This window comes from Pyrus communis, chromosome 4 (genome assembly GCF_963583255.1).
Source record: "Pyrus communis chromosome 4, drPyrComm1.1, whole genome shotgun sequence".
In the NCBI taxonomy this organism is placed as follows: domain Eukaryota; kingdom Viridiplantae; phylum Streptophyta; class Magnoliopsida; order Rosales; family Rosaceae; genus Pyrus; species Pyrus communis.
This window is the reverse complement of record NC_084806.1, coordinates 10,326,278-10,468,797: the sequence shown is the minus strand read 5'-3', so window position 1 is coordinate 10,468,797 and position 142,520 is coordinate 10,326,278. Positions and strand designations below refer to the sequence as shown.

General features: G+C 37.1%; 14 protein-coding genes, 2 non-coding genes and 3 pseudogenes across 19 annotated transcripts; 9 read left to right on the top strand and 10 right to left on the bottom strand.

Moving 5' to 3' along the window:
* Positions 1-529: 529 nt before the first annotated feature.
* Positions 530-1,159, top strand: LOC137732295 (flowering-promoting factor 1-like protein 3). Its single transcript, XM_068471603.1, has one exon. The coding sequence runs from the start codon at positions 584-586 to the stop codon at positions 905-907; it is 324 nt and encodes a 107-aa protein (XP_068327704.1). The 5' UTR covers positions 530-583; the 3' UTR covers positions 908-1,159.
* Positions 1,160-14,643: 13,484 nt separating this feature from the next.
* LOC137731686 (vesicle-associated membrane protein 724) lies at positions 14,644-18,363 on the bottom strand. Its single transcript, XM_068470870.1, has 5 exons — positions 18,065-18,363; positions 16,660-16,801; positions 16,434-16,554; positions 15,298-15,360; positions 14,644-15,206 (listed from the first exon to the last, which is right to left on the bottom strand). The coding sequence occupies exons 1-5, from the start codon at positions 18,252-18,254 to the stop codon at positions 15,057-15,059; spliced, it is 666 nt and encodes a 221-aa protein (XP_068326971.1). The 5' UTR covers positions 18,255-18,363; the 3' UTR covers positions 14,644-15,056.
* A 2,057-nt stretch (positions 18,364-20,420) lies between these two features.
* On the top strand, positions 20,421-22,467 carry LOC137732484 (uncharacterized). The gene is made up of 7 exons (XM_068471799.1): positions 20,421-20,633; positions 20,751-20,789; positions 20,955-21,008; positions 21,096-21,149; positions 21,873-21,926; positions 22,016-22,087; positions 22,178-22,467. The coding sequence occupies exons 1-7, from the start codon at positions 20,559-20,561 to the stop codon at positions 22,271-22,273; spliced, it is 444 nt and encodes a 147-aa protein (XP_068327900.1). The 5' UTR covers positions 20,421-20,558; the 3' UTR covers positions 22,274-22,467.
* A 4,785-nt stretch (positions 22,468-27,252) lies between these two features.
* LOC137731685 (probable protein phosphatase 2C 40) lies at positions 27,253-31,897 on the bottom strand. 3 transcript variants are annotated; one of them, XM_068470869.1, is made up of 5 exons: positions 30,988-31,476; positions 30,208-30,497; positions 29,316-30,099; positions 28,877-29,141; positions 27,253-28,378 (listed from the first exon to the last, which is right to left on the bottom strand). In XM_068470869.1, exons 1-5 carry the CDS (start codon positions 31,027-31,029, stop codon positions 28,251-28,253), a joined length of 1,509 nt encoding a protein of 502 aa, XP_068326970.1. In that variant the 5' UTR covers positions 31,030-31,476; the 3' UTR covers positions 27,253-28,250. The 3 variants fall into 3 exon arrangements, with proteins under 3 accessions (XP_068326970.1, XP_068326968.1, XP_068326969.1); XM_068470867.1 differs by having other exon boundaries at positions 27,257-28,378; positions 29,316-30,497; positions 30,988-31,474; XM_068470868.1 differs by lacking the exon at positions 30,988-31,476 and adding an exon at positions 31,515-31,897 and having other exon boundaries at positions 27,262-28,378; positions 29,316-30,497.
* Positions 31,898-34,173: 2,276 nt separating this feature from the next.
* LOC137732668 (uncharacterized) lies at positions 34,174-41,097 on the bottom strand (annotated as a pseudogene).
* Positions 41,098-46,944: 5,847 nt separating this feature from the next.
* On the top strand, positions 46,945-47,879 carry LOC137731011 (putative F-box protein At1g67623). The gene has a single exon (XM_068470049.1). It carries the CDS (start codon positions 46,977-46,979, stop codon positions 47,778-47,780), a length of 804 nt encoding a protein of 267 aa, XP_068326150.1. The 5' UTR covers positions 46,945-46,976; the 3' UTR covers positions 47,781-47,879.
* A 311-nt stretch (positions 47,880-48,190) lies between these two features.
* LOC137731012 (small ribosomal subunit protein eS21y-like) lies at positions 48,191-49,588 on the bottom strand. Its single transcript, XM_068470050.1, has 4 exons — positions 49,479-49,588; positions 49,303-49,374; positions 49,051-49,183; positions 48,191-48,485 (listed from the first exon to the last, which is right to left on the bottom strand). Exons 2-4 carry the CDS (start codon positions 49,350-49,352, stop codon positions 48,420-48,422), a joined length of 249 nt encoding a protein of 82 aa, XP_068326151.1. The 5' UTR covers positions 49,353-49,374; positions 49,479-49,588; the 3' UTR covers positions 48,191-48,419.
* A 9,105-nt stretch (positions 49,589-58,693) lies between these two features.
* On the top strand, positions 58,694-59,095 carry LOC137732667 (protein RALF-like 33). The gene has a single exon (XM_068471965.1). The coding sequence runs from the start codon at positions 58,694-58,696 to the stop codon at positions 59,093-59,095; it is 402 nt and encodes a 133-aa protein (XP_068328066.1).
* A 20,877-nt stretch (positions 59,096-79,972) lies between these two features.
* LOC137731526 (flowering-promoting factor 1-like protein 1) lies at positions 79,973-80,791 on the top strand (annotated as a pseudogene).
* A 9,787-nt stretch (positions 80,792-90,578) lies between these two features.
* On the top strand, positions 90,579-91,198 carry LOC137731525 (protein RALF-like 33). The gene has a single exon (XM_068470650.1). It carries the CDS (start codon positions 90,643-90,645, stop codon positions 91,024-91,026), a length of 384 nt encoding a protein of 127 aa, XP_068326751.1. The 5' UTR covers positions 90,579-90,642; the 3' UTR covers positions 91,027-91,198.
* Positions 91,199-93,559: 2,361 nt separating this feature from the next.
* LOC137731967 (heat shock factor-binding protein-like) lies at positions 93,560-97,013 on the bottom strand. The gene is made up of 5 exons (XM_068471238.1): positions 96,863-97,013; positions 94,898-94,945; positions 94,463-94,486; positions 94,338-94,380; positions 93,560-93,877 (listed from the first exon to the last, which is right to left on the bottom strand). The coding sequence occupies exons 1-5, from the start codon at positions 96,863-96,865 to the stop codon at positions 93,729-93,731; spliced, it is 267 nt and encodes an 88-aa protein (XP_068327339.1). The 5' UTR covers positions 96,866-97,013; the 3' UTR covers positions 93,560-93,728.
* Positions 97,014-103,469: 6,456 nt separating this feature from the next.
* LOC137730926 (xyloglucan 6-xylosyltransferase 2-like) lies at positions 103,470-105,276 on the top strand. The gene has a single exon (XM_068469935.1). It carries the CDS (start codon positions 103,690-103,692, stop codon positions 105,073-105,075), a length of 1,386 nt encoding a protein of 461 aa, XP_068326036.1. The 5' UTR covers positions 103,470-103,689; the 3' UTR covers positions 105,076-105,276.
* Positions 105,277-106,074: 798 nt separating this feature from the next.
* On the top strand, positions 106,075-111,660 carry LOC137730687 (probable histone-arginine methyltransferase 1.4). Of its 2 annotated transcripts, XM_068469654.1 has the most exons (15): positions 106,075-106,491; positions 106,838-106,900; positions 107,150-107,246; positions 107,489-107,632; positions 107,819-107,922; positions 108,036-108,134; positions 108,224-108,293; positions 108,455-108,551; positions 108,981-109,035; positions 109,239-109,322; positions 110,381-110,562; positions 110,679-110,851; positions 110,934-111,085; positions 111,181-111,217; positions 111,303-111,660. In XM_068469654.1, the coding sequence occupies exons 1-15, from the start codon at positions 106,288-106,290 to the stop codon at positions 111,338-111,340; spliced, it is 1,599 nt and encodes a 532-aa protein (XP_068325755.1). In that variant the 5' UTR covers positions 106,075-106,287; the 3' UTR covers positions 111,341-111,660. The 2 variants fall into 2 exon arrangements, with proteins under 2 accessions (XP_068325755.1, XP_068325754.1); XM_068469653.1 differs by lacking the exon at positions 111,181-111,217 and having other exon boundaries at positions 106,076-106,491.
* A 122-nt stretch (positions 111,661-111,782) lies between these two features.
* LOC137730686 (isoleucine--tRNA ligase, chloroplastic/mitochondrial-like) lies at positions 111,783-123,017 on the bottom strand. The gene is made up of 22 exons (XM_068469652.1): positions 122,767-123,017; positions 121,596-121,794; positions 121,272-121,426; positions 121,086-121,187; positions 120,371-120,440; positions 120,016-120,128; positions 119,725-119,793; positions 119,359-119,466; positions 119,085-119,235; positions 118,191-118,419; positions 117,790-118,076; positions 117,542-117,678; positions 116,946-117,093; positions 116,473-116,604; positions 115,828-115,956; positions 114,973-115,100; positions 114,723-114,881; positions 114,306-114,431; positions 113,689-113,762; positions 113,246-113,495; positions 112,722-112,901; positions 111,783-112,591 (listed from the first exon to the last, which is right to left on the bottom strand). The coding sequence occupies exons 1-22, from the start codon at positions 122,851-122,853 to the stop codon at positions 112,343-112,345; spliced, it is 3,282 nt and encodes a 1,093-aa protein (XP_068325753.1). The 5' UTR covers positions 122,854-123,017; the 3' UTR covers positions 111,783-112,342.
* Positions 123,018-124,055: 1,038 nt separating this feature from the next.
* On the bottom strand, positions 124,056-124,156 carry LOC137733055 (U6 spliceosomal RNA). Its single transcript, XR_011068373.1, has one exon. It is a non-coding gene; the product is annotated as a U6 spliceosomal RNA (small nuclear RNA).
* A 3,214-nt stretch (positions 124,157-127,370) lies between these two features.
* LOC137733048 (U2 spliceosomal RNA) lies at positions 127,371-127,565 on the bottom strand. Its single transcript, XR_011068368.1, has one exon. It is a non-coding gene; the product is annotated as a U2 spliceosomal RNA (small nuclear RNA).
* A 2,024-nt stretch (positions 127,566-129,589) lies between these two features.
* Positions 129,590-129,826, bottom strand: LOC137733050 (U2 spliceosomal RNA; annotated as a pseudogene).
* A 1,969-nt stretch (positions 129,827-131,795) lies between these two features.
* On the bottom strand, positions 131,796-133,494 carry LOC137732354 (uncharacterized). Its single transcript, XM_068471663.1, has 5 exons — positions 133,176-133,494; positions 132,926-133,032; positions 132,698-132,845; positions 132,376-132,570; positions 131,796-132,269 (listed from the first exon to the last, which is right to left on the bottom strand). The coding sequence occupies exons 1-5, from the start codon at positions 133,395-133,397 to the stop codon at positions 132,003-132,005; spliced, it is 939 nt and encodes a 312-aa protein (XP_068327764.1). The 5' UTR covers positions 133,398-133,494; the 3' UTR covers positions 131,796-132,002.
* Positions 133,495-140,307: 6,813 nt separating this feature from the next.
* Positions 140,308-140,685, top strand: LOC137732665 (uncharacterized). The gene has a single exon (XM_068471964.1). It carries the CDS (start codon positions 140,308-140,310, stop codon positions 140,683-140,685), a length of 378 nt encoding a protein of 125 aa, XP_068328065.1.
* The last annotated feature ends 1,835 nt before the right edge of the window (positions 140,686-142,520 follow it).

The following is a 142,520-nucleotide window of genomic DNA, read 5'->3' as shown; positions in this document are numbered from 1 at the left end:
CCCAAGATTCTAATTATAACTCAAATTGACAAGGCCATCAGGAACAACGTTCTTAAAACATATGTGTAACTTGGTAGTTAATACAAATATTGATATCTCCATGTGTTTATGCCCACAAAGCCAAAATGTTCAAATCATGATCATTTTCTATTATATCGGTATAGCTTGCTAATAAGCTTTCTCGAGAATAAGTCTCCATCCTAATATTTTTCCACAAGCAAAACAAAGATTCCCAATGTGGGGTTAAAGCCTTAGGGAGGAAAAAAATTGAAGAAATAAAACACAAGGATTCTCCTATCGGATATATGAAATGCCCACACTTAGATAAGTGATTGCTACTGGTCCATGGCTGCACGTCCCGAACACCATGATCCTTACTGTATCTTACAAAGATTCCCTCACAATCAAGTGGAACCCACCTTACCCTACTATACCCACATCCAAACATGCCCGTAATTTCATCTCTCCAAAATTTAACCTCACGACACTTCATTTTACCTATAAATACACATACTCTACGTCCCAAACTCATACAAACAACACATTCTCACTCCTTAGTTGTTTAACCTTCTCATCACCAAACATGTCTGGGGTTTGGGTTTTCAAGAATGGCGTCGTCCGGTTGGTGGACGGGGCGGATTCCTTGCAAGGCTCCAACGCCCGGCCGCGTAAGGTGCTCGTCCACACTCCAACTGACGAGGTCATCAGCTCTTACGCCGTGCTCGAACGCAAGCTGTCCACGCTAGGCTGGGAGCGATACTATGACGATCCGGACCTTCTTCAGTTCCACAAACGATCCACCGTCCATCTCATCTCTCTCCCCAAGGATTTCAACAAGTTCAAGTCCATGCACATGTATGACATCGTTGTTAAAAACCGTAATGTGTTTGAAGTGAGGGACACGTAGTCCTTGGACTAGTTTGTGCAGCGTGCTGGAAGTGTTTGTGATGACTTTGATTCTGTGTTCATTCGTGTGCGTTTGTATGTTTCTGCAGGTTTGGGGTTTACTTTTGATTTTTGGTTTGGTTTGGTTAGGGTTTAGGGAAAGCTAATTAATTAAAGTAGTCAAAGAGTCTGTTCGATGATTGACTGTTGGATAATACTCTGACAGTTTGTATAAATTGTTATCATTGTGCAATAAAAATTGGGTCTTGACTGTTGTGTTGTGTTCTTTGTTCCACACTCCCCTCTTGTTTCCTTGGGAGAAAAAAGAGACGGCAGTTTCACTCCCTTTGTTTATAAACCTTTACCAAAAAGATAGGCGAATTTCAGTAATGTTTTTGGAGAGTTTAAGTCCAGAGAAGATGCTTTGGCATCTCTTGGTCACTCCCTGCAATCTCCGATCGCGTTTGCATGCATGGAATCATGATTTTCGGTCTCCCTTGATCGTTCTGGCTCTGGTTACGGCAGGAGCTTGTAGATTAAGAGCATTTATTCTTGTATATGAAGTCATAGGTTTAATTCCTCCTTCCCATAATATTATAATATTGTTTGTACATAAAAGAGCTAGATTAATCCAAAATATTCGAAATAACTACATGTTTCACAAATATCTTGCGGATGAAAAACATTGATCTAAAAGGTTGCAAATGATGTGGAATTTGATTTAGCATATATATGTAGCATTCTTGGCTTTGATGGATGCCTTGTTGACTGGACTAAGCAACGACTACTCGCTTAATTTGCTTTGTATTCTTTCATGGTCTCTAAGATGTGTCGAAGATCCTTTATTTACTCAAAAAATACAACGAGACATTTATATTAAGTAATGAGTCAATTATAATAATTTAGTTAAAATTTGTAATGGCGAAAAATAAATTTAACTTACAAATAAATAAAATTATAATATTAAATAATATATATGTCACAAGTTTTATACGTAGACATGGAGTGTTTTATGATGAAAATTTATTTTGGTGACTGAATATAAATTTTATCAACTTTTTATTTACGACTATTGCGGTTCATCATGAATTCACGAAAGACCAAAATCATTTGGGCATACGAAAAAGTGGATTACCTTAGGCCAACCATTTGCTTTGCTTACCAACAACGTAGTGCTGCCACGTGTTTATATACAAGTGGCAGGGGCTATCCACTCAGTAAACTGCATGCAAAATGCCGAAATTACCCTGTACAAATAGAACAAGTGAAGGCAAATTATAGGGTTTTCATATGCCCAAAAGTGGAATAACAAAGCCAGGCATGCACAAAAAGCCAGCAACTGGCATAATTTGGGTGATAAAAAAACAAGACTTTTCTTGAAATATTTACCTGGATATAGCAAAATCAACTTTGACTCAAAATGGAAATTTTGCCACATATGGAAATATACATGTCGAGTACCACAAAAATTGTTTTGGGAGTATTGCTTGGTAGCAACTATTTAAGAACGAGTAAAAGTTTCTACTCAAAATTCTTCGTATTCAAATTATAGAGATTTATGTTTATGATTAGAACCGTTCATGAATCATTCTGTCAATGTCATCTTCACAAAAAATACCAAAAATAAAAATAAAAATTGAAACTGAAGTCGTTTAGTAAATCTATTGTAGCCACTGGCAAAGCCAAGTACAAGGCTCCCCTAGAAATAATAATTTACAATTTCCTATTTACATAGAAGAAAATTTTGTGTGAGGCTCAACGCTCTACTGGACAATGTCTAATGACACTACAACTCAATCAAAATTTAACACGTGGTAAAATTTAACTACAATTTCCTATTTACATAAAAAAAATACTGATAAAAATATTATTTCCATAATTAAAACTACAATAAAACAATAATAACACCCCAGGCTTCCTCTACCGGAAAAGCCTCAATTGCAAGTCTAAGGGTGGGAAATAACTCTAAATATGGTTGATCAGTTTCCTAAGTAATGGATGTTTGTTGCTTTCATCCCGTTCCTCCAGTTGATGTATTAAATTTCCCTTGTCTTCAAAGAATTGAAATCCTGTCACGTTATATTATCTCTCAATGATTAACTGGAATTGTATAGACTTTGGTGATGAACCATTTTTTACAAACACAAAAAAATCTGTCTTTTATTTTTCAAAGAATTGTGCTAACCATGACAGAAAAATCTAAAGAGAAAATATAAAGCTTATTCCCTCAAAGTTTTGTGAAACCATACCGAAGTCGGCGTCGACAAAGGAGAGGTGAATTCTCAAGTGGAGGGTGACATCAAATCAGATCAGTCAATTTACAATTGTAATGATAATGGTTGAAAATAATGTATTTATCTTTGGAATATATTTTCAGTTTTTATGTAATTATGAAAGCTTTAAAAGGTCAACTATGACAAAGTACAGTTAATTTTTATCACATGTCAAATTTTGATTGGGTCGTAGTGCTGTTCGGTATTGTCCAATGGCACGTTGAGCCTCACCACTAGTTTTTCTCATAGCGTATGAAGAGTTTTGGTTCTTTAAGCTTAAAAATATTAGTCCCTTCGAGACATCCGATAAAATTGGAATGATGCAGAACTTAAAAATATTAATCTTTTGAGCTATTTTATTATTTTTAATTGTCATATTTCACTCGGTAAATGAAAATTTTAAATCTTAAGGCTGCTTTTAAGAAAAATAAGAGTTAAGCACATCTTCAAAGGAGATGTCAAAATGTCTAAATCAACAATAATAAAAATAAAAAAAACAATTGTAATGTTTTTCAACCGAGAAACTAAATCTAATATGACATGACATGGAATGGCAGCTCTACCATTTACTGTCAAATTTGACAACAGCATCAAACATTTTGTTATTAATTTTTTTATCAGATCTGCAACTCTCCTCTCTCACCTCCTTCAATGGCGTCCATGGCCACCCTTTTCGTCAACACCCCCTACCCCTCTCACTCTTTCCCCAAGCCGTCATCTGCCCATTTCGCCCCCGTCCTGAAGTTCTCAACCCATCTCGGGTCCAAGCCCAGGACCCGCCAAAGGCTCCGAATTTCAAACGAGTTGATTGAGCCGGACGGCGGGAAGCTAGTGGAGCTCTTCGTCGAGGAGTCGAAGAAAGGCGAGACGAAGAAAGAGGCGGCGCCGTTTTAATTTTCTTGACAACCAAACTGAATAGAGAAAAATTAAAGGAGGATACTTGAAGGACACCTCAAATAAAAATTCTTGAAACCGTTCAAAGGCTGTAACTTTAATTTCCAAAAACCCTATATAAAGTCAACAATCCATAATTTAGTTTCTTAAGCTCTTTTTCTTTTTTGGTTTGATAACTTTTCTTATGCTTTTCTCAGCAACCAAGCAAGTATTTATGAAAAAGGGGAATCGATCAGACCAGATATCATCATAATGAATGGAAAAGAATCCGATATTTGGTTAAAACTTAAAATTGGATGAAAATTCAAGGAATACGTAATTAAAAACAGAGGGTGAGAATTGAATGCGTGCCTGCTTACCTCTTTTGTTTGTCTCTGGAAGGAAATGGGTGCTCTCTCTCTTTCTCTGCGCGTGAGAGTGGGGGTGGGTTAGGACTCCGGAGTCTTCATTCCAAACCCAGAAAATAATAGTTTAATAAAATAAAAAGAAAAGAAAATGGTGAAATAAAATAATATTTAATTTAACATACTGGGTGAAGAGTAAAATTTTGAAAAATGTCAAAATGCCACATAGCCTGTCAAATTCAAATTTTATGGTTAAAATTTGACATCTCCTTTGGAGATGCTCTAATAAATGTTAAATAAACTCTTCATTTTAACCAATATTATAATTTAATAGTAATAAATTAAAACTTCTATACTACAAATAGTTCTTTATTTTATTCACTTGAAGGTTTTGAAGGCTAGAAGCCTAGAAAACGTAGTATAAATTTCTTACATCAAATTATTTGGTTTACTATTATATAACTTTATGTAGGCAACAGAAGATTAAAAATTTGATTTCGTAGTAATAATTTTAGTTTAACCCACCAACCGAATAATTCCTAGCTACACAATTGATTGTAGCAAATACATAGACGATTTGTAATGCTTTTATCAATTCAGTTCATCTTTTTAATATAGTTCGTTGACTAAATGACTATAGTTTTAATAGATTTTTCTGCAGAGGTAATTTTTATAGAATGATAGATAATATGAATGATTTTGACCATAAACACGAAGTTCTATAAATCGATAATGAGCAAATTTAAGTTGAAACTCTTACTCATCCCTTGAGTAGCAAAGTACTATTCTAGACGTGGCAAAAATGTAAGTATAAATGTTATTACTTTGAATTTCTTTTGGGCATCATATTGTTATTTATTCAACCTGCATATAGGTGAAGCACTCGCTCATACTTGGATCAAGACAATGACATTGGAAAGCAAGATATGCATTGACAGTTCAAGCAACATGCATATCTAAATAGTTTCCCGAGAAATATGGTGCACATGCACGAATGAATCCAAAGATTTTGGAGCCACCATCAAGCTGCCATTCATGGAGCATGCCTAAGCAACATGTGCTATAAAGAAAGGTAATTGAGGAAAGAGATCTCCTGATAAGTATCCTAAAACCAAAGGACTGAGGCTGTAAAACCTCATGAGGATAAGACTATAAAAGTAAATATATTATGTCTATATGCCCCTCCCTTGTTTCATTAAGTGGTCAGTTCCTTCAAATCAATGGCCTCTCAAAAATTCCAAGGGCAATAATAATAGAACAAAACTAACCAACTGAGAACAAGGATCGGTGTATGTATGTATGTATGTGTGTGTGTCTGTATATATATATATATATATATATGCACACACACAAATGTATATATAAGATGGAGTAGAGCCAGCAATATTGGAGCTGTTTATCTCTCTTTTTACACTATAGATATAGATCCACAATTAATAATTATCCACAATTGATGGAACAAGAGAGATCCTATTTGTCTTTTATGAGTTTGATATGCAAGATCAGAGCTTTTGTCATGTCAATGTCATGCAAACCAATTTTATATGAATCGTCAAATAGTTATTTACAGAGTTTTATGTAATTCCAACTCCAACTCCAACTCCGGACTACGTATTGGGATTGAATATATTCATTGAAATTCAACTTTAAAACCCTAATTAAGAACCAAATATAGGTATTTAGATCTAAGGAAATCATATTAGGTAATTATGGTTTCGCCAAATCATTACTGACATCGGTCAATTCTACTCACGATTTTGATCCTAACTAAATCAAACGGAAATGTGCCCCGAGTGCTAGTGTTTTCTTTTGTTGCTTTGGAAGGTTGTTAAATACTTTGTATCGGATATAAGTAAATATTCAACACTAATTTATACTAAAAAGAGAAAGAATAGTTTGAATTCAGAATGCAATAAAGTGAAGAGAAATACTCTAATAACCAATCAATTCATCACTTATAACCTTGTTAACTCATTTCTTGGCCACGTGACCAAGTCAAGGGTATAAAAATGTTGGGAAAAGGATCCTTGCCGGATCCCTTTATTAGGGATCCTAGAGATTCCATGATTATAACCATTCATCGTACATCGTGCGATCAGAAATCATTTTAAAATTTAAATTTTAAATTAAATATAAATAGTACCTAACAAAAACTGATCCTTTTTCAAAATGTTGGATTCACGTCTTCAAAATTATATTAAATCATTCTTAGGTTTAAGTAGTAAGTACATTTAAATATTAAGCTTTGATTAGCCTACATTTAAATATTAAGCTTTGATTAGCCTTCGGGCGAGTTCAACTAGCAAATCTCTTGGATGGAATGGGGATATTCTCTTGATCCTCAAATCGTGTCCGTTCATCGTACATCTTGCGGTAATAAATCATTTTAAATACTTTTATTTTAAATTAAATATGAATAGTACCTAATGAAAACTGACCGTACGATATACAATAAACGGACAAGATTTGAGGATCCCCAAGATCCTCATAAAGAAGATCCAGAGAGGATCCTCCTAGTCTTAGATGTGCCATGGTTTAATGAGGAAAAGTCACTTCTACGCAACAAAAATTGTGGTTTTAGCTGTGACTCACTTTCACTACCACAAATTTCAAAAGAGATTATATTCACACACCCCAAATTACTTCCCTCACACCTTTTTGTTTTTTTAATATTTTTTGACACACTACTAACACTTGATAAATAAATAAAATAAAATAAAGTTAAAAAGGTGCAAATAAAATAATTTGAAGTATGTGAATATAATCTCTTTTTGAAAAAACAAAAATGAAAATAACTCCTTGATTGGTGAGCCAAACATGATTAAATAAGGTAATACTAAGATACACAAATATTGATACAAATTCTATGATGTTCTAGAGGAACCTAAAGCCTAATCCACCAAGAAGGAACCCTAGGTAGCTCTAATTTCCGGAAAGGGATCCTCTCCGTATCCCTTCCACCTAATTCTTCTCATCAAACAATCCAGACCCTTGAAATTTGATCCAATGGCTAAAGTTATTATAACTTTAGAGTGGGCCCATGTTTTTAGCCGTTGGATCAAATTTCAATAGCCCGAAGGATCCCTTTCCCTACTAGGTGGAAGGGATCCGGAGGATCCCTTTCCCTACTTTCCAATTGATTGGGATGACTATTGGGGACGATGTATAAGCTTCAGTTTAATTAGTCTAAGCACGCCTTTCGTAGTATTATAATTTTTTTGTTCTTTTCCAAAAGTTCATCTTCTACGCTTGCCTTATTTTTTTTTTTTTTTTTTTTTTGAACAAACAATATTATTACACTAAGGGGGAGGAGTTGAATTAGTCTCACAATGGGCTAGCAAGTAATGTGGCTCATATTCGCCTTTGGCAAGAATCGAATCTAAGACCTCTCATTTATAAGTGAAGAGGAATACCAATAGACCCTAGTACTAAGTGACACCTACCTTAATTTCATGGGACTAGTTTTTCTTTCATGGAACTAGTTGGACTTGGACTCTCATGCATAGAATTGGCAATTTCTTACACGACCTGTTTATACGACACAAAAACGACATGAAAATAACGGGTTTTGGATCAATACAATAATTAATCGGGACATTATCGGGTTACACAATAAGAACAGGTTTACACATAGGTAACCCGTGGATAACCCATTTCAACACGTTAAGAAAAAAGTACTTTTTTTTAGATGAAGTACGATATTCATTGAATAGTGAAATACATACAAAATCGAGGATAGGGTGCTAACAGTGGCCTCAATAAATCCCTTGCCGAGGCTTTCAACCCTATCACCATGAGAACCTCACCTTCCACCTGCACGCGTTTTGTACCCCAGTTTCGAGAAAACATAGCTGCTGCCCTTGCAGTAGCAACCTCTTCATGCATCGTCAACCGACCCTAGTCTCCTAGACCACCATTGCAACCATGAAATCTCCTGATGAATTTCTTACCACAATCCCCATACCTCTATACGAACCATTCTCATCCCAAGCAGCATTAGAGCTACACTTTATCCAACCAGAACCTGGGTACTGCCATTTCTGAACTTTTAAACTTATAAAAAAAACTTACTATAAATTACAATACCCATAGTGCATATATTGTATATTAAATATATATTGTTGTATTGTTATTCTATATAAGTTAAAACAAATTAAGTTTTTATTTATTTATTTATTTTTATTATGACAGTTTCTTGTTATTATTACTGGAATAAATTTTACTTGACATGTTGTGTAAAATTCAAATCAACTAGTATAATATAGGCAAAAGACAACTTTCAATTTTAAAGTCAACGACATAACAAATATTTTTACTCTTTCTCTCTCTCTCTCTCTCTCATTCAGTCATAGTCATAAATGTTTTATCATCTTAAAACTGAGATATTAAAAAAAAAAAATATATATATATATATATATATCTAACACATGAAAAAAAAATTATAACAATTAATTACAAGTGTGAAAAAAAATGTGAAAAAAATATGCAGGCCCTCATGATTGAATTGATAGGTACATCTTCATTTAAATTTTTAAAACCATACAAACCCTCATGAATAATATTTTTAAGGGAGTTCAAAATAAATAATAAATAAAAATCATTAATGTACAACTGTGAAAAATGTAAATGAATATATAAACGCTTAAGATTGCATCATCTATGCTTAGAGATGGTTATATCTTCATTTAAATTTTTAAAACCCTCCAACCTCATGAATAGTGTTTTTTATTTGAGTGCGAAATTAATAAAACTCATAATAATTATTATAGATGTGACAACACGTCCTTAATTTTAAGTTTTATAAATTTTAAAATAATGATTGTACTAAAATGCCCTTAGAGGCGAGGATGTTTGACTTTCGTTGACCATTCGAAGTCACAATTAATGTTTCCAAATAGATCTTGAAGCTACGAACGTATAGGCGAAAACCGTTTACGAGTCCGGATTATAACGGTATAGTTACGGACATTTAAAATTGTTTACTCAAATTTTAGTTTATAAACTAATTAAACTCCCACCATGTGGGAATTGTAACCAATCAAATTAAAGGGGGAAGGACCAATCAGAAATTAGAGGAGAGGGAGTTCGACAATTAGGAGAGGGGAGAGAAAGCTCCCAGCCTTCCCTTTCCGTCGACCTATCCGTGTACCCACCCAACCAAATTCCAGGGGTTTCCGCCATTTTTCTCGTTGAACCAACATCATCCAACACCTGCAATCTCTTTCACAACCTCCCCTCTACCATCACTACCCAAATTCGAAGGTTTTTAACTCCAAAACCATGTAGAACCTCACGGAGCACCAGTGCTCAATGGTGATTCCTCCGTTCCGGCTAGTTTCGCCACCCACCACCACCCCTAATCAACTCCCCTTAGACCTAGGAACAAGACCCAACCAGCGATAGATGCGTTGGAACACCGGACAAGTTGAATCAACGAACACCCATTTTAGGGTTTTCGACAGGTTTGTGGCGATTGGAGGCTTTTTCTGGCAAAATTGGACTTGGCCATATGTATAAAACTTGCTCTACTCATTGAGATCTTCATTTTTTGTGAAATTTAAGAATTTTTAGAAATAGTTGATTTTTTCAGCGAGTCGGGGCAACCGGCAGCCATGTACGGTGGCGCGTGGACCGAGGTACCCCCTGACCTTCCTTGGCTAAATTTGATACCCCAATTCTATATGTGAAGTCCAATTGATAAAATCTCATCATTTGAACATAGTTTTGATAAATACCGCCACTTAATCCTTATATGAATTGATGATCTAACCGTTGAATCATCACCAAACCTTAATACATTATAGTGCGTAATATTTTAGGACAATAGGAACCTACGGATTGGGAATTCAAAGTACGGATCTTCCCAAATTAGATTTGTAAGTTCGTAAAATAAAATGTCGGCCGCTACTTAATTTTAGCAATTAGCGGAGATCCGACCGTTGGATCATTCTGAAACTTTAGGATGTTGTTCTAGAAGCTTATTGAAACTCTTAGGAAGTTATGGATCGGAAATCCGAGGAACGGATCTTCCGGATCGAGTTACGTAAGGTTGTGGACCCTATCGTTAACCTTTGACTGACGGTTGACTTTTGGTCAATGGGTTTCAAATTATTCTAGAACGTCTTTGGGGATGTATTTTATGTAAGTTACATGTTCTATCGATAAGAATTTTGAGACGTGATTTGATAATTGTTCTAGGCGCCGATCATTTTGAGACACCTCGATATTCGTGTTAGGGAGTTGTAGCGCAGGCCTCAAGTAAATGGGTCTTTTCCTTTTTATAGTATGTATATATAAACCTTATAGTTTCCATCAATGCTTTTGAATTGATTTATGTATATCATGCCATGATTAAATAATGTTGTAAGATATGTTGCACTGTTGTGAAATGCCAAAATTATCCTACGAAATGTGCAGGTAAGTTCAGGTAAGTTTATTATATTGGTTAGAATTATTGCATCATTATGGAATGTTTATATTCATGTAGTGCTTATCATTACTGCACCCCGATGTTCGTGGTCCCATCTCATGCCAAGGCTAGTCCTTCACGTGATGTTCACCTCCCACACCGCAAGCTTGCCTTGGATCCAAGTAGGTACTAGTCCTGTCGTCCAGGTCGCATTAAGTGACTCCGACTCATAGGTGACTGCGCATAGCGCTAGTTTTCACATGATCGTATCACGAGAGCGTATATTATTACACCTAGCCCTATCGTACAAGTCGTATTAAGCGACTCTGACTCGTGTGTTAACATAGATTGATGAGCAATAGGTGCAGTCGTACAGATCGCATTAGGCGACTCCGACTTGCATGCTAGTATAGATTGTTGAGCACCTAATTTTACTTATATTACTGTTGAGATTGTGAGTTTTGGGATGTCATACCTTATTTACGTTTTGCAGGCTATGATGAGTATCTTCATACTATACGCAGTATGTATATTTTGGAAACTATACATGTTTTACAGCGAGGGTTTATAACATTTTCAAAGGTTTTTATTAAAACTTTATTTTCAGGCCCACTCACCCTTATTTTTCACCTTTCTAGGTTCTAGTAGCAGAGTTTTCGTACCGACGAGGATTAATGGCAAATCTTGGGGTAGACGGTTATCTTCAATGGTATAATTTCTCACCATATTTTACTGTATTGTACTTATGCTCTATCATCACGTGTGAATTGGGTTCATTCCCGCTCACAACGCACTCTTGTATTTAGGCACTTTTAGGTTTAAATTTTTTCACATTTCCACATCACTACACTTTATAGCTTCTTCACCCTCCAAGTGTCGGCCAACACAGCTTGATTCGAAGTCCAGGTGGACATTCCGGGTCGGGGTGTGTCAGCAGAAGTGTGAAAAATGTAAAAAAAAAAAATACAATCACTCAAGCTTTACAACTTTCATAAAGAGTTCAACTCCAAAATCCAACACCATAATCCATAAACCTTAGATTCAAATTTAACCGTCGATTATTTTTGTGACTATAGTGGCGGAATTCAGAGTTAAGTCATTCACGAAAGTTGTAAATCTCGTCATTACGAGTGTTTATATAAATATATATTTTTTATTTTTCACACTCCTACACAATTAAAAATTATTAAAAAAACCTTATTTAAACAATAACCATAGGATTTAGTCTCACTTATGTGAGATTAAATCGTTACCGTTGGATTCTATCTCACTTATTTATTAATTTAAATTATATTTCTTTTAACGGGTAAGGGTAACGGCTCGGGTCATATTACCTGTTAATATTAACGGACCGATTTTGAGTTGGGTCGTATTACCTGTTTGTTTTAACGGACGTTCATGACCCAATAAAATATTATGTATAACACGAAAACGATACGAACACAAAAAACACGACACGAATAACGACCTCATGCAACACTTAGAGCATTTCCACCGATGCTAAGGGCACCCCAAGATATTCACTATTTAATCCACCCAGTGAACAGTAACTGCCTTTTGCATCTCCATCCCTACATTGAATAGCCCTGACAATAGGCAATAAAATATTAGTATTTTTTAAAAAAATAATACAAAATAATTTTATTTGTAATTTCGGATAAGATTTTTAATCGGTCTCGTTGTACCACTTTCTATTAAAAAATTTATTTTTATTTTTTTAATTTTTTTTCTTTTCACATGGTGTAGCACACCATTTCAAAACCTTTTTTTTTTTTTTTTTTTTTTTTCCTTCTTTTCACATGGTGCCAATGCACCAGGATCAGGATCATTCCAAAAGCTTTGTGTGTTTTTTTCCTTCCTTTTTCAAGCTCAGCAGCTCTCTCTCACTTGAGCTCTGGAGGCAAGGCCTCAAACTCTGACAACATCAATAGCCGATCTGTGCAAAAATTCACAGTTTTTCACTTGGTTAAGTAGGTAAAGGATCGCCAACTGCTTAGTTAAAATCTCTCTCTCTCTCTCCCCCAAAAACAAATCCCAAATCGTGCGATCTGGGTGAGGGCGAAGGCGGTGTGGGGTGCGACGGTAGCTACGGCGAATGAGGGATTGGATCTCTCCCATTTGTTTGTGGGTGTATCATTAGCCTCGGCAATGAACTCTGGCGAGAGCCGTTGAGTTCGAAGGCTGGGTTTTGCAGTTTTTTATTTTCTATTATTTTTCTACTTTTTTTATTAATTTTTTACATTTTTTTATTAATTTTTTACATTTTTTTATTAATATTTTATATTTTTATTAATTTTATATTGTGGCTGACGTCGTCCTAACGTCAGCCTTTTGTCACGTTGCCTTCGGGCTCTCGGGCTGGCAACTCGTGCCAGGCCTCTTCCTCGGGCCGGCCCTATCCCTCGGGTTGCCACACACTGGACCAAATCCGTCGGACTTTCTGACCCTGTTCACTCGCTTGTCCCTCGGGCTCCAGCACTCTTAAAGGTCAGTGCATACTGTTCAGTAAATTTGGCAGGCCATGACTTCTGATGCTTCTAAATGATTATTAAAACTTTAGGAAAGTAAAAATAATAAGTGGGAAGTGCACCGATAGATGACTATGGGAGGTAAGAGTAGAGGGAAAGCCTATTGAAACGTTAGGGCTGATTTGATGACCAGTTCGCTTTTAATTTTTATTTTTCCGGATAGAAAGAATGGAAGAAATGAGAAAAGGGGAAGGATAAGCGGAAGTAGAGAGAAAGAGGGAGAAGTGAATGAAATTACATGAAAATAAAAACCTGTGGGTGAAAATAATTTCAAATTGTTTTCAATTTTTAGTTTTCATTTCCTACATTTTTTTCCACTTACTTTTTCCTTTATATGTGGGACAAAATATGAGAACTAAAAATTCAAGCCGAAATGGTACCGAACACGTTTTCATTGTTCATCTCTACAAATGTTTCCCAATTAAAGCTATAATGTCCATACGATCACTAAAATGCAAATTCAATTGCTTGTTTTCATTTTCTAAAAATATTCTCATAAGACATTGTCAAACGAGTCTTGAAATCTTTTCGACTTGTTATTGTTAATTGACAAGAGGGATATCACTAAATTTGGTGGTTTTGCCCTTTGGCATGTCTCGGGGTGGTGGTGGGGGGGGGGGGGGGGGGGGGGTTGTGGGGGTGGTGGTGGTGGTTGGGGGGGTTTGAATGATTGGACCTTTGCTGTTAAAGCTTAAAATATTATCCATACATTGACCGTGAGAAAAAAGCATATCCTTCACTTTTGGAAAGAAAATTACCACTAGTGACCTAAGCACAAGTTTAGACTGTTCATGTTTCTCATATACACCATGGTGTAAGGAAAATCGTAGTCACTCACCGTTTGATTTTAATCCAACCATGGATGAAAAAGTAAAACAACAGAAATTAAATGATCGTCAACCATTAAATTAAGATCGAACGGTGGGAGACCTCGAATTTCTTAAACCCCGATATCTAAGAGAACAAGATTGTTCATAAAATTTCAGTTGGTTTGGTTTGAATTGGGTGTACAATAGTCTCTCACAATTACACATTTAAACCGTCAACTTATAGCTAAGCATAATCTCGGTACTCATTAGAGCATCATTTGACATTAGCTGAAAAATACAAAGAATTTGTAGCTCAAATGGTTTACGACATTTACTCGTGTCCTCGAGGACCTATGTTTGATTCCCTTTTGCTTGTATCAAAACTAAAAACACTACCTGAGGACAGTATTTGTCTTGCCTAGCACAGATTGTTTCCAACACATGCATAGAAAGAAATCATTTGATAGCATATGAGCATCTAGTATCATGCATTGCCTCTGATAGTTCAGAAAATTCTTTATAATCTAACTTTTTCCCAACTCTCTGAACGTCGTAACGTCTTATAACCCACGTAAAACTGACCCAAACGAATTGCAAACCAAAATTGAATCGAATTGTATAGCATCTTCAGAAAAGTTTCTTTGGGGACATATCAGGAATCTCCTGATCTAATCAATCATGTAAGATTCAGATAAGAAAAAATAAATCACCAAAACCTTGTCTGCATAGTTGCTATATTCAAATAAAATCTAGTAAACAATTCGATAAAGACAAATGTAAGAATTCTCTCTCACTCTATCCCCTCGCCCGTCCCCACCCCGCCTCTCCCTCTCCCTCCATGTTCAACACTATCTGTTGAATTGAAGCTCATGTATCGTATAATTTGAAAGCAATTGCTTTGTGCCTAAATACTACTAGTTCGTGCAGTCAAATCCATGACAAATAGAAAGCCAGATTACCAAGATCAGAAGTAGGAGGATTCCAAAAACGACCAACTTTATCTTCATGTTTTGATACCACATTTTCCTTCTCATTTGTGTCCCCTTATTTTTGTAATCTTGCGCCTGAAAAATGCAACAAGCAAACTTATTCAGCACCTAAGAGTTTAATACATATGACAGATAAAACGGCAGGGTTGCACTTGCCTCCACTTACCTGAGAACGAAGATCTTCAGTCTTGTCAACAAGAACAGTCAGGTTTTCCCCTCTATCAATAGCCTGAAAAGCATGTGTAGGTGGAATAAGCATGAAATGCAACATCTACGGCCTGGTTAATTGGTGCAATGGATCATATAATGCAAGGTTTATACATCCCAGATGTTGACTCTGACTGGTTTATATATCCCAGATGAAGACTGTGAAAAAAGAAGCCATATTGTACTAATCTCACTAGAATGAATAACCAAAGTTGTGACGGGAAACTCTTTTCTGTTTTAAGTGTTTATTGGGATGGACAACCAAGAGTCTCAATTTACTAATTGTGGTAATTTGTACAATGAGAAGGATATGCCTAGCAGAAGGAACCGTGAATTCGTACAAATGCTAGTAGCATGGGGGTACCTAGTTTGCAAACAAGTAAAGTACTCAAACCACCACTAGGGTATAGTACAAACACATGGACCTCCCATACGACTATAAGAATTATATATACTCGAGTAAACTTCAAAGAGCTGACATAACAGAGTGATAATATGTATAGCACCACAGCCAGCAATGTAAATCATGACAGAAGCCCCCGTACCCCAGTCTAACAGTCTATGGCACCTGTGAACTACAAAATCACACTCAAAGAGAGAGCCAAACAAACCAACAAGGTCACCTTGTTTCTTTATATCTTCAAAAGATTCTCCGTGCATTTTTACTCTCTAAAGCTATGGATCTGCCATTTTTTATGACCACCGCCACCACCATGAATAGGTGTCACACATTAATGATGAAGCCATTTGACACCACCACTATGAGGTCACATCTCTTTCTACTACAAATAACTGCTAGTCATTAGATACCCAGTGATGGAAGGAGTCGGAGACGAATAGAGAGAGAAGATGGTTGCTTAGATTTTCACCCATTGTGTGGTCACCAATCTAATATACGTGTAGTTTATACACGGTGCTTCATATATTTTTGAAGGGTTAAGTTCAACAACTTACTTGGTTAAGGTCTTACGTGTACTAGCACAAAAAAACAAAACAGAAAGAACTGCATTTAGATGCAGACGGTATATCAATAACAAAAAGCATTTGTACTTTAACATTGAATCCACGCACTATATCTGAGAACAGACACTGTACCTTGTCAATATTCTCTAACATTATACTTTTAACTTCTGAAACTTGCGCCTTCACTTTCAATAGCTTTTCAATCTCTTCTGCATGATCAATTATATACTTCATGTGCTCTTTCATTATTGGTCTGTAATTTTCAAATTCATCTTAGTTTCCATTTGAACAAAAAAAGAATTCTCAAAAGCATAGGGTTACTTGAGCATAACCTATCATGATTCATGAATGAACATACCCAAATTCCTTGTTAAGACTTTTGGCAATAGCCGTATCTGCTTTACCACCCCCATATCTTTTTTTGAAGTCAGCTCTCACTCGTTCTAAAAATGCAATCGATATCTGCTTGCCAACAGAGTCTTTGGCAACAACACAGTATGCTGCAAATTCCATAGAACACGAGATAACAGGTTTGACCTTCCCCAAAAGAAATTTCACAGATTGAAATTATGTTGATTTGGGCACACACATAGATGCATCAACAGACTACAGAACATAACAGATTGTACTACTAATTCGTTAACATCCATTTCATACAGAAGCTAAGACTATCTCCAGCATACTGTCTAGTCTTAATACTGATATAATTTAAAGTCACACACAACATTTATTGAACCGAACATTTGTGTGCAAACAGTATTAGCATGAAACATAATAAAAGAAAAATAAGGATGTTGAAATGGCTCAACCCCAAGCTTGTGCTTTGCTTAGTTGAGCTCACAGGTAATCTCAAAGGCCAACTAATATGCACAAGGCTAGAACTGATACAACATTTTGCCTTTTTAGTTTAAGGAAGGCCAAAAGCCTAGATTTGAGAGTCCAACTCTCAGTGTATGTACTCTTACCAACTAAGCTACGAGCCTCCCCGAACTGATTCTAAATTTGATTGAGTCATATAATAGCTACCTATTTTCATAAAGTGAGGGGTCCAAAATAAGGGGCAGTCAATTAAATTCTGGGTTGCATCCTAAGGAAGTGCATGGTGTAATGCGGAGGTACAGGTTCCACTACTAAATGAACGAAAATGATGAATGTGATACCAATCCACTGTTTCTCTTCTTTTCAAAGTGAAATAAATAATTCAAAACACCAGTTGAATGAATTTTCAGCATCTCAATGCCGAAGAGCGTTGATCACATTTACTATTATTCAAATGGTATTTAAAGTACTTCCTTCTTCTTCATCTAATATTTATGCAAATATCATCAAGTTCCTTCCTTTTCAACAATTCAACCTACTCTACTCACCAAAACTCACCTGATTTCCAAGCCTAGTCAATTGAGCTAAATGCCATGTCTTCTAAATTGTTGAAAACCACAACAAAACAAGACTAAAAATTCGAACTTCCTTCCTTTTTCCACAGATTTTCTCAGCAACCAAACAGCTAAAAACTCAAACTTTACCAAAATCTCCGAAAACCAAGCAAACCCCAGTTCAAAAAGCTCACTAATTTCCAACTTCCCAATACAAACCAAGTAAAACAGATCATAAATCCTCACATTTCTCTGTTTCACATTAGATCCAGCTACTCCCGCATGCAATTCAAGCTCCCGTACTGTTTGTTTCCCGGGAAAACGAAAGAAAATCAAACCAAAACAGAACGCAAAGAGATTAGTCAGCTGGAACAGAATCGAACCACGCACCGTATCCGTCCTCGACGAGGAAATTGAAGGTGTGGTGATCGCAGTTGTAGGTGAACTTGTTATTGGAGGAAGGCAGTTTCTGGAGACACTGCGCCGCAATCGCCGGGAAGTTGCCGGTGAACTCAGTGTACTCGGCCAGGATCATCGTGCCTCTGGCCACAAAGCTGTAGATGAACGATTCCTGACTCATTTTCTTGCTTCGAGTTGGCGAGTTAGCTCGCACGGAGGTGTGGAAGCAGCAGTAGCAGACAAATCGAAGGCTCTGGTTGGTTCTGTTTCTTTGTAATTAAGTCACTAAAACAGTGGAGCCTCTCTGAAATATCTGGAACTATTTATTATTTTAATTAAATTTAGTTGACGGAGGTGCTGTTTTGGCGCCGGTGATGTTAATTTAATGATTAAGCGTGATTAAAGTGTGTTTAAGAAAATGATTATTGCTGGACTAAAAGTCGTAAGAGTATCTTCAAATGAGATGTTAAAATGTCCAAATCAGCAATAATGATAACAAAAGATAGCATTAATGTTTTCTAACCGAGAAGCCAAATCTGATGTGGCATAACATGGATTGACATCTCTCCCCATTGCTGCTAAATTTGACAGCACCTTCAGACTTTTTTAAATGCTTTTTAATAATTTTTTATTGGTTTAAACCATTATCCTTTTGTTTCTTTTCATTCTCAATGCAAAGAAAATATATATGAATTATTATTTTATGTTTATAATTTGACATATCGGTTGGAGATTAAAAGTTTAAAAGATGTCAAAGTGACATGTAAGTCTTCAAATTTAAATTTTAGGTTTAAAATTTGACATCTCCTTTGGAGATGGTCTAAAGCATCTCTCCGCTTTAACTGGTGAAGAGTTGAATTGCTGGTAATGCCCCTATTTAGGCGCAAGTGGACTCTGTGGACTGCAACAGAATTCGCTATCCATGTCTGCAGTGGAGGGTATTCTCAGAAACACAACCCATTACCAAATCAAAAACAGCCTACGACTGCGTTGCATGCACACCTAGCGTTTGCTGCCTTTCCCTCATTATTCAAAATTTTAAATTTTGGGTAAGTAGCATTTACCACAATGGTGGAAATGTGTTAAGCCCTTGCACGACAGCATGAATTTGAACTCCGTCAATAGCTAACATAACATCTAACATTTGCCTTTTGAAACTTTCTTTTAGTCTCACTTACCATGTGAAAAACTGAATTTGTCTAACATCTCTTACCATGCTAGCAGAGATGAGCTATTGCAGTTGGCACAGTATGAATCTGTAGGCTACCAGTATGGACGTAAATGAGTGAAATGGCTCGATATTGGCAATTTCAAGAGATTAGACAAATCAATTTTAGCGAAAAAAATAAAATTAAAGGGGTAGCATTAGTGTGAAAATCAATAAATAAGCTCGAGAAATAACCAAACAAAAACAGTCAAAGTTATTGAATGCTAAGAAAAGTCCACCCATCCTTGGATGGCAAGGGCAAGAAAATTGCCCAAAACCCACCAAATGTGGCTCGAGTGTATGCCTGGCAAACGGGTCATGTTTTCTGTGTTTCATATCGTTTTTGTGTAACACATGTTATCTTATTGGGTTGTGTCGTGTCACACCCGTTATTTTAACAGGTCATGTTACTTTACCCAACAGGTAAAATAAACCGACCCGTTAAGAAAAATATTTTTTTTCTTCTTTAATTTGCACATGCCACATTGCCACATAAATATTACTTTAAAACATAAAAACACATTTGTCGTTAAGTACTACATCTACACTCCAAAATGATAGCCTAATAAATAAAAAAAAGCATCAATACACTACTAGTCTACTACAAAATATCAAATCTGCAAGGATATGCAAAATGAATGAGTTTTTCTACTTTCCAAAGCCTTTTGTTTCCAAAGAAAAATGGGTGAGAAGACAAATTGGTCGATAAGGAAAAATGTTGCTTTGCTTGACACGTGGCAAGACGAGAGTTATTAAAAATCTCGTAGGAAATATAAAGCAACAATGATATCAACAACAAATTGAGTTACACAAAAAACAATTATAGTTCAAAATGAATAGTAAAAACAAAGGAAAATTAATGAAAATGGCTTGAAAACTTTCAATTTTAACGATATAGACCAAATAAAGGGTAAAGTAAATAATACCATGATTGATTTTTTTAGTGTAAAAATATAATTTTTCGTTAAAATAAACAGTACATAGGGCTTTTCATTAAAGTGTCACGAAAACAATTCAACTATCTTACCGTTTTGGTAAACACACACTTTCAAAAGTCGATCACAAAACTCACTACATTTACATGCGGCAATCTCAAAGTCCCACTCCGCCAAGTGCGTGCCGACCCAACAAACACTCAAAATTCGAAATTTGAACTTCCGCTCCTCCTCCTGTTCCTCCAAGTCCGACTGAACTGAAACCCCCAAAATTCAAACAACACACAACACAAACAAACATCAGAAAATCAGAACTCGTCATCTGATCTGGTCCCAATCCCAAATGGCCGCCGCCAACTCTTCTGATCCCTCGATTCCCTCCACTCCTCTCCCTGCCCCTGCTCCTCCACTCTCCTCCGTACGGCCGCTCCTCTTTTTTTATCTTCCCATTTATTTCTCTTTATTCTGTATTTTCTTTTTTATTTATCTTTTTAAAATGTTATGAACTTGGAACAATAATTCTGTGTGATTGCAGAGTAAGGAGAATGCGACTCCGATTGGCTCCAAGCTTGCGGTAACCTTTTATTCTTGTTGCAAATTTTATTTTATTTTATTTTTAATTTTATGTATTTTGTTTAGGGTTTTGAGAATTCTTACCGAAAGAATTAGAAAAACCCAGATTGTAATTTTGTGTTTAAAGCTGTTTTTAATTTGGTCACGATGTTATGTTTGTTAATAGGAATTGAATGAATCGAGGTCTGAGCTACTTGTTAGAATTCAAGGGTTGAAGCAGGTTAAACAACTGACCACTACTTTCTCTCATCCGATCATGGAATGGTGTTTGTGCCTAATTTTCCTGTTTACTGATCTGGGTAATTAGGATTTGCAAAGTTGGAGGTTAAAGTTAGACACTCAAGTGAAAGTCTATCGCGACGTAAGTGTTTATATAATTTTTTTATATACTTGAGCAGCATGCATTTGGATTCAGTTTATAGTTAATCTTGGTGGGATGATTTGTTTTTGCTAATGTATGTGTGGTTAATGTACGAATTGGGTGCCTCTTCTTTGGAAAGTAAGATGATTTAGTTGGAGAGTTAATTCAATTGAGGTCTTTCTTTGATCACTGAATCAAAGTTTACCAAAAGTTTTTTTTTTTTATTTTTTTTTTTATGCATTTTAATAATTAGCTTTTGGAATTCTTACGTTTATTATCTTAGTTGATGATGTTTTGTGTTGTGTTTAGGCGTGCATAGAGAGAGAGGGTGGGGCGGGCGTCGGATCGGTGTGATTCAACTTTTAACCTGTTGAGAACACTTACATGTTAGTTCAACAAACCATTTCCTTTGTTCATATTCTGAAACTCGGACAAAACCACAACTGTTGGTGTTTCCCATTGATACTTGATATCTATAAATCACACGTTTCTGATGTATAGAAGGTGATTGAAATGGCCAAAAGTACAGAAATTGGGTTGTGCTTCAAACTTGGATGCAAATAGTAAATACGAGTAAGCTTTGTTGAATGTGTTTTTTCGTTATATTGAGTCTCTCTTCTGATTGGATTGGAGCTAAAACTTGTTTGCTCATACTTGTATTGCTTTCTTCTTGCAAGTTTTGACCATGTTCAACTCTTGATGCAACTCTCTTCCTTAATGCAGGAGCTTTCAGAACTCAAGAAATCCCTCAACACTGAAGTGGATCAACTTCGATCTGTAAGTTGTGCTCCAGCAATCGATCTTTGTCAAATTTCATTTTGAAATGTGATCGTTTACGCTAACATAAGTCATTGAACTGAAAATAGGAATTTCAAGAACTGAGGACCACTCTTCAGCAGCAGCAAGAGGATGTTACAACTAGTCTTAGAAACTTGGGGGTTCGTTCTCATACACTGCTTGTGGGTGTGTCTTTCTGAGTTAAAAAAGTTAGTATAAGAGCTGGATTAACGTCTTATTAATTTCTGCAGCTGCAGGATGTCTCAGGAGAGAAAAAAGAAGCCCAAGATACCGAAGAATCAAATGTTTCAACCGAGGTGGATGAAGCCAAAGAAGCTGAAAGCTAGATTGATTTTTCCCCAGAGCATGCATGGCACGCGTTCATTCCTGAGCAAAATCTGATTCTTCGTGAATCTGTAATTTGTTATGGTGGTTTAGTTAGAATTTGCCACAACCATGTTGACTTGCTTAACGCACAACTCTTCTCTGAATAAATTATGTAGAATTTTGCTTTTATATCCTCAGTTTAAGCAGCTTTCTATCAGTTTTTCTTCTCTGCTCTCATTTGTGCTTCCCCGTTATTAATATACATCCAATGTGAGATGATTACTCCCTTGTTTTAGGAATGTTTAATATATTATTCTGATTAAACATTTTCCTATCAAAATGTATGTCTTAGAGAAACGATCCAGAGGACGACATTGCTCGTGTTATCCTGTCACGGAGATTGCGCCATCGGCAAGGTGCTTACCATCGGATTATCTTCTGGTGCAGCATATAAATGTACACCACGTGCCGGTACCATCTCATGGTTTTTCGATTTGGTTCTTTAAAGATACGAGGCTCTCTTCTTCATGCGCTAACGCAGAGTTTTCATTCTCCGATGTGAAATCTCTAACACACATCTTGAAAAAACTTAATTATACCTACAATCAATCGAGTGATGAGACGTAATAAGTGTTGTAGGAACATCCATTTCATCAAGATATCCACAGTTTCGGGCCCTTGGCTGTCGGGTCCAAGTTTGGGTCGATAGGGTTGCTGAAGGTGCTGGTGGCAACTCTTATGGTGGTGGTTAAAGGATCTGTATTTGACTGAAATGAGTTGTCCATGTCCTCAGCTAGGCTAAATGCTCATCAAGCAAGCTAAAATTTAATATATGAAGTGGGAAAGTTTCTATTTATTACTTTGGGGGTTCTGTGTATATATCCAAATGAACAATACTTGGCTACTCAAAGATGAGTAGGAACTCCTACTCAAAATTTCTCAAAAATGTTCGTTATCAAGTTATAGAATTTCGTATTTATAATCAGAACCGTTCAAATTAAAAATCTCCCTATAAATATCACCTCTACAAAAAATCAACTAAAAATAATGTCGTTTAGTTATCAAATTGTTTGAAAACAAATTAACGATATTGGTAAAAACATTACGAACCGTTTGTATAGTTGCTACAATAGATTGACTAAACGACCTTAGCTTTAATTTATTTTTTGCATAGATGATCTTTACAGTGTGATTCATAGTATGAAAGGTACTAATCATAAGCACAAAGCTCTATGATTAAAACACTAAATTTTTTTAGTAGGAACTCATACTCATCTTTAAATAGTCAAGTATTGTTCTATCCAAATTTGTTGTATATATACTGCCCTCTTCGTACTGCACATACCACTCCAAAAGCCAAACTAATTTACTATTTTTTTTTTTTTGCTTGAGGTTATGGTTGTTTGAGAGGGAAAGGCCAGAACTTGAATTCAATATGCATTGGGAAGCAACAGATCGATCATTGAGACCTCTCGCAAATGTGAATTGTGATCCACAAAGCTTGTAGTTTGGGTTAAGAATCTTAAGATGCTGTTTTGGATTAAGTTCCACCTTAATCCAATTTGATCTTCACCCTTTAAGTGTGACTATCACACCATCGTGTGATACTATCAGTTCACTTAATAATTATTTTATTATTAAAAATAAATATTGAATCCGTACAATATAAAATATGTCAATTCATTCGTTATTCTCATTATAATCTGGTATAAATATGTAGTTTCTTTAGCATTACTCTTATTATAATGTCCAAATTAATAATAACCAATAGCAACCGTCACACTTAAAAAATATCATTAATTGTCTAACACTGGTTTTTATATAATGATACTTTGTATTAGAGTTCAACCAAGTCACACAATAAAGTAACAATAATAATTTGGTATAGCACTCACTATTATGAGAGTCAAACCTACAACCTCTCATTTACAAATTAAGAAAAATAGCACTAAACCACAACATTAGTGCAAAACCACAACGGTTTGAAAGGCTAAATCTGTAAACAAAGATGGTAAAAAATTAATTAACTAACTTTTTTTAATAAAATACATTTTAACCACTGTGTTTCTCCTCGATTTCAACTTTGCTCACTGTAATTTTTATTTTTGACAATCTAGTCACTGGATTTTTATTTCTTTGACTACTAATTGTACTGCAGGTGTTTACACCACAGCGATTGACTCGCAGCAAAACAAAGTTAAGAATGTTTTATAAAATTATTGGATTTTCGAATTTTGAGCATCTTACTTTCACGTAATTCATATTTACAAAGTTCAACAAGCAATGATTGGAGTGGTGATTCGGGACTCCTCTGGACGATGTTTTGGGATCAAGAGGAGAGAGGTATCTGCATCAAGTGCGACGGCTGCTGAGGCTATCTCTATGCTTGAGGGTTGTCTTCTAGCTCGGTAGGAGAATTTGACCCAGGTTGTTGTGGAATCTGACGCCTATCATCACTTGGTTAAAGGAGTCTATTAACCAAGCAACTTGGGAGGCTTTCCCCATGCTGACCTATGTGGTTGACATTGGTGCCTCGCTGCATACATGCAGATGGTCTTGGATTCCAAGATCGGGAAATGAAGCAGCGGATTTTGTTGCATCGCCCCAGGTTCCCGAGATGCGCGATTCTATCTGGGTAAATAGGCCCCCATCTTCGTTTGCAAGAATTCTAAACAAAGACGGTTTACCTTGCCCCCGACTTAGTTTATTTTGTGTGAGGATAAGGTGACATTCTTGCTTGTTGTGGCGGTGTCGTTTGTTTTCTCTGTCCTCATGGCTATGTACCTTTGCTTGCCGGTTGCCGGCTTTCCGTGTATCATCTGCCTTTTGGCCTTGTTTATGATATGATCCATTGCAAAAAAGGGGGAAAAAAAAAAAGAAAAAAAAAAGCAATCGATATCTCACGGTAAGATGGGCAATACTATTTGCAGTTGTCACTGGAAACCTTGACATTCAGACCCTCATCAAAAAATTTATTGCAGGATGATTTCAAACTGTGGATCCAGTTGATCTCAGCCGTACACGTTCCACAGCTTATGTGCACCCGCTGCTGAAGATCAACACCAGCCCAAGAGCCCATATTTAATCAAGCCCAATCTGTCTGTGTAAAAACTTCTACATAACTCCAAAATAAGATTGTATAATGTGGAACTCTACTTGGATGAAACCAAGCCCTGCAACAAAGTAAAAGCAATCGAATGCAACAAAATAAGTAATAGAGGAGTGATAAATCATGATTAATATATGTATTTCAATGACACATCGAACGTATTGCAAGGGATTTTAAATGCTTAAAAATTTCTTCCTCTAACCTTGCATAAGATGTAGAAACTAAATAATGAGACTCATACCTTCAAAACATTGGATGCCCATTCACGGTGAGAGGGTCTCCAGTCTAGGATTCGTGGGTCAAAGAGGCAGGGGGCGGCGAAATAGGGGTCATGGGGGAAAACGTAGAGGATGTGGGAGAAGTTGTTGGGGGGTGGGTCTGGCGGAGGGCAATTAGGGTTGGAGGAGAGAAAGAGCCTACATAATTTGCAGGTGGGTTAGAGGCAAGTGGGGTGGGAGAAGGGGATGAAGGAGGTGGGGTGGTTAGAGCGGTTGAAGAGGATTTTGGCGAGAAAGATGCAAAGAGTGATAGAGAATGTGAGTGGGAAGTTTTTATTTTTTATTTTTCATTTTTAAATTATTATTTTTTATTTTTAATTAGAGATATGTTAGGATTACATGTAGGTGAGGCTTTGAAAAAAAAATGAACAGCAGAATTTGGTTGTGTGAAATTATATTTCTGCCATATTTCTTATTCATGTTCTGTTTTAATTAGAAGGTTAAACTGGTAATTTCATAGGGTTTTGGTTGACAATGAGTGTTTTATTAATTAGTAGAGATATATGAGATAATTGCTATAGTAAGAACCAAGTAAGAAGCAAGCAACAAGCCAGAAGCTAGAAATGAGCATGGATCGAAGGGAGGAATGTGACTCTTTTAGAGTTTATGTGTCGGAATGAGTGTAATATGAGTAGTTTTCTTACTTGTTTTGTCTTTCAAACACTTATATTAGAGTTGTGTACTCTAATTTTCCCAACAACTGGCATCAGAGCAGTATGATCATGGACCAACTATTTGAAGCTCTTGGGAATCGGGACACATGGTTAGTGCTGTACCGAGGCACTATTACTGTATTACTAATATGAGCAATCGGTAACCTCAAGTCGTTGGTTGTCACCACCAAGCGGCCTCCCTTTTACTCAATCAGGTTTTGTAAATTTTTCTCATCACTTGTCATGTGGTTTGAGCAACCTGAATCCACAACCAATCATTCTCGTAGTCAATATGTTCCAGACTTGTTGCCGTGAGAGCGAACTCCTGGCCCTCCATAGCGAAGGATGCTTCAATGTCCCAATCTTCCTCGTATTTCGTCTTTGGTTTCGAAGTGGCAGCATTACTCTCGACGAACATTTTGTTGCCCTCAAATCTTTTATTATTCTTGGATTGTCCACAATTACAGTGATACTTTGGAGCTCCCCCTGACCTAGGACTCCCCTCCGTCTGAGGACCTGTCAACTTGTACCCTCTGGGTTCTTGTCATTGTTATGTTCCATCATCATCGTACTCGTGCACCAATTGGTCATTAAAAGGCTAATTGGGTGAAGGCGACACATTTGGAGAATCTAAAGGTTTTCAGCGATGAAAACCCTAATGTGTTTCATTTGAGTTGTCAAAAATAAAGATCTAATGGCTAATGTATAGGAATGAATCAAAAAAGTAATTTTTATTGGTTCTACCTTCTATTTTTTATGAAGAGAATGAATCTTTAACAAATTTTTGTTGGAAATTATGTATGATAAAAATTTTTTTGCTTATTTATACCGCATCGTAGTAGAATTTTCGATTGTAGTGAGGAGGAAATAGGAGAAAATTAGAATGGAAACAAGTGGGGAAGTTTGGAAGTCCATCAACATAATGCATTTAGTCTTGAAAGGTTAGAACTAATGGTGTTTGTGAACAAAGAATCATTTATGCTTAATTGTTTAGGCATGCTTTTGCAAGATCTAAAAATGCTTTCAAATAATAATCCAAAGAGCCTTTGGTAACAGTTACAAGTGGCTCCGAATTATAATAATGTGATTTTTTAAGAAGTGCTTACAAATGTTTTTTCAAGATGCGCTAGAATTTTTCACAAAAATTTTAGCCTACTTAAATCTAATTAAAGCATTTTTATTGAAAGTGGCCATGTATACAAGTGCTTCCTACAAAAGTATTCTCGAATGGCTTGTAGGTCTCTTTGTCAAGTTTGGAAAGAATAGAATACAATCAATATATTGATTCCCTTTGGTCCCATACGAAACTGCAATTGACATTCTTTAGAAAAAGCTCAGGTCAACAATAGAGCATCCCTTCTTTATTCATCAGTATCTGCCAGAAAATATTCTTTTCTTTGTATTTGGTTGAATGCCAGAAAATGTTCTTTGAAATAATTAACTATCACCAAAAGAATAAACCAAACAAAAATCGATATGATTGATAAGAGCATAAAGGGGCAACCCAGCCAACAAGAAAGCTCCCCGTTTTGTAAGGGTATAAGGAATGTCTATCGTACCATTCACGAGGGAGAAAAAGATTATTATAATCTCATAAGAAAAGACAGAGCATAGTTGGAGCTAACGGAGAACTTGGTGCAAAACCGAATGCACTGGCGTTCTAGGATTCATCAGCCAACCCCACTTTATTTAGTGGGATAAGGCTTTGTTGTTTGTTGTTGGAATCTTATAAAAATTGCCAAAATTGCAGAAAAAATAATATAATTTATTTGCCCTTCTTGAACAAGCCTGCAGATGAATGCAATTAAGCAGTCTTTTGCCAAGCAAATTTGGTAAACTATAAACATTATCGTAGAGCAGAAGCAAAGTATATCTGACATCCACTATATACAATTTGAAACCTAACACCCTGGACTGCCAAAAATATCAATCATTCTATCACACATGAAAAATAGTCTTACACGCACGTTGACGCCTTTGTCGTGCGCTGATCTGTACCGAGCATAATCACAATTACAGTTACATCATCGTGATACTTCCTCCGCCTTCCTGCTGGAATGTTCATGAGTTCTTCCATGCTGAGACCTGCAACGAACGAATAATGTGCTTAAAGACCTGGCAAACGAAAACTATGCCAAAAGACTAAATGTAACCAACCCTGTATTGGTATTTACTTTTGGAAGACTTCAGAATACCAAATTTTGGAAGCAAATGTGAATGCATGCCTTCAGGTGTGGTGTGGTGGACGTATGCATATTCGTGTCAAATATCATCTAAGTTAAATCTGGTCTTAAAATGTTTTAATCAAATATGGTTTCAGGAAGAAATCTGTGTCAAAACTGGAGTTTTCCTACCAAAAAGTATTTACTACGTACGATTAGGAGGACATTACATGAGAAGTTAACAAACAGCACCAAATAAAATTGAGACAACTTATTTTAAACTAAAAGATCTGTTATCTTTCAACAAATGCAAGAGGTCGTATGATAATAATACCACATACACCATAGAAGCGGCATCTGAAAGCAGAGAAAACGAAAGTGAGAGAACTAAGAGCACATGATATATAAAAAAAAACTCTACCTGCAGAATTGGCTGCTCTTACTACAAGCTGCTCGAGCAGAAACTTAGCTGGATCGCCAGAGGGGTTGCTCAAGATATAGGAGTGGACAAGCTTTACTGCCTCGTCATTGGTAAAAAAGTCAAACAGGCCATCACTACCAAGTACTACAAAGCAATCAGATTTTGATATTCTGTGCACATTCAACGCTGGTTGAGTGGAAACATATGGTGGGCTTATGAGGTTACGAACTTGAAGAATTCCCATCAATGCATCATTCAGTTTTTTCTGCGCAAAAGTGAAAAGAAAATAGAATCAGTAATCACCACTAATTGAAAATATATTGATAACGACGAAGGGGCATAAGACATAAACACACCAGATAGTGTCAGTTTATCTAAAAAATTTCTTTTTATCCTACTTGGTGTTGGTGCATAATTGTTAAACAGTAAGAGTAACCACCTTTTTCAAGTAACCAACTCCAAAAGCTCGAGTGACCTTCAATTTCCCCTTTACTTTTCCAGCCACAACGGTCATGGGATCGTCAGGATGTTCACACAAAACTCGCATTCTCTCACTTTCATCATCAACTGTATGACTATCAGTGAGCTGGATAGCTTTTAACCTATCACTCCCACTCATTAAATAACCATCACCATATGTTGCCAATACAGCTCGGCTGTCACCTAAATTAAGTGTATACAAATCCTTTCCATGTAGAAGTGCAACTAAAACACAACACCCAACGGAAACTAAATCTGGGCGATCCACCATTTCCTGGTCAACCATGCATAGAAAATCATTCTCGGCCTGACTAAGAGCTTGTTGGAGGCTATCAAGCACCCCATGCCTAAACGAATCAGTTAATGTTTTTACTTTTGCACATGGAGTATTCTTAGAGGTATTGTCAAAACTTGAATCCTTGTGTGCATAAATTCCGGATGAAAATCTTTCTCCACTAATAGTACTATGATCTCCTATATATGGAAGGGACTCATCTATATCTAGATCATTAGAAGCTTTGATGGATTCCTGACTTGATTCCCAGTCTAATGAATTAAAGTGAAATATGATGGTTTCATACAGTGTCCCAGCCAGAAAATCAGCTGCGTCTCTTCCATTGAAACCGTCATAAATTGCACAAAAGAGCCACCCATTTTCTTCAGAACAAACAGCTTGGACCCTGTCTTCACCAGCAGCTCCACCTGCCACTTGCACTTCCATGCCACTAAGAAAACTATCATTTCTGGAAGGACTCGTGGATTTCATTAAGTAAGAATCAGAATCAGGTGTAGATGGACTGCAACTTAAGTTCGATATACTACTCTGAAAAGAAGATGATAATATATCCAACCTTGACATAGACGGTGAAGAGGGAACTCTACGAAATGAATTAGGAGAGTCCCAACTAGGAAGTATTTCTGCCCCTATCAAACCATTGCAGATATTTGTGTTTGCCAGAGTGGCATTTGCACTTAAGGCAGCACCAGACAAGCAAGAGAAACTACTGTTCCTTCGGAATTCAGGCGGGATTTCATATTCATCAGAATCCTCACAAAAACTGCCTCTGTTGCTATTGCATTGATAGCCAAAGCTTACTTTTAGCTCTCCTTCAGGTTTAACCATAGTTTCTCCTAGCATGATCTACAGATGAAAACATACAAACATCTAGGTTATTCATTAACTCAAACGTTTGCAATGTAACAACTTGGAATTGATTTTGGCCATCTTTATTGCCCAAATACCAAATTTTCTCCAAATAACATGAACTTATAATTCATAACTGAACCACTGTTTTCCGAAGTGCGTTGTTATAGTTTTAAATGGTGATACATTGGAAAACTTGAAGATCCGTTAATATAACTACAAAAGAAAAACAATAAAAATACAGCTTCTTAACTTCAAATTCTTTTATCTATGACGATGATGTAAAAAGTGTGTGCCTTTGTGTGGATGTGTGAAACACCGTAAGTGAATTTTCCGAGCTATAAGCCACAAGAATGCATAGATCTCCAAGTTCAATGATCAATACTAATAATTCAAATGCTTACTCACAACAAGAAAATAAATTGAGTTGAACACCTAAACATGGAGCTTATGGGGGCTAATAGCTCTAGTGATCAAGAACCTTTACCGTTGCACGAAGGCCATAGTTTGAAACTCCGTCCCCTTCCATAAACTAGATGATTAAAGAAAACAGAAGGAAACTAAAAGGTTGGAACCAGGCAGTGTGACTGGTCCGTTGCATCCAAGTTTGAATCCCCCCTCCCTTACATTAGAATTGTTTAGAATAGAATATCGCCGCGTGAAAAAAGAGAATGAACTAAACTTGGAGGTTAAGGAAATTAGAAAATACAGAAATTATGACAATTCAAAAAAGAACAAAAGCAATCATAATATACTTATATCCTCATTACTCCATCGAAAAATCAACACTTGGCAATAAACATACGGTTCCAAAAGTGATTCTTTTAATTGCAGAAGCAATAAAAAAAACCCAACAGGGTGAAACAACAAGCAAACTCAATCAAATAAAAGGTTCAGAAAGATAGAAAATATGGTTCAAGCAAAACCCAATAACTATTTGTGAATTGTAATTCACGTATTCATACATTTATCAAAGAAACACAAGAAGAAACGGAGTTGGGATTGAAAACCCACCTGGCCCAGTTGTCCTTCAACAAAGAGGCCCCCAGAAGAGCAATGGAAACAACCCCAGAATGCGGCTAGTGTTATACAACATATATATGTGTAAAGGTGTATGTATAAAAAGAGTGATGCGTTGTTGGGTGGTAAGAGGGAGTGATAAAGGGTATGACTTTGGAAAGAAAAAGCAGAAAAGCAAGCAAACAGCAGATCTGAGAGAAAAAGAGAGACTTCGAGAGAAAGAGAGAGAGGTGTGAGTGGAGTGGAGAATCTGTATCTGGGTGGTACATCAAAGGGGGGAGGGGGAGGTGGAGTTGGAGGTGCGATGGGGAGGGAGAAGGAAATGGAATGGAGGGAATGGATGGTGAGGAAGGGGCTTTGCTGAAATTAGCGGAATTTGTTTGGCTGGCATTTTGGCTTTTTGTCTATTCGTGCTCTTACCGGTAATGCCGTTTTCCCAGTTCCATTTGAACTCTGCCATTCATCAATTGTATTATGCTTATTATATTATTCCTTTTTCTTTTTTTTAATTAATGATATTATTTACACTGAACAGAGAAGTGGGTTTTAGGGCTTAGGGTTTAGGATAAATTACCCTAAATTTTTGTTTAAATTACGAGGAAGAGAATTCAAATTTGAGTGCAAAAAGGAAGCACGTTACTTTAACCAACTTAATCAAGCTTAGCAAGTCATGATTATACATCATTTCCGAGGCCGGGATCAAAGTCAAGCAGACTCATCAGTTTGGAACATAAATGCCGGGACCTCCCACATTTTTTATTTATTAAATAATCGTAATCCGCGTCCTTACTACTGGACCACTTGTTGCGGTTGTAAGTAAGATGTTATTCATATAATGTTTTAGTTGGCCTAGCCCACGGATCACATCCAAAGTACATGCGTGGTATTTTGTTATGTTATTATAATTTTTCAAATTAACAATTTAATTCCACGGATAAAGCTCATTTCAATTTCTTAATTTGAAAATAATTGATTATCTTCATATTAATTTGTTTTGGTTAATAAAAGTTTAGATAGAGAGGAGTCTAGCTCATTTTAAAGTCAGGATATACCACAAGCTTCTTTATGAGATCTGTATGTTAATTTTTTGTTAACAAACAATAAAACAGTCCACATAAAATTCATTTATCCTATTTCACCAAAAAAAACAAAAAAAATTAATCTAAACTATGAAAAAAGAAATTGATTTGGATTTCGAGAAATAAGGACGCAACTCTAACCAATTTGCCTAAGAACATCTCCAATGAAGACCTTAAATGGAGTTTTTACAATCGTATAGTCCTTAAATATAGGTACAAATCACTTCTAATGGGCCGGAATCGAAGTCCTCAAAGTATCTAAATACATAGGGACTCGCTGCATACATCAAAAGAATTCTCAAATATGAGGACTATATATAAATACTCAAATAATGGACTTCATATTAATTTTGAGTGGGAATGGTGCTACTCTTTATGTTTTTTTTTCCTTGTTTTTTGAACCCAACCAAGTGGGGCAACTTCTCATTTGCCTTTTTTTTTTAATTCTTAAAAAATCAATGTTAGAAATAGATTTTTATTTTTATCAATAGTTACAATATTTCAATAAAATAAATAATATTTTTTTAGTTCCTATATTTAGGGATTATATTATAAAAAAATTTCTTTGTAAATAATATTCTTTTAGGGAATCGAATATTCCTCTAAAACTCCTTAATGAATCCTTAAAGATGATGGTATGAGTCTTAAGTAAGAACTCTCATTGAAGATACTCCAAGACGGTTACTCAACCAATGTCTCCATCAGATGATCGATTTTGGCTGAGTTAAATAGGTCATCAGATGCGATAGTCAATGACCGAGAGATGGCTTCAAACTTCCCCAATCAACCTTCCACGTTTTTCAATGGATTTGACCTGGTCAAAGTCCTAACGAGAAGCCACGTTTCAACCCAAAAGAAAAGTTGAAGCCAACACAAACATTTTGACCATATTTACCAGTTCAGACAAGCTAACTAAAAGAACGTGCTACATTTCGATATTTAAGTTTGAATCTTCGTTTTTATAATTTAAATAAATTTATATAATTTCTACGATGTTATTGTTTGTCAATGAAAACGAAAGTTTTAAGCACCCAAATGGAAAAACAAAGTGTAATCCAAATTTTTGTACATTTCCAATGATTTTGTAAGTGTATCCAAAATGTAGGAAGATTGTGAAACTTGAAGCGATTCTTTCCAAGCATTTTCTGATACGGCCTGCGGACCACACAAGTACATCTCCTAGGACACGCCACAGGAATGGCATTGGCGATTTCCAGCTGCCCGATAAGAATTTCGAGTCTTAATCGAAACTTGAAACCAGGGAATCCAAATGAGGATGGCGACGCTTTCGACTTGTTCGTGCGAGACAAACTGCTCTCCTTGTCTATGCTTGTGGAGTGTCAATGGATTCCGAATATACTAATTAAACGGAACTATTTAAAAAAATACTAAATACACGCACACAATACAAACAAATTACAATCATTGCTTCGCTTTTGGCGGAATTGTAAAAAATCCGAAAAGATTTATAGGTTTACAAGAACACGCTATGATAAAAGTTATATAAATTGTCAAATTTTACACAATGATCCAGATCTTTGTATCAAATATTACACAAAGATTGAGGACCTGAGTCACCCGATATTGTAAAAGACCTTTGGCGGTCCTTTCTATGTCCATATTTCAGTAACCTGAACAAGTAATAAAATAACTCACTTGAAATAAGAGTAGACCAACATATTCTTGCTTTAAACATTCATTTCATGCTCCTAAATTTGAGAAAATTTTGAGACATCAATCAGTGCATAAGAACATCAAAGCAAATCGATTCTTACCATAATACTCTTGATCTCTGATATAACAGAAACATAGGTACCACCATAATACTCTTGATCTCTGATATATCAGAAACACGGGTACCACCACATGGGCAGCCTATACTGTCACTGTCCCCTAGCTTCACAATGCGAGGAATGCTATCCTGCAAACATTGGCAGATGCATTGAGGGGCAGAGGGGCAGCTAACCCTCCGAATTTGAGTAAACGTCTATGGATACTTTGGATGCTGATCCTTTGAACTTCAGTGAATGTTCATGGGTACCTTAGGTCATCTCCAACCGAACAAGAGCCAGAGGGCTCGTTTTAGCCCTCTGGCCTTCCAAGATATTAATATTTTAATGAACAGTACATAATCATATTTGCCTTCATCTCCAACCAAGGGTCAAAGGGCCATAAGACTCGTTTTAACCTTGTCACAAAAAACCATCTCCAACCGAAGGCCAAAGGGTCATAGGGCCAAACATAATTCATTATTTAAATTTAATGTTATTTAGTGTTGTTTCATATTGTTTCATATTACTTAATTTAATTTAATGTTGTATAATGGCTTAGGAAGTTATGGGAAAAAAATAGAATTTATAAAAAATAAAAAATAAAAAATAAAAGGCCTACCATTCCTGTTGGCTATAACCGACAGTAATAAATACAATGTTGTCGGATATAACTAACTAGAATAATGAAAAGTTTGGCTAGCATGAGGCTGGCTAGCTGGCTGAGTTGGGCCAACCAGTTGGCCCTTTGGCACATTTTTGTCCAGTGGGGCCCACGAGCCCTTTGGCCTAGCCCTAGGTTGAAGATGGTTTTTGGCCCTCTGGATCCTTTGGTTGGAGATGGTCTTAAGTGCTACCTTTTTGAAGATTAGAGTTAGCTTTATATATGCACTCCAATTATTTGATAAAATGTCTGAAAGAAGAGTGAATGAAATGGTGATCTCAATGACTAACAAAGCATCATCATTCTTGGACAAATATATTATTGAGATGCAATGATATCAAACATTATTAGTGTGTTCAAGATAAGTGTGTTTCTTTGTTAAACATTCATATAGGAGCAGCCTTGAAACATGTTAGTTACCCACGCACATGAGGCATTAACAGGTGTGTAGTATACCTTTCCAAATGACTTTAGGTCTACCAAGACTCGTTGAAATGGTGATATGCATGTTATTTCTGGTAAAAAAAAAAGTTGTGCGCTGTGCACGCCTATTCTTACTGACCCCCTTAATATTATTTCCTGGATCCGCCACTGCCTGCAAGAGACCAGAGCTGCAAAAAAGTAAATGCAATTAATAGTTAGTACTGGAATATTTTAAGTACTAAAACTTTAAGGGGGCGTTTGTTTACCCTCTCTAACTCTCATTGGATTGGACTGGACTAAGGGTTAGTCCAGTCTCGTGTTTGGTACCCGCTGGGACTAACTTTAATGACACTAACGTTCACTTGCCTCGACTAACCATGGGATTAGCCAGTCTTGGTGAAACCCCTCAAAAACTATGGGATAGCTAGTCCCATTTTCAAAATTGTCTGCATGTCGTATGAAAGCTACAAGTTTGCAAGCATGCTTCTGGGCAACTCCATTTCCCCTCCCATGCCCAGATTTGAAACCCAAACCCACTCACAACCTTAATCTCAAAATCCAATCACCAAAATCCGAAAAAAAAAAAAAAAAAAAAAAAGCAAAACAATAATATCAACAATCTCAATAGAAAAATTCTACCTTATTTTCGAAAATTCCCATAAAGGTTCCCTTTTCTCCAGAAAATTCCGGAGAGAAATGGATAGAGAAGGGGACAAAGTTGGGGACAAAGAGAGATTAAGAGACAGAGAGGGAGGAGAAGGTAGCCTTGGCGACGATTTTGCAGGAAACTTGGTTTTGAAGCTTTTTACAGGAAAAAGATGGGAGGAAAAGAAGTATTGGGGACAGAACCAAAGTGGAACAAAAGTAAAGAACTCTCTAGAGAGAGGTAGAAGTGCGTGTTCGAATTTTTTGGGAAAAAAAAGTTGAAGTAATAATAAAATATTATTATATATATATTAAATAATATAATATTATTATATATATATATTAAATAATATAATATTATAATTTGTTATTTTATCCAGTTTTTTAGTCTGACATTGCACCAAACGCTTCACTAAGTTAGTCTAGTTTAGTTTAGTTTAGTCTAAGCCAGTCCAGCTTAGTCCCTAAAACTAGTCCAGTCTGAGATAGTATGGTGTAACAAACGCACCCTAAGGGTCCGATATGAGAATGTATTTGAAACAGGTCTAGAATAACCTTTGCAATATAATTGGTAAGGTAATCACCACATAACTTACATGCTTCTTCATATGGTAACAAGGCAACAGAAATCTAAGAAAACTACGGTAACGTATTAGATCTAAGGTCATCTTCAACCAAATGGTCCAGAGGGCCAGAGGGTCGAAAATAGCCCAAAAACCGTCTCCAACCGAGGGCTAGGCCAGAGGGCTCGTGGGCCCCACGGAATCTGAAATGGCCAAAAGACCAAAGGGCTGGCCCCTTCCAACCAGCCAGCCATCCCTGGGTTGGCCAGAATTTTGCTTAAAACTGTCGGATTTATAACCAACACGAATAGTAACGGCTACACAAGAATAATTTTGATTACTTGCAATTGACACAAATAGTATGACAAATTTGAATACAACGGCTAGCTGAGTCAGCTAGCTGTTGTATTCATTTTTTTTTTTTTATGAATTTAAAGCTTTGTTTTTTCTATTTTTTTTCTATAACTTCTATTTTACAAAATTTGTTTCATATATTTTTTTTTAAATTCTATTTTTTTTTCCTATAACTTCTATTTTACAAAATTTGGTTCAAATCCAACGGCTAGCTGACGTTACTTAGCCGTTGGATTTGAATTTAAGTTGTAGTTTTAAAATAATAAATTATGTTTGGCTCTTTGGCCCTCGGTTGGAGACGGTTTTTTGTGATATGGCTAAAACAAGCCTTATGGCCCTTTGGCCCTCGGTTGGAGATGGAGGCAAATATGGCCCTATATTGTTCATTAAAATATTAATATCTTGGAGGGCCAGAGGGCTAAAACGAGTCATCTGACCAGCTCTCGGTTAGAGATGGCCTAATATACCATACCAAGCATGCAAATTCAGATCAGATAAATATTGCAACTCACTTTTCCTCCTCTGGATATTAATGCATTAGCTTCTACCTTCAACTCCTTTTGCTTACTTGCTATATCTTTTTGCGGAACTGTGCTTTTATATTCCGCATATGGCCTGGAAATAAGTACATTATAAATTTATAAGTACCAAATCAGAAGGATATGCGAACAACAACATCGTGTCTAAAAGACAAAAAAGAAAAAGAAAAAAAAAACTGTTCACATCTCAGAATACTAAGGCCGATAATGAACTCATATGAATTTGAGAAAAACTGGTGAAGGATATGTTGCTTCAATCTGAAGCATGTGCGATCACTTATGCCACAGCGGGTTCTTTTATCTATTTAGGGGTAAAAGCTCCAGCAATATATGCTGACACCCAATAGGTCCCCAATTCAGAGGAACACTTTTGACCTAATTGGCTCTAAGTAGCATATTTATTTGGTGGCTTATATCGGTAGACAAAACCCTTTCCACAAGGACCACATAACATACCGGAGACTTTATGGAGGAGGTTTGGAGGCCTACACAAGGCAGCTGCTGCCTAAGCCAATTCGGTGGGGGTGGGCTAGGCTACACTCAAATCCTTGTGTTTACATGTGTGACTCTGATTTGGCCGTCTAAATATATCGATCCAAATTCACTTACGGGATGGTAATAAGTTTTCACTTTAAGGCTCAAGAGGAACGATCATTGTGCTGTTTGCCACAGATAAATTGACTCGTGGAAAGTTGAAGTAAGAGTGAGCTGTTACCACTTCCTACAATCAAAAGGAATGATCATTGTGCTGTTATGTGGAAAATTTCTTGGACAGCTCACGTTTACCATATCTAAACTCAGAGTGATCGTGCCTTTATGCTTATTTTAAATTAAGAAACGCAATCGCCAATGAACGAGGATTGAGGAAACAATTAAAAAGAAGGTTCTTGCCGACTAATAAGTTCAGTTCCCTGATGCTAACAGAAGATTTTGCAACACGAAAAATGCCGACACCTTCTAATATAGGCTTAAAGCAATAAAGCAGAAATAATCATACCCCGGAGGGAAATGGTAGCCTTTGGTTGGCTCTAAATCGCCCAATCACGCATTTCTCGTACATGCATGCATCCAGCAAATGCCCGGCCGAGTGAAGCCTGCACAAAAACAACTCCACAATCAATCATCAAAATATGAAATATGAAACAACGAGTAAGCAAACGAGCTTCGGAGTATTTTGGCCGAAAATCGATCTTGGAGTTCGTTGTACAATAATAGTTTAATCAAAGAACAAGCACAGCAACTTAAATGATAAACTTAAACAATCAAATGAGTCAATTTCTTCGAGTATATGCGTAATTAGCTTTTGCTTGACTCATCCACACACACCACCACCGCTTTACCTTTCTGAATTTCGGACTCCGATTCCTCGCCGGAACTCTCAACGAAACCGTAGTGGAAAACCTAATCAAAATTGGGTGAAACCGTGAAACACTAATAAAAAAACATAATTTTTTTATTGGGATACTTTGAATGCAGTTCCTAATCCTTAACATTTTTTTATTAAAACATAGTATTCAAAGTTTGAACACCTCATTATATTAATATTAATATTAATATTTTTATAGTTTTGACATTAATTTTTTGATATTTTATGAGATTTATAATCCTATAAATTTAAAATCCCTCATTATAATACTATTAGAAACGGTTACAATAAAAAAATTCAAACATTTTGATTGAATAAATGAATAAAAACTATGTAAAAATAAGAAATAAGAAATGGCAAAAGAATGTATCCATAGTGTTAAAAAAATTGGTACATTTCACATATAACAAAGTGGTACATTAATAAAGAAGAATGGGTACATTATAAATAAAGAGGAAACTTGATTTAGGTCCAATTTTTTAAGCCAATAGTAGGAATAGTATAATTTATTAAACTAAGTCCAATTCCTTAAATCTTATTATTTTATTATCAATAATTATCTCTTAAATGATAAGATTTCTTATAAGAATCAAATTTCTTCCTAATTATCTCTTTGATTATTTATTTATTTTTGTTCTTTCTTGTTCTTTATCCCTTTTTAAACCCCATTTATAGATTTTATTTTTTTTATTTTTATAATCAACCTATATCACAGGTTAATTACATTTATCTATCTATTTGACAAATTCTTTTTTATAATCAAGTAAGATTCATGTGTCTTACTTGTAGATATATTATGTTTTTTCTACCTTTTAGTTAAGTTTCATATCTTACGTATAGGTATGATATACATTCATATATTTGTTACTTGAGTTAGGGTAGAATGATTTGCAGATAGATTTATGTCAATATATATTTTTTTTTTGTTATAAGATATTAATTATATTTTTTGGGGTTGAAAATTCATAATATTAGAAGATTTTAATTGATTTTTAATATTTTTAGAAAATATAAAATGAGCATTAAAAAAATAAATACATATAATTAGGTAATTGGACTCACTCCTACAAACCATCTATGTTTTTGGACCTGGATCTAAAAGCCCCATAAATAAATTAGGGTCCAGATAAAAGATTAAAAATTATGAGTACAAATGAATTTTTAAAAATATAGGCGCTAAAAAAAATTAATACGTGGGTACAAAATAAAACTAAAAAGAAAATACTACAAATCTAAAAAAAATGTTGCAAATTAAAAGTGGGTACAAACTAAAAATATAAATATATGATACAAAGTTTAGGCATAAAACATAAATATACCATATGTAATTTTTCTATCATTGATTAAATATAAAATGTCACGTGACGGTATACACATGGATACAAACACAATTAAAACTTTAAAAAATATGGGCAAAAAAAGAAACTAATATATGGGTACAAATTAAAAATGAAAAGAAAATTGATACAAATTAAAAAATATTTGTAAATTAAAAATAGGTACAAACTAAAAATAAAAATATATGATAAAAACTTTAGCCATTAACATAAATATACTAATTGTAACATTTTTAACACTAAAGGAATATATTTAAAAATAAAAAATATTTTATTATTCAAATAATTAATGATGTTATTAATACCCAAAGACCTTGATCAAAAATAGAAAATAAATAGGATTTTAATTAATGGAGTAACAAAAAGAAGGATGTGAACCTAATTTTCTCTTTTTTATTTTCTTAGCAAACATTTGAAGATTAAGGAAGAATAATATCAAGTCATCAACAATTTGATTACTTACTATGCCGTCTTTGCACCGCACATCTTCAGCTACGAATTTGATGCCGGAATCGGCAACGGCGATGACGCCTGTATCGGCAGGTTGACCACTGCCTTGCGGATGGAAAAATCGTCCGCTTACCTTGCAGGTTCTCTCGGGAAAGAAACATAACAGAAAGGAAAGGACTGAAGAGTGTGAAGTGAAAAGCAACTGACTTCAGATAAGGATAGCAATGTGGCGGTGGATTGGAGCTTCCACATGTCGTCGAAGTAGTCGAGATTTGTGGAGCTCGAGCTGCTCGAATCCATTTTTCGTGCCGAAAACCGAATGCCGACTTGGAAACTGAGCGGCCGCCGCCGCCTCAGTGTTCGGAACTCGTAAACAGTACAATGCCATGTTTGTTGTAAGGGGTGTGATATTCCTTTTCATTTCTCACGCATTTTTTTATAATTTTTGTTTGTCGGATCTAATAAATTGAATAAGATCACACAGACAAAAATTAACAAAGATACGTGAGAAGTAAAAAGGGATGTGGATAGCACATCCCTTATTGTAAATATTATTTTTTACGTGATTGTTCACATTTAAGTATATTCAATGTTTAAAATATTGCAAGTGACCATTTACTACAATGGTGGAAAGGTGTTGAGCCTTGCATAACAGTGTGGATTCAAAACCCGCTGGTAGCTAATCTAACATCTAATCTAACAAAATATATCGTTTGGCAAAAAATTAAGATTAAAAAAAATGTTTAAAATATTGATATTGGTGAAAATATTGACGTATATATCGAGTATATCACAAATTTGTATATCCAATATCTATATAGATATCAGTTGCATTCTATAGATATTATGGAAATTTAAAGTCAAACTTGGGATTGTTAAACATGGATTTGTACAAAATATAAAAGTTTCTCCAATATATAAAAGATGGGTCTGAAATATCAAAGATATTTGTTGATTTTTAGTCTAAACTAAATAGTTTTTCCGATATGAGGTGAAGTTTAGACTTTACCACCCATTTTCATATCTGTCTTTGATCTTTTAGATATTTTATGAAAATATCGACCGTATCGAATAAATTTTAAACACGGATAATATGTACTTAGTTAAAATAATTTCCATGTAAATTTTAAGGCCAATAAATAGATATTTAAAGGCTTTTTTTAGTAGCTTCAATAAATGAGTGTTATATTAATATATTAAATTTTTACATAAATTTATTTTTATAAGACCATCTCCAACCCTTGGAGTAAAACCTAAAATTTTGAACCCTTAAAATTTAGGTTTTAACCCAGAGATAACTTTTCTGTTCCAATCCTTCTGACCTAAAATTTTAGCCCAAGATTATTAAAAAAATAAATCTCACCTGTTAGATTTGAAGGAGATGGAAATCTATGCCGTCTAATAGAAATAAAGGAGATGGGATTGCATATTGGTGGCCGACAACCCCATCAGGTTGGGCCCCACTTCCCCTCAAAGTGTCCCATTTTCCTTGCTCTTTCGCACGTTGCCATGGTTTTCGTGCATTAACTAGCGTGCTTTCTTTTTCTTTTTTTCATAGCGCGTCTACACACACAGTGGGCCATGATATTTAGCCTAGGTTGGTTTCTTGGCTGGTGCTTGAGTTTTTTTTTTTTTTTTTTTTTTTTTTTTGTTTGAGTTTAAGCACTTAACCCAATTTTAGAACAAGGGTTGGAATGAAATTTTGGGAGGGGGGGGGGAAAAGGTTGGAGTTAGTCTAATAAGCTAGAAAATTTGAGGTGATACAAATTTATTGTACTCTAATAAACTTATGAGTGTCATATCGATATTGAACTAACAATGGCTCAAACTCAGGCGGCATGATTCATATTTCCTGTATGTGTATCACACACACTCAAACTACTTTGAAATACCTGATGAGAAAGAAAGCAGGCTCTGATTTATTCTTCCAATATCTCTCTTATCACTCTTTTGTTCTCTTCCTCTATATTTTATTTCTAATACTTTATCACTACAAGATGCTATTGATTTCAACGTCAAACTAAACAGACAAAATTGACTTTGAATTCATGTATTTCTTATTGCGTATTTGTGAGCTTAATCAATATCTTATAGTCAAATATTTTGATCAATGACCTAGATATATCTACAATCTACAATTTACGTCATTCGCCATTATTATTTATTTCTTAAATAATCCAATCTGTTTTACGCTTTATATGCTACCAATTTATGGTTAAGCCTGACAATAATTGCTTACTTTAATAGTACTTCTAGTTCTTTTCAAAAGCAACTTGTTGCATATTTCAAATTTCAAATTATTTTGTGCATGAATTTTATCTACTAAAAATATGACTTTAGCCCTTGAAACTCAAGTTTCTTTACATAAAACCCGGCATAGTCTTTTTATCTGAATAAAACCCAATGACTAGGCTCCACATAAGTAAATTCATTAATTTTGTTTGCCTTTACACATTTTTCATTTTTTAGATGCCTAAAATACCCCTAATTACTGTTTTGATGTAGACATTTAATTCTATGCAGATTTGAAGGGAGAAATTAATAAAAAGAAATGTATTAATGTTTAAAATCATTGCATTAATATATCAAAACAAATTGTATGTTAAGGCAAAAAAGAACTAATAATGTTATACTTTCCTTAAGAGTTTGTAATTGTTTTTTAAATTTGCATAAATTTAGACAATTTTAATTTAATCTTTTCATTTTCTTACCAAATGAAAATTTGGAAGAGCACTATAAAATAATTTACCTATATTTAAAAAATATAAGTAAATTATTTGGACATGTGCATTAGTAATAAATTTGCCCTATATATATAATGATACATGCAAAATAATTTACTCCAGGGCACCCTCTTGCATTATTGTATGTCGTCTTCTTGACATTAATAAAGTCGCTATCATTTCAACTCAAAAAAAAAAAAATTAAATTAATTATAGAATAAAAAATGTTATTTGATTCAAAATAATTTTATCTATATTTTATATGATAATATAGGTAAATTTTTCCACACATATATATTAGTAGTAAAATATGCCCAATATATATAATAATGCATGAAAATAATTCACCAACAAAAAAAGGAAATTTGATTAAAAATTAATATATCTACTACTTTTTGTTTATGAATTTCAATTCTTTTTTTATATTACAAACATAATGTACCTACAATATAATTTACCTATTGTTTAATCTTATAAGAAAATAATGTATCTACTAGTTTATTTTATTTATTTATTTATTTTTGTTTTTGTCGAATATGTACTGTTTTATTTTAATGGAGATAATTTGTCTTGGTTTAATTTTTACGAAATTATTTATGCACTGTTTAACTTTCCCAAAATAATGGAACTACTATTTTAATTTACCTACAAAATAAATACTATTTGATTCAAAATTAATTTACTTATATTTTAAATATAAATATAGATAAATTATTTTTAACAAGCATATATGATAACAAACAAAAAATGCCTAATGTATGTAATAATCTAGGTAAAATAATTTACCTACAACATAAAAGAATATTAATTGGTTTTTTGTTGTTTTATAAAACAATATTATTATTTGATGCAAAATAACTGATTGTACAAAGGATTTTTCTTTCCAAACAAAAAATGTGCCCATAAATTGTTTATGAACATAGCTAAATTTATATATATATATATATTCCTAATATTTATCATACAAGAAAGGTAAAATTTTCATATGGGGTTAATTGCTAATCATAATTAGGGTGGGTAATAATATTTATTGACATAACTAGAGTTTTGTGGCATAAGTTGTAAATATGTGATGATAATTGGTTACATATTTGTCTACATGGTACTCTATTTGAAATTTGGGTTTTATTTGGAAGTTTAATATTATGTGGGTTTTTGTTTGGAAAATAAGAGTTTCAAGGGTCTTTTTCTAAAGAACCCTTTTTCGACATAATGTTTTGGTCGTAAGAAAATCATCGCAAAAAATAGATGTCGTGTGACATCCCACATCGCCCAGGGGAGTGATCCTTAAATGTATATTCCCATCCCTACCAAGCGCGAGGCCTTTTGGGAGCTCACTAGCTTCGAAGTTCATCGGAACTCCGAAGTTAAGTGAGAAGGGGGCTAGAGCAATCTCATGATGGGTGACCCATCGGGAAGTTGCTCGTGAGTTCCCAGAAACAAAACCATGAGGGCATGGTCGGGGCTCAAAGCGGACAATATCGTGCTACGGTGGTGGAGTGGGCTCGGGTTGTGGTGGGGGCCCGGGCCAGGATGTGACAATTTGGTATCAGAGCCTAACCCTGGCCGTGTGTGTGCCGACGAGGATGTCGGGCCCTTAAGGGGGGTGGATTATGACATCCCACATCGCCTAGGGGAGTAATCCTTATATGTATATTCTCATCCATACCTAGCACAAGGCCTTTTGGGAGCTCACCGGCTTCGAGTTCCATGGGAACTCCGAAGTTAAGCGAGTAGCGCGCGACAGCATTCCCAGGATGGGTGACCCATCGGGAAATTCTCGTGTGAGTTCCCAAAAACAAAACCGTGAGGGGGTGGTCGGGGCTCAAAGCGGACAATATTGTGCTACGGTGGAGTCAGGCCAGGGAAGTGGTCCCCCTTGGGCTGGGATGTGACAATTTGGTATCAAGGCCTAACCCTGGCCGTGTGCTGACGAGGACGTCGGGCCCCTAAGTGGGGTGGATTGTGACATCCCACATCGTCCAGGGGAGTGATCCTTATATGTATATTCTCATCCCTACCTAGCACGAGGCCTTTTGGGAGCTCACTGGCTTCAGGTTCCATGGGAACTCCAAAGTTAAGCGAGTAGCGCACGAGAGCATTCCCAGGATGGGTAACCCATTAGGAAGTTCTCGTGTGAGTTCCCAGAAACAAAACCGTGAGGGCGTGGTCGGGGCCCAAAGTGGACAATATCGTGCTACAGTGGTGGAGCGGGCTCGGGTTGTGGTGGGGGCCCAGGCCGGGATGTGACAATTTAAGCCCAAAGCGAACAATATCGTGCTACGGTGGTGGAGCGGGCCCGGGAAGGGATCCGCCTCGGGTCGAGATGTGATAATTTGGTATCAGAGCCTAACCCTGGCCGCGTGTGTGCCGACGAGGACGTCGGGCCCCTAAGGGGGGTGGATTGTGACATCCCACATCACCCAGGGGAGTGATCCTTAAATGTATATTCCCATCCCTACCAAGCGTGAGGCCTTTTGGGAGCTCACTGGCTTTGGAGTTCATTAGAACTCCGAAGTTAAGCGAGAAGGGGTTAGAGCAATCCCATGATGGGTGACCCACTGGGAAATTGCTTGTGAGTTCCCAAAAACAAAACCGTAAGGGAATGGTAAGCCCAAAGCGGACAATATCGTGCTACGGTGGTGAAGCGGGCCCGGGAAGTGATCCGTCCCGGGCCTTTGGAAAGTATATTCAACGACCATACAAGTATTTGCGCCCACACAGACATGTCAAAAATAAAATAATTTTGTCATTTTGAAAAATCAATTCCAACTAAAAGATAACTAGTAACGATAAGCCACAAGCGTTGTAAATGAAGCATTTTCGACGACTGGTAAAAAAAAAAAAAAAATATTTCCAATGGATCAATTTGCGACACCCAACAAGGGCTTTTTCCTGTCGTAAATAAGTAATTAAAGGTCAATGAACACAAAATAATTGGATGAGCCTTGTTTATAAGATTAAAGTATAGTCATTTTCTAAAACTAAACTTTTTTTTATATATTTTTTAGCTAGTCCACCAGAGTTAAATTTTCTAGCGCCGCCTTGAAGATACATCCATAAAAAGTGTATTACTTATAAAGTATGCTAGTGTTGGAGTGTGACACGGTTTAACCTCGTAATTCATATTATTTCATAGCAATTCGAATTTAAAATATTTTTCAATATTGAATGGCCAAACACCATTACCCTCCTCTATGAAGTAATTTTTCTTAGTTAGTAGTAGGGCAAAAGATTCTGTATTAGCATGAAACAAATCCAATACCGATTTAGCCAAGTTAACCGGTTATTAATAACAAATCCAAGTATTTAAAACTCTATAACCTCTTTTGACCCAAAAAAAAAAAAAAAAGAAAAAAACAAATCCAAGTAGTATTAGTAACAAATCCAATTCCGATTTGGCTTCGGTTGCTTCTTGTCCTCTTCCTACAAGGATAAAGACTGCATCTGTTTGACTATATATAATCGCACTTAACGTTGTATAATTGTTTCTTGTACCGGCAGCAAAGCAAACTGATTTCGTTGTCTCCTTCGCAAGTTCTCCATGGTTCGGTCTTTTGTTCTTATTTCAGGCATCGACAACGGCGCCTCTCACGGGATCAAGAAGAAGAAGATGAAACCTCGCAACGCCTCCTCGTCCATTCAATCTCTTCCGAACGAGGTTCTGGTCCAAGTACTCGCGAAGGTCGCTTCGCGCTCCTTCGATGATCTTTATTCAGCCATGTTAAGCTGCAAGAATTTCAACGAAAGTGCCCAAGATGATCACATATTCGAGCACGTCGACATTAGCAAGTTCCCGCTGGTTTCCTGGCGCCCAAGTGAAACACACACGAGGTTTCTGAAGCGGTGCAGGGATCTCGGCAATGCGGAGGCCTTGTACAGGCAAGGGATGCGCGACCTCTTCACAAGCAAGAGGATAGAGCCTGCGGGGGTCGAGTCTCTGAAGAGGGCAGCCTCAAAGGGTCACGTAGAAGCAACATACGTGTACGGAGCAATCTTGGTGTGTTACGGGGGCGATTCAAGGCAGAAAGGACTCGAGCTTCTGTATTCACTCAACCGCCACAAATCGAGAGGGTTAAGCGTGACAGAATGCCGAGAGAGGATTAAGGAATTGATTTGGAACACAATGTGGGTGAATAGGGAAGTAATAGGTAGAATTGTAGAAGCACACGATGAGAACACTGCCATGAAAGCATGCAACGACTGTGGAGATCCACAAGGTCCGTACACAATCGAACAAGGATGGGATTTCGATGACCATGATAAATTCAGTAGTTGCAATTCATGCAGATGGCATCAGGAAGTAAATATATTTTGTGATATATTATGTCGCAGTCGTACAAATTAGGATTCGATAGTGCTTGGAATTTTAAGATTTAAGTCTCATCGGATTTGTATTTGGTAAATAATTTCTTTTGTTTATTAAGTGGTTAATTACGGATTTTAATTTTAATCACAAGTGGTTAATTCCTTAAATGTACGCTTGCAAACATTCATGTTCATGTTCGAAGTTTTCGACGAGTGACAAGATTACATGCAGATGTAAACTTGCGTTGCTTGCTAGCAACCTTTTCGATATTTGAAACTTTGTTTGAAAACGGCGAATCCTCGAGATACTTTTCACTTGTAACTGACATGACATAATCTATGTCGATACTAAAAGAGTTGAGAAACATCGAGGTCACTACAACGTATATAGCCATGGGTATACTTTTTGACATATATCATAAGATAATCATGCATTACGAGTGTAAATCATTTCAAGAAACCAGGAATATATTTAAAGTACTCAAATGAGTAGAAGTTTCACTACTTAACAGTCAAAAGAAGCCCAATTCAAGAACACCAAAACATCGGCAACTACTTGCGACCAGCAGCACTAATTGAATAAGAAAAACCCTCAACGTCACGTTTTACTTCAGAAATTAAACACTTCCATCACCAAGAACCGAAGGTTCGAGGAAGCAAGAAGAATCATCATCTCTTTCTACTGTTGTTTAACTTCAGTTTTCTTCTTCTGCCAGAGTCGGTCCAAACCACTGTCGGCCTCTCCCTGAAAAATGAAAGCATGCAAAGGAAATCAGAGACGAACAAATGGAAAGCCAAATTGCAAATGACGGATTCAAAATTAAAAATACACGCTAATTAACTTTCAAGTTCGATCGAAAACCTAATCAAACAACCCCTCAGTAACGCAATATCAGAATAATCGAAAAACTTCATCCTTCGGTTTAAAATCTCTCGGTAATTGAACAATTTCAAAAACCGTAACTGCAAACTTGCAATTGAATCCTGATGTAATAAAGAAAATCACAGCTGAAAAAAAGGATCCTTGTTTTGGCATAGTTTACGATTTTCGGCCGCAGCCAGTCATTCAACGTGTGAGATTTGTATGTTACTTTTCTCCTTGCAGGTTTTGAATGAAGCATTAGTAATATAGTGAAAACACAAAGCAAATAAGCAAAAACCAATGAAACTAATATAATGAAAACACAAATACAATCAATTTCCGCAACCATTCTACACATTCTAATCACACATTACATTCACAAACGTCCAATAAAAACACAAATATTACCACAATAGCCCTGTAAATGTACGAATGAAAGAAGGCGAACCTGAGCACGGACGTAGCCGCATAGAGCGAAGGTGGAGAATTGGCCAGTGTAGATGCCATGCTCATCCAAATGCCCAACGTTGATCTGAACAGAAGCATGGTCCTTGGAGGTGATCAGCCTGTTCGTCGCCGAGCTGCATCCACACACAAACACCACTAAATTTAATCCAAAACCCTCAAGCTCCAATCCCCCAAAAAATAAAAGACAAAAAAAATCACAACAAAAAATCGCCGATTAGATTCGATTGAGTACCATTTCCTCGGGATGTAGAGCTCGGTGATGATTCCTTCCTCGTTTTGCATCTTGGCGATCGAGATCACAACCCTAGAAACCAAATCGAATATACATAGAAACGGATCTGAGAATTTTCTCGAATCGGCGGAGATTATGAAGACTCGGAATGTAAGGAGGAGAGGAGAAATCTATACCTCTGGGGAAGTCGGAGTGGTGGCGGCAGCTGCTGGAAGTGAAGAGCTCTGCGTTCGTTAGGGTTTTCTAAAATCTGAAGGGGTTTTTGCTTTTATACGAACGGAGGAATGCGACAGTGATAACTATAAACTGGGCCTATCAGACGAAACCCTATTCGCCCAAAGTTATACGCCGCGGTTCGGCTCGTGTATTGTTCAGGACCCGTTACGGGATTTGGGCTCGGGCTAGACCAGTGACATGAGACTCCGACACAATACTTGAAGGGTTGAAAATCTTTGTAGGCATTGTATTTTAGAAGATGGGTGATACTATCCACACAATGCTATCTACACTTTTTTTTTTACATCTTTTTTAATTTTTTTGTTGGTAGATCAAATAAATGAAGATGGTTAGCGAACGAAAACATAGGGTGTGTGGAAAGTAAAAGGAATGTGTGAATAGCACTACCCTAGAAGATAGTCGTGTGTAAAATGTCGTCTCTCTAAAATTAGGTGGGACAATGGCAGTTCCATTAAGGGACCAGTTGGGTTCTAGTCTCCCATGACCCTAAAATACAGGAAAAAACTCAAAAGGTTTTTCATGAACTCTATGTTAGTTTAGCATGAGACCTGGTAGTACTCACCAAGTACTCAATAAAATGCATGTTCATCATATTTCGACAAAGCTCGAAACGTGATACTTGATGGGCCTCGACATCATTGTTCAACATACGTTGGCAAGGCTCGAAAACATAGCTCGACAAAAATCAATAAGGTCACCAAATTCTTGACAGAATGCCTCAGTGGCAGAACTTCGTAATAATAGACAAAACTTGATTTGTTTAAAAAAAATTTTGAATTTTTACATTATGACTTACGACCATAAAAAGATGGGACCATAAAGTAGAGACGAAAGAAATTGAAATACACCAGATCCCCTTTTTGTATGTATAGCTGCACATACACATAATCTAATAGGCGAACACTCAAAATTTGCCTTGTTTTAACAAAAAATGGTACATGTTTTTTAAATTTAGCCAATTTCATCATTTTGTTGTCAAACATTACCAATTTGATATTTCAAATAACCATAAACTAGGCATACAACGACCAATATAGATTTCGATTTCAATCCAAAACATAGTGATAAAAAAGTTTTTAACTCTTCATGTAAATTTCTAATAAGCATGGTCTAAATAGAATTTACCATAAATCGTTACTTTTCAGTACCTTATATTTAAGCCTGACATGTAGGCTTGGAAGCCTAACATGTAGTTTTTGCCATTTAAGACTTGGGCTGGAGATTTCCGAACTTATTAAATTTTGGTTTACAAGTTGATAGATGATAAAGAGATTCGTTAAAAAATGGGACTCTTCATGAACTCTCTGTTAGGTCATTTTTTTGGCACAGTGTTTTATAATATTGGTATGAGAATTGACGTTAAACTGTGAGGTAACAAAGAGTTCATGAACAATTCCACTTTAAGATAATTTTCTTAGTATTTTTCAAACAAGTTTGTTGGCTTCCGTCTTTTGATTTGAATATTTGAATTCAATATTATGGCAATCTCCATTCTTTCTTTCAGGTATTGCAGCAAATCAAACTAATCACTTGACAGATTTTATATATTCTCCAACAACCCAAACTCATTTGAAAATGGTTATACACATCTTTTAAAAACGAAATACTTCATCGTCTGACATAAGACGTTTTCAAAATATTCCTTCATGTGTTTTTGAACGTCGAAGCATTTATTTTCGTCCCGCCGAACACTCCATTTATTACGATGATGTTGTTAATTAAAAAGAATATAAATGTGTCTACCAACCCAAATTAAGAAGGAGATTGGGCATTTTTTGCACAATAAGAGGAGTGGTAGGGATGGTTCTTTTGCTTAAGTTTGATCTTAGTAAAGCTTATGATCGAGTTGAATGGTGCTTTCTTGAAGCTATGATGGAGAAGTTGGGGTTTGCTAATGAGTGGATTAAGATGGTGATGGCGTGTGTTAAATCTATGTCGTATTCTTTTCTAATTAATGGGCAGCCGTTTGGATATTTGATTCCGTCCCGAGGGCTTCGGCAAGGGAACCCATCATCTCCATATCTATTTTTATTATGTGTTGAAGGCCTTTCGGCACTTATTGCACAGAAGGAGCAAGTAAGGGAGTTGAGTGGCATTCGACTATATGGGAAAGCACCCACGATTCACCAACTTTTGTTTGCTGACGACAGTTTCCTCTTTGGTAGAGCGAATGTGGATGAATGTGCGGTGATTCAACATATTTTAGACATCTACTCTCAAGCTTCTGATCAATCAGTGAACTTTGGTAAGAGTAGTATTGCATTTAGTGCGAATGTGCTTTAATATGATCAACAAATGTTAGTAGGTTTCCTTGGCGTTCAGTTGGTGGAACGACACGAGAGATATTTGGGGTTGCCAACATGTGTGGGGAGGAATAAAAAACAAATTTTCTCGTATATCAAGGAGCGAGTGACACAAAGGCTTAACGAGTAGAAAAGTAAGCTCCTGAGTAATGCGGGAAAGGAACTTTTTATAAAGGTTGTTGCTCAAACCTTCCCTTCTTATGCGATGAACTGTTTTTTGCTCCCGAAGACATTTTATGAATAATTACATCAACTTATGCCATGGTTTTGGTGGGGGAATGGTTCGGAGGATCAGAAAATTCATTGACGGTTGTGGGACAAGACGTGTAAACCCAAAGCTGACGGTGGGTTGGGGTTCTGTGATCTCTATGCTTTTAATATGGCAGTGTTAGCTAAGCAAGGGTGGTGGGTGTTCCACCATCCATCGTTCTTGGTTGCGCAAGTTTTCAAGGCACGGTATTTTCCGAATTCCTCATTTTGGGAAGCGGAAGGCTCTGCATCCTCTTCGCATTATTAGCAGAGTATTATTCAGGTGAAAGAGGTACTGGTTCGAGGGTCTAGGTGGGTGGTGGGATATGGCTGGACAATAAAGGTTTGGTAGGATAAGTTGTTACCTCGGCCTAGTACTTTCAAGGTAATCTCGGCACCTCCCCCAGAACGGATTCAAATGAAGGTTAAGAAGTTGATTGATACTTCTACATGGGTGTGGCGTACCGATTTGTTATCAGAATTTTTTAGCCCGGTGGAAGTATCTCTAATTCTATCTATTCCTATTAGTTTCCGTGCTCCGAAGGATAGGTTGGTGTGGCACTATGATGAGCGAGGTCTTTTCTCGGTTAAGAGTGGGTATTGGGTGGCTCGGCAATGGCTACAATCCTCTGATAGTAGTTCATCCTCCTCTACCAATGTAAGTGTGTATGGGAGACTTCAGAAGCATCTTTGGAAGGCTAACATTCCTCCCAAAGTTAAGAATTTCACTTGGAGGGTGTGCCATGATATTCTTCCAACCAAAGTGAATCTCCGTAAGAAAGGGGTGGAAGTGGAGTTGGCGTGTGAAGTATGCCAAGGGGAGGAGGAAATTGCAGAACATGTGTTACTTAAATGTCCATTTGCTAGAGCAGTGTGGTTTAGTTCTTCGTTCGGTCTCTGGTTCTTTAGGAGTATTTGAATATCGCTTAAGGATTGGCTGCTTGTGGTGCTAGAGAATAAAGAGGTGGACTTTGAGTTGGCTTGTTTGATTATGTGGGGTACCTGGCAAGAAAGGAACTCAAGGGTGTGGAGGGGTTCCCAAGCATTACCTATGGTTGTGTTGCAGAAAGTTTCTTCTTGGTTATCAGCGTTTCAGTTGACGAATTGTGAACTTGCTAGGTCGGGGGGAGTGCCCACCGCACGATGGTCTTCTCCTAGCCAAGGGTGGGTCAAGATTAATACAGATGGGGCGATGAAAGGTCATACTAATATGAGGGGTGTTGGAGTGGTGATACATGACTAGAGGGGGGTTTTTTAGCGGCCGAGGAGCAGCAGTTTCCAGGCGTGACTTCGATGCCGTGCAGTATGTGCGGAGTAAAAAATAATCAAGAAAATTATAGAGGCAACACATGTACTTTTGGGTGAAAAGGACAAAGTTACCCTAGAGCCACACCGAAACTCTCACGCCTAAGTAGCGGACAAGCACAACTCAATCAAGGTCAAAAGTGATCAAAATAGGTATTTATTCAAAACATATTTCATCCATCCTCATCAAATCCTCCCCACAAGGTAACCCTCAATTATTCATTCAAATTAGGATTAATTACCTAAATTAATTGATTAATTTCCTAATTAATTAATTAATTTTCTAATTAATTTCCTAATTGATTGCAAGATATTATTTTGACATAATATCTTGCAATTACACCCAAAAACCACCATAAATAGCCAGACACATTTTCTCCAAATAGGGGCCGCCCACACCCCCTATAAATAGCTCCAATTTCTCCCAAAAACCTAAGTCCAACTCTCTTGCAAAATTCTCCAAATTTCTCTAAACATTTTTCCCTCAAATTCTAACTTTGACATCGGAGGTTTTTCGCCCAAAGCCCCCCCATTCATCGTGGGCACGAAGAAGGCGGAAATTTGCATTCACAAATTGGTGCTTTCATTGAGAGTTTGAGTCATATGCTCGTAGAAGACTCTCGTATTCAAGGTTTTTCGTTTTCTTGTTCATTTGTAGATTTTTCGTATGTTTTTACTCTTGGAATTCTTATTTATAAAAATTCTTAGATAAAACGTAAAACAGAAGTACAATGACAAGAGATTCAAAAATCTCAATAAATGGAAATTTCAATGTTCAAGAAATAGGACCACGGCGATCCACAAAACTTAACATAACAATGAGTGGAGCGGCACCACTCTCATGGGGCACCACCATTCAAGCCCACACAGGCCCAAGCCCAAGGCGAGCCGACCCGAGCCGCTCAAGCCCATCGTGAACCCTGGCCTCGTATCCACGTGCGCCGCACTCCGAGCAGCTCACTCATATAGCCTAGCATACTCCCGTGGCCTTCCAAGCAGCCTAAATAGGTCCAAAACTGGTTCAACTGTCCCAGCTCCAAACTTTTGGGTTAACGATTGAACCAGGGGCATTTTCACCTCATTTCCCAACTCAAATCTCATTTCCGAAGACTACCACATTTCTACTGCTCAAGGAGACGCATTCCTTCCAAGCTCTGCCAACCCAAATGGAGAATAACACTTGTCTCGACAAGTCGTAGAGTTGACAAGCGCCCTCGCACATCAGACGACTTTGGTGAATCAGCTCTTGCAGCACACCAAAATGTAACATGCCCTAGACAAGGTGTCCCGAAGTAGGACAAAGGAAGACGAAAAACCTCTCTAGTAGCGTCCTGGCAAGCAGCCACTCAACCAACCACGAACCAAACGTTCGGGCAGTGTACATTATCGACTGGGCCCCCGAGATAGCGTATACTCTCGTCTTATCATGCGGAGGAGCATGCACTCTCGACTAGGCCCACGGACGAGCGTACATTCACGGTTGGGGCCATACTCTGATAGTCAACATGAGCAACCTTCCAGGCGAAGTGTTCATTTGCGGCTAAGCCCGCAAGGAGCATCCTCCACCTCACATCGAAGCATGCAACACGAAGAATGGAGATAAGCAGTCACTTAGTCTAGCTCAAGTTCAACCAACAGCTTGCGAAGAATTCCTTCACCTACTAGGAACAAACCACAAGCACCGCCACTACGACATAAAGAAACTGAGCATGTAGAAAAGCAGCCTAGACCAGCAGGTTGAGATTGGGGCAGTTGAGAGCTCTGCTACCCCAACAAAAGCTGATTCAGGAAGAGGTAGATATGCTCTTAAATGAACGATTGCGTGATTTCCAACGCAACAAAGTTGCCAACGAAACGCTACTACGAGAAATGACCAATATGAGCAAGTCACCCTTCACGGATGAGATCGAGCAGGCAAAGCCTTCATGTAAGTTTGGCATGCCATATTTTGCAACCTTCAAAGGAGATAGAGACTCGGAAAAACATTTGAAGTACTACTGAAGCACAATGGTCCTTTATCAGAACAACGATGATCTTATGTGCAAAATATTCGCCACCACTTTAGATGGTAAGGCGCAAGATTGGTTCCACACCTTACCGCCACGATCCATCTGGAGTTTTGATGATTTTTCCTTAGTTTTCACCAAAGAATATTCATTCTACCGCTCAATCAAGAAAAAGTCCGACCACTTGTTCAACGTGAAGAAGAACCCAAAGGAATTGCTTTGCGACGATATGAAGAAGTTCAAAGTAGAGAAGGCAAAGATAGTCAGATGTAACGACTCGATAGCTAGTGAAACCTTCCAAAAAGAACTCTCAGCAGCCCACCCACTATTCAAAAAATTGATCATGAAAGAATGTCTAACTTTGGTAGACTCTTTCGCTCTGGCAGATAAGCATGCACTTTGGGACGAGGCTCACCGATGAACATTCCAGGCAAATCCGAGCAATCTTGAATATGAAATCCCCCACTATTCTAAATGAGATTCAAGGTCTGACTAGACGAGCAGCCGCATCTGAAGCAGCAATAAGCTCTACCCTCATATGAGAAGAGCTGGGGGCCCAACTACCTGTATTCCACAATTCAAAAGCTCACATCGATGCAGAAACCAACTACCAAAAATTCAAAAACCAACTTTGGTGACAGCTGTTGCAACCCGGAAGCTCAAATTATACCTTCAAACGCACGCAATCATCCTCATGACGCACTATTCTGCCAAATCCAGACACCCAACGATAAAGGCGCGAACACTGGCGGTGTAAAGTTTTTTTTTACTAACACAACAACTGAACCCAAAAGGCACGCCAATGGCAGACGAACACTATAAGGACACTCGGAAACAAATTTTGTCCTCGTTGCCCCAGAAGATTCTATATAGGAGCAACATATACTGGCAGTTAAGCATCATCTCCTACTATGTATCACACTGCCCCAGCTGACCCTTGAGCCATAATTAAGCTCTAGAGCAGTCTGATACCTGCAGTTGAGTATCTCCTGTTACGTGTAACATGGCCCCAGCTTCACAACTCCCTACCACGTCTTCACGCCTAGCCTAGGTGAAGCAATAAAATGACCCAACGACGCTCCACAATCAACAAATGCCCCGGGAGCAGGCGTCGCCCTTGTCACCCTAGACAGTTTGATGCTCGAGCAAGCAATCACTCTAGGCTTCAAAGCATCCAATAACGAAGCAAAGTACGAAGCCCTACTAGCAGGCCTCCGAATGGCAAAAGACTTGGCGATGAAAAAGCTTGCAATTCATTCTGATTCCCAGCTAATCACCAGCTAGAGTAATGGGGACACGGTGAAACATCCAGCGATGGCACAATACTTAGAGAAAGTGCCCAAGCAACTTAAAACATTTCAGACTTACACCTTCACTCAAGTTCTGTGGGTAGACAACGCCCACGCGGACGCACTAGCAAGCTTAGGCTTCGTCCTCGACCACCAACTCAAACGAATTATCCCGGTAGAGTATCTAGACAAGCCAAACATAGAGGTGGAGCCAGCAACTAAAGTGTCACAGCTGAAGTCTTCTGCATCATTGTAAGTAAAACAGTCTTCATATACTCGGTCGTGTGCTTCGCAAAGGAACTTAGGCAAACAACCTTTCTAACACCATCAACAAACTTGGCACAATTGTCCATGTCTTCAAGCAGATCTGGTTTCAAAAGTGCATAGATCTCAACAGCCTCCCTAGAAGCAAGCTTAGTGGATTTCTCACAGCTGCCCATGTGAGTAGTCTCCTCCTTCCTAGTAAGCGAATCTGTTTCAACAGCAGGGGGAGTAAGCCTTGGTGTCACTTTAGTAGCAGAGTCCACCTTATCGCTCTTCATAGTAGCAAGTCTCTTCAAAGGTGAACCAGACTTAGCCCCCGAATGACGTTTTAGCACAAATTTTGGCATTTGGGGCATGACGGAACTTCTACAATGTGCAATCTTATCAGCAATCGTATTGGCCACCTTTGGCACTGCAAGCGTCACTGGCTTAGATCTAGCAACCTCAGCTTTCTTCCCCTTGGAAGAAGTCAAGTCAATCACAAGCTTATCAGTAGTAGGCGGACCCTTATGAGCAGTGGAGGAAGTCTTCGACTTTTCTTGAGCAGGTGGGGAAGATCTTTTTTTTTTTCACCTTCATTCGTCCACGACAATGATAGGACGAGCCAATGCATCTGCCTTGATCTTCTTTATCTCATATTTCGAGAACAACCCATCTTTCTCTTAGCAAAAATGACTAAGCAGCCAACGTTATTCACGATACTCGGTAGGAAAGCTCAACCTATGATGGCTTCTCCCTCATTTTTTTCTATCAGACTAACAGGCAGGAGGTCTGCATGCCTAATATTCCAACAGTCCATGAGGTCCACGACCTCCTCATTGCTCTCAATCACCGGGCATGGTCCCCGTCAGGTCCAAAAACCCCAAAGACATGAGCCATGCAGCTCACCAGCACTGTGCCCCAACACCTTGATCCACGGCCCTAGCCACACAACTACCCTTGGCTTTAGCTAAGCCCAGCATCCCAAGCAGTGATCTCTACCACACCACCTCATTGGCTTATGCCAAGCCGACTCCTGGGCCCTGCCAGCCTACGTACCACACCACCCTAACGGCTGCTCTATGGCAACACCACCCAAGAAGAAGAAAAGGAGAATTAAGTTTTTTTTTACATCAGTGCGGCGCGGAGAAGACAAACAAATCAACGGGAGACGATTCTTTGCACGGGCAAGCAAAGAAGAGTGCTAGGGGAACAAATATCCTCTAGTGGGACTTATATAGATTCATCGGCTCTATGTATGATCGCAGAAGATGTGTTGCAGTTGGCTTCCACTTTTACTATGGCGGGATTTATTCATGTCTCTCGTTTATGTAATAGGATTGCCCACCATCTTGCTAAGTTTGCTTTGTCTAGTAGCAATAATCTAGTTTGGATTGAGGAGCCTCCTATTCTCATTTACGAGGTCCTCCTCGAAGACATGTAACTCTAAATGAGTTTATTTAATCAATACAACACTTCCTTTCAAAAAAAAATATATATATATATAAATGGCAGTTTTATTAATTTCCCAAATTAAATGCACAAATAAGGTCAAAAGTAGCGTGATTAGTGGGCGGCCATAAAGTCATTGACTTTCTTACAAAGACGGTCAGTCAAGTGGCATCTTCCCGTAATTACTCCCAAACCCAGTGGCATTTTCTCTCCAACGATCACTATGTTTATAAACTCCCAAACCATTCTGCAAAACCACTGCCTCTCAGAAACTTGAGATTTTAGACAAAAACCGAAATAAAAAAAAATGGGAATCTCAAGCTCAAGAACTCCATCACTCTTTGGCTGCATCTTCATCTGCGCAATCCTGGCCGCCCATTTGGTAGTGATTGCTTCAGCTTTGGCCGTTGATTTCATCAGGGGCCACCAGCTGGGCGAGCTGAGCGGGGGTTCGACGAGATCGGCGGCGGGGGGACTGATAGCTGACGAGGACGAGGATGCGGAGATGCAGATGGACTCGGAGATCAACCGGCGCATCTTAGCCACGAGGACGTACATTAGCTACGGTGCGCTGAATAGGAACACTGTCCCCTGCTCGCGACGTGGCGCGTCCTACTACAACTGCATACCTAGGGCTCCGGCTCGACATCGGTCTCCGGCGAATCCCTACCGTCTCGGCTGTAGCGCCGTTACTCGCTGCAGGCGCTAATTTCAATTTTTATTTTTATAATTTAATTTAATTTCCTCCCATTTTTTTTGTTATTATTGTTAAAAAAATATATGGGTCTAGTTGGTAATTGTGTTATATATACCGAAGAGATTTTAATAAGGAAAATTAATAAAAAAAATTTGAGTTTTAACAATAATGATAGAATAAAAGATAAAATGAATAATACTATAATTAACTTTTTAATGTAAAAATGTTCGTTAAAATGAACAGTACAACATGTTTTTAGTTAAAATTCTCGTTTAATAATTGTTATATTGTCATGTTAAAATACCATTTTGCCACTCTCTTTTATGTATTTATTTAATTATTTGTGTGTGCATTGTTTTTTAATTGGTATTCAAATGATTATTTGTGATGAAAATTAGAGAAAATAATGATATTGTTGTTGTGGTCTATCTTTAATTGAGGGTAGGCCTAGCAAACAGATCATGTCGTTTTCGTGTAACACCTGTTATTTTAACGGATCATGTCGTGTCACACATTATTTTAACAGGTCCTTAACAAGTCGGGTAAAGTGACCTAAACCGTTATTACCCGTTAAGATTTGTTTTTTCCCTTAAATTTGCACATATCACACATTGCCATATAAATATTACTTCAAAACATTAAAACATATTTGTCGTTTAAGTACTACATCTACACTCATATTACAAAATATTAAATGTGCAATGATATGCAAAATTAAAGAGTTTTTGTTTTCAATATTGTGAAGGCTTTCTCAAAAGTTTAAACCTTACGAATGGAACTTAAAGCTTGCATGTTATTTCTTTTACAAAACCCTCAATTTTTATCGATCATCATGACATAAAATTTTGTGGTATCCACTAGTGTAAATATTTTAAATTGAAAATCGAATTCATTCATTGTATTCATATATGATCAAGGAGTGTAGCTGTAAAAAATCATCAAAATCAGAGTTAAAATAACTGTTAAATCGTGATTGTTCGTTGATAACCGTTGAAAAGTTTTGTCTTGTTACTTGATCTCTAAATCTCTTTTTTCTTTTTTTTTGCGATTTTTTACGTATGCGATCTTGAAGTATATACAAACAAGTTTGACGGTTTGATCAGTTGAAATTAGTTTCGTAAAATACGTATCCATCAAAACGACAGATCCACTAACACGTAAAGTTTATTTATACTTTCATTAAGTATAACATAAGATTTTGTGGTATCCACTAGTGTAAATATTTTAAATTGATGATCGAATTCATTCATTGTATTCATATAGGGTCAATGAGTGTAGCTGTAAAAAATCATCAAAATCGGAGTTAAAATAACCGTTAAATCGTGATTTTTCGTTGATAACCGTCGAAAAGTTTTATCCCGTTACTTGATCTCTGAATGTTTGTTTTTTGCAATTTTTGGCGTATGCGATCTCGAAGTATATACAAACATGTTTGACGATTGGATCGTTGAAACTGATTTCATAGAATGCATATCTCATCAAAACAATATATTCACTAACATTTGAGAGTTTATTCATACTTTTATTAAGTATAACATAATATTTTGTGGTTTCCACTAGTGTAAATATTTTAAATTGAAGATCGATTTCATTCATTGTATTTATATAGGGTCAAGGATTGTAACTGTAAAAAATCATCGAAATCGGAGTTAAAATAACAGTTAAATTGTGATTTTTCATTGATAACCGTCGAAAAGTTTTGTCTCGTTACTTGATATCTGAATGTTTGTTTTTTGCGATTTTTTGCTAATGCGATCTTGAAGCATATACAAACAAGTTTAACGGTTGGATCGTTGAAATTAGTTTCGTAGAATATGTATCCCATCAAGTTCAATGGTGTATATATATTTATTAAGTAAATTTAAATTTATTTATTTTGTACGTATAACACTTAAGAAATTGAATGGTAGATATATTTAAGCCGATCCAATGGTCACCAATTTTTAATATTTAATTTAATATATATATATATAATTATTATAGTTTTTAGGGGTATAAAATTGTTAATTAATATATATAATTATTATAGTATTTTTTTTAGGGTTATAAAATTATAAAATTAGTATTTTGCTTATTGTGTATCGTGTTACCCACGTATATACCCAAACCAACCCGTTATCTTAACAGGTGCTTATCGGGTTACTCGATTTGTTATCGTGTCGATCCAAACACCTGTTAATTTCGTGTCGTGTCGTGTCAGGAATTGCCAGGCCTAACTGAGGGGTGTGGCATAAAGAGAAAGAGAGTGGAGAATAGGTTTGAGGAATTATGTGTTAATTCCCCAGTCTTTGTGCCTTTATTTATAATAATAAGGAGAAAAGAAACTTGATCTTCAAGTAAGACAAAGTCTATTAGGAAAGATCTTTTAGATCCCAAATGATTCATATTCTATCTCTACTTAGGATTTACACAATCACAATATTGATAAGAACATATGTCAAAACATTCCCCCTTGAGTGTGCAAATACTCAAGTAGATGGCGCATCAGATCTTTAGGCAAATGTAGAAGCAGTTGATGAAGTTGTCTTGTCTAGTCGGCACAGGTAGCGAAAGCGAGTCTCAAAACAAATGGAAGAATGTATGGGTAGTAAAACTCACAAAACTTCGTTATGGCAAAACCCAAGGTGGGACAAAAACCCATAGTCAAAGGAGAAAAGTGAGAAGTTGCATTAAGTTAAAACTATACATCTTCGGGATGCAAGTATGACATACACAAGGGTATAACCAACCCATGATGGGTGTCTCGTTAAAACCTAGTTAGGTAGGAAAAACCCAGTGGGAAAAATACTCCTAATCATAGGAAAAAGAGTACATTAAGGTCAAGTGAGTATACTTCTAGATACTTCCCTTGAGTTTGACAAAACTCCAAATGAAACTACAAGCATAGCAAGTGAGAAAGTTACGCATACCAATTCCTCGGACAAGCTTCTGGAAGGTATACTTCGGCAATGACGTCGTGTAGAGGTTGGCAAGGTTGTTTGGGATTGGACTGCTTGACTTCAATATTTTGATGCTCATGCTGATGTAGACACAATATCCTTGGTGTTTACTTGTTGGATATATCATGATTTGGTCGATACATATGGTGTTGTCTTCATAGATCATTATTAGTACTTAACGATAGATGAAAATTGCAGAGATTTTGAATATGCTCAACAAGAGCTTTTGACCATATCTCTCACATGATGAGATACATTGAGTCTTGAAACGATTCAAAGGTTTTGCAACAAAGGTCTATCTGATTGACCTCCAAAATATTGCGATGTTCTTTAATGGTAAAGACATAACCATTCGGGAACGTACCTTGTGCGGTCAAACAGATGGTCTGATTCAGCGAATCCCACAAGGTAGGCATCCTGATGAAGATCAAGGGAGTGTGATATATTCTGAGATGCATAAGGATAGATAAGCCCAAATCCGTAGTAACGGAAAAACGTCTTTAACACCAAATTGGTGATGGCGTGTAGGCGCAGTGCTGCTTTATTCCAAAAGATTATCAGTACATAAGATGTCTGATCTAGTGCATTGAGTTTAAGTACAACAAATGCCAATCGTACTTAGATATGGTTGCATCACATTCCAATATGGAACCTTATGCTCTATACCCTCCGTAAATGTCTCATTTGCATCTAACATACAGACACTAGGGTATACTCAGAAGTAACACCTTTTGGGTCTAGTTCGAGTGGTGGACCAAAATACCATCAGAACTAGCTTGAAACTTCAGGTTAAGGTAATGTCGAGTTTTCCCAAGATCATTCATCGTAAAGTTCGACTTTAGGTGCGAACCAGTATTCTCGACTCTAGTAATTTCAGATTTTGTACACGCATGGGCATATATCCTAACTGATCAAATATTCACTTAGATGGGTATACCACATCCGCCCGGATAATTCTGCATCCTTAAAGTGAAGGCCTCTTGAGAACCGAGAGGGTGTTCTTATGGTCTATAACTATTTGAATCAGTACATGTAAGTCCTTTGGAAACTCCATGTATGTTTTGTATCAGGATCCCAGAGATACTACAACCACGTTTGTAATGCTGCAATCAATCACATGGCGTATGAAAGAAACCTTGCGCCATAAGGCATCATATCGCACTATTTCATTAATCTCATTCGTCATAGATTGATCCTTTTAGTTAACCAATCAGTTCTACATTGACACTAATTAACGAAACGTGGTTCATTATTGTCACTTTTCATTTATGTCGGTAGTTAGCATATAAATGAAACTTCATCTATGGTAATCTCATTCTAATTCCATATCTCATCCAAACTAGTATACTGGCAAGAACTTTAGGAGTCGGGAGTAATCCGGATTTAATCTCATGAGATGAAAAGGATTGAGACAACGATCGAATGACAGATTTGTTTGTGCCACGTTCCTCCACTTTTGAGGAGGTGAATCCTTGAATTGAGTGATTTGCCAATTTGCTAGCGCATAACAAGTTGATTGGCTAGCCGCCAATGTACGAGGGTCGGCCACAGTAGTGGCGTTCCTGCTTTCAGGATGAATGTCCGTTGTATATTTGGTACATATCTTTGCAGGCACATTTGCAGCTGGTATATGTGATTTCGTCACTTTTGCTAGATCAGAGGAAGTGTCTGGTTATACTCTGACGATTTAAATTGGGATTGAAATGAGACATAGTGGGGACGTCCACGATAATTCGCGTTGTTCTTTAGGAATGTTGACGTTTTTATCTCCCCCTAATAGCAGGAAGACTGTCTAATAAAAGTGACAATTCGTAAAATGAGCGGTAAAGAGATCGTCTATCAAAAGGTTCTAAGTAATGAATATTATAAGGAGAATCATAACCGACATAGATTTTCATCCTTCCCTAAAGACCTTCTTTTTTTTCTTTTGTATGTAAGGGCGGCGCAAAATGGCACATAGACCGCACAACCAAAGACTCGCAAATGCGATATGTCGGGTTTATATCTAGTAACCAACTGACACGCGCTTTATAAGGTTAGGTCATGACAGGCCTCAGGCAGACCAATATTGTTGCTTGCAATATTGCATAACCTCAAGTAGAGATCAGGAACTTGTATGACCAGTGATTGCGCAATCATTTGAAGACGTTTAATGAATGCTTCTGTTGGGTCGTTTTGGGTATGAACATGGGGTACTTGATGTTCAACTTCAAAACTCAACCGACATGCAATATCCATCAAAAGTTTTTCGATGTAAATTCTCCAACTTATCCAATCAAATAGGTTTGATCAGATAATCAGGGTGGTGAGCCCTGAGCTTGTTAATCTAAGCCACCAGTGTGGAGAATGCAGATTGTGGATAATAGCCACACGTGTAGAAGCATCAACCAATACTATGAAGTATCTCAATGGTCCGAATGGTGGGTGAATCAGTCCACAAATGTCCCCTTCAATCCTTTGTAGCAAAGATGGAGGGTGCTGAGGCATGATATGCTTCCAAGTATGATGTTTTTACTTCTCATAAAAAGATGCCGAAAACGGCACATCACGGATCATCCTAGATATCCTAAACGTACATCTATAGCAAAAATTCCTTTGGAATCATGAACTTCTGGCCACATAGTAGGCCTGAATGGGTGTAATCCACTCGTTAAGTGTTCCATCTCCTCTAGAATATGCTTCTGGCTATATTCGTAGGAAGTGCAATATGGTAATATGCCAAGGAATTTTACTCCATTTTCTACATTGGTTTCAATATGGTAATAATATTCTCAAATATCCTTAAAGCTCAAAAGGCGTTCTTTCGAAACGAGTGAGTATAAGGCTTCCCTTTATGGTAAAATTAGTACCATTGGACAATATAAGGCAGTGATATGCCCCACAATCAGGTTGGATAAGCCTGAAAGGTTGTCAGGGGATGATTAGGTATAAAGTTAGCATAGAATCAGACTGTTAACTTCCCCACAAAACATACCTAAGCATGAGTTAATTGTATTAGTTGTGGTAATTTTTTGTTAATTAACTCTTATTCGAAATAATTGTGACATTCAAACACCAATCTTAAATTTAAGAATAAAATAAATTATTCACAAAGTAAACCAAATATACAAAGGGGTTCAGCCAATATGGCCTTTCATGTCAAACTTTGCTTGCATAACCAATGATATGTTCCGTCAAAACGAAGTTAAATTCTGCAGGGTTGAGATTCAGCAAACTTTGAAATTTTAGGTGCCAAGAATCATACTTCGGGCATGATACCACCTCTTGGCAGGCTTGATTCTACCATATATTGTAAAACAAACTTGAAATAGGATTAGGAGAGAGAAATGGACCCAAAGTTGAGTTTGGTAGGCTCCAACCGAAACTAGATGGGTCTGTTTGGTAGGCCTCTGCCGAAGCAGAGTAATACCGTTCAGTGCACCTCTGCCGAAATAGAGCATGCATGTCAGTGTATCCCTGCCGAAGTAGGGCACCACCATTCGGTAGACTTCAGCCGAAACTAGGTCTATATCATTTGGTAACTCCTAGCCGAATTGCTAAGGTAACTACTTCAGGAACAATTTAGATATAGAAGGACGAGAAAGATTTTCTTCCAGTCAAAATTTGATCGGATATAAACTTCATAATTGTACCAATTCATAGACGTTAAGGTTACAATCATGTTTTTCTTCGGGCAAGAATTCATCTTTGCATGATTTGAAACGGTCCATAGTGAGTCAAAGAGTCATGGAGTCCTTGACAGTGAGGTATTTCTATTTGATATGCTTCAGGCATAAATCTTTGAATGACTTATTTAGCTCTTTCATACAATAGTTGGCTACAATGATTTCGCAACTAGTTATAGTCAAGCAAGGTGTCACGTCTTGTATTCACATAAAGTAGTTTCTTGTTCGAAACTTACAAATCAGTGAAATCGAACTTGTTAAGGTTCGACAATACGCTGAAGGGTAGAAACAAGAATGTGATTAGTGTTTTAGGAAATAAAATTTCCATAAACATAAAAGTTAGAACATTCAGGTTCTAAGACATGGTTTGGTTTAAACGGATTTAAGCATGGAGAACTTCTGGTCCCAACATGAGTGTTGCGCGTTCAAAAATTATTATTTTAATTGGCTTGGCTGCAGGCCAAGCAAGAAAAAAAAAATTGGGTTAATAGAACCCAGGCCCAAATATGGGCTAAGAAAGAAAAAGTAAAAAAACAACTCCCATTAAATAGGGCAGTTTTTCATGAGCTAAAGTAAATAAGCCCAAAAGAAAACATTTTTTTTTTTCACACGAATTGGACTGCAGGTCCAACTAGGAAAAAATAGGCTGAAAGCCCAAAAAAAATAGGAGAATGAACGTCAAATTCGAGCCCATTTACGATGGGTGAAGGGTTTTGTCGGGAAACAATGTAGGTCGACGGCATCACAAGGGATGGCAGTGAGCATGGATCACGGAGGTCGAAGCCGTTGCCGGTGAATCTTGAAAAACAAGACGGCGGAAGACGACTATAGAGGCTCCAGGAATCGCAATGAACGTTTAAAGAAATTTGGCAAAGTGTTTGGACCGAGAAAATTAATCTCCGTCATCGAGATCGATGGTGGTGGACAACTTCTGGCATCACCATTATCCTGTAATCACCGAGATTCGGTGATGGTTGTGGCTACGGGCACAGTCTTCTATTCCGTTGAGGTGCAGGGGCTAGAGGAAGAAGAAGCCATGAACGACGTTGTTTGTACGCTGAGGCCAGGAGCTGCTTGGCTTAACTGGGCTTGGCAGCTTGGTGCAGCCGTGGGCTTCAAGCCATGGTGTAGACACAGGTGCAGCGCGAGCTCAATGCTCAAGCACTAGGAACCCATAGATTAGGCCTAAACTGAAACATATATATATATATATATATATATATATATATATATATATATATATATCCATGTTTCCAGGCCCTATGTCACATCCTAGTCTCGACTTCGCCGTAACACGATATTCTTCGCTTTTGGCCCTAACCACGCTTTCATCTTTTTGTTTAGGGGGTGGGCATAAAAACCACCAAACTGGAAAACCGAATCAAACCGTGACAAAAAAAACCACATTGACCAAAAAAGTCAAAACTGGAACAAAAACCAAACCAACCCGTTTTAAACAGTTTCGGTTTGGAAATATTAATAACCGGAGGAATCAGACCGAACCACTTTTAATATAAATTATTGTTTTATTATTATTTTTATATAAATAAGACACTTTTCCAAGAAGGCCATGTGCATAAGCCCAATATTTTTCTTCACTTCTCTCCCCCTCCTTTGTTGTTTTATTACTTTTCTACCCCCTACATTATTTTTCTCCATTCTTTTCCAGTATATTATGCATTATGTACATTTTAGTTTTAGCTTAAGATCTACACTTTGGTCTTAATATGAGCCTTTCTTTCTTTTGATTTATATTTATATGCACACTTTCTATCCTTTGGTCACAAATCTTGTAGATCTAGTAGTGGAAACTCAAATTTACTTGAATTTGTAGTTGAAATATGTGTTTGGTATTAGAAGTAGAAAATTAGAAAAAAAACATATATATAATTTTGGCTAGAACCGTAAACCGGCATGAACCAAACCGTACAGTTTTAGTAATAAATTTAAGCAGAACCGCATCAAACTGAATCGTTGAAATTTTCCGATCTAATTCTATTTTGAGGGTGAAACCGGACCGAACCGGACCATGCCCACACTAGTTTTGTTTCTGGGAACTCAGATAAGAACTTCCTAGTGGGTCACCCATCCTAAGATTGCTCTCGCCCAAACTCGCTTACCTTCGGAGTTCCGATGAAACCCGAAGCCAGTAAGTTCCCAAAAGACCTCTTGCTAAAAGAGGTGAGCATGTACATATAAGGCACATCACCCCTTCTCCGTTGGTCGATGTGGGATGTTACAATCCATCCCCCTTAGGTGCCCGACGTCCTCGTCGGCACACTCGCACCGAACAACAAAATGGCTCTAATACCATGTTGTCACATCCCAGTCTCGACTCCATCGTAGCACGATATCGTCCGCTTTGGGCCCCGACCACGCCCTCACGGTTTTGTTTCTAGGAACCCAGACGAGAACTTCCCAGTGGGTCACCCAAACTTGCTTAACTTCGGAGTTCCGATGGAACCCGAAGCCAGTGAGTTCCCAAAATGCCTTATGCTAAAGGAGGTGGGCATGTACATATAAGGCACGACACCCCTTCTTCGTTGGTCGATGTGGAATGTTATACCCTAGTCGAGTTCTAAGGTTTTCTTTTTTTTCTTTTTCTTACTTATTCACAAATATTCAATTCACATAATAACAATACTAGCCTTCATGCACGTGCTCACGTGCATGCAGAAGACATTTTTTAAATCACGGCATGCTACGTATGACTTACATGTTTTAAATGTATTTATATGCGTAAATTGACAAAAGAAAAGTCAAATATTTGAAGTAGATGAATAATTTTAGATCATGCTAGAAGAAACCCCTTATAAACCAATTAAAGCAACTGAATTCACATAATAAAATCGGTTTTTATAGAATTTACATTAAGAATAGAGAAAATAATATTCAGTAAACAATTGATTGAATCACATTATTGTTAACCCATTGTGAGGCTAACCCATTTGTTAAAAAAAAAAATCATTTGACAACTTCTTTAATCCCATTATTATCCGCATCTGAATGACCATATAACCGGCATTACACGCCTCTTAAGATGTTTTAAACACAACATTCATGATTTTTCTTATTTTTTATTATATTTTTCTTTCTGCTTCACGTGGGCACCATCGACTTTCACTTATCCTCCCATTTTTTTATTCTTTTCTCTCTTCCCACTTATATTTATATTATATTTTATAATGACCAAATTACCCATGCATTATTTGATATATTATATTGGGCTTCTTTTGGATTTTTTTGGTTGAAGGGCAATTTTGTCATTTTAAATTTGTTGAAGCCGTGACCCCAAAGTGGGGCTCTGACTTTATATATTATATATTATAGATATAATGCATAATCAATTGATGTAAAATTTAAAATTCGTAAAACTTAAAGTTGGGTCATGCATTATGGTGAAGGTTCATGCAATTAAGGCTGAAAAAATATCGAGATAAAAACCATTGTTTTAGAAAAACCTGGATTGCGTGATAAATATTGTGAACGGGTTTGTAGGAGTTCTTTCATCGGGTTTCGGCCCTCCATCTTCAAAACTTATATCACGTTTAACACAAGAAAAATAAATTGAATCAATAAAAATATATGAATCCAATAAAATCAAAATTTAATCAATTAAAATAATTGAAACGTAATACTCGCTTGATTCAAGATGAATAAATTCTCTTTAGCACAGCGTGAAGAGCGTGCTGATAACGTGTTGTGACCTATCTTTAACTGAGGGGTGCGGCATAGAGAGAAAGAGAGTGGAGAATAGGCTTGAGGAATTGTGTGTTAATTCTCAGTCTTTATGCATTTATTTATAGTAATAAGGATGAGAGAAACTTGCTGTCCAAGTAATACAAAGTCTATTGGGAAAGATCTTCTAGATCCCAAAATATTTATATTTTATCTCTACTTAAAATTTACACAATCACAATATTGATAAGAATATATGTCACAACAATTATTGGTGATAAAAAAAAAAGTAAAAAGCCAGATTTCAGAAAACGCGTAATGGGTTGCAAAGGGTATTTGCGGGATGCGACTTTTGGAAGGCAATAATGGGATGTGTGATCTTGCAGTGTATAAATGTCTTGCTATGGTGCAGACAAGAATATTACAACATGATTGGATTTTTTCACAAAGCAAATGAAACTGTGATGCAAAACTTTAATTTCGGCTGTGGTTTTTTTAGTGGGATATTTTGAAAGTATTTTTAGAGAAAATATTTATGAGTTTCTAAAGCACTTAAATGCTTTCTGATTTTTTGCAGGAAGAACTTCAAGTGCTTTTTCAAGATTCACTTGTACTTTTACTGAAAATTAATTACAAAAAACATTTTCACAATAAACGCTTTTAGTTATTTTAAAATCAGTTTCAAAATTTTCATTGTTAAGATTTGTCTTTAGATTTGTTGAGAGTTTTACAACATGGTTATGGATTTTTTTTTAGTGGATATATTCAGAGACATTTCCAAATAAGGTCAGATAATTAGCAACAATAATTCCCACCTGGAGGAGGTATTTTGTGGGCAAGTTGACACATGGTGCTATTAATATTGTATGAGAAATTTTATTTGGACTTATATAACCTTTTTCTATACCGAACTTAATTTTAAATGTGAACTGTTTTTTTTCCCTATTGCATAATTACCATCAAGTACAAATGTAATTAACAATAAAATTAATATTTATCAATAAACCCACTTCAAAAAAATAAACCCTGCCATCATACAATGTTTATTCTACCTTCATTTCAGCTCATTCTTTCATGCAGTTTGGTTTCCCCCTGCCAATTTGGTTTCCTCGAAGGTTTATGCATTAACTACTTGCCTCATCTCTGTCATCCATTTTTTGCAAATATTATAATTTCACGTTTCTCTCATCTTTTCATGCAGTTTTGGCAAATATTATTTTCTTCCTCCTGTTTTCTCCTTTTTACTAGATATATATATATATATATATATATATATATATATATATATATATATGGAGAAGTATACAGAGTAGCAATGACATTGAGTAGGTGAGGATGGAGGCTGAAGGATTTTTACCCTTTTAACCTAATATTCTTTCAAATTCGACAGAAAGAAAAAAAATAAATAAATAAAAAAAAACCCTAATATTATTTCTGGATATATTTTTAATTAATTTGAACTTTGTTTTTAACTTTTTTGCCATTGCTGCACATCTAGTCTTCTCAACAAACACAATAGGCCATACAATCTGGTGGGGAAACTAAAAAAGAAATTATTATTAGTATATGAAAGATTCATAAACAAGTAGAAACTTCACCAAATTATTCAACTTGTCCACAGAAGTCGAACTCCAAAAAGCTTTCATAATTCCCATAAAGAAACTTCACCAAATTATTCAATTTGAGATTTTCTTTTCTAAATGGGATTAAAGATAAATTTACATTTTAACTTGGGTTTGTGAGGTTAGTTTAGGTAGTAAATTTGGGTTTAAAGAGATATTAAGTATTTAATTAAAAATAATATGAGTGTAGAGAGTAAGTTGGGTGTAGAAAGAAGTTATATGGGTTCAAATAAAATTTTTCATATTGTATTGTTGACAAGTAGTATATGTCATGTCGATTAACGATGTCATCAAAACTGGCCAAATTATGTGTTAAAATATGTTCTTTGTACTAAAGTGTAATTTGGAATTATAAATTTGACAACTATATTTCTACTTGTAGCATGTTTACTCAGTAGGAATGAAAAAAAGTAATAAGTTGTAAAATTTAGAAATAAAGTAAGTAAGAAAAGAAGTCTAATCAACTAGTACTTCATAGGTGATCTGATTCATGAATTTCATGTATTGGATTATGATTTTTAAGCAAAAAAAATCCACATTTTTTTCCTAATTCTATGTGTGGTAAACCCAAGAAGAGCCAGTACTTTAATGATTTCAAAACCCATATCATAGAAAACAAAGCTCAAGAATCATAATAATTTCAATTCTCATTACCTATAAGGGACATGTTTAGTTTTTTTATATGATAAATTACACTAAATTTATTTGAATTACGAGGATAATAATTCAAATTTGACTGCATAAAAAGAAATACATTATTCTAGCCAACTTAATTAAGCTTACATCTTTGTAAGTAACATGGTATTGACATATAATGTTTTAGTTGGCCTAGCCCACAGATCACATCCAAATTACAAGTGTGGTATTTTGTTATGTTATTATAATTTTTTGAATTAATAATTTAATTTCGCGGATAATGCTCTTTTAAAATTCTTAATCTGAAAATAATTTATTATCTTCGTATTAATTTGTTTTGGTTAATAAAAGTTTAAAGGGAGAGGAGTCTACTTCATTTTTGAGTCAGGACATACCACAAATCTTTTTAAAATTTGTAAGTTAATTTTTTGTTAGCAAAGGATAAAATAGTCCACATAAAAATTCATTTAAACTATTTCACCAAAACGAAAAGAAATCATTTAAACTACAAAAACAAATAATTTTGATTTAAATTCGGAGAAATAAGAACACAACTCTAATTAATTTGGATAAGACATTTTAAAATAAGTAACTTTTGTCCTTACTTTGCTTTTTCATTTTCATTTTTCTCACTTGGCTAATGTCGACCAATGTCTCCATCTGATGATCCACTTTGGCCAAGTTAATAGACCATCAGATGTCATAGCAAATGACTGAGAGATGGCTTTCAAAATTCCCCAATCAACCTTTTGCGTTTTTCAGTGGACTTGACTTGGGTCAAAACCCTAACGTGAAGCCACGTTTCAACCCAAAAGAAAAGTTGAATCCAAAGAAAATAAGAGCCAACACAAACTTTTTGACCGTAAACACGAGTTGAGGCAGGCTAATTAAAACAATGTATTACGTCTTGATATTCAAGTTCGAATATTCATTCTTGTAATTTAAAATAATTTATATAATTTCTATGATCTTATCGCTTGTCAATGAAAACGAAAGTTTTAAGCACCCAAATGAAAAACAAAGTGTAATCCAAATTTTTGTACATTTCCAATGATTTTGTAAGTTTATCCAAAATGTAGGAAGATTGTGAAACTTGAAGCGAAGCTTTACAAGCATTTCCTGATGTGGACTGTGGACCACATAAGTACAACTCCTAGTACACGCCACAGGCATGGCATTGGCGACTTCCAGCTGCCCGATAAGTGTTTTGACTCGTAATCGAAACTTGAAACCAGGAAATCCAAATGAGGATGGTGACGCTTTCGACTTGTTCGTGCGAAACAAACTGCTCTCCTTGTCTATGCCTATGGAGTGTCGATGGAGGGTCTCTTTCCGTATATACTAATTAAACGACAATACAAACAAATTACAAGCACTTGCTTCGCTTTTAGCAGAATTGTTTAAAACCCCCGAAAGATTTATAGGTTTACAAGAACAGTATGACAAAAGTTACATAAATTTTAGATAATGATCCAGATCTTTGTATTACACAAAGAGGACCCGAGTCACCCGATACTGTAGAAGACCTTTGTCGATCCTTTCTTTGTCCGTATTTGAGTAACCAGTACAAGTAGTAAAATACCTCACTTGAATAAGAGTAGACCAACGTATTCTTGCGTTAAACCCTCATTTCATGCTCCTAAATTTGAGAAAATTTCGGGACGTCAACCAATTCATAAGAACATCGAAGCAAATGGATTCCTACCATAATACTCTTTTTCTCTGATATATCAGAAACATGGGTAGCACCGCACGGGCAGCCAATACCGTCCCGTAGCTTCACAATGCGAGGAGTGCTGTCCTGCAAGAGACCAGAGATGCAAAAAAGTAGGTGCAGTTCATAGTTAGTACTGGACTATTTTAAGCACTAAAATATTAAGGGTCCGATATGAGAATGAATTTTGAACAGGTACAGAATAACCTTTGCAATATAATCGGGAAGGCAATCACCACACAGCTTACACGCTTCTTCAAATGGTACAGGGAGGTTAGTTGGTTTTGTAGCCATTTCAGCTCGAGTTAATAAGTCTGTAGAGGTGTTCTACGTCTAATACCCTAAAACCTTTGTGGTTTGGGAGTCATTGACCTAAAGCTCGTTACATGGGTTGGATCGAAAGCTTAAGGAAACTGACATTGCACGACCACTACTTTTACTAGAAAAATAAAATTAAAAAAAATCGAAAAAAAAAAAAAAATATATATATATATATATATATATCAAATTAGTATGTGTGAAGTCTTAAATAAGGAGGACGAAAGGTAAGGATTTTAGTCGAGTCTTCCTAACTATGTTGGTTCACTTTGCACCAAGCGAAGTTCATGAATTCTTTTCTAATTGTTTCTAAATGGCTTAGACTTTATAGTGGGATTGGTTGGAACTTTTGGAAAGATATTTTAGTTTTTAACATTTTCTATGGATTGCAACTTGAAGATGAAAATTTTGTCTTAGTTGAGTTTTAATAAATTTGTAAATATCATTGTTTTTGAGTTTTGTTTTGCTTGAGGACAAGCAAAAAGTTAAGTTTGGAGGTATTTGATGGGTCCATATTATACTATATATTTTACCCTAATCTTAGTATTAATTTATTGGTTATTTTGTGATATTTTGATACTTTGTTGTACATTTTCAATGTAGGACATTCAATTTCTCTATCAAGAATTTGGCACCGTTGCCCAGCTCCAGGTCCTGTCTTCAAACCCAGGTGTGTCCATTCCCTTTATTTTCTAGTAAATTACTACAAAATAAATGGTCATTTGCAAGGGTCAAATGTCATCGGAAAAGGCATTTTGTCATCGCAAATACTTATTTACGACAAGAAAAAGCCCTCACTGCGCGTTTCAAATTGATCCATTGGAAATACTTTTTTTTTTTTACCAGCTGTCGAAAATGCTTCATTTACGACGCTTGTGGCTTGTCGTTACTAGTTATCTTTTAGTCGAAATTGATTTTTCAAAATGACAAAATTATTTTATTTTCGACATGTCTGTGTGGTCGCAAATACTTGTATGGTCGTCGAATATACTTTCCAAACGACGACATCTATTTTTTTGCAATGATTTTCTTATGACCAAAACATTATGTCGAAAAATGATTTTCCAACAGTAAAATGTTGTTTACAAGAGCGCACAATCGGTGCAATTACGATTACCGACAATTAAGAATTGTCAAAAATACGCACAAAAACATATTTGTGAGGGTCAAGAGTCGTTGGAATTATACATTTCCGTTGATCCTACTTTGTCGGCAAAAATAAAAGGATACAATACTTTTTTTTTAATTTAATAATATTTTCAATGCCAATTTTTATTGAAAGAGCTTTTTTATATTAATAATCATATATTCAAGGGTAAATTACATTGTGCATCCTCAGGTTTAGGTGCTATTGCAACTTCATACAACATTTTTAAAACATTTCAATCTCATAAATCATTTATTATTTCATTTCAATGTCATACATTCGTCAAAATTTTTGTTAATTTTTCTATTATCTGCCTACATGGACTCCGTAGGCTCCACAATATATGTTCAAATCCAAATTTATAAAGAAAAATGATAAAAATATGAAAAACATTCAACCTTAGAACATTGGCCGAAAAACGGTGGTCTTGTGAGTCTGGGAGATGAGGATTAGGTGTGGATTTGAGTTTTGTTGGAATGGATCTCTTGGGTTCTTGAATTTTCGGTGGTGAAACAGCAAGTGACATGGAGAGGAGGCCATGGATTGCGACAAAGCGATGGAGAGAGAGAAGCTACAAGAAATTTTGAGAAACGAAGGGTGAAGGCTAGGGTTTTGCTTCTGAAAGAGGAAAGGCAAAGAAGTTGTGAAAGAGAAATGAAAATGAGGAGAGAGCACTAAATGGCATTCTCTTTGAAAATATAGTTTAGTTTTTGGGCACCATGCCAAAAACACTTTTATGATTTAATTGCTAGATTAAATTCAACAGTAAGGACTAAGGATTTAATCTCACATATATAAGATTCAATCTTATAGCTGTTATTGTAGTTAAGATTTTAATAGTTTTTTAATTAATGTAGAAGTACAAAAAAAATATGCAAATGCTCGTAATATCAACCTCAACAACTTTTGTAAAGAGGTCAATTTCGAAATTTGTTACGATAATCTCATAAACCATATATTAAAATTTAACTGTTCTTGTAGAAGTACAAAAATGTATAAAAAAAAAAAAATATATATATATATATATATAATTGCTAATATCAAGCTCAACCCTATAAGAGTACGATGAATGAATTCAGTCTTCAATTTAAAATATTTGCACTAGTGGATACGACAAAATATTTTTGGATACGACAAAATATTTTGTTCTACTTAATGAAAGTATAAAATAAACTCAAAATGTTTGTTGAATCTATCAGTTTGAAGGAATACACATTCTACAAAATTAGTTTCAACGATCTAACCGTTAAACTCGTTTGTATATGCTCCAAGACCGCATACGTAAAAAATCGCAAAAAACAGACATTCGGATATTAGGTAACAGGATGAAACCTTTTGACGGTTATAAACGAAAACTCACGATTTAACGATTATTTTAACTTCGATTTTGATGATTTTTCACAAATACACTCCTCAACCCTATAAGAGTACAATGAACGAATTCGATCTTCAATTTAAAATATTTGCACTAGTGAATACCACAAAATATTATGTTATATTTAATGGAAGTATAAAATAAACTCAAGTGTTTGTTGAATCTATCGTTTTGAAGGAATACACATTCTACAAAACTAGTTTCAACAATCCAACCGTCAAACTTGTTTGTATATGCTCTAAGATCACATACGTAAAAAATCGCAAAAAAGGGACATTCAGATATTAGGTAACGAGACGAAATCTTTCAATGATTATAAACGAAAACTCACAATTTAATGGTTATTTTGACTCCGATTTTGATGATTTTTTACAAATACACTCCTCAACCCTATAAGAGTACAATGAATGAATTCAATATTTAATTAAAAATATTTGCACTAGTGGATACCACAAAATATTATGTTCTACTTAATGGAAGTATAAAATAAACTTCAAGTGTTTGTTGAATCTATCGTTTTGAAGGAATACACATTCTACAAAACTAGTTTCAACGATCCAAATGTCAAACTTGTTTGTATATGCTCCAAGATCACATACGTAAGAAATCGCAAAAAACGGACATTTAGATATTAGGTAACGGGACGAAACCTTTCAACGGTTATAAACGAAAACTCACGATTTAACAGTTATTTTAACTCTGATTTTGATGATTTTTTACAAATACACTCCTCAACCCTATAAGAGTATGATGAACGAATTCGATCTTCAATTAAAAATATTTGCACTAGTGGATACCACAAAATATTATGTTCTACTTAATGGAAGTATAAAATAAAGTCCAACTGTTTGTTGAAAGAAATTTGTCAGAAAAAATATGATTACTTCCGACAACAACTAATCACCCTCGAAAATATAAAAGCATTACCAAGAGGACTTTTTTTTCCCTCAAAAATATAAAAACATTACCGAGAGGACATTTTTTCCCTCGAAAATACTAAATCAATTTCATCAACATGAGTAAACCTTCGGAAATAACCATTCTATTTCTAATAAGAACTTTACTCGTCGTTAATACAACTGGAGTCAATTCTTCCCGCCAAACAAAAGTGCATTTCCGACGAAATTTGAGCCTTTTTCTGTGGGCATTATGTGCGTTGGTAATAAAAATTTGTTTCATGGCATGTTTCCGACGACCCATATTTTATGGTCGCAAAATATGCTTTTTTAGACCATTTTTTGGGGCCCTCGAAATATCTTCGTCAGTAATGACTACTTTTTTTGTAGTATAAGGTGGTTGTTTATTTTTATTTTGATGTTTTAGTTTATTTTTGCTTTTCTTCTATTTTCCACACCTTGACAACAATGTGTGATTTAAGTTTAGGGTGGTAAAAATCTCAATCACCTCTCTTCAACATCTAGCATTTAGAATCCTTTTCATTTGGTCCCATCCTTCACAGCTCATATCTTTGCCACGACCATTCACATATTTGGAAAAAGACACAATGCCTTGAGCATCTCAAATTCTTCCTCATAAAGAAGTTTTAATCCATGGTCATCCAACTCCAATATATTGAAACCGAGAGACACTTCCCTCTATTATTCTATTTGAGATGATTTTTCAAATACGTATATAAAATCAAACCTTTCATGTATATGGATGTGACAATTCAGTTCAACTATAAATATATACTCTTAATGTATTGTCTATAATGACATTAGTCAGATGTCTATCTTGTTAGACTATAAATTGATCGATCGATATGCAATAATACAAATTACCAATCAAGTGGTTATACAAGTCTGACAAGAGAGCATCAAATCATTCAATATCGTTGAAAATGGAATATAAGTGTCACCAAGTGAATTGATACCCAAATTCAAAATATTCCACTTAAAGGTATATGAGGTAGCCAGGGTCGGCCCTGAGGGTGTGCAAGTGGTGCCACCGCACAGGGCCCCCAAATTGGAAGGGCCTCCGATTTTTATTTTTTTCTTCAAAACCAACGATATTATTTACGCTAATGGGAATGGGGTGGGCTTAGCCTCATAATGGACTAGCAATGGTGTGATTCAAACTCGTCTTTTGCGAAAATCGAATCTAAGACCTTTCACTTATAAGCGAAGAAGAATACCACTAAATTGTAGTATACTAAGTGGTTGGACCTTTAAGTAATTAAGAAAAAAATAGTTCACCTTTCTGTCAGTTGATTTGTTATATTTGTTTGTGCTATTAGAATTTATAGAAAGCAAAACTAAAAATTGAAAATAAAAAAAATTAAATTCGTAATTTGAAGACCTCTAATTCATTTTCGCACATAGTCCTTAAAATTTAAGAGCCGAGGTAGCTTACATAGGCAAGTGAATATAACACCATGCGTGAACTCTCCCTCAAAACCCATCAACATCCAATCGCGTTTAGCCGATCCCCGTACAAAATAAGGAGCTTTTAGTTTAAATACAAAATTCTTTTGAATTTTAACCTAGAATACCGTATTTTCAGTTTACGTACTAGTTGAAAAGTCAAACTAAATTTGCTAGTGTAATTGACAATACTGTCCAACCCTACCATCATAAGGGCCATGGCCATTAACCTTCCCAATGTGTTCTGACAAATATGCATGCATAAGCGGAAAAAGAATTGACTACGTTAATCTCTTAGGGCGTAGAGTCTAGTCCCCAGATTTTGGGCTCCGCTCAAAACCTGAAACATACACCCCAAGCCCTGAGCTCCTCCTAAGAACATTGTAAACCCTAAACACAAAATGCAACTTCTAAAACCCTAAACCCTCAAAATCAACTATGGACTATAAGGGGCCTTATAAAATCTAAAAGAAATAAGCTCTCGAGGATAAGATGGTAATCTTCCATGTCTTTTATTTAGTTATAGGTTTTTTTTTTGTGGGTTTCAACATAAGGTGGTATATAACCCAAAACTAACTCAATAAATTATTACAAACAGTTCGAGTCCTAGAGACTTCGATCATATAATCAAATAAATGAGCTCCAAATCATTTAGATGAATTTTCAAAATAACATCACCCAAGATTTATTTTATAACTCAAATTGGCAAGGCCATCTGGAACAACATTCTTAAAACATATGCTCAACTTGGTATTGAATACAAATATTGATATATCCATGTATTTATGCCCCAAAGCCAAAATGTTCAAATCATGATCATTTTCTATTGTATCGGTATAGCTTGCTAATAAGCTTTCTCGAGAATAAGTCTCCATCCTAATATTTTTCCACAAGCAAAACAAAGATTCCCAATGTGGGGTTAAAGCCTTAGGGAGGAAAAAAATTGAAGAAATAAAACACAAGGATTCTCCTATCGGATATATGAAATGCCCACACTTAGATAGGTGATTGCTACTGGTCCATGGCTGCATGTCCCAAACACCTGATCCTTATTGTATTCTTACAAAGGGAACCGGATCCCCTCCAGATTCAAAGGAATTGAGCCCACTCATCAAATGATCTGGACCATTGAAATTTGATCCAACGGTTACAACAGAAGGTCCTCTAAAAGTTATAATAATTGTAGCCATTAGATCAATTTTCAATGGTCCCGATCATTTGATCCTTGAGCTCAGTTTCTTTGGATCTGGAGGGGATGCGATTCCCGTACAAAGACTCCCCCACAATCAAGTGGAACCTACACTACTATACCCACATCCAAACATGCCCATATGTAATTTCATCTCTCCAAAATTTAACCTCACGACACTTCATTTTACCTATAAATACACGTACTCTACATCCCAAACTCATACAAACAACACATTCTCACTCCTCCCTACGAGCTTTTTCCTACTTAGTTGGTTAACCTTCTCATCACCAAACATGTCTGGGGCTTGGGTTTTCAAGAATGGCGTCGTCCGGTTGGTGGACGGGACGGATTCCTTGCAAGGCTCCAACGCCCGGCCGCGTAAGGTGCTCGTCCACACTCCAACTGATGAGGTCATCAGCTCTTACGCCGTGCTTGAACGCAAGCTGTCCACGCTCGGTTGGAAGTGATACTACGACGATCCGGACCTTCTTCGGCTCCACAAACGATCCACCCTCGAACTCATCTCTCTCCCCATGGATTTCAACAATTTCAAGTCCATGCACATGTATGACATCGTTGTTAAAAACCGTAATGTGTTTGAAATGAGGGACACGTAGTCCTTGGACTAGTTTGTGCAGCGTGCTGGAAGTGTTTGTGTTGACTTTGGTTCTGTGTTCATTTGTGTGCGTTTGTATGTTTCTGCAGGTTGATTTTTGGTTTGGTTTGGTTAGGGTTTAGGGAAAGCTAATTAATTAAAGTAGTCGAAGGGTTTGTTTGGTGATTGACTGTTGGATAATACTCTGACAGTCTGTATAAATTGTTATCATTATGCAATAAAAATTGGGTCTTGACTGTTGTGTTGTGTTCTTTGTTCCACAACGCACTCTTGTTTCCTTGGGAGAAAATCAAAACAGACAGCAGTTTCACTCCCTTTATTAATAAACCTTTACCAAAAAGATAGACGAATTTCAGTAATGTTTTTAGAGAGGTAAAGTCCACAGAAGATGCTTTGGCTTCTCTTGGTCACTCCCTGCAATCTCCGATCGCGTGTGCATGCATGGAATCATGATTTTCGGTCTTCCTTGATCGTTCTGGCTGTAGTTATGGCAGGAGCTGGTAGATTAAGAACATTTATTCTTGTATATGAAGTCATAGGTTTAATTCCTCCTTCCCATAATATTAAAATATTGTTTGTACATAAAAGAGCTAGATTAATCCAAAATATTCGAAATAACTATATGTTCCACAAATATCTTGCGGATGAAAAAAATTGATCTAAAAGGTTGGAAGTGATGAGGAATTTGATTTGGCATTATATGTAGCATTCTTGGCTTTGATGGATGCCTTGTTGACTGGACTAAGAGAGGAAAGGGTAACGCCTACTCACTTAATTTGCTTTGTATTCTTTCATGATCTGTAAGATGTGTCTAAGATCTTTTATTTATTCGTTCAATACAACGAGATATTTTTATTAAGTAATAAGTCAGTCATAATAATTTGGTTAAAACATGTATTGGTGAGAAATAAATTTAAAATATTTAACTTACAAATAAATAAATAAAATAATATTAAATTATATATATATATATATATATATCACAAGTTTTATCAACATAGACATGCAGTGTTTTATGATGAAATTTTTCTTCGTGACTGAATATCAATTTTATCAATTTTTTATTTACGACCATTGCGGTTTATCATGAATTCACGAAAGGCCAAAATCATTTGGGCATACGAAAAAGTGGATTACCTCCGGCCAACCATTTGCTTTGCTTACCAACAACGTGGTGCCGCAACGTGTATAATTACAAGTGGCAGGGTCCATCCACTCAGTAAACTGATGCAAAATGCCGAAACTACCCTGTTCAAAAAGAACAAGTGAAGGCACATTATAGGGTTGTCATAGGGCCAAAAGTGGAATAATAAAGCCAGGCATGCATAAGAAGCCAAGCAACCGGCATAATTTGGGTGACACAAAAACAAGACTCTCTTAAAATATCTTAGAGAAGTGTTATTGGTACTTCAAAATTTTCATTCTACACTTCTTAGACCATCTCTAATGGTTGGGCTAAAAGCCAAATTTTTTTAGCCCGGAAAATTTAGCTTTTAGCCCAGAAACAGCTTTTCTGCTCAAACTGTTCTAGCCTAAAATTTTGGCCCGGGATTATTAAAGAATGAACTTAGGCTATTTTTTTTGTTAAATTAAATTTAAAAAAAATATATATATGTAGACTATCATAAATTAATTTTACGAACATTTTAATCTTAAAAAATTTAAATTCCGATAAATATTGGGTAGAGTCCACTCCGATTTCTGAGCTAAATTTTGGGGGGAATTTGGCATTGGTTTAGCATTTAGCATTTAGCCCAAAATTTCCCATTGGGTTGGAGTGGGTTTGGGGGGAAATTTTTGGGGGTAATTTGGCTTTTAGCCCACCATTGGAGTTGGTCTTACAAGTGTATTTTTTTTTCCTAAGAGCAACTCCAGCGTGGGAGCCCTCCCCCCAGGCTATTCACTATTTAATCCACCTAATGAACAGTAACTGCCCTTAATGAACAGTAACTGCCTTTTGCATCTCCACCGTTGCACTTGAATAGCCCTGGCACTAGGCAATAAAATAATAGTATTTTTTTTATTTAAAAAATAATAGTATTTTTTTTTCACAAAACTTGTCTTAACAGTTGCATCTCCACCGTTGATTTCATTTGCTGCTGCTGCCTTTGTCTCTGCCGAAGTGGGTCGACGGAACCCTTTTGTCCTCCCCCACTGGCTTCCTCCGCCAAGCATGCATCCAATATCACCCCAATTCCTCCCACCCTCTGCAGTGCCGAGCTATGGAGCTCTGCTTCAGTGTGGCTCTGGAGCGGTTGCTCACTGCCCAAAACATGAGTCTCGGCATGGAGCCCCCCATCTCTAATGCTCTCGTGGCCGCCTTGAAGCGAGCTCAGGCTCACCAGTGCCATGGCTGCCCCGAACAGCAGCAGCAACCTCCGTGGCCTTCAAAAAGCGTGGAGACGTCGTCCTGACGTTAGATTGCCTTCGGGCGCTCGGGCTGGCACGAATCGACGGGCCTGGCACTCGAGCCTGCTCGGGCTCCCTCGCCAGCCAATGCTGGACTTCCTCCCTCGGGCAATCCAGCCCTGTTCCGGAGCCCGTCCCTCGAGCAGGAGCTCCCGCTGGAGCTGCTCTAATATAGAAAATTTGGAGTGTATAATGAGATTTTTGAAATATTAATAACAATTCTCATATCTTATCTGGATTTAGCAAAACCAACTTTGACTCAAAATGGAAATTTTGCCAAATATGGAAATATACATGTCAAATACCACAAAATTTGTTTTGAGTATTGACTTGGTAGCAATGCTTGACTATGTAAAAATTAATAACCATAATGTACATGTGGGCAATAGATAAAATATTTGGTTGTTATAAGTTGGTTATATGGATTAATTTTGTTAAAAACTGGTGTAATATAAGAAAGGTAGTATTGTAATCCTGTTATAGTTAGTTTTACTACAAAAACAAACTTGTAAGGCATTTGCTATTCATCTTGTAATTTCTTTCAAAATATTCAATATAAAAGCTTTCGCTTTCTTTCTTCTCTCTAAGCTTCTCTTAAATTTCTCATAAGGTTTTCCTTTGATTTCCATAGTTAATATGGTATCATCTCCGGAAATGGTTCATCACCGATCCGATGCTGACTTGTTCAGCTGCTATTGATGCTTGAGTGATTCGTATTGGTGTTGTAAGTTGCTGCAATTCATCAGAGTTGTTCTTGCTGTTGTGGATGTAAATTTCTTCCTCCTTATTCTTGGACAAAATTGCACCTACAAAACAAATAACACCTTAGGTCAAGACCAAGAGCCTCAGGCGCCCACGATGAATTTTGGGGGGGTAGGGGGTGTGGCTTTGGCCAAAGTTAGAATTTTGAGGGAAAAGTGTTTAGAGAATTTAGTAAGAGAATTGGAGTTAAGTTTTGGAGAGAATAAGGGGGTTTATATAGGGGTGTGGCCGGCTCCCTTGGGAGAGGAAGGACCGACCACTTGGATGATTTTGTGGGTTAGGTTCTTGATTTGTAGCTAATTAGTAAATTAATTGAATAATAAATCAATTAATTAGCTAATTAAGGAATGATTTGGAGGTTACCTTGTGGAGAAGATTTGATGAAGATGGTTGAAATAGGTTTTGAATAAATATGTATTTTGGACACTTTTAACTTGATTAAGGGATGATTGCCGACTGCTCGTGCGTAGGAGTTCTGGTATTAATCTAGGGTAATTTTGTCCTTTTCACCCTAGAATCCACATGTCGCCTCCATATTTTTCTCGATTATTTTGTGCTCCACAAATGCCCCACACCAGTTGGGCTGCTCGCAAGAAGGGGCAGCAGGTGTAGAGATCTCTAGTTTTGATGCAGATTTGCTTGGTCTTGGAATTAGATTCTTCTAGGAAAAGGAAATAAATCGCCTTCAAAGCCAAAGCCTATTTAAGCCTACCTTAAGTAAGGAATTAAATCAACCTCGGAGGGCAATTATTTATCCCTACAAGAATTAAAGAAAACTAGAAGATATTTGTTCCCCCTCCCCTAGCACTCTTCTTTGCTTACCCGTGCAAATGACCGTCTTCCGTTGATTTCTTTGTCTTCTTCGTGCCGCACCAATGTAAGAAAAACTTAATTATCCTTGTCTTCTTCTTGTGTAGTGCTGCCTCAGGGCAGCCGTCGGGGTGGTGCGGCATGTCGGCTGGTAGGGGCCAGGAGTCGGCTTTGGCTTGGGATAAGGAGGAGGTGTGGCAAGGGCCATCACTTGTACTGCTCGGCTTAACTGAAGCCAAGGACTAGCTTGGCATGGGCTAAGGAGGTGGCGTGGCATAGGCTACGATTTGTGATGCCTCGTTTGAGCTACTTTCCAAAAATGAAAAAATTGCTTGAGTTTGATTTCTCAGTTGTCACAGATGGAGCAATCAAGGATAGAGCTACCAAGATCGAAGCTTTTGAAGATGAAGTGTCAGATAAGCGAAAGTGCGAAGTGGTTGATGCCCTCTAACCATTCGATGCGTAGTTGGTGTTCGAGCATTCGATCTTTTGAGCTATGTGGCCTTCTCTCACTGGAGGGCTTACCCAGATGGGTGTCGGGGAATTAGTTTACCTTCTCGCACTGGAAAGCTTACCCATATGGGTGTCGGGGACTTGGTTTACCCTCTCACACTGGAGAGCAATTAGTTTAACCTTTCGCACTGGAGAGTAGACCTATATTGGTGTCGGGGAATTGGTTTACCTTCTCGCACTAGAAAGCAATTAGTTTAACCTCTCGCACTGGAGAGCAGACCCATATGGGAGTCAGGGAATTGGTTTACCCTCTCGCACTAGAGAGCAATTAGTTTATCATCTCGCACTTAAGAGCTTACCCGATGGGTGTCGAGGAAATGGTTTACCCTCTCGCACTGGATAACATAGAAGTCGTTGTCATGAGTGCAGCTGAGGAAAGTTGGACTGCTAGACAACTGAAATAATCCTCAGAATGCGAGGTCTTGTTTGGCGAACTACTTGTGAAACCCACGTAAAGGTGTAAGTGCAGTGAGCTGCTCCAAGAATTATTACGCCATCATTAGATGTTTCGTTATGTGCCATTTTGAGGCTTGGTTGGCGCGAGCCACAGGGCAAAATCGGCACGGCTAGAAGTCGTGGTGCAAGATTGGCACAGTTATGAGCCATGGTGATATATCAATGGCTGTCGGGAGCCGTGGAACAGATAGGCACGACTATGAAAGTAGAGCTAAGGGTGGCTTGGGCCAGGTTATGCGCAGTAGGAGGAATTGGACCACTAGGTCTGTGATGCTCGGCTACTAGTAATGTGTTGCTTCAATGTTGAATCGTCTGGAATGTTAGGAACAAGACCTACCCCCGGTTTTTGGTAGTTGGGCTAGTGTATCATTCTGGTACTCGTTTACCCTCAGCACGCCATTAGGCTGAGCTGCTACCATTGTCAAAACAGAAGTAATCTTTGTATTCGACAATCTATATGGGATAGTCTCGTCTGCTCAATCTTGTCATTGAAAGATGACCCGCTTATGTTGGTCATGTCTCGTCAGAGCGTTTCGTCAGTAGCTTCGTTACGTTGGAAATCGCGCAATCGTTCGGTTAGGAGCCTCTCAATTTCTTCCTGAATTTATCTTTGTTGGGTAACGGAGCTCTTGGTTGCCCCTGGTCGTGACCTGTTAGTATAAGCTATTCTTCCATGTGTTCGGCTCGTCTATGTCGCAACTGCGGTGCATGTGGTATGTTCTTAGCAGGCGAGCAAGTAACTCACAGGCTGCTGGTTGAAACTTAAGCCGAATTGAGTGACTGTTTCTCTCCGTCCGCTGTGATGCTTACTCCAATGTGAGGTGGAGGATGCTCTTTGCAGGCATTGCTGTGAATGAACATTTTGCCTGAAAGTTCGCTCATGTTGATTATCAGAAGGTGGCCCCAACCGTGCATGTATACTAGTCTGCTAGCCTAGTCGAGAATGCACGCTCTTCCGCGCGTAAAACGGGAGTATCTACTATCTCAAGGGCACAATCGAGAATGTAAACTGCCCCAACGCTCGATTCGTGGCTAGTCGAGTGGCTGCTTGCCAGGACGCTGCTGGAGAGGTTCGTTGTCTGCCCTTATCCTTCTTCGAGACACCTCGTCTGAGGCAAGCTGCATCTTGATACGCTGTAATAGCTGACTCACCAAGGTCGTCTGTTGCACGAGGGCATTTGTCAACTCTATGACTTGTTAGGATAATGTTGTTCACCATGCGGGATGGAAGGGCTTGGACAGAATGCGTCTCCTTGAGTAGCGGAAGTATAGTGGACTCCGGGTGTGAGGTTTGAGTTGGGAAATGTCAAATTCTCAAAGAAATGAAGTGAAAATGCCCCCGGTTTAATCGTCGGCACAAAAATTTGAAGCTGGGACAGTTGAACTAATCTTGGACCGACTTGGGCTACTTGGAAGGTCACGGGAGTAGATTGGGCCGCAAAAGCAGACTAGACCATGGAAGCAGGCTGGGCCACAAAAGTGGGCTGCTCAGCGTGTGGCGCACATGGGTGCGAGGCTAGGGCTCGGCTTGGCAACGCTTTGGATTCGCGTCGGGCTTGAGTGGCTAAGGCCGTCTCACCTTAGGCTTGGGCCCGTGTGGGCATGAATGGGATGGCTTGGGCCGTCGTTGTAACGCCGTAGGCCTTGCCAAGGGTGCCCACCGTGGTGGCTATCGTGGTGGTTGCCACGGTGGTGCCCTGTAGGGGTGGTGCCGCTCCACTCATCGTTGTGTTGAGCCTTGTAGATAGCCGCGGTCCTAATCCTTGAACGTTGGAATTTTCGTTCATCGAGGTTTTCGAATCTCTTGTCCTTGTACTGTTCTTTTACGTTTTATCAAAGAATTTTTAGAAATAAAAATTCCTAGAATAAGAACGTACAAAAAATCTACAAATAAGCAAGGAAACAAAAACCTTAGATGCGAGAGTCTTTTATAAGTGTGTGACTCAACTCTCAATGAAAACACCAATTTGTGGATGCAAATTTCTTCCTCCTTGTTTTTGGACAAAATTGCACCTACAAAACAAATAACACCTTAGGTCAAGGCTAAGAGACTCAAGTGCTCATGATGAATGGGGGGCTTTGGCCGAAGAACCTTCAATGTCAAAGTTAGAATTTTGAGGGAAAAGTGTTTGGAGAATTTAGATAATTTAGTAAGAGAATTGGAGTTGAGTTTTGGACAGAATGAGGGGGTTTATATGAGGGTGTGGCCAACTCCCTTGGAAGAGGAAGGACCGGCCACTTAGATGATTTTGTGGGTTAGGTTCTTGATTTGTAGCTAATTAAAAAGGAATTATTTAGAGGTTACCTTGTGGAGAAGATTTGATGAAGATGGATGAAATAGGTTTTGAATAAATACCTATTTTGGGCACTTTTGACTTGATTGAGGGATGATTGTCCACTGCTCGTGCGTAGGAGTTCCGGTGTTACTCGAGGGTAATTTTGTCCTTTCAACCCTAGAATCCACATATCGCCTCCATATTTTTCTCGATTATTTTTTGCTCCACAGATGCGATTTCTGACGATGTTGTTGGGAACTTTAATTCGTGGGAAGATATCTAGGTTGTCCATGGATTCTGCTATTCTTTCAAGTGTTACTGTTCTTAGCTCTTCATTAGTTTCTTGATTTCGAAGCATATGGCTGATTTCAGCAAATTCTTGATCTGAGTTGTTTTTCATGATTTGGGATGTTTCTGTTAATCTATATATGTTAATTCATATCTACTGCGATTGTTATTATCGTTCTTGTGAAAGTGTGCAAGGGAAATCTGAGCAGAACAAATGGAATGCCAAATTGCCAATGACGGATTCAAAATTAAAAATACACACTAATTGACATTCAAGTACAAATGAAAACCTAATCAAACAAACCCGCCGTAACCCAATATCAGAATAATCGAACAACTTCGTACTTAGGTTTAAATTTCTCAGTAATTGAACAATTTCAAAAACTGTAGTTGCAAACTTGCAATTGGAACTTAATGTAATAAAATCATAGCTGAAAAAATGGTCATTGTTTTGGCATAGTTTAGGATTTCCGACCGCAGCCAGTCATTCAACGTGTGAGATTTGTATGTTATTTTACTCGATGTGGACTTCGAATGTAGCCTTCGTAATACAGCACAGAATGCAGCCGTACAAAGCAAATAACGAAAACCAATGAAACTAATATAACGAAAACACAAATATAATCAGAGGAAGGAAGGCGACCCTGAGCACGGACGTAGCCGCACAGAGCGAAGGTGGAGAATTGGCCAGTGTAGATGCCATGCTCATCCAAATGCCCAACGTTGATCTGAACAGAAGCGTGGTCCTTGGAGGTGATCAGCCTGTTCGTCGCCGACCTGCATCCACACACAAACACCACTGAATTTAATCCAAAACCCTCAACTCCCAATCCCAAAAACAAAAATCTGCGTTCGTTATATGCCGAGGAGGAGTGCGACAGTGATAACTATAAACTGGGCCCATTAGACGAAACCCTATTGCCCCAAAGTTTTATGCCGCGGTTGGGCGCGTGTGTTGTTCTGGACCCGTTACAGGATTTGGGCTCAGCTAGACCAGTGACATGAGAGTCCGACAAAATGCGTAGAACGTAATTTATACATACTTGAAGGGTTAAAAATCTTTGTAGGCATTGTATTTTAGAAGATGGGTGATGCTATCCACACACATTTTTTTACTTCAAACATCTCTCTTATTTTTTTTGTCGGCGGATCGAATGAATGAAGATGGTCAACAGACGGACAACAAAGGGTGTGTGGAAAGTTAAAAAAGGTGTGTGAATAGCACCACCCTAGAAGATAGTCATGTGTACAATGTCGCCTCTCTAAAATTAGGTGGGACAATGGCGGTTCCATTAAGGGACCAGTTGGGTTCTAGTCTCCCATGACCCTAAAATACGGGAAGTAACTCGAAATGTCTTTCATGAGCTCTATGTTAGTTTAGCATGAGACCTGGTAGTACCTACCAAGTACTCGATAAAATGCATGTTTAGCATATATCGACAATGCTCGAAACGTGATACTTGATGGGCCTCGACATCATTGTTTAACATATGTTGGCAAGGCTCGACAACATAGCTTGACAAAAGTCGATAGGGACACCAAATTCTTGACAAAATGTCTCAATGACACAGAACTTCGCAATAATAAACTAAACTTGATCAGTCTTAAAAAAAAGTTGTGAGTTTTTACACTATGACCTACATCCAAAGCAAAATCTGGACATACATGTAGTCTGACAGGTGAAACCTCAAAATCTACCTTGTTTTGAAACAAAAAAATGGTGCGTGCGCTTTTAAGCCAATTTCATCATTTTGTTGTCAAACATTACCAATTTGACATTTCAAATGACCAAATTAACTAAATTGGGTATACAATGACCAATATAGATTTCGATTTCAATCCAAAACATAGTGATCAAAAAGTTTTTAACTCTTCATGTAAATTTCTTATAAGCATGGTAAGCATGGAATTTACCATGGATCATTACTTATTCATTACCTTATATTTAAGCCTGGTACGAAGTTTTTGCCATTTAAGACTTGTGCTGGAGATTTCCGAACTTATTAAATTTTGATTTACAAGTTAAGAGATGATAAAGAGATTCGCTCAAAAATATAACTATTCATGGATTCTTTGTCAGATTATGTTTTTGGCATAATATTTTATAATATTAATATAAAAATTGAAGTTAAATTATAAGGTAACAAAAAGTTCATAAAAAGTTACATTTTACGAGAACCTCTTTAGTATTTCTCAAACATGATGGTTGGCTTCAGTCTTTTGATTTGAATATTTGAATTCAATATTATGACAATCTCCATTCTTTCTTTCAGTTATTGCAGCAAATCAATCTAATCACTTGACAGATTTTATATATTCTCCAACAACCCAAACTCATCTTTTAACACACGAAATATTTCGTCATTTCATCGTCTGACATATGACGTTTTCAACATATTTCTTCACGTATTTTTTAACGTCGAAGCATGTCTCTTCGTCCCTTTGAACACTCCATTCATTACGATGCTGTTGTTAATTAAAAAGGAATATAAATGCGTATACCAACCCAAATTAAGAAGAATATAAATGGCAGTTTTATTAATTTCCCAAATTATATGTACAAATATAGTCAAAAGAAGCGTGATCAGCGGGCGGCCATAAAGTCATTGACATTCTTACAAAGACGGTCAGTAGAGTGGCATCTCCCCGTAATTACTCCCAAACCCAGTGGCATTTGCTCTCCAACGGTCACTAGGTTTATAAACCCCCAAGCCACTCAGCAAAACCACTGCCTCTCAGAAACTTGATATTTTAGACAAAAACCGAAAAAAAAAACAAAAATGGGAAGCTCAAGCTCAAGAACTCCATCACTCTTTGCCTGCATCTTCATCTGCGCAATCATGGCCGCCCATTTGGTAGTGATTGCTTCGGCTTCGGCCGTTGATTTCAGCGGCGGCCACCAGCTGGGTGAGCTGAGCTGGGGTTCGGCGCGATCGGCGGCGGGGGGACTGATAGCTGACGAGGACGAGGATGCGGAGATGCAGATGGACTCGGAGATCAACCGGCGCATCTTAGCCACGAGGAGGTACATTAGCTACGGTGCGCTGAGGAGGAACACTGTCCCCTGCTCGCGACGTGGCGCGTCCTACTACAACTGCCGACCTGGGGCTCAGGCAAATCCCTATCGTCGCGGCTGTAGCTCCATTACTCGCTGCAGGCGCTAATTTCAATTTTTATTTTTTATAATTTAATTTCCACCTTCTTTTTTTTGTTATTATTTTTAAAAAATTATATAATTAATGAGTCTAGTTGGTGATTGTGTGTTAAATACCTGAAGAGATTATTGTTATATTGTAATGTTAAAATACCAATTTACCACTCTTGTTTACTTATTTATTTAATTATTTATTTGTGCATTGTTGGTCATCCATTTTTATATTTTAATTGGTACCCAGATGATTATTTGTGATGAAAATTAGAGAAAATAATGATATTATTTGTGATAAAATTCGGATTCGAGTAAACGCGTAATGGGTTGTAAACTTGTAAAGGGCATTTGCGGGATGTGACTTTTTGGACGGCAATAATGCGGTGTGTGATCTGTATCTTGCAGTGTACAACTGTCCTGTTATGGTCCAAACAAGAATCTAACAACATGATTGGATTTTTTTCATAAAGCAAATGAGACTTTGATGCAAAACTTTAATTTCGGCTGTTGTTTTTTTCGTGACGTATTTTCTGAGTGTCACGTGTCAAATAATAATGTACGCATGATTATACATAACTAGTGATACCAGTCAATTCTATTGGTAAAGGCGTGTTTGTGGTTGATCTTTAATCCAAGTTTGATTTATGCGGATAGTAATTTTCGTTTGTGCACGATCCATAAATTCATACGTAAAATTATGTATCATGCGTATGTCTTTTTGTCTTGAGATTGTGTGTATATTCTAACGTTGACAGTGAGAATAGCCAAATCTTGCCCTAAACTTAATTTTGAAAAAAAAAAGAAAAAAAAGAAAAAAAAAAGAGGGAAATGATGGGAAATTACCAAATTTGGGTGGATATTAATTAAAGGGTAGGTACTTTATTTGTTGGGAAAATGTTAGTACGAAGGGTCATGCGACCTTCACCAAAATGAATTTATTTTTCATACCAGACAATTTGACTTCATTTATTCATCTAGTTAGTTATCAAGAGAAATGTTTTCTTTCGAAAACAAACAAACAAACATTTGATATAAGCAACTGCTATCAATACTCTAAAATAGCTATTCTGTATTTTGGACTATTAATGACAGCTCTTTTTATACATTAAATTTCAAAAGTAGGACAACAACTGGACGATGTGATTTCAGTGCTCAGTAGTACTGAAGGGTGTTTTAGCCATTAAATTTGATTTTCACGACTGTTTAATATTTATTTTCAATCTCAATCATTCAAGTTTCGTATCGATTAATTATAAGCTCCATTGAAGAAAACTGGATCACAATTAAAATTGTTATTGTCAAAGCATTAATCATATGATGATAGTGTTTGCCAACGGTCACAAAGCCAGCGCATTGTAATTGGCATTTTAATACGATGGTATGGAAAGGCAAAGGATCCCCGGATCCTAAGCATCCCGTGATCTCATCCGTTCATCGTATATCAAGTGGTTAATTTTTGTTAAGTACTATTCATATTTAATTTTAAATTTTAAATTTTAAAATGATTTCTGACCATACAATTTACGATGAATGGATGAGATCATAGAATCCATAGGAAAATGATCCTCACCGGATCTTTTTCCGTATGGAAATCTCATTGCCATCCACATGCAGTAAAGCACTCGAGGGAGGTCGAACTCGGTGACAGTGAGAGCACACAATTGTCAATTATGGCGATGATTTAAGCCTTTTGTGAGATGCAATACAATCTAATCAAATCGACACTTCATATGTCTTTGTCGCATTAGCCTTCCATAAACCACTATAAGCATCAGAGGAAATTGTAGCAATGATGCTTTAACTTTAACTCAATTAGAGTAATAGTCTATCAACTAAAAATTATTAACTATTAGTCTCTTAACTCCTTAAAATGTGCAGTTATGGTCATTTTCATCAACACCCTTAGAACTTTCGTCAAAATGAGTTATGTTGGAAGAATTATTGCTACAATTGGGTTCAGGGAACATTGCTTCAATTAGATTAAAATTGAGGGACCATTTCTCCAATTGGATTAAAGTTAAGGAACCATTTTACAATTTTTTTCATTTAGTTTTTCATATTTGCTTCTTGATTCTAACCTTACGTGCATGGCGCACAACTCATTTTGATGAAAGTTTTGACAAAGTTGACGAAAAATACTGTAGCTATATGTTTAGTTGAGTTGATAGATCAATAGTCATGAAATTTTAGTCAATGAACTATTACTCCAATTGGATTAAAATTGAAGAATCATTACTACAATTTTCTCTAAGAATCAACATTTGGGAATCAGGACCACAACAATCAATTACGTTATGGTGGAATAGTTAAAACCCAAGATTACATTATTCGTTTAAAATACCGTACGCACCACATTTGGATAAGTCCTACAAGTTGTGTGATATAAAATAGGATACTCCAATAGTATTATAATAAAGGGGATTCGATCGTGTGAAGCACAACTAGGTGAGTCCTAAGAATTACGCTAGACACCTCACGCCAGGGCTTTCAAATATAAATGGGGAAAATTCAGGCAAACGAGCCAGGAATTCGAAATTCGAAGACGGACAGAAAATGAGAATCATTTGGTCTTGTTCACAAATCCATGGAGTATAGATCTGCTCCGAGATATCATCTATACAGGATAGTTTCGAACCAAAAACAACAAAACGAACACTCAAAATCAGGCGGTAAACACATCCTATCGATTAAAACAAGTACTAACACAGCATGACATAGTTACTCCTTGGCTGAATCATCCGCTGACTTGGGCTCTATATTTGGCTTGGACGAGGCTGAAGGAGATGGTGATCCTTCCACTCCAATCTCAGCTCTGAGGTCATTGATGCTCTGCTCCAGCTCGTCGATCCTGCTGCCCATCTCATCAAGTGCATCAAGGTCAAGGAAACAAGAACCAGCTTAATCCAAAGCAATGCGATCTACGAAGTTACAAGTCCCGCGCAATGCACATAGAATAAATCCAATGTGATAAACAACTAGATAAGGGTCAAACGGACATGCTTCCCGCAACAATTAAAAGAACACATCTAACCTTATTAATCAAGTCTAAATATGACAGGTATCACCAATCACAAAGTCCACCAACTGAAGAATTTGACAGAAAACACGAAAGATGATTGGATTAATCATAATCTATAACATTCCTCAAGATTCTTATGTGATGTTCTCATACGCTAAATCTAGGACAGCCAAACGGACCAAATTCAAATGCCAGCACCAACTTAATAATTTTCCTCTCTAATATCATATAACAAAGCTACAATAAAATACTTCGTAAAATCAGTGTAGAATAATATCAATTTTGAAATTAGTAAGCAAAAAGGATATTCTTTGTAATGATGGAGTCGGACATTGTCTGGAACCTGGATTGCTGCAAATCTCAAAACATAAGCCACACAGTCCATTGAACTTCATTTCAAATAAAAAACGTCACAAATGAATAACAAACTCACCATCTGTTGAAGAAGATTTTGTACCTGAAAAAAACAAACGAAAGCTTAAGCAAAGGGTGGGACTTCGATTGCAGTATAAAATTCTGCTATCATACTACTACGCAAATGGATTGACAAAATTAATGTACACATACGGCCATCAAAGCCACCAAGTATACGGAGTAAACGCAATAATTGAGAAACAAAAAAAAAACCCCTCTTAGCATTGCAACATATGATAGTTTTATGAATAGTGGGAAAACCAACAAATTAATCATATTAACTAACTGAAAATATCTTCATCATTCAATTCTAAATATATTTCTGCCGTCAAGATTCCCATTACTTAGAGCCACATACTCATCAGCCTCAACATGCTCAATACTCATCCATATGGGCAATAGAAGTAGTACAAACTAACATGAATAAACAAAAGAAAGTACAACCAGAACTCACAAAAGCAGTCATATCAGCAGTGCTTTGTTTTGGGTCATCTGTATCATCCTGCCAAAAAGAAATGGATGAGCTACTTCACCAAATTGTCATCAATAGTATAACAATTGTACATATTATGGTGCTTAATTAGATTAAATATATAGTCAGTTCATATGAAGGGAAATTTATCAGGAAGAAACCATTCTCAGCTGATAAATGTTAAGGGACTGTAGTTTAACTGCTTCTATTTTGACCCCCAAAGGCAACAAAAGGGCTGCATGGTATGGGCTCTTTTATGCCCAACTGGACCTGTCACTGACATGTAAGCCTAAATCTCGCTCCAAACACACCCTCATATTATATATTGTGCATACTATATTTCATCTTCATCCAACAAGTTTACGAATGTGACCTTGACATCCCATGTACCAAAAGAAAGATGAGCTAAACTCCACCTTTGTATAACATTCCGAAATTCACCAAAGACACACATGTTCCAAAATCTCCATCAACCAAAGAATACAATTGTGTACTGAAACTCATACAAAGATTATTGAAATTCTTACCAACATGCATATCAATGCAATCATCTTTAACCATAACATGGTAAAAGTACTTGTTTCATGGCTCTCTAATCCTTACTCAACTCCACCCTTGTATAACATTTCGAAATTCACCAAAGACACACATGCTCCAAATCTCCGTCAACCAAAGAATACATTTGTGTACTCAAACTCTTACAAAGAATATTGAAATTCTAAACAACATGCATATCAATGCAATTGTCTTTAACTATAACATGGTAAAAGTACTTGTTTCATGGTTCTCTAGTCCTTGTGTGTCAAGCTTCCACAATGAACATCCATTATTTTCTCCACACACATGCATGCATTATGAATAAGTTTGCAAAATCTATTACACTCTCAAGATGACAATGGTGTATCTCAAGCCACTGACCCACACCATTGTAGGGTTATCCAGCCTTTACCAGATCCTCCTTACTAAAGTAGTTAAAGACGTGTGCGAGACACTACTGAGCTTCTCTCGTTATTTTTACCCCCACTTAGGGCTGGTTTGGTATTGTTGTGCTTTGAAAAAAAAATACTTCTGCTGTGCTGTGAGCATAAGCTCATTTTTGCTGCTTCACGTTTTCAACTTTTTCACTCAAAATTGTGAACATAAGTTGTTTTTAAGTGTTTACCAAACAACTTTTTGAGCTTAGCTTTTTTTGATACCCACTTTTTATAAAAGCACCTCAGTACCAAACCAGTACTTAACAAGTCTTCTACTAGTTACAATTCAATGAATACCCGATAAGCTAGTAAGATTGACACAAAACCCAAACGATCCAACGAAACATCATATAGTAGTAGGTTCCTATAGTTAAGCACTACCATATTATTTCAATTTAACATTGTAATTTCACATCATCAAGGAATGCCAAATGTATGTTTGATGAACTGATAGTGGGCAGCAGAAAGTGAATTTCATCACAGCATATAGACATGCTAGCGAAATACGAAGTACAAATTGGTGCATAACAAAAAGAGAAAATAATCAGAAGCATAACATCAGTGCTGCTTCCAAGACCCTCTTTCGAGGACTGGAATTGCTATACTATACAAAATGAATCTTCAAATTAAAGATTTCAGAAACAATGCAGATATTTCAAAACACATCAAAAGTTATTATCTTCACTAATTTTCTCGAATTTTCTCAGCAACCAAACAGAATACTGAATAAGCAACAAAAAAGACTCGAAAAAATCGAAAATATTCAAAGTTTCAAGGCAGTGAAACAGCACAAGCTTACTAAAATTGAAATATACAGCATCGAATAACAGATCGGAGTTAATTAGCAAGGTACGTTCTGGTAAATAATAATATAATTTTCAAAACCCTAAGGGATTCAATCTGCATATGATCAAAATCAGTGAAAAATACACAATTCGTGGGGATAAAATTTGACGAGTAAAAGGGAAATTACCATGTTCGAAGGCTCTGTTGCGAAGGTTTTGGAGACCCTCGGTTGTGCAGTGCAGTGAGTACAAGAGAAAGGTGTGTATATTATGTGCGGTATTTGGTTGCAACTTGGAAGAGGAGGGGAACTGGAACACAAGCCTTGTGAAGCTATCAAATTACCATTTTGTCCCTACTGCTTATTATCCAGTTTCTTTTTTATTTATCCGGGGACGAATTTTACTACTGATATTTTTCTCATTTGTTTTTGTAAAAATAGCAAAGAAAAACAGAAACAAAAAGTTTTATGCTCAAGTGAAAATAACCATTTTAATTCAAGTAAATGTAGTTATTTATTACTACGGTCTAGTAATATTCTTCTTCGATCGTTTGTTCAAAAAAAAAAAAACTCAAGTAAATGTACGGGAGTTTCTTCAATAAGTATTTTTATATAGGCTGACGTAGGGGTGAGTTCATTGTCATTCGGTTCGGTTCAATTTTCTTTCAGTTTTTTTTTCGATTTGGTTTTATTCGGTTCGGTTTCGTACAGTTTCGGTTTTTTTTTTTGTTTTATAAACCTTGATCTTTTTTAATATGGAATTTAGAAAAGAGGTTTGCATTAGTAGACTAATAATAAGAAATTAAGGAAAGTGGGAATGTGGGAATGTGGGAAGGTAGTTGTACACATACAAGATCATATAAACCAAATATATTCTATCAACAACCTCAATTGCAAAGAAAAATGATTACCGTATCCATTCAAAAAGCAAACAAATAGAGAAACTTTTCCAAAACTTTCCTTTATAACCAATGAAATATTCTCCCTAATTGAACCAAGTATGCTCCTTGAAAAAGCCCTAGGTTTAGTTTCAAACTTGGCAACAAAGTTTCACAAAAGAAACATCATGGGCATACATTCATAAAGTGTAAAGGGATTCAGTTTGGTTCGGTTCGATTTGATTTCTGAACCTCCAAAACCGAAACCAAATCAATAAGGTTTGGTTCGGTTTTTTATTTTCAATTCGGTGTTTAGTCTCCTTTTTTTTCCTTTTTTTTTTTCTTTTCTGTTTTCAATATTTTGAACCCACCCTTAGGCTGATGTATGGAATTATTTAATTCAAAATGCATAGAGTAAAGTAGAAACCACTTATGCTAATAAATGTTTCTGCTAGAAATGCGTTTTACTATAAACATGTTAGGAAAAAAATAAAATAAAAACCTAAATGCTTCCCAAAAGTACTTTTTCCATAAAACGCTTATAGGACCTAAAATCACGTTTAAACTTTTATATCAAACATAATCAACAACCCCTTGGTTGTAGGAAATTAATATAATCAACAACCCTTTGGTTGTAGGAAATTAATTTTAGCCCCGTGAATGCAATCTCAAACCTGCCCTCATTGTTCTCCACATTCCTCATGGGACTCTCAGCATGGCTTGTTTGGCCCGACGGCGGATTCCATGCACAGTCCAATGCATTGCTCAAAATTCATAGACCATTTTGTGGGATCCTGTTGTGCTCCGGATTGGGGCTGCTTGGGTTGGACAATTCCTTTGTTTGGTGCATTTTGGAGTTCTTTTCGTCTGCTAAAAAGTACTTTCGGCGTGTGAATCCATTTGACAAGGATCTTGTAAAACCTTGGTCGGCTTGGGTGGCCTATCTTGCCCTTGTTACTTGTAAGATTGTGTGTCTTGGATTTTGATTTGTACACACCAAATTATGAACATGGTTAGGTTTTAGGATCTCGGGGAAGAAATCTTGTCATGAATCGTCGTATATAAATACGCAGTTGGCTTAATTACGCGATACAATGGGAAGAATTCTATGGTGCCCTCGGGAAGATATCTTGTCCAAAATCGTCGTATACAAGAAAGCTAGTCGCGTAATCTTTTATATGCTAGTCGCTTAAACTTTGTTAAATACACGTTGTATACAATGGTTGTATGCAATAATATATCTATCCTAAGAGGTGTGAAACAACATATATACAAATTTGTTTATTTATTATAGTTTGCAACACAACAAAGTATAAACTTTGTTTTAATAAAAGTTGGTGCTCCGAAGTATGCAATACTCTAAAATTTTTAACCATTAGCTTTTCGGTGTGTTGTCCACACACTAATTTTTACTTTCTACACAAATTTTTGTCATTTGGATATCTTTAATTCATCTGATCTAACGATCGAAAATTGAGAGAATTGTGCTATAGGACCATCCTCACTTTTATGAGAACATGTACTCTAATATTTGTCCATATAATTTTTTTTATGAAATTATCAATGTTGTAAGTAAAATTTTTGGAAGAAAATTTAAAGGTTTTCTGTACGTCGATGCCATAGCTCGCTTCCTCAAACAGAGTACAAGAACGTCTTTTTATTAGAATAATTCAGACGCAGTAGCTTCGATCTTAAAACCACATTAACAAACGAAGTGATGTGACAACTAATTCAATTCATAGCTCAGGACATTAAAAATATATTAAATGCTAACCCAAAACTCCCATGCTCAGTTCCTTATTTTCAATAGGGGTGTGTGGATAAATTATTTCTTATACATCCCTTATTAATTTATATCCGTTGATTTTCTTTAATTCATTCGATCCGACGGTCGAAAATTAAAAGAGTGTGTGAGAAGTAAAATAAGATGTGTGGATATCACACCCCTTTTCAATATTGGGGATATATAAATGGAACACATTCGTGACATTATTTTTCTACATAATTTTTTACAAAGGTTTTGTGTGCCTTATTCCGTAAATTTATTTTAATGACCCGAGTCATTTATATTTTAAAACAATATTCATAGATCATTCTTGAAAAAAAAAAAAAGACAAATCTAAAATGATTAAAATATTCATTTGCGGTGAAGAAAATTAATGAATTCGGTCCTACAAAAAAAAAAAAACCTAAATCCTTAATCCAACAATTATATGATTTCAAACTTGTGTGATTTTTCGTAGACCTAATCTTTAAGAGATGACTTAAAAGATAAATGGTTTGGATCATTTAAATACATTATGGAGTGAGCCTTACAAAATATTTGTAAGAAATTGTGTAAAAAAGGTAGTGTCACATATCTATTCTCATGTATATAAAATATATTTGGAATGTTATTTTTCCGATATTGTGTGTACCCTCACATGAGCTTTCTACATCCAATGCCAACAGATCTCTCAATATAACAAAAGACATGAATTGAGTAAAAAGATTAGTGAAGAGAAAAGATGATTAAAGAGTGCCAACTCTTAATAACAGGTAATAAGAAACTTCCACTAGAATTTATTTAATTATTTTATTGCATTACTTTATACTATTTTATATTATACAAGAATTTTGCATACAGACGTCGAGGTTGAATTAAAAAAATAAAATCCAATCACCAAAACAATTCAATGCTTGCAAGACTAGAATTATCTTAATTATCTAAGTTAGAAGAGTACATTTTTACTCACCATTATTTAGTGTGATGTATATTCATATTCTATTTATCATCGTTAGATGAATTTGAATTTTAAGATTTGTTCATATCCACTACATGAATATCGAAATTCAAACTTATCTAATAATAATAAGTAGAATGATAAGTATATACCACAATAAATGACGGTGAGCAAAAATACTTAGGTTAGAAAGTGAGTGAAGTCGCGTAGTGCTTGGCAGCTGCCACATGTAGATTTGCAATGGAATAAAGAATTATCATTGTGAAAACTCGGTTTTGTCTTGATTAAGTTGGGTGGAGGGCAGGCCGTGTATTTCTCACATCAAACACATATTAGCTGTTAACTCGTATTATTAGCTGTTATTAGAACGACACACGCGGACATCCATGTGATGTGATGTGATGTGATCAATCTATATATCTACGTGAGAAGAGGATTTTTTTCCAAATCCACTTCCTAGCAAATCCTATTTTAATCGTTCGTCGTACATTGTACAATTAGTTTTTGTCAGATATTATTTGTGTTAAATTTTAAATAGAATAAATTAAATAATTTCTGATCGCAAGATACATAATGAATAACTAAGATATGAGAATCTCTTAGATCCCCACAAAATGAATCCGAATATGATCCAATTCCATCTACGTGAAGTCAAGCTCAAATGGCTCACAACACATGGTTTGGTTTTCTTCACTTAATTTGGAGTTTGATTTGCATCGCATTACGTCAAACTGTCAATTGAACCCTCGTGATCTCTACGTAAACAAATGTGGCCTCATGATTTCTTTCGCTGGGTCTCGTTTCCGTGGTTGCTTGCAAGATTTTAAATAACGGATATTTCTTGTGGTTGCATACGAGATTTTAAATAACAGATATTTTGAGTGGTTACATGCAAGGTTTTAAATAGTGGATATTTTCGAAAGATATTTTTTATATTTTATAAAAGCATACCATTATACTAAAAAACATATAATATATTCATCTATTGAAATATGAACCTAAAAAATGTGTATTGTTCTATTAAAACATATAGTATTCAAATCACCAAAACGGAAAATAGAGCGTTTTATTTTTGCTCAGCACCTAACAAAAGTAAGAAAATATATGAAATTATTGTTAGATTTAATTAATAACCACGCCAAAAGTGGAAGTGCATTTAATTGTTAGATTTAATGCAACTCGTGAAATCAATAATGATCACCCAATTTTTCTGATATCAAGCTCAAATATTACCCGTCACTTTTTGATGCTTCTCTTTTGATAAACTTAATTGATGGCAATTTTTTAGGTACTATATAGTGGTTTTTCTTATATATGTACTAACATTTACCTATACACTTTATGTGACATCCCACATCGCCCAGAGGAGTGATCCTTAAATGTATATTCCCATCTCTACCTAATACGAGGCATTTTGGGAGCTCACTGGCTTCCGGTTCCGTAGGAACTCCGAAGTTAAGCGAGAAAGGGGGCTAGAGCAATCCCATGATGGGTGACCCACTGGGAAGTTGCTCGTGAGTTCCCAAAAACAAAACCGTGAGGGAATGGTAAGCCCAAAGGGGACAATATCGTGCTACGGTGGTGGAGCGGGCCCGGGAAGTGGTCCCCCCCGGGCCAGGATGTGACAATTTGGTATCAGAGCCTAACCCTGGCTGCGTGTGTGCCGATGAGGACGTCGGGCCCCTAAGGGGGGTGGATTGTAACATCCCACATCGCCCAGGGGAGTGATCCTTAAATGTATATTCCCATCCCTACCTAGCACGAGGCCTTTTGGGAGCTCACTGGCTTCGGGTTCCGTAGGAATTCCGAAGTTAAGTGAGAAGAGGGCTAGAGCAATCCCATGATGGGTGACCCACTGGGAAGTTGCTCGTGAGTTCCCAAAAACAAAACCGTGAGGGAATGGTAAGCCCAAAGCGGACAATATCGTGCTACGGTGGTGGAGCGGGCCCGGGAAGTAATCCGCCCCGGGCCGGGATGTGACACTTTATGTGTATGAACACATTTTTTTTTTTTTTTAGAAAATGAGAAGGGGAGAGAGAGAGAGAGAGAGAGAGAGAGAGAGAGAGAGAGAGAATGTGGGGGAGTGAGAGGTTTTTATTTTATTTTTTATTTTATTATTATATATATATATGTTGTAGGTATTTTAACATTACCTGTAGGTGAGTTTTCAATAAAAAAAAAGAAGTAAAATTTGGACCTGTGAAATTACATTATTGCCCATCATTTTTTTTTGCGTGATAGAAGACTAATTTGTCTTTTCATCCTCTTTTGGTTGGCAAAGAGAGTTTTATTAATTAGTAGAGATATACTACATTGTTGAAAAATGGGAATGAAATACGATTTATGACACACCCCGACCGAAAATCAAGGCGTGCTGACCATTACGTGAGAGTGACGTAGCCACGTGCACAGTGCGGAAGTATAAATAATAATAGAAAAGTGAATAAATAAAAAACCAAAGTACTAGATACCCAACCCGAAATGTCCACTAGGATCCCGAATAGAACTGCGCTGGACGACACCAGGAAGGTGACGAAGCCATAAAGTGTGGTAGACATAATCAGAGCACAAAAAGCCTAAGTGCAGTCCAGCGCAGCTCGATTCGGGATTCTAGTGGACATTCCTGATCGGGATGTGTCAATTTAAATCACAATATGAGTTGATCATAATAATTTAATATAAAACTCGTTAAACATAAGACATCTTAAGTGGAAAACAACTTATTACATGATATAAATATTAATTAAATTCCTATCATTAAAGTAAACAAAAAAATCATTGGAACTTTATCTCTAGACGTAACGATCCGGTTTGATTATAATATTGACACAAATATTAAAGAGTATATTTAGAGTTTCTTAATTCCAAAAAACTCAAACACAACATAAAAGATTAATTTGGCCAAACTAATTTTCATCGTACAAGTGGATCTAAGGGTGAGAAATGCACGAGAATAACCAAACTCAAAGGAACACAACGGCGCTCCAAAGATACAAAAACTCCATTTCTCATGAAAATGTAAAAGCTTCGCGAATTAGAATGTGGATTTTTACACACAGAATGTTGAATACGAGTCCCGACCAAGTCGACCGCAGAGTATTTTTCCCTCCAACGTGATGACGTGCGAGAAGAGCGTAAATAAAACATTACAAATAATTTCAAAAAATAAGGAAACTTGTCAGAAGCAATACATTTCTGATATTCTTTCCCCCAGACGCGCACCGACGCTTGGTGCTTGTCGTTCTCACTAGTCACTTCTTTAAAAGCTCACTCCTCTAAACGCCCACCATTTCCCCCATATTTACAGTCCTAACCTCCATCAAAAGTACAAAATCCTGCGGGCTGAAAGCGAGCAGCCTCAAAAGCTCCAGTTTTTCCCCCGATCGACGTTCCAGTTCAACTTGGGCGAGTCAGAATGCTGGACCGGTTCTTAGGGCCTCGCCGGGCCCGTCAGATCCAGAGGGCGCTGCGGCACGGAACGGTGACTTTTCTGTGCTTGTTCTTAACCGTCGTCGTCCTGCGCGGCACAATCGGCGCCGGGAAGTTCGGAACACCAGAGCAGGACTTCAACGATATCCGCGAACACTTCTACACTCACAACCGGCGCGTGGAGCCCCACCGAGTGCTCGAGGAAGCCACCCCCGAAACCAACCAAAAAGACGCCGACCCGGCCGGCCAGTCCAACAACTATGCCGAGTTCGACATATCCAAAATCCTCAAAGACGAACCGGCAACCGACGACGAGAAGCGGGACCCGAACCAGCCCTACAGTCTCGGCCCCAAAATATCGGACTGGGACGAGCAGAGGTCCGATTGGCTGAAGAAAAACCCGGGCTTCCCTAATTTTGTCGGACCCAATAAGCCCCGGGTCCTGCTCGTAACCGGGTCGTCGCCCAAACCGTGTGAAAACCCGGTCGGCGACCACTACCTATTGAAATCGATCAAGAACAAAATCGACTACTGCCGCCTCCACGGGATCGAGGTATTTTATAATTTTGCCCTACTGGACGCGGAAATGGCCGGGTTTTGGGCCAAGCTGCCACTGATCCGGAAGCTCCTCCTGTCCCACCCGGAGGTGGAGTTCCTCTGGTGGATGGATTCCGACGCCATGTTCACCGACATGGCGTTCGAGGTCCCCTGGGAGCGATACAAGGATCACAATTTCGTTATGCACGGATGGAACGAGATGGTGTACGATGACAAGAACTGGATCGGATTGAACACCGGGTCGTTCCTGCTCAGAAATTGCCAGTGGTCGCTCGACATTCTGGACGTCTGGGCGCCGATGGGTCCGAAGGGGAAGATCCGGGACGAGGCGGGTAAGGTCCTAACCCGGGAGCTCAAAGGCCGACCCGTTTTCGAGGCGGACGATCAGTCCGCCATGGTTTATATATTAGCGAAAGGGAGGGACACTTGGGGGAAGAAGGTGTACTTGGAAAACGGGTATTATCTCCACGGTTATTGGGGGATTCTGGTGGACAAATACGAGGAGATGATTGAGAACCACCACCCGGGGCTGGGCGACCACAGGTGGCCGCTGGTGACGCATTTCGTCGGGTGCAAGCCGTGCGGGAAGTTCGGGGATTACCCGGTGGAGCGGTGCTTGAAGCAGATGGACCGGGCATATAATTTTGGGGATAATCAGGTGCTGCAGATGTACGGGTTCGAGCATAAGTCGCTGGGGAGTAGGAGAGTGAAGAGGGTGAGGAATGAGAGTAGTAATCCCCTGGAGGTGAAGGATAAGCTTGGATTGCTGCACCCTGCTTTCAAAGCTATCAAGCCATCATCATCATCTTCCTGATGCTTTTTTTTTTTTGCTTAATTTTTGTTTTGTTTTTTTAATATTTGTTGGGATTGAGTTAATAACACGGTTAATTTGTAATTCACTTTTGATGGTTTTTGTTAAGTATTTTGTGTTAGAAGGAATTTTAAACTTTGAACTTTTGGTATCGGATTGATTCGTGTATTTTTAGGAGGAATGCATTTATAGAGATTATGTGAACGAAGTAGTGTTTGTCTGGTTTCGAGGAAATGCAGTGTCCTAAATCTAATAATTCACATGTTATAAGTGAGGGACTGGCAAATTTACACTTAAAAGAGTATAATGCAAACAAATGTACATCGTTATAGTGAGAATTTCTATGCAACATGAACGTTTTTGTGATAGCAATTCAAGTCAATGGCACACTAATATGGATTAGGCACAAAAGCCATCTTCTGTATTGTAGGTTTGGTTGTGTCTTTTGATGTAGAGAGGTTGGGAGTTGGGTTTCAGTTTTTGGTGTTTGATAATGTATTACGAGCATAAACTATACACATTCGTTCTTGAATGAACTAGTAACACCATGTTCCAGTTTTACAGTTACGAACAAAATTTACCAAGTAAAAAATCTCCCTTGTTCAAAACACCAATTACTCTAATTTGCAACAAGTTCGTAACAATTTTACAGTGAGACAAAACAAAATTTACCAAATCGATAATCTCCCTTTTCAAAACACCAATTGCTTTAATTTTACGTGCTTAACTTTACTTATTCTAAGTTTTTGGGCTATCATTCCCGACCCGGCCCGATACAATGTGTTGTTTTAGTGGCGGTGGGTCCAGCCCACGGACATCCCTTGGGTCCACAACCGAATCCAACCGTCTCAGACACCCCACGTCATCACCAGCGCAATGAAGACGTCAGGACGTGTTCCCCGTTTGAACCTTTCACTGAAGTGTCAGGAGTGTGTGTGAGCTCTCCCTCTCAAAAGCTCGACTCTCCTCAAATCTCGCTCTCTCACTATAAAAGCCCAACAGCTCTTCTCTTTCTTCTCCTCTTTTTTCGCTCTGGCGGCTCTCCAAATTCTCCAATCCCTTCCTCCTTTCACTTTCTCTCTCTAGCAAACCCTAATTTTCTCACTCTTCCTCCACTGTCTTCGAATAACCAGTCGCTGCCCTTTCTTTTTTTCCTATTTTTTTTAAAATTCTTTAGTTTAATTAATATTCCGATTGAGGTTGGAGAAGGCGATAATGGAGGGCTCTGTAGCAGAAGCGGCGAAGAAGCAGCAGGAGTTTGCTTTGGCATCCGCCTCCGAGCTCGCTTCGTCGTCGTCTTCTTCTACTCTTGCGCCGGCGCTGGCTCGGTTCAGCGCCGAAGACGGAGTTGCAGAGCTTCGGTTTCAGCAGGAGGCTGAGTCCGTTGCTCGTCTCAATGTCGATCTCCTAACTGCTAAGGTTTGGTTTAAATTTGGAGTACGCTGTTTTAGTTTAGCTTTGTAAGTTAAGAAGTATTAAGTTTTTTTTTGGTTGCCGAGAAAGTGAAGGAAGATAAAATCTCATAAAAAAGAAAAAGTATTAAGTTCTGTTTGGTTGCCGAGAAAGTGAAGGAAAATAAAATCACATGAAAAAGAAAATCTAGTCGATAACAGTTTACTCTGTACGTGGTGTGTGCTTACTGCTTTGAAGATTTAATCATACATAGATATATGTATATGCAGATTTTGCTCCGTAGTAGAATACTTGATACAATGTTGTAATTCAGTCTGTTGTTTGATTTTGGTATGTGTTTTTCCGTCTGCAGCTATTCAAGTTAGGTCCGGTGCAGTCAATTTGCATAACGGAAGGTTCTGATACTGACAAAGAGGTAATCGAAATAATTCATCTTTACGCGTTTGCATTTTGATTATTTTACTTTGCAAACTTTTACAGTGCCAAATATGTATCATAGCGGATTTTCACGTTGATTGTACTTTTTTGTGCAACATTGTACGTTGATTGTACTTTTCTGTGCAACATTGTACGTTGGTTGTACTTTTATGTGCAAAATTGTTATACAGTTAATTAAATTTCTGCCAGATGTTTGTTTCCGTTAACATTGCTTTTCTTGAACCAGAAATCGTATTCAAGGGGAGTCACTATTCATTTTAATAATGAGGTGGAGAGTGGAGCCTTCCACCATGCATTTGAGCAATGGAAGAAGGTTGATCAAGGTGCTGTTCCAGAAGTTTACTTACAACTATTTTAACTATTTCTTTTGTTTATGGATGAACTGACCGAAGAAGTACGAAATGAATATCGTTGCACATCTAGAACATAGCTATACTGTTGTGACATGATTTAAGTTTGTCTTATGAGTCCTTCCATACAAATACTCGTATACTTTGACTGTCTTGCTCCTTGTCGTGCAGCGTTGCATGCTTGTCAATTACTCTGCTTTTGTTTACTCTTGCAGGACAAAAATTACCAAATGGAGAACTATCATCTACCAAAAGCAAGTTTGACGACAAAATAGAGCCATCTTCTGCTAAAATGTATTTCCATTACTATGGACAACTGCTGCATCAACAGAACATGTTACAAGATTATGTGAGGACAGGTTAGTTCACTAGTTATACTCTCTTGATTATTTTCAACTTCACGGTTCTTTGAATTTGGATCAGAGAAGTTTTCTAGAGCTTTAAACTCAATGCTGTAAATTTATACCAAATTTGTTAGTTTGCAGTAAAAAGTGCTATTAGTTGATGTTGAATATGTTAGTGATGTCCTATTTATCTTTCTTCAGGAACCTATTATGCTGCAGTCATAGAAAATCGTGTGGACTTTAATGGTCGTGTGGTTGTCGATGTTGGTGCTGGTAGTGGTATTTTGTCATTATTTGCTGCTCAGGTACACTCTGCTCTTTGATTAACTGGATATTTATAGAAATCATTTGCTCTTTGTTCTGGCATACGTATTTTCTCCTTATTAACAGTCTTCTATTTATTCTCTGCCCCATATAGGCTGGTGCTAAACATGTTTATGCTGTGGAAGCATCTGAAATGGCAGAATATGCACGCAAGCTAATTGCAGGGAACCCTTTACTGGGTCAAAGGATAACTGTGAGGCTTTTGATGTAATTTTTAACTTTCCTGCCCTCTTTACTTATTATTCCTGTCTTCTAATGGGGCCATGTGTCATCTACATATAGGTAATCAAAGGTAAAGTCGAGGAGGTTGAATTGCCTGAGAAAGCAGATATCCTTATCTCGGAGCCGATGGGTAAGCCTTTATATATTTTCTGTAGACATTCACGAGCATTTTATCCTGCTCTTGTTGATGTTAAACTCATATTTTTCTACCTCTGCTTTTGTTCTATTTTTGGCAACATCTGCTCTAATGATACTATACCTAATATAACATTTTGTTTATCATGGCTTTAGGCACCTTGTTAATTAATGAAAGAATGCTGGAAACCTATGTGATTGCAAGGGATCGGTTTCTTCAGCCAAATGGAAAAATGTTCCCCACATTGGGAAGGTAAAAACCTATATTTTTTACAGCTTACATACTGAGCTCCAATTCCACCATGAAGCAGTGAAATTGACTGGTTGCACCATTATTAACGGGTACTATGTATTTATTACGACCCAAGTGCCTACATCAAAATATCAACATTAGTTTATCCGGAAAAAAAATATATATATATCAGCTTTGGAATATTTAGCCTTTTTATTTTCTTAGACAACAGATCTGTTCCCAGCAATAAAAAATTTATCAGTGCATATCAGGACTACTTAGGAAATTCTTCCAGTGCTTTAGTCACTATTCATGACAAAATATTCTATATAGTATTACCTACATGTTGCCTGATCATGTTATTTTTCTCTTGGGTTTGGTGATGCAATATGAGATTCTTTCATTTATATCTTTTCCTTTTGTTTTTCTCATAAATTCAAGTTGATGCAGGATTCACATGGCACCTTTCAGTGATGAATATTTGTTTGTTGAAATTGCAAATAAGGTGCGTATGTCGTCATCATTTTCTGTTAATTTATACAAGGAATGACATTATGTATGGATAACCATTCAGGAACATGTAACCTACGAGCCATGTATAGTGCAGCTGATCTAAAAGAATATTAGATCGGTGTTATGAATGTATAGCGCATTCACTTTCCTTCCTTGTTTGATGTATATTAATGTTCTTGTTTTGCATGTATACAGGCCCTCTTCTGGCAGCAACCAAATTATTATGGTGTTGATTTGCAACCATTGTATGGATCTGCATTCCAGGGATATTTTTCACAGGTCTAATATTTCTTATAGATTCCTAAAAAATATTGCGTTCACTTATTGGTTGACGAATGCTTATTGTCTGCAACTGATATTATGTGCGCACATCGAGATATTGATCTGGTTTTGCAACCGTGATTCACATGTCTAGGGTAAATAAGGTCTCGAGTAATAGAAGTTTATCCTTTTTTTAGATTTACTTTCGAAATTTGTTATATGAAAATTTTGTTGTAGGATTTCCTGGTATCTTCCTATCTCCTTTTCCATGAAATTAGGCTTTTGAAGCAAAGAGGATTTTGAAATGAACATTGCCTTTGTTTGTTTGTTTGTTTGTTTTTTTTTTTTTTTTTTTCCCGAGAGAAAGCAAATTGTACCCTTAGAGGGGCGTTTGTTGCTCGCAATAGGCTTGTTTTGGACCAATTGTAGGGACTGGTCTGGATAGGCTTGGCTTGTTTTGGATTGGGCTTATTTATGGCCCACCTTTTAAATGGCTTAAATTAAGCCCTGTTTAGTGAAGGTGTAATGGTAATTAATCCAGTTCTTAAATAGCACCTAGTTTACACCAACTTACATTGGGGTTAATAACCCGATCCCAGTTCTTTTCCGGTTAAACAAACGAACCCTTAGAGGACAAATCAAGTCAAACTTGACAAGTTAAACTCTTGGCATGCTCTTCACATGTTAAACTCTCTGCATTTCCCATTCTCTCTTATCCGGTTAAACTCTTGGCACGCTCTTCACTGTCCATGATCTTGTGAAATAAGGGATAGCTACAACCCTATGCCATCACAATTAAAGTACCTTGTCCCTTTTTAGTTGATTGGTATAATGTATCGATTTGCTTAGGCCTTGGAGCTACGGGTTTATGAATCCAATGGACATATGCCGCATCAATATTTGTATTACCAAGGCTTTTCCAATTCCCTTAGACTGATATGGCTGAATTGCCTTGTTGGGTGACCGTTTAGCACTTCAATGTTTTAAGATTATGTCTACAAAATGTTTGATTGGTGGTTGTTTTGGTAGCTCTGATTTGGTGATGTGCTGAATTATTCTGTTTTATTCTGGTACAGCCTGTGGTAGACGCTTTTGATCCAAGATTACTGGTGGCTCCTTCAATCTCTCATGTGATTGACTTTACCAAAATAAGTGAAGAGGACTTGTATGAAATTGATATACCGCTACGGTTTACAGCTGCAGTGGGCACTAGAGTGCATGGGTTAGCATGCTGGTTCGATGTCTTGTTTGATGGGAGGTAATCATCTGAATCAATGAATCAATGATCTTGTGGAATCAATATAATCTTCTGCATTTCATTTATGAATACAAATTTGTGGGTCTCATAACTGCTTTAACATTGCTTACTTACAGTACCGTACAAAGGTGGCTTACCACTGCGCCTGGTGCACCAACCACCCATTGGTACCAATTACGTTGCGTTCTCGCTCAGCCAATTTATGTGATGGCGGGACAAGAAATCACTGGCCGACTCCACATGGTTGCCCACAATGCTCAAAGTTACACAATGTACCTCACATTGGCAGGTCAATGTCTAATATAACACTCGTTTTGGCTTCAGATTTCTTTTTTCCGGTTTTCTAACGAGTTTATGGTTTCACTCTTCAGCTAAAATGTGGGGCCCTGGTGCCGAGCAAGGAGGAATAATTCAGCAATCTTCTTGTAAACTTGATCTCAAAGAGCCCTACTATAGAATGTCCCAACCGCAAGCGTACACAATTGCCCAAGATCCGCAACCACATCAGCAAATACAGACGCAGGTAAGGGGCTATCACCGTCAACTGGACCCTATCCTTCTGATTTATTTGAGTTATTGTTTTTCGGGTCAAAGCATAATGATTAACTAAATCACCAGGGCCTCTATGAGCAACATAAAAAAGTATACATACCAGGTTTTGTCCTGCAAACGTTTACTAGAAAAAATGCTCTTGCTCTGCCTGTCAAGAGAGTATGCTAATGCGGTTTATGTTGTTACAGGATATACCCATTCAGTCCCAGGATTTGGAAGATTCTGAATTTTTTCCACAACCACCATCACCGACTTCAGGAACAAAGATCTTACTGGAAGAGTTTGCCAAATCCGCGGGGGCTTGGAAGAACGTTTGATCTCTGTTTGTTTGTAACATAAACTGTTTTAACTCTAGCAACTGCTAGGGACCCCTGTTAGTCGTCCACCGCATCCTGTTTAACTGGTCTCTCACTCCCTCCATGTCTTAGGGTTTAACCCCTGTAAATTAGATATTCATTTGAGTGGCTTGTGCAGCAGATTTATGCAAATTTTATCGTGCTTTCACCAGCTTATGAATGAGACTCGGTCTGTTTTCTAGGCGATCGACCACCTGCAGATACGCTTCCTAACTGGTTATGTCAATTTGAAATGCCAAGGCACCAGTAATGTCTCCGTTGCGAGTTGAAGGCTCAGACAACCTGTACCGTCGGAAACTGAACCCAGAAAGTAAGGGATTGGATCCACTGATTTTGTCAAAAGGAAAATCTTTGAAATAGCTGCGTAGACACTCGACGGTTCAGTTTTCTGGTATCCGCTTGGGTCGACGCCTGAATGTTGCGCAAAGTTTGGTCATAGACATTTTGAAGCCTTTTGTTTCCAAATTGATTTCATGGTACGTACCACTTACTGGCGTGAAATATTCACAATTAGATGTTGCACATAGAGATCAAATGGACCTTTGCAACGGTTAGTTTAATCTCGCATAGAACGTACTATTATCGCCGGACCCCATGGTTTCTTCAAAAAGGTTGGGAAATTTCCATACATCATGTATTGGTTGAAATATTCAACAAAATCTTCAATTGGTGCTCTGTGCAAATGCAGCTCTAAGCAATATGCTGTACAAAAGCTACTTGTCTGCTCAACCCGAAAAGAAACGGAATCCGAGCAAATATCGTACAGCCGGAATACAACATAGAGAACAAATCAACTTGTGGTGAATAATTCTTATGATGCATATCGTATCGACTAATGTTGGTTGGAACGTTTCAGATTTTGCAGTTGAATATCAACTGACCACAGCTACAGCTGGAGATTGAGACTGTTGAATATCAACCACATTATAACAGCGGCTGCAAAGGGTGTTGTGCTCTGGAAAGGAACCAACTTGAGGTGAATAATTCCAGCATCTTTCGCACTTTAAGCCCTCGGCGCGAGACACTCCAATCCAGACTTTGATGTTTTCTTCGATGAGGTACTCTCCTTTGTGCGGTATATTCGCAATCAGCTCCTCCTCCAAGGACGAGAGAACCTCTGCCTGCAAGCATATAAACATATAATTCGAATGTGCACATAAGTAATAATCGAGTTCCTCCTCAACAATGTAATTATTTTGTTCTTGACCATAACGAGAACCCATTGTATGCTGAAAACATCAATATACTTACTTGAGATGTAATGAAAATCCGATTCAATGTGTCTGCATCGTTGTTGGCTGCAGAAATTTCAACTAATCTAGAGGCCAGACTGGAATCAGAAGTGTGGAGGTAGACCTTGGCATCTAAACTAGAGCCAATTAGCTTTTCCGTACGAGCAACCTCCAGAACTTTATTCACCTCAGTTCTCAACTGGTCACAAGCGCATACGCATTAGAAACAGGTTAAACACATCGAGACAGATATCAACACGTCATTTTTTTTTTTTCAATGTTCCAAGAGCCATCTTCTAACTTAAGAATCTAGATTTATCTGCATTATTTCACAGGTGAATACATGTTTTCAATAGAATAAACAAACAAGAAGATCTAAGTTTACGATATCGATTATATTTTGAAAGAAAACCAATAGGCACAACAGTTTAAAATTTTCAAGGTTTCCCTTTAAACAATTCAGTTGTAATATAGCACAAGGCCATGCACTGTACGAACCCCAAATTGTACTAATGTGTGAACATTAAACAGAATGGTGATTACCTCAAGAACTTTTTCCCAGAAATCAGTTTCCTCTTTCGAAAGAGAGAGCCATGTGTTGTTCAAAGCTGGCCATCTTGATTCAAAAACAAATTCAGCAGCAGAGCCATCTTCGTCAGTGTACTGGAACGGAAGGTTTTGCCATACATCTTCAGCCAAATGAGGTAATATTGGAGCAATCACTCTCACTACAGATAGGAGAAGTGCTGCAAGAACTGTTTGACAACTTCTCCTAGTAAAACTTCTTGTGCCCCTGAAAACGATAAACCATGCGTTGTCACTAAATCTGGGATTAAAACTACAAGATCGCAAGCCAACGTTTGAAGGTCCACAGAAAATGAAAACTTGCAATGTAAATGCATATGAATATCACGCGGGTCATAGAATGAGGATACAGGAGTTAAGCACATGCATAGAACTAGTACATTGAGCAAGGGAAGAATTACCCAACATAAAGGCGATCTTTGGCGACATCAAAATAGAAATTTGAGAGGTCAACAACGACAAACCGCTGTATGATCTGAAAATAAGCAGAAAGCTAATTAAATAGTTGCAAGAAAAGTTCTCCAGCTAAATTAAGGGCTAAGTTGACACAGAATCAGGAATCAGTAGCAACAACCCCTGAGAGACTATCTACTGCTGCGCTTTTTAAACGAATTTTCCAGTGGCTCAGATTGGCATCTCAGTATGAAACCAAGAATGGTGGATTTATTTCTAAGCCTTCTTTCAAAGGGGACATAACCCACCATATATTTACAAGCTTTTCTTCAAATTATTTGGTTTATGTACCAAACTGTCAGCCATACTGGCAATTGTATGCTGTTTTATGAATTGGCACAATCTCAGTTTCAGTAAATCTCTGTGATTTATCCTTTCTCATTCAACTCCCAATTTTCAGAGAGGGATGATCTCTAAAGTTGCTACATACATGAGTATATATTCTAGGAGCCATTTCAAGAAACAAAGTCTCACTTACAATGCTATCAACTAATTGAGCATAAAAATGTATGCTTTAAACAGAAACATAACTAAATCAAACCAACAAGAATAACAAAAAGTTCACCTGAAATATCTTGAAGAATTGATAATTTTCATAGCACTCTCTACTGTTCTTCACAAAATTTTCAAGCTGAAACAGCGCGTACTGATCAATCATGGGAAGATCGTGGTATGCGATAGCATTATCAGCCTGCCAAGAGGATGTAGTTATATATAAGTGAAAACAACAGACCGAGATAAAACTGTCTGAAACTGAATTCTTACTTGCAGCATAAACATACAAAAAGAAATAAACATCTTTTAAATACTAGTTGATGCATGAGAGAGAGGGAGAGAGAGGACAATTACAATATTTCAATGAAATATATTTATCCAGCAAAAGGTAGAAAAGATTGAAAGTCTTAAGATAACAAAAGTGTAGAACTTTTAATTGAGTGAAACTTGTTAACTCAAAAGCACTAATTGTGAATGTTGAACATACATTCCAATCATGAAGATTTCCCAAAAGGTATCTCAATGTTCCTCGCATCTTCCTATAAATATCTGACATTTGACGGAGAATTTGGGTGCCGATTGTTACATCGCCTGTATAATCTACACTAGAAACCCAGAGACGCAGGACATCGGCTCCATAGCCATCCTGCCAGAAGAAGAACAAGACTTTAGTATCCAGATACCGTTGAAGATTGGTTCAGGTGGTTACTGAGTAGGTTTAAATTTACTTTACTGACCTTTTGGTTCTTGCCTCCTTCAATCACAGTCCGTGGATCTACTACGTTACCCAAAGATTTGCTCATTTTCAAACCCTTCTCATCCAATACAAATCCATGTGTTATAACACTGGAATATGGAGCCTTTCCTGTAATGAAGAAAAGTAACAAATTCATGTGGTGTCACTGTTTGAAACAAATACTTCTCTGTAAAATGAAATCAGCCTCCGTGGCTTAGAATCCATACATAAGAATGAACCCCTGCACATAAACAAGTATATGCATTGCTTAACTCTTTCAAATTATATACCATTTCCCTCTACGTTCAACTACTGTTGTTAGAGAGACTAAAGGCTACATTGTACTCACTACAATGCTGCAGTCAAGATATTTAATTCCAAAGATATAACTTATCAACCAATCTAAGTCTGGTTCGCATTCTCAACATACTATTCTTATTCAACTATGATGCCAATGCTGAAAGAGCAAGGGTATGAAGATAATGCAATGGAAGGATTAACGTGGCCTTTTAACCATATTTATCCTACATAAATCATGCACCCAAAAAAAATCGCATATGTTTCCTACAACATATGTGATTCTTTTTTCCGTCAAAAGACTCAACTGCTTTACATAACAGTACAAACTACATTAGGTATGGGTGACAGACAGAACCACAGGATGTTTTGTCTTAAATAAAGAACACTACTTCCAATGAAAATGTGTGCGACTTATCCCCAAAATTAATAACAATTCAAACACAAGGAGTAATGCACAAATGTGCTACTTAAACAAAATAAAACGAAAAATAAAACAGCCAGATTCATTGTTATATTGCATAGTGAAGATAAATGAATATGTCCTGATTCTCATTACCTTTAGTAGCAATACTTGTTAACAAAGAACTCTGGAACCACCCACGATGCTGATCCATACCTTCAAGGTACAAATCTGCCGGAAGACTATGGCTATTTCTTTTTCCCAATACTGCAGCCCAAGAAGAGCCTGAAAATAGAATGTTATCCATTTACTTAAATCCATGTAAAGAGATAAAAAATTAAATTAAATTATAGCACTGAAAAGGTTAGATGCAAGTTATGTACATACATCCAAAATAGTAAACACATACCGGTCCCAATATAGAATATGGTAAGGGAAAAGGCAAAGTTCAATTATATTCCGGAATATTTGACCCTAAAAAAAATATGTTCTGGAATAGGCAAGGCGATTATACATCAGAACCGACAACTAACCATTATATGTACCACATACCAGCAAAACAATCAATTGTGTTTCAACCAAACAAGTATAACTACATACATGAACATGATAAAAATGACCATGGCGATACAAATGGATTGAGATGCAAAATGAGATATTTCAAGACTGCCCATCTGTAAGGAAAATATAAACACCAATGATGAAATTATCTATATGTATTCATAGCAAGCAATAAAGAATATTCTTATAAAGCAGCGGAAGATGGAGTTGACAAAGGTTAAATAATTACAACAATAATACCTGAATCAAACCATACATCCATTGTATCAGTCCCCTTTTCATATTCAGATGCTTTATCACGATATTTATCAGGGAGGAGATCCTCCACCTTCATGTACCACCACGCATCACTACCCTTTTCGGATATTATAGCTGCAAAAATAGGTGACTTGACAGAATCAAAATACACCATTCATCTTTAAAATTAAAAGTAAGCTAATCAATTGAGCAGTCTGTTTATATGGATATTGATTGATTGATCTATCTAGCTATCTCCTTATAAGTACTAAAATAACACAAATACACACCCGTGTGGGCACAGACGGACAGACATGCATTAGCAAAAGTGAGAAAACCCTCATATCATATGCAGTTAGATATATCCCCTACTGATGCTCAACTAAAGCACATATTAACTTCTTTAAGATCTTCATTAGACAATATTTTTGGCAATGAGTAGACAGAAAGTGAAGTGATATCTATATGGCTCTTACACTTGATATACTCAATAGTCTCTTCATTCATAAGAGGTTCCTTTGAATCGACATGATAAAAGACTGGAATTGGAACACCCCATGTCCTCTGCCGCGATATACACCAATCAGAGCGGCTAGAAGTCATTGCAGATATTCTGTTTTCTGCCTGAACAAACAATGGCCATGCACACTAATGTAAATCCAGAACTAAAAATAATGTTTAATTCTACAACTGTTAAATCGGTAAAACCCCTAGGGAAACATAATACATAAGCTTCATATTTCCAAGCACATTTTCCATCTAGGCAGGTGGAACTGGATCAATTATTAAGTTTAATGAAGGCGAATCAGGTTACTTGTCCTAAATATGAGTGAAATATTTATTAAACTTAGTGTAAGTTGAGGAAATGCAGTTGAAGTTGTCATATCAGTACTGAGAAACACTGCAAATACAAGAATTCAGATTCTGCTAGATGATGAAGCAATGTTGAAAACAAGAAGCTAGCAAAGGGCACAATTAATTATGTAAGAGTCCAAGATAATTAATATGACCTTATTATTTATATAATAAATAGTCAAAGAAGACTAGTCCATTATGCCGTCCTGACCAATACCTTAGATGGAATCCATTTTACACGACCAATTGCATCCATAACAGCGTCACGAAACCCTTCTACTGAAGCAAACCATTGCTCAGTTGCCCTAAATATTGTTGGCTTTTTTGTTCTCCAATCATATGGATACTTATGTTCTGCATAGCAGAAGGAAGAGCTTATCACTGACTCAGCTTGGTATAACCCGGAAGAAAAAATAATAGGAAAGTTCCCTAATTATCCGCTCAAGTGGAAGGAAAGAAACTTACTGTAGGATTCTTCCATGATAATTGATAAATGTTCATCCAAGTATTTCACAACAGCAATATTACCATCCGCAAGCACATCAAGCCCACAAAACTTTCCAGCTTCTTCAGTGAACTTTCCATCATCATCTACAGGAGAAAGCATAGGTAGTCCGTACTTCTGGCCAGTGACATAATCCTCCTGACCATGTCCAGGAGCTGTATGGACCAGTCCTGTTCCTGAGTCCGTTGTAATATAATCTCCTCCAATGACAACCGGGCATTCCCTATTAAATATTGGATGGACATACCTGATATGAAAATTAGATATCACAGAGTCAATAGTTTTCAGTTTCATCTGTGATGGAAACAGGGAGATAACTATGTTAAATACATCTTCATAGGTATCTTTTTAAATTCGTAACCTGCAGTTTTCCAGATCTGAACCTGACACCCTCTTCCTAACAACAAGCTTCACACCCCATTTTGCTTCTAACACTGGCACAAGATCTGAAGCGACAATTAGGAAAGGCTTCTTTTCTTCCTTCAAAAGATTTCCAGGCCTTCCCTTTTTATTTCCATCAGATAAAGAATCTTCTGGGACTGACTGTACTTCAACAATGGCATATAAAAGCTTGGCATTCACTGCAACAGCTGTGAAATGAAACAGGGAGAGTAAAATTATTACTTAGAATGATCAAGGCAGTTGCTCATATCTACAAGTGAGAATGCTTTATTATGTAGGAAAGAAAACACATATTAATTATTACGAATTACTAGAAAGATGAGAATTCTTAATTACGTAGCAACTAGCAAGTTCTATTATAAGTGAGAAGTGGCAAAGATTATAATGGTACATTCTCTTCAAAGTCCGTTCATCCAATATTCCAAATCAAGCTAAGGCTTAATTACAAACAGTTAACCTTGTCCCATACACAAGGCATAATGTAAACAGATTAAGAAAAAAATTGACCGATTAATAATGACTAAGATCAAGAAGTTTGTACTGCAAAATCAAAGCCGAAGAAATTTAGCAAAATAACTACAGGCAGCTTCAGTAAACAGCTTATTTATAGAGTATAGAGATGAACATAAACATAGCGCTTTCTATTTGTAGAGCCTTATTCACACACAATGATATACCACAGTTGTGGTACTTTTCTGATGAGTTTTAACAAATACTTATGCTTTAGTAGGCTGCTATTGCCTTGAAATCCATAAAAATAAAAATAAAAGAAACTACTATAATTAATAAAAACTGTAATAATATGCTGCTACCAATATTTTAGCAATTTGAAAAAGGCAGCAAAGAAACTCACCAGCATTGGCTGGAATAGTCCAGGGAGTAGTTGTCCAAATGGCCAAGCACACATCTGGGAAATACTCATTTAATAAGCCACCTGAAGTAGGAGAGGCACTGACCAATTTGAAAATGGTGTATATGCTTCTTGAAACATGCGCCTCCGGATACTGTATATAAAAGTTTCAGTCAAGTAACAGGAACTAAACCAATACAATGTAAGAAAGCAAAATCAGATAATACATGATAAGTGACGTCCTTTTACACAAGAATCACAGAAAAAGTGGATTCACCTCCAACTCAGCCTCTGCAAGAGCAGTTCGTGATGAGGGGCTCCAGTGAACTGGTTTCTTGCCTCTGTAGATAAAACCTTGAAGGACCATCTGGCCAAACACTTCTATCTAGGAAATGATATGACACAAGTGAGATAAACTTGTATGGACTCAGCAACATATAGCATCAATATCCTTAACAGAATGATGAGCAAGTTTAGGTCATTTTTCATATATTACTTCTTCTTTCTTTGTAATTTCTGTTAGTAAAAGAAATGCTATATGAAGTCTAGAAATCTCTTTACCACAGTATAGGATTGTTGACAATCTTCTACAAGTTACATTCAGTTTAATTGTCTACAAACAAAGCATGAGCATTGTGACTACCTGAGTAGCTTCATATTCTGGATCAAGAGTGAGATAGGGATTATTCCAATCTGCCCACACTCCATAACGCTGCAATCAGATGAAACAATTAATCTTCAAGAATATTCCAATCTGTTTAAATACTAAATCCTTTATTATTCTTTTTCCTTTTCAAAATGAAAACTCAACATCCTAACAACATAACTAAATTGCAATTTATACCTGAAAGGGCAAGAGAATCATCTCCAAAGAATCACTCTAATAGAGCCAAAACACAGACAAATAATATGAGACATGATAAAGGGTATTTACCTTAAATGATTCCATCTGAGTTTTAACGGTTTGCTTGGCAAATTTGGCTGCCTTTGCTCTCAACTTTATTGGTGTTAGATCCTTTCGAGCAGCATGATCAAGTGATTGAAGAACTGAAATGATCAAAATGATGCTGAAGTCAATCATCACATGCACCAAGGAAAATAAACCTATTGTACTTAACTGGATTTTTCCACTTCTCTTTCAAATAAAAAATAAAAAATAAAAACCTTGGTTTCTACCAATGAAGGCAAGTTTAAGAGAAACCGAGAGGATTTTACGCTTCTTCAACTTGTTTTCCCTCTAAAAGTGGTTTTCATGATACAGAAATGAATATGAACGAAGCAGTACTTGCCTTTCAACTCAATTGGTAAGCCATGACAATCCCAACCAGGCACATAATGAACTTTATAATTTTGAAGAAGCTGCCCACAGAAAAAGAATACAGGAATGAACTTTACTTATTTTTGTGAAGGGGTCGTTGAGTTTGACAGCCAATCAAATGTAGCTTAGTTTGCATGTTTAAAGAGGACAGGAGCTGGGTTTACGAAACTAAAGCTGTTTTGTTTTATTTCTTTTAGTATGTTAAGAGAATAATTCATCAAAATATTAGTTGAATAAATAACTGTAAAGCAGCATGAAATTCTCATGCTTTTTTATTTTCTTAACCACCACCCAAAGTAGAAATGTATAGACCTATTCTGATACTTAAAAAGAACTGTAGAACAAATGAAATCCAGATATCACCATGTTATTCAAATGAGAGCTAAAATTGTTGTGCAAGCCTTCAATTCATTTTGTTGTTCAAGACTCAAGAGTGCTAGAATATTAACATTAGCATGAATACGAAAAGCTAGCAAGCAATTGGTGATCTGGAACAATCATTATTTATTAATTAAAACTTGGTTTACCAATACTATTCAGTTTCCAAGCTGTTAACAAGGTAATTTTCTTTCTGTTGGGTGTTCCCACCCCCTTTGTTTACTAAAAAGGTTGTTTTGTTTGTGATGAAATGCCAAATATATGTAAACGTATCATAGTGAATGGATAAGTAGAGGAGGAATATATACCTTATAACGATTGATAAAATCCTTTAAAATCTTATTTAAAGCATGGCCTATGTGAAGATCTCCATTGGCATACGGAGGACCATCATGAAGAATGAAATTTTCCTGACCAAGAAAGTAAAAGTTTGCCATTAAGTCATGCCAGGTCAAAAATACCTAAATCCAAGAAAGGCATGGCATGAAACTCACCCCTGTATTTTTACCAACAACTTTCTTGAAAACTTGATTGTCATCCCATATTTTTTGGATTTCAGGCTCTCGTGTTAAAGAGTTTGCTCTCATGCTAAATGATGTCTTTGGCAGTTCAACCGTGTGCTTGTATTTTCCCTCTTCTTGCTTTTTCCCTAAACAAAAAAAAGGAGTATCGTGTTTGGCTTTCAGACAAAATTTACAACTAGTTCGGTTTTCGGACAAAAAATTTAAATATTTGAAAAGGAAATCTCTACAAATCATGTGTTAGATCAACACTATAAGCACCCAATTTCAAAAAAAGAATAATAACACACAAAACACCTTCAGCTACTTTCTTTGCGGCCATAACAGGTCCTCGAGATCTTCGCTTTGAGGAAGAACCAAACTCATCATTGGAAAAAGCAGAGTAGTGCGCCATGTTAAAGAGAGAGAAAACTTTAACTGAAGACCTGTCTCTGAAATAAAATAAGCCAACAGAAGCTGTGCTCCTAAAAGATGAGCAAGTTCTTTGTGACAGAACCTGATCACGTACAACACAATTTAAGATGGAGTTAAATAAGATACAAATCCAATGTTCAAATGACCAATTGAACTCAATTATGAATCAAACAGTTTATTCAAGTATAACTATGTCGAAAGAAATTCAGAAGAAGAAAAGGAAAGAACAATTCAGAACTCTGAAGGTCATGTAAGACGTGTGGAAGGAAATCTAAATTTCTTTGTTAATATTAAGTCACAATTTAGTTCACAGTTAGTTATTTGCACCAGTGATTCAGTTCGGTTGTCGAATTCCAATTAGAAGCTAAGAGAATTTATAGTGTCTTTGCACTCTGTCATATAGAAAGAAAAAAAAGAGCCAGTTTCCAGATTTAGGAAAATCAGTTCTGTCTGCTCTTATTTTTAGAATTTAAGCTACAAGCAGCAGAAATTTCATAATCTTTTCCTTCTATTTGCATCAAAATTCACTTAAAACTCCAACCATGGAGAACACAATCGAGACGTCTCTCTGTGACATTCCATCAAGCAACTGGTGCACACCACAAGAAAAGAGCCCAAAAATGCCTCATACTCCCATATGCCGGTAAAAATATTAACTTTATGCAAACAAACACACCGGAATCGTAATCCACTTTCGGGCACAACTCAAACTGAAAAATCCGAATTCAAGCACATTATCACTTCATAACCAGAACCATTTGACAAGCAAAAATTACAACTTTAAAAAGGTAACACAAAAACAAGACGCTTTTGATTTGTTACTGATCCGGAAACCCTTTTCAACTACTTCAGAACTTGGTTCGAAAAGAAATGTTGGAACAACACACAAAGCTTGAAATGTCAAACCAAACTTCCAAGTCTCTCTAATTTTTCCCAACACCTTCTCGGGAAACAAACAGAAAACTGCGAGCTCAAAACAAGTGTTTGCGTGTGTGCGCGTTTATATCCAATACAGATATGTATATATATGTCTCGTGCGTGTATATGTATATACCCTGTAGGGGGAGGTCTGAATCACAGCCATGGCGGCTTCCCTGGGTTGGAGCGCCCAAGAGTGGGCGGCGATGGATTTGAAGTTCATTGGAAGAGCAGCTTCTTCTCCATTTTTGGGGACTGGGACTGAGGAGTGTTAGCAGAAAGAGGGAAACACCATCCGGAATGCGGATAAAACCAGCCAAAACCTTGCAAGTTACAGCCGTTTGTTTTTTCCGGTTCGAACCCGTCAAAGAAACGGGTAGGGTGGACGGCTCAACCCATTTTATTTTTAATTTTTAATTTCTCACATATTCTTTCTCCTTTTTTTTCACCTCACATATGGTTTCTTAGTAGTACGGTTTTTTTTCCCCTTACAGCTTTTTTTATTTTTAGCTTTTGAATTAAATAAATCAAGTAATTAGTAGTACGATTTAGAGATACTTCTTTTCATGAAAAGTCAAATTTTATTTTCGTTCATGACAAGTTCGAACAAAATTATTACGGCTGACCCATTATGTGACTTGAATAAAACACATACAACACGCAGTGTAAATATATCATTGAATTATATAAGTCACAAAGCAATTAAAAATCATGAGACAAAATTTAACATGGGTATGCATAAAATAAATCCTTCTATTCTCCTAGCTTCATTACAGTGTCTTTTAATACAAACAATAGTCTATACTAAATTAATCTATATATCATGAGAAGAGAAATTTAAATATGGTACATATTGCATATCGACTTGGCTACACGCTTAAGTCTGTTTATAAAAATTTAAACATTTAATTTCTGAAAGAAAAATTGAGTGGTTGTCATGTCTTACAAGGAAGTCGTTAGCTTGAGACTCGTTTGGCAGGAAAAAAAAAATATATATATATATATATATACTTTTTTATTGTGTTTATGAGCAAAAGTGGTTCATAACTTACCTAAAATATTAAAACCCAATTGCATAATGAGAATCGATCTATGATATGATACCGAATTGTGTGCCAAGTGCTAAGAGAATTTAGAAGAATTTGCAAAAGGAACCAACAAGTAAATGAGAATTTGAAGAATTAAGAAGAAGAATTCTTACACGTTTTCTATGATTGGGAATTGGGATTTGAATCTTTAAAGCTTTTCAACATGAATAATGGTGCATTGAAAGTTGGTTTATATAAACAGAGAGCTTGTTCATTTCAATCATTTTTAATTAAGAAAAAGGGCACATTAATTACTTGGGGTGCAAGTCTGAAAAGATAGGGCAACCAAATAGAAACTTGGAGTGCAAGGCCGAATAACTTTGACCGTTTACTTTTGAAAGTTGAATTGAAACGATTTATGCGTTGATCCTTGCTGATGGACCATGCTAATCTTTTCTCTGTCGTTTCAGTTCTATCAGATGTCCTCGAAGAGACGACAGACAGAGTAGATAACTTTGGGAATGACTGAACTCAGACATGATGTACAACAACTTCAATACGTAGTTTTGGTTTCATAAACATAGAGTGCTAGACATTGAAAAGTAGTGACAAGTACAACCAACAGCAAAAGGAAAACTACACCTATTATCTTGAGTTTTGAACACCGAATCTCGGGCGAAAAATCCCAAAGATTGAAGCCGCAACTGAAAGAATCCCAACAAGTGCAACTTGGAGTTGGTTTGAACTGCCCGTCTTTATAGCAATTTTGCCCCTTTGCTTGCTGTCCAGTACAACATGAACAGCCATTTGAGAATTGCGGACAGAGAACAGAGACAGTATGTCGGCTGTTAGAACAAGACCACCTCCCCACTTCATCAGAGACAAACCCAAGCTGGTTGGGTCCTGCCTTCTAGGGAAATCCTTGTCGTTGAGACGCACCTCCAATTTGGCTCCATGTGCTGTATCACCTTCAAATTGCAACGCTCCAGCACTTCCGGCCAAAACCAATTGCTCCCCAATAGCCAACTGGTCCTCAAACTTGAGTCCGGTGACCATATTTTCATCTGAAAGTGTTACAGTTACCTCAGCTGCTGTTCCATTTATGCTGAAACTTTCGACTTTGGTCTCATCCCTAAAGATGCGACTGCGTGTCGCGGAGGAACTTGGCGTGACCAATTTAAGGAAATCCCTACACAGTGCATATTCAAATCTGTCACACTTAGTAGCTTCAGACAAATCACCATTACGCAAACATACAATCTCCTGAACTGGATTTGGCTCTGAATATGTCGTTGAGTCTCCAATTTGATCTTTATTCCCCTCAACACCAAAATCAGTTCTTGAATGCTTTCCTCTTTTGGGTGCCTCAGAACTTCCACTAGAATCAACACCACTCTTTTTGCCATTAGTACAATGCACGATTGATTCATCTGCCGCATACTTGCCTTTCTCTGGTCCTCTTTCAAGTCCCTTGTTGATCTCAGTAGCAGGAAGACCATTATCTTCAATCCCTTGCGCTTGAATAGACCGTTCAATGACCGAGGACTCTTTTGACAGCACCGGCCCCGATTCTTCTCCTTCAAGAACTGAAACTCTAGATGTGATAATAATCTTCTCCCCAAACAGACCGAAACTAATTTGTTCTTTCTCTGTAGGGAATTCCTTCTCCTTGAAAAGCACTTCCACTTTGGCTCCATATGCTGCTGTTTCACCTTGAAATTGCACAGCACCAACATCTTCCGCCCCATTGTTGCATAAGAGAGGTACAGATAGCGAACTCAGTGTGATTGATTTAAGTAAATCACTACAGAGTGCATTTTCAAATTCATCATCCTTAGTAAGTTCAGATAAATTACAATTTTCCAAATACAAACTCTCGGGAACTAGATTCGGGTGCGAATTGGTTGTCAAGTCCACATTCTGATTTTCATTCCCCTCAACACCCAAATCAACACCATTACTCCTGTCGCTATTCGGGCAATGCACAAAGCATTCTTCTGCCACATACTTGCCTTTCTCCCCTTTTTCCGATACACTAACGCTCAATTCCGCAGAATTTCGACCGTTATCTTCAATCTCAGCAGCAGCAACACCATTATTTTCAATCCCACTTTTGGCTTCGAAAAAATTATTCAAATCCGAACCCTCATCAGCTTTAAATCCCTTTAAATTTGCAACAGGTTCAGCTTGTTCAACCACCAAAGACTCTTTCGACTTCACTAACTCATCTTCTTCTTCTTCTCCTTCTTCAACCTCGAAAACCTTGACCCTCGGCGCAACACTAAGCTTCTCCACAACCCCATTACCCGGAAGCTTAACCCGAACCGAAAACTCCCCGTCTTCCACTTCACTCAAAACCCCATCACTACCCACCACACCATCATCATCACTCTCCCATGACAACTGAGCAACGGGCATAACCCTCCCCGAGTCACCCACCATAACTTTCTCAACAACAGGCTCGAACCCATCTTCCGGGTCAGCCACAAAAGGCCAGGAAAGCTCGTATCTTTCGACAGGACCGAGAAATTCCTCATCTGGGTCGGCCAACAGCGGCCTCTCCGACGCCGTTTCGAACTCCTCCCCAGTCACGAAGGCCTCGGAATCAGATTCACTACTACTAATATTACCACTAGAGCTATAACCCAATTCTTGGAACTGGGAATCGTAATCGGAATCGGAATCAGGGGTAGGAGGAGCTCGGATAGAGAGCGAACCTGAGAGTGAAGAGGTGTGGGAAAGAGCAAGCTTGTGCGGCGGCGGGTTGCTGGATTGGGCGGATACCAGAGTCCCTTGTGCTGCAGAAAGACGGACAGAAGGCTTTGAGGAGTCCATAGATTCGAGCTTCTGCGCTTGCAAAAAGCAAAAAGATTCAGCAGCTGCCAAAAGCCAAAAGGGCTTTTGCTTGTTGGGTTTTAGAAATTTGGATTTATCTTTTTCTTTCCCTCGACGACTTTTTCAATGTGTTGTTCGTGTCTTCTTTTCTTTCGACAATTTCTATGTTTTTAAATTGTGTCTTTGCAAGCAAGGCTAGCAGCGTGTGACACATCATATCCATACCAGCGTGTGAGCAAGGCTAATTAGCTTAAGCCGCAATGGGCGCACGCCTAATTTTGATGATTATCGTCCTCATCGTATAGTTACATCGACCTACCAGGCTACTCCATTAACAAATTGTGACTAACGAAAAAGACAGTCGTTTGTAAACAGCAAGCATTTACTTCCACGCTTTCTTCCTTCCGTCGATACGGGACTGAAGACGCTTTGTTTGTAAACAGAAAAAGTTACTAAAAGGGCCGAGTCCAAATAGCCGAACCATTGAATCTGTGACTCTCGAACAAACAACCAGCATGAAGAAATCAGGCTGCAGATACATCAATTTGTCTACAATGCTAAAACAAGCATGGCTGCTTTGCACTTAGGCGGAAGAGGTAGCCCCTCAGATTATCAAACGGGTTCCTTGACACTGACCTAAATTCCTAGCATCTAAATTAACCATTCAACCCCATCTGAGCGTCAGTTCGAAACAGATACCAGTTGAGGTCATCTCCCGTTCTGCAAGAATAAACGGAAAATTGTTAATCAACCCTAATTACCACCACTATATAAGATAAATATATATTAAATCATCTTTCATTTCAATTTAACTTACTACTCACGCAGTTACTCTCTACCCCGTTCACATACATCACTAAAGTTTTAACTTAGTTTGGTGGGGTGTGCCAGCCCGAGCAGCAGTGCAACGCTTGGGCGACACCCGAGGATCCCGGCAGCAAGCTACCGTATTGGATCCTCCCCCTAAAAAAATAAATTTAATATCGTGCGGACCATTGGTCCACGTATCAGATATTAAACTGATAAGAACAGATACTACACTTGATCTTAGCCAAAAGGCCGAGAAAGGTATGCTTTCTTCATCTTTGGAATGTGGATTTTATACGCCTGTTTGCTTGCTCACTTCTCTTGCGCGGCCGATGTGGGATTCTAACCTTACAAAAAACAAAACGTCTTGCCGCGAGAGCTGCTACTTGTGAATCATCTCTGGCTTGAACTACATTATAGCCAGATTGAATTTGGGGTTATACATACATATATTTGTGGACAGTGATCAAAAGTTAATTGATCAAACAAAGATAATTTCTACAACTTGGCAAATAAAAAGGTACAATCCCTCAGCTTCCTATCAACGGAAAAATTGTTTATGATGATGCAAGTCCTTTCCCTGGATATAATTTCAAAATACGTAAAAAATTTGACATTTACTTTATACGAACTTGAAAAAACATCATTAGCACCCAGATTAATGTTAGGTCTTCTCCAATGTGTCGATTTTCGGGTTGTTAATTGCTATATGCTATAATATGGAACTTGAACGTCTACAATGCACCCTAATGCATTAAAAGTTGGAAGTGCAAAATTCGGTACAATATTCTGTCATTTTATTCACTTCCTATTTTCTGATACCCTAAGCAATTTGATCATGTCTTGCCTTAGTTCATTTAGACATCTCACATTTGGCTTGAAATATATTATGGTACCCCAAATATAGTATTACTATTAGAGATGCTAAATGTGCATTTATCCTTGTATTATTCATAAAATAGTGAAAATTCCTCTCTTAGATCTTAAGTGCCCCCCTTTTTTTTTTTTATTTGTTTCTCACTCACTTGTGTCTAAATCTTGTCGAGTTGCATATATTTAGTTGTACGAATGAGCAGTAAATTGTTAATACAACACTTAAATCAAAAATAGACAATAGAATAATAAAATTAGGCATTTTGTAACTATTTTTTTAGCATTCGTAAAAAAATTAGCTTTATTTGTCACAATAAAAAGCTTAAATTTTTTAAGATGTCCCTCTTATTTAAATTTTTGGTTTCATCTCTGATTATTTTCATACACGACATTATAAAATGTTTAAAAATTAGAATGGGCTTACCCAGAGTGGAAAATAAAAAATTGGACCACAATCCAAATAGTTGCTGAAGATGTTTGTAAACAGCAAAAGCACCAAGTCTAAATAGGTGAGCCATTGAATCTGTGACTCTCTAACTAATAACGAGCATAAAGAAATAAGGTTGCTGATACATCAATCTGTCTACAACGTCAAGAGGTTAGAGATTAAACCAAGATATTGAATTATAAAACAAGCATGGCTGCTAGCAATTTGGGAAAAGATGTAGAGCCCTGGCCTGGCATAATTTGTATACCCCTCAGCTTATCAAACGGGTTCGTTGATAATAACCTAAATTCCTAACATCTAAATTAACCATTCAAACACCATCTGAGCGTAAATTTGAAAGGAGAATCCGTTGTCGTCGTCACTTTGTCTGCAAGAAAAACCGAAAAAATTGTGACTCAAATTGTGGGCAGCCACAATAGTGAATTAGAACTTCTGATGGTTAATTGCATTTGGGAACTCGGTCTAAAACATTGCAGAACACCAATGTTAATTATATCAAGGGGAGGGAATATGGTTTGTGACAATCTTAGCACCTCACAAGCTAGTGAGCAACTGCTATCTTTTAATGGGTTCTAGCGTAGTGCAGCGAGTGACACGAGAATATAAAATCGAATTTGTTACGATGAATAAGGATAATGAACATTTCCGATTAGTGGCTTAGTCAAGACACAACCATTTTTAATTGCAGTTTTATGAATAACAAATTCAATCACTTAGCTTAAATATTATGACGTAATAAATTTTGACATTTTCTTTTTGTCGAAATAAGCAAACAGGATTGAGTTAATGAGAGTTCCCTTACTTAGAGTTTATTACTAAATTTGGTGTCTGAATTTATTTATTTCTAACTTTTAATTTCTTTATTTTTATCAAATATAATGTTTACTTTCGTTAAAACTACTAGCAAAAACATTAAAATAAAATTTTAAATCTCTAACTTTGCTATTCATAACATCTAACTTCTTTTGGTGGGGTGCGCCCGCCCGAGCAATAGCGCGACGCTTGGGAAACACATTAACATTCTAGTAGCCAGCTACCGTTGGCCCACGAACATCCAAATAACAAAGCTACCAGCGAACCCTTCCCCCTAAAGAAACAAATTTAACACGGTGTAGACCATTAGCCCACATAACAGATTTTTTACTATTAAAAACCGATACCACAATTATTCCTTGCCAACTTCGTAAATGTGGCATTTAGAGGATTGTTTGCTTGCTCACTTCTCTCGCGCGGGCGATGTGGGATTCTAACGCTTACAGAAACCAAAACGTTTGGCCGCGAGGGCTGGTACGTGTGAACTTGTGACTCGAACTAGGTAAGAACCAGATCTAATTTGGGGCCTTCTATCCTATATTTGTGGACAGCGATCGAATGCTAAAGATTAAACAAAGATAGTATGTTCTACTGCTTAGCAAAAAAGGCTACAAACCCTCTGCTTATCAACAAAAAAAGACAAGTCCTTGCACTAGATATACTTTCAAATTGCGTTGAGCAGCAACCTGATATATGTATTCGGATGAATTATAAAACAATTGACACACTCCTGGCTTCCAAAATTCAATTCTTTTACTTTATATAAACTTGAATAAACATAATCAGCATCCACATTAAAATTCAGTCTTATTCAACGTATTGATTTTCGATCGTTAATTGATATACTATAATTTGGAACTTCAACGCCTAGACGCATGCTTATGCGTAAGAAATTTAAAGTGTCAAATTCGGCACATTATTCTTCATCATTTTATTCACTTCCTTTTTTTTTTTAATATCCTAAATAAAACCTCGCAATATTTAGAGCAACTTTGGCAATGTTTTGCATTAGTTCATTTAGACACCTTACATTCGGCTCGAATTATACTTTGGACAGCCCAATCTTCCTATTAGAGTTGTAACTAGGTAATTGAACACTTAATACAAACTTCAAAAAACTTGGCGGTTCTACAAATTACAAAAGGTTTAATTTGTTTCCTATCATTATTTCTACACATGACATTACAAAATGTTCTTCTGAAATTCTCTTTAACCGTACTTTTATGGAGCCATTACCTCAAAGAGAATATAACATGGTTAGGAGTTAATGAGAACCAAGTAAAGTGACGCGCGAGCTTCATCTTGAACTTAAAAAAGAAAATTTCTTGAATTCACCACCTAACTTGATTAAAACCGGATCGTCACAAAACAAAAGTTATCAGAATTTAGAGTTCCAATTCCTCAATCTTGGGGTAAAAATAAGGTTCACAATTTTCTTCTAATCCTTCCGCCCCTCCTTCGTTGGTTTGGGGTTTTTTTTTTTTTTTTTTTTCATTTTTATTCATCAGGTCTTCCATTTGCTTTTTACTGGAAGAATTATATGCTTCTTCATCGCATTCTGTTTTCTGTTTCCATTTAAGAGCTCTTCTTTCTGTGTCTTATTTGGTGTTTGGGTTTTGTCTCCAACCAACCATGAAATTGTTATGTATTTTCCTTCGTTCAAGTCATCAGTGTTAAGATGATAAAGGGACTTTATGTTTTGCAGGAACTTCGCGACGCCATAAAATCAGATAACATGAGGGTGATTTTTGTGAAGAGAGCACAGATTCAGCTGTATGCCGGGCAACCTTTTGAAGAAGTTGAGATTGCGCTGCGCTCTCTTGTTGAACAAGATTGAAGTGCTTGAAAATTGACTTCTTTCCTTTTTCGAGTTCTTCCTCCAGTCAGGATTGCTTTTGGCTTGGATCTCAGTTATCTCAACTGAAGGTATCCTCGTGGTTTTGGTAGATGCGAGGGATGCGATGAATGAGCCAGTTGTAAGAAAATATAGAGAAGGAGGCAGTGATTGCTTGCAGAGAGATTTTCGTATTTCTCTTCTTTCAAATGAATAGGAAATAGTTCAAATGTATGAACCCATGTATTCGTTCGTACTGATAAACAATATATCGTGGGAATTATATTGATCTTCAAATTATATACATGCTATTTTATGTGGCATGTTCTAGTTGCAGACACCAGAACACAGCTGAAAATTTGTTTATAGAAGTCACTCTACATAACCACCCGCTTGTTTCTCTGTCCGTATGTGTATGGCACGCTGGCTCAGAGATATTTTTCCGAATTTTCAGAGGGGTTGGTTTGGTTACTTGCATTGCTGGTATATTACGATTCTGTAGCTTTTTCGTTAGCTCTTCCATTATCAACAATGAAAATTTTATTAAACGACGAACTTCATCAGCATAAAATTACGTAAAAACAGCTTTTAGACGAAGCTGGAAGATGTAAACTCATGGCACTCTCAAAGTATATATGCTGCTATACGGCTACCAGCAGAATCAGAAACCAAACTAGCACTCCCACTATAGCTTCTACTACCAGCAAAACACAACCCTAATCATAGTCTTCTTTCTACTGAGACGAAGTAATTTTGACCATGGACTGAGCATGGATTGTTGACAAATTAGACTGGCAAAAGCTTAGCCAAATCTCCTGCTTCTCCGGCTTCTCCTCTTCATTCTCCCGCAGCTTCTCCTCTTCATTCTCTGTATAGGCATTGTATACCGACATCACAATTCCCCGTGCTGCTTCTCTCGCCTCAGGCAGCCTATCATTCAACAAGTCTGCAGCCATTTTCACCAAAGAAACCACCCCATAATCCTTCATTCCTTCAAGCCCCTGAAAATCGGTACCAAAATCCCATTTTTCGTAACAAGGTTAACAAGAAAAATGGTATTGTTCAAAGTCATAGCTCAAGAGAACATTTTGGTTTCATAGTAAATACCATCTTGGCGACGCAAGATGCGACGGAAATGGCAGCTTTGGCTCTGACTCTAGGGTTGCCATGGGAAGCGTAGGCTCGAAGCTTCTGAAGCAGAGGAAGAGGGGTCAAGGACTGCACCATTGAGCTCAGTGCCCTGTCTGCTTCTTCGCACACAAAACGTTTGTCTTGAGATGACTTCAACAGCAATTGCAGCAGCTGTGAAAAACGCATCGAACAATCCAAGCCGTTCATCAGAACATAAAAAATTGAAAACTAAACGAAATGGTTGTCAAACGATCCTTAAAATTAAGAAGAAAAACAAAAAACCGTCTGGGTTACACACCAATTGATCAAATACATTAGAGGCCGCGGACTCAAGTAAACCATCACCAAAGGCGGTGAAGATGTCGGAAGAAGCCATAATCGAGGTCTTGATCAAGGCACTTCTCGGATTCTTTATTGCCTTGACCAGCACCACCATAACTTTCTCTCTGTGCATACAAAAATGACGTCGTTTTAGTGAATTTACAGCAGAGAATCGGAAGTTGATACTGAGAAGAAAAGCACTTACAGGATAGGAGCCAGAAGGGCAGAATGGTAGAGCGCAAAACGCCTGACATTGTTCAGAGACTCACACACCTTCACCCAATCCTTTGATTCCAATCCCTCATTCAAGCTCTGAAATTTCAAAAATTATTAAAATTTTACTCCGACATTAATACACCAGTAAGCAGAATCGAGCTCAAGTGCGAGGGGCGACATCAATCGGGTTTTACTCAAAGTAACAGAAAGGGAAAAATACCAATGAGATGGAGAATTACCTGAATCTTGAGATCAGGGTCTGAGATGGGTTTGAGATTCTCGGAAGATATGTAGTCGATGGCGGCATCAGCGGTTGCAGGAAGCGGAGCCTGGTTTTCGTCATTTATGAGGCCGAATTCGGGTTTCTGCTTCTGGATTGGAACAGCAACTTTGGTTTGCTTTTTGGGTCTTTCCGGTGTGGTTGAGAGAGCATTATCGATGGGTCTGAGAGCCATAGCCATTGAAATCGGAGACGGACACGGCAGTGATGGGGAGAGAGAGAGAGAGAGAAAGAGATGTGAGACTGAAAATCTTTGGGTTTTCGATGATGAATGAGGGATGGTGTGATGGAGATAACGAAAGTAGGGAATAAATTGTTGTCTACCTTTTTAATTTATAATTTTAAATTTTGAAAAGCCGTAGAAGTATCCGTTGGGCTGACCCTTTGTAACGGTTACATTCAACAAGGCGGATCATTCTCTACGGTGAGGTCTGGTTTGGTACTGAGGTGATTCTGAAAAAAATTGGTATAAAAAAAAAACTGAGAGCTGTTTTTGTGTTTGGTAAACATTCAGCTTTAGTTTTTTTTCACAGTTTTGGGTGAAAAAAAATAAAAAACAAGAAGCTGCAAAACTCAGCTTTGAAAAACCGGTTTTTTTTCACATTTGTTTACATAAAAGTTTACCAAACACTATAATACTGATTTTTTTTTTTTCAAAAACACTTTTACAAAAAAGTTTGCCAAACACTATGCTGCTTTATTTCACAGCTGCTTATTCTCACAGCACAGCAGAAGCAGCTTTTTTTCAAAGCACAGTAATACCAAACCAGTCCTGAGTCTGCTCTATTAAGACACGTGGCATGAAGGTGATGTTTTCTACCATGGAAGTCTTCTTGCCCACCAAAATAAACTATGGTGTATGCTCATCACTTTATTTATTATCGTTAGATAAGTTTGAATTTCAAGATTCGTGTAGTGGACAAACACAAAATTCAAAATTCAAATTTATCTAACAGTGATAAATAGGGTGATGAGCATTACCACAACTTAAGCGTGGTGATACAAAATGCACTCATGAGAAAGGTTATTGACGTTTGGGGGCCTAGGGTAAGAAGAGATTTTGACGTCCGACGGTCGGATCAACATATTCCTCCGATTTAGATACAAAAAGTTCCCTAATTCTGCCTCTGCATGGAAGGAGAAAATTTCAGGTCCACCATGGCCTACTCTCTTTTCTCACCTCATGTCTTTCTTTAGTCTGATGTCTGGACAATAGACCCTCTCACACGTAAGGCCCAACCTCTTAGGCCACACATCACAAGTTGCGAAAAAAAGTGACCATATTCTCAGTGGCAGAGCCATAAATTTATAGCAATAGGGTCAAAAAATAACTTTTTAAAATCGATCATACTTTCATTTAAAATTTTCAAACTCAAATCTGAAATCCCACATACACTAATAGCTCTCACTTAAATAAAGAACAAGTAGAGAATACGAAAATACATAACAAGTTTCTCTAGCACCAATACTAGTGATTTCTCAAAGGAAAGCAAAAAATGAAGCAATCCAACGAGAACACCAAAGCAGCAACTGCTGCCTTCTCTAAATAATGCCCCATGTTTTTCTCACTCTCTGCATCTATTTCTCTCTCAAAATAGTAGACCTTTGCACTCTTTTTCAAATGGGAGAGCATTCGGCTCTCCCTGGTGTGGCTTTCATCTCTCTCCTCTGCTCATAAATTGGAGTTATCGATAGACAGCTCTTCTCTCTTATGCTGCTGCTCAAAACTAAAAGGCACAGAAAATGCCTTAATATATATATATATATATATATATATATATATATATATATATTGGATGCTGCCAAAATAAAAGGATCTACCTTCTCTCCCATTATAAAACCAAAGCCATCAGCCTTTCTTCTTTTTTAGTCTTCAAAAAACCAAAGCAATGCCTCTTCCCATTTTTTCTCTTCTTTGCACCAAAAGAAAAAGAGTGGCCCAACAAACTTATTGGGGTCAATGAATCACATTGCACCCCACCTTAGCTCCGCCAGTGCATATTCTACTCAGTTGCCACCTAAGGTAGGTTTATGAAGGGAAAAGGTGTGATTATTCACCACTAAGTTTGTAATGTTGGTCAATACATGTAGAAATTACCTAATCAAAATTTTAAATTACAGAAGATGGGCGCCCAACAACTATATCCAACATAGGCAATTTGCCATACAGCAAAAAAAATTGTTCTCTAGGTCAAGAGTTTGATATCGTATACTGTATAAACAATAAAGGTCGTCTAATGATTGGGGAGGCCGGCGTGCATCTGCAAGTATTTAGTCAAGCACCTGTGGAACTTGAGAAATTATGAAAAAGGATACATATGAGTTGCAAATAGAACTCTTGCAGCAGCATCATTACGTGAATGTTTGTTTTGAGAATTTAGAATCACCGAAATTGAAAATCTGCCAGAAGCACATCAACAGGAAAAATTGGAAAGAAAAAAAAATGCAAATATCTGCCAGAAAGATTGCATATATATTTCACCCAGCTTTTGTTTACCTTACTATGTATAACACAGTAGAATCCAATATTTTAAAAGTTACAACACTAACATGTTGGCATGCTCCCTAAAGTCGTGACGCATTTTGCAGAGACATGTATAGAATTTCAGTAACTCCATTTGAAGTCATGAAGCTATTACCTCCGTAAAGTACCTTGTTAGGACCCGTCTCTACCCATATGATATTTTATTTTGAAAGGTGGGAATTTACCAAAATCCCTTAGAGGTGAGAATGTTGACTTTGGTTGACCCTCATGTCGTGACACATTGAGTTACTATTTTAGCGTATTCGGATAGTATTTGTCACTACGAATGCGTGGACGCAAACGAAATTGAAATCGGGTTAAATGAAGTGAAAATATCTAAGTTAAAATTTATAAAATATTGATAAGATGATTAAAAAGTAACAAAAAAATATTTAAGTTCTAAAAATAAGTTAGTCATTGACTTAGGCTAATACTACACCAAACGCGTCCTTGACTTAGGCTAATACTGCACCAAACGCTTCATTCTTATATTACTTGGTTCATGTCAAGCCAATCCAACCTAGTTTTTTAGGCTAGTTCAATCCGAGATAATTTAGTGCAACAAACGCACCAGTATACGTGGCCAGGGTGGGATGGATCTGACCTTTTTCAGTTGGACCTCGACTGGACTAGGACAGTATCAGAAAATTCAGTCTATAACCTGGTCATATGAAAAGCTAGGTGGAAGGAAGGAACCAAGCCAATGACATCTAAGCTCTTGTACAACTGAGTTAATGGCTGCAAAGAGGAGGGACTGCTATTCACATGGGGCCTTGGTTTTCGAGAGATTGTGATGGAAATGGATGATCAAGGTATCGTGCACGAAATAAATTCTCGTGCAAGAGTAAACTTTTGAAGTCGACGTGCTCCAACTTTCTTTTGTCGATGGCAACAGAGCGCGGGAGTCCAATAAAGCTGAAATTTTATGGGAAAATTTTGTTATTTTCTTCTATATGACTTTATGCAAGAAAAAAAGGGTCAAGCCAAGTGATACTATACAATATATCAGGTAGGTGAAATTCTTCATAGTCTCTCCGGATTTAGAAGGGATGGATAACTGTGGATTGCCACAAGTTATCTCCCTTTTTGAAAAAAAAAAAGAAGTGATACAATATAGCTAGCTTTCGGTCACACTAATAGAGGAACCAATAGTGTAAGAATTCGTAATTTTCATATAATGAAGTGTCATTTAGAAAGAAAAAAAAAAGACAGAAACCAAACTATTACTACGTACTAAAAGCCTAAATTAGGATGGTGCAAGGTGAAACTAAGCAAAGTTGCACCATTGTTTAAAATTGTATTATCTTCCTCAATAATAGGTTATAATTGTGATTTAAAAAGTCAAATTAATCAAATATTCATACCGATCTCATCGTAATCATCACAAGCTTGTTTTTGTAGTTAAAGAATTTAGAATTGCCTTGTTGATCTAATTATTTTATGTGATGTAACATGGCCAGTGTGATTAGCATTTGATTTTCCATATACTGATGATCCCACTGTCACTATGCCGCGGTTGCACATGCTGCTTTGAACACTATTCTTATTCTATTTTGATTCAAAATTATTGACCTTCCTGTGTTTGTGGAAGTTCCCGCACAAATAAAAATATACGAAAAATGCTGGAGAGATCAAATGTTTAAATTATATGATGTGATAATAATAGCTGCACTTCTGTTGATCCTAATATGCACTTTGTGGTTAGGGTTTATCACTAAGTAGTGAAAGCCAAACGTTTGATTTACTTTCAAGTAAGCAAAACCCTAATTATGTGAAACTTTTTGAATTAGTAACACTGTGAGGAAGTGAAAGTAAAAGAGTCACATCCGAGAAAGGATAAATCTTGTATGAGCTTAAAAGTAAGTTGAGTTACTCCTCATATTGGTAATTGGTTTCATGGTAGAACCTCAACTTCCTTTATATTATCAAAGCCAAGTTGGCCCACGTGTGAATCCCAACGGCCACATGTGCTCCACTTCGCCCAATTTATGTTGTCCATGTGTGTGTTGTTTACGTGTTTGACTTGAAAATCCAGCACACATGAGGGGACATATAAAGATGTGAAGGTAAAAGAATCTTACATCGGTGAAAGAAGAAACCTTGCATGAGATTATAAGTGCATTATTTCCTATATTATCAATTGGTTTTATGATAGAACGTCAATTTCTTTCAAAATACTACATAACACATAAAAGCCGCAGCCGCCGCATTTAACGGATATTATATGTTTGGGTTTGGTTTGATAATTAATGTTAACAGCTTAGCTAAATAAAAATATGTCCCTTTAGTTTGATGTCAATTCTCATGTTCAACTCCTCAACCATAAGTTTCGCTCGTATAATAAAATACCGATTACGTACAGCGTTACAACCTTGCAAAGCCCAAAGTTTGATGCTTCTGATTCCCACGTTCACATCCCAATTCCCAGCTATTTCGTTTGAACTTGACGCCACCATTTGTGGTAATGGCTGCAACCTGCATTCTGCAGGTACCTTCCTAGTCTGGAAGCAACAAGTTCATGCATTACTTTTTCTGAGAAACCATGTCACTTAATTAATAATTTACCATAAACAAATATGTCACTTTAACATTTATTGAAAATTTGGAATCGAATGTAATTTTCTTCTGCGCACCATATGCTCTTTAGCTTGATATTTTCTCTTTTTGCTAGATAATGGTTTTAGTCTCTTTAGTTTGGATAAAGTTTGACTTTCATTCATATAATTTTCATGACACATGCTGCTTACTATAGTACAATTTAAAGACAATAAATGAATTTTTGATAAAACTAAAGCATGCGTTACAATAAAATAAACTTTTACATCTATACAACAAATATGTGCCCACCTGTGTTAATTTTGTTATATAAAAAAAATGAGTTATTGTCCTTTAGTTGCAATAATTATGATTTTGTAATTTAAAAATCGTGAAAACGGAAACTACATTGACAAAAATAATAATTCTAAAGTCTTTTTCTTTGTCTAACCAAAAGACATAATATAATTTGGTCCTTTTCTTTTTATAACCAGAAGACAAAATCGACCAAATAAAGACAAAAAGAAAGTTCCATCATCATCAACAACCCATTTAAAAACTCAAACGTAGATCCAAGAGTCACCCAAATAGCAAACATATAATAACACATGCCATCCTCATCAACCTACTCATTCTCCAATCACTTCTTAGAAAAGCACTTCACACCCTCAGCCAAACTCGTCATCCACCCTAGTTTAATCCTCCAACCCACCAAACCAAAACACAAAAGTCATATACAAACAAAAAAACAAAAAAACACCGCCACCTATAGCGACGGCACCGGTCTTCTTTTTCGATGAACTCACCCAACACGCGTTAGGGTGTTTTTTTGGTCAGCCTGAGCCCAAAACTAGGTATGGTACCTTCGCCCGCTACATCTCCTTCGCTCGGCCCATGAACAATAGCTCGTGGCTATTGTGGAGTCAAAAAGATCTCAAAAATTCAAAAGACGACATGTGGACTTTATCCCCAAGAAGACAAGATTACCCTTAATAAATAGGTAGATACACAAATAGTCCCACATGCCCACATGCAACTCAGCATCCTTGGAAGTTCAAGCAATGGACTATGACTGTTCAAAGCTCCCCTTCTCATGGCATGGAAAAGTCAAAGACATTGATAGGATTAATCACCAAATCTTATCTTTTATACATTCATAGTTGAAGATCAATTATATGTAATTTAAGGATAATAAATTTAATTCCGATAAAATTAAAGCATGTGTGACGATAACATAAACTTTTACATGTAGATAGCACCTTGATAGTTTCTTTAAAATAAAATATGAGTTATTGTCCTTGAATTGCTACAATTATCATTTTGTAATTTCCAAATCGTGAAAACTGAAACTACAGTGTCCAAAATAATAATTTAGTCATTTTCTTTTCTTTTTTTATTTTTTTTATTTTTTGACAGAAGCGATAGAGTGTGTTAATTACTATGAACAACCAAACACGAGGTGCCGGATGGGTACAATTTCTCCAGTGACGAATTTTTTGATCTGGAGATAGTTTGCACAAGATACAAATAATTTTAAACCCCTAAACGTCTACACAATAGACAACCACGAACATGAGCCCCGGGTAAAACTGTTACAAAGACGGCAGACGCGACAATCCTAACACCGGTACCTGACATAAAACCATCGACAACGAGACCACATAAATCGCATAAGCGACACAAATAAATCACAAGAGCAAAACAAAATTACTAACCTAATTCAGTCCTTTTCTTTTCTTTTTATAACCAAAGACAAAGAAAGTTCCATTTGAATTTTGATTGTTCCAATCCATCATCGTCATCAATCCAAATAAAAAACTCAAATTTAGATCCAAGAGTCACCCAAATAGCAAACATATAATAACACATGCCATCCACATCAACTTTCTCAGTCTCCAATCACTCCTTAAAAAACTACTTCACAAGTCACAACCTCAGCCAAACGCGTCACAGCCACCCTATTTTAATCCCTCCAACCCGCCCAACCAAAGCACACAAGTCTTACCAAAAAAAAAAAACACAACACACAAAAATGATACATCACAAGAGGCACGCCGGAACTGCCCCCCACGGGATTCTACTAGCGGCGGTGGTCGTGGCGTTGATCGTGGTGCCGTCCTATGTAGGTGAACAAGTGGAGGCCATAATCGAAGTCTTCAGCGCGCTTTTGAACCAGTTGGGTTTTCTCCTTCTCCCCATTATTCTCCTCGTGATCATCATTCAGTTCCTGTCTTCCAATAGTGGCTCCTTCGTCTCCTCGTTCTCGACCGGGGATCCCTACACCACCCACAGCATTAGTGGCTCGCCGTCGCCGGTTGGGGTTGCATTGTTTCTCTGCCTCGTTTTATTCCTTCTTTACAACAAGGTTTCGATCTTCGGTGGCGGCGGCAACGACGAAGGGGAGGAGTAGTTACGGCGTGGATCGTGCCGAGTTTTAATGCTTGTAAGTGTGTATTTATTTACGGAGAATTATACAGCTTAGAATGGATACAGGAGTACTAGTATTGGGATACGTACTTGAACTTATCATGTATGAATAAACATGGAGTGGGGTTGAATTGTAATTAGTGGGAATAACCAGGTGACAAATGGAATTTTAAGGGTGATGATATGAGGATATTTTGGTCATTGAAAATAGTTGAGGGACAGTGGCGGTGCGAGGTACGATGTTGCCTGCCGTCTTTAGCTCCGTAGACTTTACTTTTCATCCTTTGTTTTAAGCTTCTCTTTGTGACTTGTACTTTTGTGTTGAAGGAAGTGATTTCTGTACATTTATTTTTACGTTTTGAACCTCAACTGGACTAGGATAGTATCAGAAGCTTCAGTCTATAGCCTGGTCATATGAAAAGCTAGGTGGAAGGAAGGAACCAAGCCAATGACATCTAAGCTCTCGTGCAACTGAATTAATGGCTGCAAAGAGGGACCGCTATTCGCATGGGGTTCGAGAGACTGTGATGGAAATGGATGATCAAGGTATCGTGCAAGAAATAAATTCTCGTACAAGATTAAACTTTTTAAGTCGACGCGCACCAACTTTCTTCTGTTGATGGCAACAGCGAGCGAGAGTCCAATAGCGCTGAAATTTTATGGTAAAATTTTGTTATTTTTCTTCTATATGACTTTATGCAAGAAAAAAAAAGGTTAAGCTAAGTGATACTATACAATATATTTCTGCTTGACTGTGGTCATGGGTAAAGTGAAATTCTCCATAACCTTTTCGGATTTAGGACGAATGAATAATCGTGGATTGTCACCAGTTGTCTCCCTTTTTGAAAAAAAATAAGTGATACAATATAGCTAGCTTTCGGTTACACTGATAAAGGAACCAATAGTGTAAGAATTCGTAATTTTCATATAATGAAGTGTCATTTAAAAAAAAAAGACAGAAACCAAACTATTACTACGTACTAAAAGCCTAAACTAGGATGGTGCAAGGTGAAACTAAGCAAAGTTGCACCTTTGTTTAAAATTGTATTATCTTGCTCAATATTAGGTTATAATTGTGATTTAAAAAGTCGAATTAATCAAATTCTATGAGCACAAATTCATACCGATCTCATCGTAATCACAAGCTTGTTTTTGTAGTTTAAGAATTTAGAATTGCCTTGTTGATCTAATTATTTTATGTTATGTAACATGGCCACTGTAATTGGCATTTGATTTTCCATATATTGATGATCCCACTGTCACTATGCCGCGGTTGCACATGCTGCTTTGAACTCTGTTCTTTTTCTATTTTGATTCAAAATTATTGACCTTCCAGTGTTTGAGGAATTTCCTGCACAAGTAAAAATATAAATACTAAAGAGATCAAATCTTTAAATCATACGACGTGATAATAATAACTGCACTTATACTGATCCTAGAATGTATTGAGAATAAGTTCCACATTGATGGGAGGAGGAACCTTGTATAGGCATATAAAAAGTTGGGCTACTCTCCACATTGCCAATTGGTTTTATGATAGAACCTCAACTTTCTTCATGATATCAGAGCAGATTGTCCCACGCGTGAATCCTAATGGCCACACATGTTCCACGTCGCCCAATTTGTGTTGTCCGTGTGTGTGTTATTTACACATAAAGGATGTGTGAGGTTACGAAGGTAAAAGAATCTCACATCGATGAAAGGAGAAACCTTGCATGAGATTATAAGTGCGTTATTTATGGAACATCAATTTCTTTCAAAATACTACATAACACATGAAACCTGCCACATATAACAGATATTACATGTTTGGTATAA

Bases quoted from the DNA above. Each gene is read 5' to 3' on its own strand.
- LOC137732295 (XM_068471603.1), top strand. From the start codon at position 584: ATGTCTGGGGTTTGGGTTTTCAAGAATGGCGTCGTCCGGTTGGTGGAC.
- LOC137731686 (XM_068470870.1), bottom strand. From the start codon at position 18,254: ATGAGTCAGGAATCGTTCATCTACAGCTTTGTGGCCAGAGGCACGATG. The intron at 16,802-18,064 runs GTGCGTGGTTCG...TGGAATTTGCAG, and splicing joins CCTCGTCGAGGACGGATACG to CATACTGTGTTGTTGCCAAA. The intron at 15,361-16,433 runs GTACAGTGTCTG...CATGCTTTTCAG, and splicing joins TGTTAGAGAATATTGACAAG to GCTATTGATAGAGGGGAAAA.
- LOC137732484 (XM_068471799.1), top strand. From the start codon at position 20,559: ATGGCCGCCGCCAACTCTTCTGATCCCTCGATTCCCTCCACTCCTCTC. The intron at 20,634-20,750 runs GTACGGCCGCTC...GTGTGATTGCAG, and splicing joins CTGCTCCTCCACTCTCCTCC to AGTAAGGAGAATGCGACTCC. The intron at 21,009-21,095 runs GTTAAACAACTG...CTGGGTAATTAG, and splicing joins GAATTCAAGGGTTGAAGCAG to GATTTGCAAAGTTGGAGGTT.
- LOC137731685 (XM_068470867.1), bottom strand. From the start codon at position 31,029: ATGGAAGGGGACGGAGTTTCAAACTATGGCCTTCGTGCAACG. The intron at 29,142-29,315 runs GTGGTTACTCTT...ACTTTTGCGCAG, and splicing joins GAGTTGGTTACTTGAAAAAG to AAAAAACTGAATGATGCATT. The intron at 28,379-28,876 runs GTAGAGTTTTTT...CGTTCGTTGCAG, and splicing joins AAGAGCAGCCAATTCTGCAG to GTCTCAGCATGGAAGAACTC.
- LOC137731011 (XM_068470049.1), top strand. From the start codon at position 46,977: ATGGTTCGGTCTTTTGTTCTTATTTCAGGCATCGACAACGGCGCCTCT.
- LOC137731012 (XM_068470050.1), bottom strand. From the start codon at position 49,352: ATGCAAAACGAGGAAGGAATCATCACCGAGCTCTACATCCCGAGGAAA. The intron at 49,184-49,302 runs GTACTCAATCGA...GTGTGGATGCAG, and splicing joins CTCTACATCCCGAGGAAATG to CTCGGCGACGAACAGGCTGA. The intron at 48,486-49,050 runs GTTCGCCTTCTT...TTCATTTTTCAG, and splicing joins GCGGCTACGTCCGTGCTCAG to GGAGAGGCCGACAGTGGTTT.
- LOC137732667 (XM_068471965.1), top strand. From the start codon at position 58,694: ATGGGAATCTCAAGCTCAAGAACTCCATCACTCTTTGGCTGCATCTTC.
- LOC137731525 (XM_068470650.1), top strand. From the start codon at position 90,643: ATGGGAAGCTCAAGCTCAAGAACTCCATCACTCTTTGCCTGCATCTTC.
- LOC137731967 (XM_068471238.1), bottom strand. The intron at 94,381-94,462 runs GTGAGTTTGTTA...TGAGATTTGCAG, and splicing joins AAAATCTTCTTCAACAGATG to CAATCCAGGTTCCAGACAAT. The intron at 93,878-94,337 runs ATATCCTTTTTG...ACCTTGATGCAC, and splicing joins CGACTCCATCATTACAAAGA to TTGATGAGATGGGCAGCAGG.
- LOC137730926 (XM_068469935.1), top strand. From the start codon at position 103,690: ATGCTGGACCGGTTCTTAGGGCCTCGCCGGGCCCGTCAGATCCAGAGG.
- LOC137730687 (XM_068469653.1), top strand. From the start codon at position 106,288: ATGGAGGGCTCTGTAGCAGAAGCGGCGAAGAAGCAGCAGGAGTTTGCT. The intron at 106,492-106,837 runs GTTTGGTTTAAA...TTCCGTCTGCAG, and splicing joins TCGATCTCCTAACTGCTAAG to CTATTCAAGTTAGGTCCGGT. The intron at 109,323-110,380 runs GTCTAATATTTC...ATTCTGGTACAG, and splicing joins TCCAGGGATATTTTTCACAG to CCTGTGGTAGACGCTTTTGA.
- LOC137730686 (XM_068469652.1), bottom strand. From the start codon at position 122,853: ATGAACTTCAAATCCATCGCCGCCCACTCTTGGGCGCTCCAACCCAGG. The intron at 117,679-117,789 runs GTAAGTTTCTTT...TCTGCTATGCAG, and splicing joins TATCATGGAAGAATCCTACA to AACATAAGTATCCATATGAT. The intron at 115,957-116,472 runs GTATTATTGTTG...TTCTATTTTCAG, and splicing joins GGATGTATGGTTTGATTCAG to GCTCTTCTTGGGCTGCAGTA.
- LOC137732354 (XM_068471663.1), bottom strand. From the start codon at position 133,397: ATGGCTATGGCTCTCAGACCCATCGATAATGCTCTCTCAACCACACCG. The intron at 132,846-132,925 runs GTAAGTGCTTTT...TTGTATGCACAG, and splicing joins GCCCTTCTGGCTCCTATCCT to AGAGAAAGTTATGGTGGTGC. The intron at 132,571-132,697 runs GTGTGTAACCCA...CGTTTTTCACAG, and splicing joins CTAATGTATTTGATCAATTG to CTGCTGCAATTGCTGTTGAA.
- LOC137732665 (XM_068471964.1), top strand. From the start codon at position 140,308: ATGATACATCACAAGAGGCACGCCGGAACTGCCCCCCACGGGATTCTA.